Below are 136,230 nucleotides of genomic sequence, written 5' to 3'. Positions count from 1 at the left end.
GGGGCGCGGGCGCGGGGTCGGGGCGCGGGGCGCGGGGTCGGGGCGCGGGCGCGGGCGCGGGGCGCGGGCCGGCTCACCGTGGACTCCCGCACTTGGCTGTGGAAGTGCTGCTCCCGCGCCGACACCTCGTCCTGCCCGTCCATCCTCCCTCATGCCCGCCGCCGCGCCGCCCGCGTCCGCGCGCTCCGCCGCACCATCGCCCGCCGCTCCGGGGCGGAAGCACACAGACAGCGGACCGCCGTGCCAGGGTCGGCGACCGCAGCCCCCGTCCCCGCCGCCGCCTCGGCCGCCTCAGCCGCCTCAGCCGCCTCCCCAGCCGCCGCCTCAGGCGAAGCCGCTCCGGCTGCGGAGGGCGGGCGCGGGGCGGGGCCGGGGCGGGGCCTGACGTCAGAGGAAGGCGCTTCGCGTCAGAGGAGCGCGCCGCGGCACCTTACCAACGGGAGCCGCCGAGGGGCGTGGTCTACTGGAGGCGGGGGCGGTAGGGCCACGCCCCCAGGACGTGGAGGCCGGAGCCGGGCTGCCGGGTCCCAGTGCCCAGCGGCTTGGGGACGCGACCGTGGTGGGGCGGCCGGAGCGGGTTCTTCCTCTTTGAAGGGTAACGGGGCGGCCGGCCACAGTCTCGGTGCAGTTGTTCCCGGCAGGAGGGGATCTTCGTGGCCCGGCGCGGCCCGCGGGCCAGCAGGTCTCCCGCGGAACTGGCGCTCGGCCAGAGCGGGTCACAGGCCCCGAAGGACCCGGCTCCGTGGCTCCGACCACGGCGTCTCCGGCCCGGAAAGCGTGCACAGCCCCGAGCGCGCGGCCCTTGCGGAGCGCGTGCAGTGGCCCCCGGGAGGCCCGCGGCAGACGCTCATATTGGGGACCTCCTAGCGGACCGAACACGGTCCTTCATCCCCGCTGGACGCCCAGTGTCTTTTTTTCTATTTTCGCTGGACATGTATCATTTTACCTCGGGATTCATTTGACCACAGAGAGGTCGCTTAAGTGATGCCGGCCCCGCGATTTGGGGGCATCTCTAATTGAGAACTCGAAGGAAGTAAGAAGATCTAGAAATTGCTTTCAAATTATTTTAATGATGTATCTGCATCTCGATTTTTCAGTATCTTCTGCAATTGTGAGTTAAAAGTTTTCTCATGACTTTAAAAAAAAAAAATGTTTCTAAGGTCTCCGAAAAGCGTGTCAAGCCCAGACGTGCCTGTGATGCAGGAGGCTGTACATGGTCGGTAGTGGGAGGACCAGAACGGGGGTTTGCTCTGAGTGCCCCTGCTGCCACAGGCTGATAAGAAACCAGGAGTGCTTCCAACTGCGTAAACGCAGCGTTCACTTTTATTTTTAAAATGTCTCAGAGACGGAAAGAGCCACCGAAAGACAAAGTCTCTGTTTTTCTAGACACCCGGGTTCTGAGAGCTGGGTTAAACACTTGTCCGAAATGATCTGCATGATTTCTGGGTTAATTAGAGTAAGCAGATCAGATTTTAAGATCATGATATTTAATGTGTTCCCGGACGTAGATGCATGCATTTCTGCTCTATCTAGCCCAACCCCCAAGCATCTAGTGCTTTCTGTTTTCTTTAGCCCCTAGCCCTGCGTAGGGGGCTTCAAAAATAGCCAGAAGCTCCCCCCTTCCTGTTCCTATAGACAGGAGACAGACATTCTCCTGTCTGCCTTGTGGCATTGCCTCTCCTTCCATCAAGAAGTCATTATTTTCCACCCTCTTCTGGGACCGAACAGGTGACTTGCTTTGGCCAAAAGAACAGTAGAATATATGAAGCTACTTTGAAAAGTGCTTGAGCCTCAGGGCTTGTCCCTTCTTACCAGCCCTGGGCATCCTCCAGCTGCTACTGTGCAAACAAGCCCCAACCAAGTAGAGAGAGGGATCCCTGTTCTCTCTGGCTCCCAACTGACACAGTCTTTTCTGCATCCCTCTAAAACATAAATCTTCCTGTAACAGTTTTTCTCCCCTGTTCAGTGCACTGCAATGCAGTTGTTCTCACTTAGTGTAGAATAAAATTAAACTCCTTAACTTGGCATTCAAGAGCTTGACTTTGGAGCCCGACTCCATCCTTCCAGTCCCTGTCCCCACTTCATTCCCTGAAGAGCTCTTGGCTACAACCTGGCTTCCTCCTCTCTCCCATCCCCAAGGCCAAGGCCCAGCCCCGTTGCCTGTTCTATATCCTCTTTCCTACTGTTCCGAGTCAGTGCTAACTCCCTTCAGCATTCACACCAAGACCTTCTTCTCAGCAAAGGGAACCTCTTACACTGCAATGTAATGGGAAGGCAAGCTGGGGCAGCCGCTCTACAAAACAGTATGGAGGTTCCTCAAAAAGTTATAGAGCTACCCCACGACCCAGCAATTGCACTACTACGTATTTATCCAAAGGATACAAACGTAATGATCCAAAGGAGCACATGTGCCCCAATGTTTATAGCGGCAGTGTCCACAATAGCCAAACTATGGGAAGAGTCCAGATGTCCATGGACAGATGAATGGATAAAGAAGATGTGATATACACGATGGAATAGCATTCAGCCATCAAAAACGATGAAATCTTACCATTTGCAACAACAGAGATGGAGCTAGAGAGTATTAGGCTGAGCAAAATAAGTCAATTAGAGAAAGACAATTATCACATGATTTCACTCATGTGGAAATTAAGAAACAAAACAGATGATCATAGGAGAAGGGAGGGGAAAATAAGATGAAATCAGAGAGGGACACAAACCATGAGACTCTACTCCAGGGAACAAACTGAGGGTTGCTGGAGGGGAGGTGGGTGGGGGGCAGGGTAACTGACGGATGGGCATTAAGGACCGCATGTGAGGAAGTGAGCACTGGGAGTTCTATGCAAACGATGAATCACTGACCTCTGCCCCACAAACTAATAAAACACTATGTGTTAATTAATTGAATTTAAATTAAGTAAATAAATAAAAAGATGTCTCTTCTCCACAGTCTTTCCTGATGATTCCAGATTCTTCATTCACACATTTATCCAAAACCGTGGAGACACAATGGAAAGATTGCTGGGGCGCCCGGGTGGCTCAGTCAGTTAAGCGTCTGCCTTCGGCTCAGGTCATGGTCTCGGGGTTCTGGGATCAAGTTCCACATCGGGCTCTCTGATCAGCGGGGATTCTGCCTCTCCCTCTCTCTCTGCCCCTCTCCCCCTGCGTGTGCTCTTTCTCAAGTTAATAAATAAAGCAGAGGAAGGGAGGGAGAAAAGGAAAAGAAAGAATGAAAACCGCTTCAGTCCCTGCTTTCACCGAGTCTGTAACCCAGGAGTAGAGCAGAAACCTTATAGCCATTCACTTGACCCTTAGCAGACAGGTCCCTGTATCTACTGATAGTCGATGCATAAGCTCTTCAAGATCTAGGGCATCTTTTCCTCCATCTTGTAAACATCTGTGTACTTCCTACAATACCTAACGGAATGTCTTGCACAAAGTAGACACCTAACAAATATTCCTTGATCAGTAGGCTGCTTGCTCTGGAAATTTCCTAGACTTCACACTCTGGTATGTCTTCATAGTTTATGGATGAAAATAATTGTGTGGGCCTTGCTGGTTCTTCCAAGCGCACAGTTCGGATGTCCATGACTGAAGGCACTGCCTGTTGCTCCGTCCTCTGCTTCACTGCCATGTCATGTCTTTGAAACCGTTACAATTCCAGATAATTCCTCTCACTTCACTAGGCTTTGCTTTGGTTTTCTTGGTCACAATGATCAAAAAGTTTTGAGATATAAGGTGACAGAGACCATGCTTTTAACCTCTTTATGCCCTATACCAAACCAAGCCAAGCAATATTCTGATGTACCCAGTATTTCCCCCAGCCACTGGCAGAGGTGAGGATTTTCTTTTTCCCTTAGCCCCATTATAGCAAGAGATACCAACCAGCAAAGGTCCAGCCACATCCCAGCTCTCCCTCCGCAGTGGATTAGGTAAACACACCGGGATGTGCTCATCCACTGGGATAAGACCCTGGGGAAAAAATCAATGCACTGCGGCCACAAGCGACAATACGGGCGAATCAATACAGGCAAAAACAGCATCGAGCATCCACAAGACGGAACTGCAGTATGAGTCCGTCTGGATGAAGGTCCACACCCTGCAAAACCAGACAAGGTTATCATTCCAGGATACAAACATGTAGTGGACCTACAGACAAAGTGGGGAAGGATAACTTTCAGGAAGGAAGGTCAGGGCAGACAATGGTGGGAGGTGCTCTGGGGGCCGCAGAGATGACTGGGCTCATTGCGAAGACTTGTCAGATCTGGACCCTAAACGCGGCTGTTTCCACCTGCCAGATGGATCCCACGGGGTCTGCCCATCACGTCACCGCAGTGTGTCTCTCTCACTGGCGGAGCCTGGGTCATGTGGCTCCACCTGAGCCGCCAAGGCAGAGCGCCTGCGATGTTTTCTGCTTCTTTTGTGGGATGGAGTCCCTGCTTCACAGGGGAGGGGCCTCTTGTCACAGGGAAAGTGGCTTCTCATATGGTTCAGCCTAAAGGAATTATTTGGTCCAAACACAAAGCTCTCTGGAGACCCAGCACAAGCAAAGTTTAAAATTTAGACTCTCTAAAGAAACAGATAGACTTTAGGGCTTTGCTAAGTGATAACCAGCCAGCGCTGTGCTGGAGACCAGCTCTTGAACACCCCGGGTCATGATCCTAGGGTCCTGGGGTCGAGTTCCACATTGGGTTCCCTGCTTAGCAGGGAGCCTGCTTCTTCCCCTGCTTGAGCTCGCTCGCTTGCTCTCTCTCTCTCTCTGACAAATAAATAAAATATTCTTTAAGAAATTATATTTTTAGGTGCCTATGCCTGGGTGGCTCAGTGGGTTAAAGCCTCTGCCTTCGGCTCTGGTCATGATCTCGGGGTCCTGGGATCGAGCCCCGCGTCGGGCTCTCTGCTCAGCGGCCTGCTTCCTCCTCTCTCTCTGCCTGCCTCTCTGCCCACTTGTGCTCTCTCTCTTTGTCAAATAAAGAAATAAATCTTTAAAAAAAAGAAATTATATTTTTAAAATCATATTTTTAAAAGGTAACAAATATTCAAATTCCTTCATGTCTTAATTATTTTGTTACACTTTCCTCTTAGCTGTGTTCCTAAAGTTACTTCACTCCCAGCAGTGCGCTACTCTCCCTCCAATGACCTCACTTTGGCAGCTGGGATGGGCCACAGTGGGAGCATTTACACCATGGGAATCAGCAAATGATACACACCAGGGCCCTTTCTCCTCCCCCTCGTAGAGCAGTTATTAGCTGTAGTATACCACAGGAGATGCCAAAGTTTTGAAAAACACCTAAGTGAAGATTTTCCGTATTGGGAGCTAATGTCAAACAGCCAGCTGGTCAAAGTTGGTGTCCTCTGAGGGAAGTTGAGGAGAATGACACACTCGCCTGGTGGCTGGTCACGTCAGGTGTCTGGAGAGGTCGAGGGCTCCCACAGGGAAAATGGGATTTTTCTCAGGAAAACAGTTCTAATGCCATGAAGGTGCAGATAGGTTTAGAAACATCCATTGTTTACAAACATCCATGTCACACTGATCGGACCCCACCAGTGGTTTGTATATTTGTTGGTCTTCTAAAGGGATAAAATAGTCATCGTTCCCCATCACAGGGGAGGCAGCAAACACGGGTCTGGGTGCAGAGAGGGGTCAGACGTTGTGAGAGTTCATTGGTCTCCGGGGTATCAGACTACCCCAGACTGGACAGATGGACAGAATCCTGATTCCTCACAGCTCTGGAGGCTGGAAGTCTGACGTGAAGACGCCGGCAGGGCTGGCTCTTCCCGAGGCGCTCTCCTTGGCGTGTGGACAGTGGTCTTCTCTGTGTCATCGTCTGTGTGTCTGTGTCTCATCTTTTTTTATAAGGACACCAGCACGTTGAACTAGCGCCCTCCCATAGGACCTCATTTAACTTAATCACCTCTGTGTTTTTGTTTTGTTTTGTTGGGGTTCTTGAGAGAGAGAGAGCAGGGGTTAAGTGTGAGAGGGGGAGAGAGAAGAGAATCTCAAACGGGCTCCACGCCCAGCACGGAACCCAATGTGAGGCTCAAGCTCACAACCCTGAGATCATGACCTGAACAGAACTCAAGAGTCGGATGCTCAACCAGCTGAGCCACCCATGTGCCCCAACTTAATCCCCTCTTTGAAGACCCCATCCCAGTTAGGGTCACATTCCGAGATCCCGGCAGGATGTCCACATGTTAATTTTGAAGGGACACAATTCAGCCCAGACAGGGAGTATGTTTAAGTCTCTTCTGCCAGTCTGCTTCCTCAGGGAAAGAACAGCAAGATGATCCTCTGGAGGGAAGAGGGCAGTGTTTGAGGTCCTGGGAGAGGAAAAGCATGACATAGTCACCAGTGGTGCCCGCAGGAGTGCACACAGTCACTAGAGGGCAGACGGGGTGGACACAGTCATAGGGCGCTGGCAGGGGTGGACGGAGTCAGCAGGGGACAGGCAGGAGTGGGCAGAGTCACTAGGACACTAGCAGGGGCAGACACAGTAAGGGTTCGGGCAGGGGTAGACAGAGTCCCCGGGGGGCAGGGAGGGGTGGAAAGAGCCCCTGAGGGACAAGGAGGGATGGACAGAGCCCCAGGGGATAGGCAGAGGCAGACAGAGTTCCCAGGGGACAGGGAGGGATAGACAGAGCCCCCTCGAGACAGGCAGGGGTGCACAGAGCCCCAGGGGATAGGCAACAGTGGACAGAGCCCCAGGGGAGGGCAGGATGAATGAGGAAGGGCATATCATTTCTAGCCAGCACTAAGCTCTAGCTGGGCACCAGCCTCCAGCATCTAACTGCTCCCTCTGCCCAGTAGTGCCCCGGGCCCTGCTCCGCAGTTATTGTGCACAGTGCTGGCCGGCGTTTGTTAACATCAGTAGATGAAGCGCTCCTCTGATAATGAGATGCCGTAGTGCGCATGAACAGTCTCCAACACCAGAGCACTGGGCTAGAATCCCAGCTTTACCACTTCTGAGTTGTATGGTTTGGGGCAAGTTACTGGCCTGCTTTGCTTTGTGCCTGTTTTCCCACCTGTAAATAACCTGGAAATAATGAAGAGGCTTCCCTGGCATGGTCCCTGGGGTGAAATGCCATATCCACGCAGAGCAGAGGCACCCGAAAGCTAGCTGTCATCGTCGCCGTCATCTGAAATACCAGGACTTCCGCATGGATCGCGCTGACATTGACATATTGGGCTACGTGTCCATGAAATAGTCACGGATTTTGAGGAGATTCATGGCAGACCTGTAACTCCTACACCGGAGATTACAGACGAAAAGGACGCTTCAGATGGAAGAGAGGAGCTCCACTTGGCCAAGACGTGCGACTGTCGCATCCAAGAGCAGGAATGTGTAAGAACCAGCCAAAGGGAATGAAAGGATGTGGACCTGGCGGCAGGGGTGGGGGTAATTACAGGGAATCACGGGGAATCTAAGTGCACGACAGAAAGCACACCCCTGCCTCGACTTGCCCTTCAACCCTTGGTGTCAGCTTCTGATTTTGACAAGATTCTGTCCCGGGTGAGGCACGTGGTTTTCACCTGCCCTGCTGACTCTCACTGAAGTTTGAATAAAGAGAGAATCGAGGCCACTTGCAGAGGAGAGGAGAGGGACATGAGGAATTCATGTGTGGGGAGGACCGGCCTAATTCGCGCAGCGTCCTAGCGGCTCCGTGCATCACGGGGCCTCTCACTCTTTCCACAATAACGTACCAGATGCCACAGGATGGGGGACCCAGTGAATTCCAAGAGAAGACACCTGTAGAGACATCGTTAAAGGCTTCCCACTGGCAGTGTCCACACAAAAATGCCTGATCTCTGATTCAGATACAACTCTGGGGGGGGGGGGGCTGCTTTCTGCCCGAGTACAGCGGGCGCAGGGAGCATGACAGCAGCAGGGACAACGGCCTGGGCCAGCCGAGCAGGACGAGGGGAAGACGGGACACACGGCGGCCAGCCGGGAGGACTCAGAAGGAGGACAGGACGTGTTCTCAGACTCGCCACAGCCACGGTTTTGTCCTGACCGCCTGTCGGCATGAATATCTCCCGCAGCTCAGCGGGGCCTGCTGGGGTGCAGAAGCTACAGTGCAGAAACCCCCCGAGGAAATATCCCGGGCTGGGCGAGCCAGTCCGGAGACGGCTCTCTAGGAGGGAGTTAGTGCTCAGGAAAAGGGAGGCTGGACTTACGCTTTTTATGATCGCTTTTTAATTCTTCTGTCAACGGGGAACAAATGACGAACGTATGAGGAAACGATGAGGAACGTATTTTTTTTTAAAGATTTTATTTATTTATTTGACAGAGAGATCACAAGTAGGCAGAGAGGCAGGCAGAGAGAGAGGGGAGGAAGCAGGCTCCCCGCTGAGCAGAGAGCCCAATGCGGGACTCGATCCCAGGACCCTGAGATCATGACCTGAGCCGAAGGCAGAGGCTTAACCCACTGAGCCACCCGGGCGCCCCGAGGAACGTATATTTAAGAAGTGAGCCCTTCCCCCCTCTCCCTCAGACCCGCTCTCCAGGGGCAGCCACGGCTGAGGAGCTCTAGCCGCAACTCCTGCACGCGCGGGGGTGCTTAGTACACAGTCCAGATGCGTTCTGCCACTCACTACTTCTATCTGACAATGGATTGTGCCCTCCGCCCCCCATCACTGTGCACAGCAGTCTCATTCTTCCCGCTGCCTCATTAGCACTCCACCGACTGGCACTTTTTATGTTTATCAATCTAGTCTTATGCAGATCGACATTCAGATTGTTCGGTTTTCACTATTTTCTAGTCTTATGGAAATGATGCTATGCTGTATATCGCTCACACATATATTTTTGTGCACTTCTGGGAGTATTGGGGGCGAGCGTGCCACCAGCGAGAATTTCCCCGTTTGTTCCAGATGAAGCCAAGGCAGCCCAGGTGCTTTCGGAAAGGCTGCCCAGGGCCCAGACCCACTGCAGCAGAGGGTGCCCAGGGGACAGAGCCGGAGCTGGCTGGGAAGGAAATGGGTCACCTGTGGCGTCTTCACTGGCCACCAGGCCTGGGGAGGGAGACAGCCTGTAGGGAATTCACCCAGGGGAACACAGACCTCCCCCAGGCCTCCTTGGAGTGGCTGCCCTGGGACAGGCCCACCAGGGTAAGTGAAGTCAGCCGTGCCAGGAGGGAGGGGTCAGGCTGGTGGGGACTCTCCCTTGCCTATTCCAGTGGCTTTAGAAAACACTATTTATCCTGATGTAAATGTTAACAGCAGGATACAGAACGCGGGGGGCGGCGGGGGGGTAGGGGGGGACCCCAACGCTCCCTTGGGAACTCACGGGCGGGTCAGTGGGGCGTGAGCACACACGCCAGGGACCCGCTCAGCTGTCATGGGGACACGTCAGGCTGTGTGAGAAACTGCGGTGAGAGGACACAGAAGCATTACTCCATCAGCACAGGTCTTGGGCATTCGTGAGCTTGCCTCCTGGGAAGCTTTTTTTGACCATAAAACATCAGGACAAGCACACAAACAAAACATCAGCCCGAGACCCCGCGCTGCTCGATAGTTCAACGTGATGAACAGCGCGGCCAAATCCTTGCTGTCACTGATGACGTGTCTGTGTGTACATCTTGTCGGTGTTGGGGTCAGCTCTCCCAGCGGGGGCCGGGCCCCTGTCACTCCTCGGCCTGGCGGTGCTGCCTTCCCCACGCCTCAGAGGCCGCAGTCAGCAACAGATGCCTCAAGATGCCTTGCTCGCTCCCCTCATCCAGAAATCTTCAAATGAGGCCCAGGGCCCTCCAGGTTGGAGACTTAGACGTTCCCCGCAGGAGCCACACACTCCAGCCCTTGTCCCGACGGTGCTGCTAGTGGAAAGACTTTATCCGTTTTGCTGTTGGTGTGACGGGAGCCGCGTGCGCCTGGGCTTGCGGGGGAAGCTTGGCACCCAGCCCGGACAAAGGCTCCCGGCTGCAGCCTCTGGCTCCCCCACCCCACTCTGGCTCTGCCGGCGCGTCCAGCCGTCGCTTGAGAGAGGGGCCTTGGAGGAGGCGGCCGGGTTGCTCTGGGAGCGCAGCTAGAGGGCAGTCGTGCTGCATGAGCCGCTCAGGACGCAGCCCCCCCACCGCGCCACCGCTCCTGCCACTTGGGGACTTGCGGTCTCCTGACCGACCGACCGGAGGACTTTCTCTCCCGTCCCCAGGCTCCCCGGCTTCGAGCACAGGAGCCCCTCACGACTCAGACCGAAGAGGACCCTCTTTATCCCGCTGATCTTGACACTCCATTTTTTCTTCATCGTGGACTTAGCCCCGATCTAGGGCGACATCTCAGAAAAGAAGCTGAGACTGGGAGGGGTCAGTGCTCAGCATACGGACCTCGGTGCAGTCTTGTCCCAGCACAGACCCAGCGGCCCGGCCCTCCATCATCCTGGCTGCCCCCCGCCCCCACACCCAGCTCTCCCACTGGGGGCCCAGCCGGGCCAACTGCGCACTGCCCTGGGGAATAGGTCTCCCCAGCTGGGCCTGCACAGCCCGGCACCAAGAACTTGCTGCTGGTATGCGGTATTTGGAAGCCCACAAAGCACATGTTCCTCAGTGTTTAAAACCCACAGTAACCCGCCAAGATAAACCAGCGTTATCATCCCTTTTCAACAGACATGGGCTCTGAAGGAGGTGACTCGCATACCCAGGCGGCCACAGCCTCTGTCGCCAGCCCAGAGCCCTCTGTGATGTGCCCCACGGCCGTGCCAGGAGAGAAGGGGGCAGTGGCGGGAGCACAGGCATGCGGATATAGACACGGCTGTCCTGGAGACGATATTGCTGTGGACCTGGAGACCATAAACGCAGTGATCGTCATTGATACGCTACGGTTATGGATGCAGGTAGATATCCTGAGAGACACTGACAGAGACAGAGGCAGATACAAAGTGCTCCTTTGAGCTGGCCAAATTAAAATTCTTTTTTTTAAAGGTTTTATTTATTTATTTGACACACACAGAGAGAGAGAGAGAGAGAGAGCATGAGCAGGGGGAGAGGCAGAGGGAGAGGGAGAAGCAGACTCCCCACTATGCAGGGAACCCAACTTGGGGCTCGATCCCAGGACACTGGGATCAGGACCTGAACCGAAGGCAGATGCTTAACCAACCGAGCCACCCAGGTGCCCCCCAAAGTCGAAATTCTGAAACACAACTAGAAAGCCCGAATCCAGAAACTAGCTCTGGCGTCCTTCAGTCCACAGACCTCCTGGCTGAAGGGAGACCACACCAGGGAGTGCAGAATGCTAGTTCCGTAGCCTGACAGGCCTGACAAGATTTCCCTCTCTCTCCTTCATCAAAACCAACATTCTATATAGTTAGAAAATTCTGGAGCTTCCTGGGACAGCGTGGGAGACTAGTTTATAAATAGTTCTACTTTGCCTTTATATATGCAAGGATAGAAGGGAAACTAAAAAAAAAAAGTGGTAAAAATACTTGTTATATGTCTTACTATCGTAAAATTAAACTATAATTTAAGAGCTTCGATACCTTTCTAACCCTGGTAGATTTTAAGGTAATTATGTGTCTCTTCAGTAATATATTTGCTATCAACTTATTGCATAAAAGGATTGCTTGTGAATTCAAAATTATTTTTAGATTTATAGCCCTTTCAAGTGAAAAAGGGGTTTTTCAGAAATACTTCCGATTTCCAATATCTGGTGAATCTTCCATTTGCCATCAATAATGCCTCGTACAGAAATCCTCCTTCATATAAATCCAGCCTGACATTCCTATAATGCACACTGCGAGAGAGTGCTCTTAGGGCAAGAAATAATATCCGTGTGAATTATATTAGGCCAGCCTGTGGGAAACATTCATCCCACAATTTATGAATTCAGATGCTCCCAGAACATGCTTTGGTATTCTGAGGAGACGTAGGTGTTTTCATTTTCGTTGGCTTCTTGATAAATGTTTATTGTGGGCACTGTGAAAACTGCTGATCTGGAAAATCATTTTTGTACTCATTTGTTTGCCTGCCTCTAAGGTTTATTACTCACATTATCAAAATTGTACAGCTCTTCCATGCAGCCTAAGGTTGTGCCGTTGTGATGTTTCCAACGGGCAGACTTTGTTAGCGGCGTCGGTGGAAACCCTGCTGTCCGACGCCAGGCTGCACCCCTGCCTGGGCTCAGTCCGTTGGGGGGAACTTGGGGAGGGCAGGGAGCAAGGGTCTGGCTGCAGATACTGTGGTGTTTCATGTCCTCTGACTTTGTGCCACTCTGTGTTGCACAGTGTTGTGTTGTGTTGCCCACAGTGCGTTGAGTCACATTATCCAGAGCCCATAGAGTCATGGCTGCGACGCAGAAGATAACAATTTCTGTGGGTTGAGGATAGAGTGAGTGTTTGGGCTAAATGACACACTCCGTCCACACTGCCAACCTTCACTGGGTAGTGGCCACTGTCTTCACTTTCCGTCCTATCACTGTATCATTACAACACGGAGTTTGAAGGGGAGCCGGGGTGGCTCTGTTGGGGAAGGGTCCAACTTTTGATTTCGGCTCAGGTCATGATCTCAAGGTGGTGGGATGGAGCCCCGTGTCAGGCTCTGCATTCAGGGTGGAGTCTGCTTGAGGTTCTTGCTCTCTCTCCCTTCGCCCCCTCCCCCTGCTCACTCTCTCCTTCAAATAAATAAATATTTTTTTTTAAATGTGGGGTTTCAAAACTCAGCAGCCTGCTGCCCCTGGGTAAGAGCGTGTGTGCACGTGCGCACACGCGCGGAAGGTCCCAGGGAACTGGTCTTCACGACCTGCTCTCATGCCCAAGCTCCTGAGTCAGCAGCCCTCAGTAAAACAAGTGGGGAGGCTCAGTTCCTCTCCCGCTGCACACTCGGTTCTTACCGCAACGTCCTGCTCTGCTCCTGGCTGCGCCTGGGAGTGGGATCCAACCTGTTTATGAAGAATATTTACAAGGAACGCATGCACATAAACATGCCACATTAAGTGAGGGATTCTATGCGCAGCCACTCAACCACCGCCCGCCGTTGGGTCACTGAAGAGGAACCATACGCTGTTCTTGTTCTGAAAGATTTGCTTCGAAGCATTAGAAGTCCAAGTGGAAATGAATCAGATTAATTTTCAAAATTAGCAGGGATACGCTTTATTCTGAAATCACGAAGCTCTCTTTTAACTAAATTCAAATGCGGCTAATCCCTGTCAGGCTAATAACATTCAATAGGAGACCGGCGTGCGGCAGGGAATATCCTGGGTCCCTGTAAATAACTGGACGGCTTGGCTCAGAAAGCAAATGTCCGACACCCTAAAAATCCCCATCGTGTCCCTCGGTCTCATCAGCAAAGTCAGGCCCGTGCCAGGCCGTCCGCCGACAGCGGAGTTCAGCATCCGTCCGGGACGCGCCGGAGGAGGTGCAGAGCCTCGCGTCGGCCGGCGCGGTATTAACTCGGTTATTCGCTTCCCAAACGCGCATCGAATCAGGACCTCAGCCGCCGCACGGGTCGTCCTGCTCCGCCGGGTCATCAGCCCAGGGCGGCCAGCAGAGCCCGTTTCTGCTTCCCTGAACCACGAGGGGCCCGCAGGCGCCCGGCCCGGCGGACGCACCGTCGGCGGCTCTTCCCAGCAGGGGCGGGCGAGGAGCTCACAGACTCCCCGACCCCGACGGTGCTCCCGCACTCGCCGTCACGGACCTTCTGCGTCCGCGGAGACCGCGAGCCCGAGGAGACGCCCGCTGGCGCGGGGGGCAACACCGACGGCCGCGCACGCCGGCCTAGGAGGTCGCCGCGGGTCTCTGCGCCGCGTCGGGTGCGGGACACCTGGCCGGGGCGGGGGCGCTCCCGCAATCACGCTCCGCTCCTCCTCCTCGGTCCCCGCGCTCAGCGCGCCGGTCCCCCGAGCTCTGCGCCCGCCACGACCTAGACGGGACAGAACGTGCCCGGGTCGGGTGACAAGGACACCGGGCGGGGCGCGCAGCTCTCGGCTCCGGCGCGCCCACGCGGGGACACACGGGCGTGCGCGACCGTCGGGCCGGTTCGCCAGGCCGCGGCCCGGGAGCGCCCGGCAGCGCGTTAACGCGGGCTCTGCGGGCGGAGCGGACGCGGCGGCCGGGGGCTCTGCACGGCGGCCAGGGACGGCGGCCCCGGGGAGCCACGGCAGCGGCCCGCGGTCCACCCGCCGGACCCGGCCGGGCGGCCCCGACCCACCGGCCTTCGGAGCGTGGCCCGCGGCGCTGGCGCCTGCCCCGCACCCGCAGGCGGCCCGGGCTCGGGCAGGAGGACGCGCGCAGTCGCGGCGCCCCAAGGCCGGTCCCTCGGAGCCCCTCGGAGCCGCCGTCGGGGGGCGCCGCTCGCGAAGGCCGGCCCGGCCCGGAGCCGAACGTCCGAGGCCGCGGGCTCCCGTCACGCCCCGGCCCGAGACGCCCCGACCGGCCGCGGGAGCCCCGGGACTCTGAGGCGGACGCCGGCCGCTCGCCCAGGGGTCGCCGCACGCAGAGGACACGTCGCGTGAAAGAACGCGCCTCCCGCCTCCCGCGCCCGGCCTCGCTTCCAGAAGCTTCTCTCCGAGCGGCGGGTGGAGGCCGTGTCGCCGCCGGGGCGCGAGCCGCCGGACGCCTCCGGAGGGCGGGAAAAGCCGCGCGCTCCGACCACGCTCCTCGGCTCCACAGCGCCCCCCGCCGGAAGCGGCCGTCGGAAGCGGCCGACGCGGGGCGGCTCCCGGGAGCGCACGCGGCCCGTGTTCCGAGGCGTCCTCCGTGGCGAGGGCGGTTAGCAGGGGTCACGCGGCCTCGACGGCCTTCGTGTCCGTAGCGGCTGGCCACGTGTGCGGGCGCTGGCGCTCACCTGAACTTACAGTAACTGGGGAACGCAAGCCCCGGAGCTGAAGACGCGGCCCGGAGGAGACAACGCAGGAGCGGCCGCCCGGCGCGGCGGACGGACAGACGGGGCGGCGGCTCCGCGAGGACACGGCAGGGCCCTCGATCCCGCCTCGGCCGGACGGGGACGATGACGGGAGACCGCGCGAGCTGCGCGAGCCGCCGCCGGGCCGGCGCTGGCCGAGACCCGGGAACTTGGCAGCCTGCGAAAGCTGCGGGTCCCGGACCTTCCCTCGGGCAGGACCGACCCCCGGGCGTCGACATCAGACCGAGGAGATGTGCCGACCGAGGAGACGCCCGGGAGCTCGCGACCCGCACAAGGGGCCGCGGGTTTCCCGTCGGAAACCGCCGAGGCCGGACGAAGCGGCCCGACGCTTCCCGGCCCTGACAGAGGAGGGCGGCCGGGGAAGCTGCCGTCCAGGAGCGAAGGAGCAGCGACACCGGAGGCCGAACGCGCCGTCCGGCGCAGACCCGCCCTCCCAGAAGGGCCGCCGGCCGTCCTCGCAAGGTCAGGGCGACGCGGCAGGCGGGGTCGCCGGGACATCCGCAAGCGAGGCGCCGGGAGATGGGGCACGGGCAGGTGCCGGCGCCTTCTCGTCGCCAGAGGCCTCCGTCATCTCCGACGGTGGAAGCAGCAGTTCTAGCCCCGCTTCAGGGCCGGAACCCTGACCCGCGACGGCGAGGACGGGAACGGCGTCTGCGCGGGACGCAGCTGTGCGGAGGGAGAACGGGTTCCGCTGGCGCCTCTCCGCCCTGACCCCGGCTCCGGAGGGGCGACCCACCCAGCGAGGACCTGGCAAGTTCCGACCCAGACGTGGGGCGAGCACTCTGAACGGCGCATCATTCGCCTGCCCCGAGACCACGGCCTGATTGAACGGTTTTACAATGAACGAGGACTTACATGTGCGACGGAGGAATCCGCTCGCTTAGTTTTCCCTTGATGGAGCAGTCGCCCGCCCGCAAGCGCGGGAATTCGTCCCGAGGGAGAACAGGGTGGTGACGTGCTCAAGGACGACCACCTCTGCTTGCGGTCGTGTTAAAAGCCGCTACCCAGGGAGCCGTGGCTCCGCAGGGCCCAGGGCCAGAAGGTCGCGTTCGGCATGCAGAGTGGCTCAGGACCCTCTCTGTTGCCGGAGCAGGAGCACTGCCTTTGCCCTCCGCGCTGCGTTTCAACAGCCATGTGAAATCAGACGGAAAGGGAGCGGGCTCTGTGAGCCGGCGGCCGAGCCGCCCAGACGCAGCAGTAGATGCCAGACCGGGAAAGTAGACGGGGGACACTAACGGACACCAGGGAGGCAGCCCTGAAACCCAGCGCCCACTCGCCGGGTGGACGGCAGCAGAGGGGCGGCCCTGTCCTCGGGAGCCCATGGTCTTGGGAGGAGGGTACTCCCTCCTTCGTGGGACCACTCCACTCACCCCCTCAGACTACGGTGTGGCCATTCCAGGGCTCTTCCTCCAAGGGGCAGCCTCGGAGGGCATCCTGGGGAGACGAGTGGTCTCCTCTCCTCTCTGGGCCCTGCAGATGGCTGTCACCCCACACTGTCTCAGACTTCTGCAAGGTCAGGGTTCCATGAAACCCCAACTTGACAGTGTGGCTGGGCCCTGCCGCATGAGTCCCTGACCATGCCTGCCTCCGTCTCAGGTCCTGCTTCCAGCCCTGCCTCTCCCTCAGGGATCCTGGCTCCGCAGAGTCTAGAGAGTGGCTGCCACCAGCTGCCAGCATCTGCTGTGAAAGAGAAAAGCTTGACCGCAAGAAGGGGCATTCACAGCAGAAGGCTCTACTGCAGTCAGGGGTCTCCTTCCAGCCTGTGAGTGGGGGACGGGCATTGCCCTCCAGCACCCCATCCGACATCCATGATAACAATGCAAAGAGCATGGGTCTGTCCCTCACCCAGAGTCCGCTCTAGGTCCTCTGCTGAAATCGAGTTTCTGAACCTGTAAAGCTCAGGGCAAGAGCCTGAACGTTGAAAAATTTACTGAGTTAATGAGTCTGACCCTGGAAGACCCTTCCCTGGAGAAACACACGCTCTTGACTGAGGCCCAGTGAGACGAAGCGCAGGGTAGGAGCCGGGCCTCAGTCGTGTGAAAGCTCAAGGGGAACAAGCACAGGCCATTGAAGGGAGGCCATCCGCTGGGGTCGCACTTGCCCCCCTTGGGGAATCCTGGGGCTCCGGGAGCCTGGGCCCCTGTGGTCTGCCTAGACCACACGATGTGAAGTCTGCTGGCTGCACAGAGAGGCCTGACCCCCTCGGCCCCGGCTGCCGTCTGCCGGCACATGGGACTCTCTCTGCACCCATTTGCACGTGCATGTCATGCCTCGTGCAAAAATATCCTAAATTTGGGTTTTAGAGAAAATTCTGAATTCAGAGAAAAAAACAGAATGCAGAATACCGGGAGCTCCTCTGGCAAAGTAGAAAGGACAGTTGTGGAAGTGTTAATATTTATACTGCCTTGAGACAACATTTCAAATGTCAAGTTCCTACGTAATTGTGAGATACACACAAAAATAGAGGAATTATTATATTTCTGTCATAATTTGCCACTTGACCAAAATAAACCAATAAGATAAATAAATACAGCCTCTTTTGCCCAACTGACTAATATGACCTGAACGGAAATAAAATATTGGATGAGCTGCCCACGCCAAGTTTAGATTCGCAACAGAATCTCAGCGTTCTGTTTCGATATAATTAACGTGATGATTTAATGTGTTTTTCGCTCAGCATCGTCATGAGTTTTTTTGTGATAGCATAGAAATGAACACACACTCATCCCAGCATCAGAGGAATAAAAGGTTGTCGTATTTTTGAGTGCTGTTGACAGAGCCATCCATCTCCCACGGCGCAGGAGAAGGGAGTGTTGTTCTTCCGATCGGATACGGTCATTATTTAACATGGGGCTACAGCCACAGTCTTCATTAATATATTAACCTACGGCTGAGACAGGCCCTGCAGTGAACCAACCAAGGACTCCTCGGGAAGGGTCCACACCCCAGGGCTTGGAGAGATCGACTATTGGAAACACCGGCCTCGGGTGAGCGTAACGCCGGCTATGGGCGGAAGCAGCCAGCGAGCAAGGAGGGGGCCGCCCCGGCGAGAGAGAGGGCCGGGAAAACCGTATGCCACGCAACCCTGCCATGCGGCACCTTGCAGCTGCAGAAAGGAGAGGTGAACCCACTATATCTGCCCCGCCTCGGCCTCTGCTCATTCCATGCCAGCCCCGCCAGCCTCCGGGCCTTTGCACAGACCGCACCTTCCACTCTTCCCTGGACAACACTTCCTTTAGGGAAAGATCACGACCCACATGACCTCGCGGAGGCCTCCTCTCGCCACGCTCCAACAGTCAATCGAAGCCCCCTCCAGCCAGAACTGTCCCTTCAGTGTTTCGCTTGGACCACGGGATGTGGCATTGACATGCAAGATCTTACTTATCTTGGTTTTCATTTTTCTCCCCGAAAAGGTGAATTCCATAAAGGCAGGAGGCTGAGGGAGGACCCAAGCAGGAAACAGAAGGGGACCTTTTATTGGTTTCGTTGAGGACAGTTTATTAAAGGAGCCATTTCCCAAGATGTGGATAGAGGCAGGGAAGGCTGGGGTGAGGCAGCACCCCAGGGCAGGGGCTCGGTCTGGAGGGGGATGCTTGTGGGAAGGAGAGCTAGAGCGGGAGCCACCTGACCTTCAGTTCAGGGAAGCCCGGCCAGTGCTATCTGCCCCACGGTGAGGGAGCCTGGGTTCTATATGCCCTCCCCCCAGTTCCACAGCTGCTCCTCATCGCCCGCCCTCACCAGAAACCTGAGGGTGGGGGGCTCCACCGAATCAGCCTTCCAAGCCACAAAGCAAAGGGCAAAGGGTTGAGGGGCATCTGCAAGTGACACAGAAGGAAAGTCAGCTTTGCCTGCTGTTGAATTCGCACTGCTCCTGGCACGTAGGAAGTGCTAGTGTCCTGGGGCTGCTGTTACAAAGGACCGCACACTGGGGGCTTACAATAGAAGAAACATTCTCTCATGGTTATGCTGGCCAGAAGACTGAAATGAAAACGTCAGCAGGGCCACACTCCCTCGGAACACTCTAGAAGAGAAAATGACCTGTGTGGCTCTGCTAGTTCCTGGTAGATGCCGACACCTCTTGGCATTCCTTCTCTTGCAAATGTGCCTCTCCAGTTGTGGCCTCTGTCTCCACATGGCCATGTCCCTGGGTGTCTGCCTCTGTGTCTATCCTTATAAGGACACCAGACAAGGGCCCATCATAACTGAGCATGACCTCAACTTGATGACATGTGGGAAGATCCTATTTCCAAATAAGGTTGCCTTTGTAGGTTCAAGACTTCAACACAATCCAGCCCGTAATGTGAATACACAATGGATCCATGCGTGAACTGCACTTTCCTGAGAATAAGAAAGAAAGGGGAGGCGAAGTTTGGGGGAAACTCGACCAGGCCCCTACAGAGTCTCATTCCATTTTGTGTTGTTTTTTTTTTCTTTTCTTGATGAGATAGACTGTGGGCAGCAGTAAATCTCCAAGAGAAGCCAAAGGCCAGGATTTAGTGCCAGAAAGAAATACTTAAAAAAAAATTTTTTTTTAAATCAAAATCCCAAGGAGCTAGAAGCAGGAAAGGTGGGGTACAGTCCAGGGAGAGGACCAGGAGACATTCAGAGCTCGGGAGATGGCATTCGGGATGGGAGAGGCTGATGTCACCCCCATGCCCCTGCATGCGGGGCCAGAGACCAGCCTCACCTAGGAGGGCTCTTCTCTAAGAAAGGGGATGTCTCCCAGATAATGACCGAGCACCCTGGCACGCCCACCCACCACCCTACAGCAAAGCCCAGCAGGGATAAGCCTCAACAGGGATGTAAAGCCTTCTCTTAACACGCCAGTGCCTCCTTCCTGGCTTGAAGGTCCGCAGAGAATGCCTGGACATTTCCAGGGAACCAGAAATAGGAACGAGAGAGAGCAGGATACGGGAAAGGGGGAACCAAGGAACCATATATACCTACGGTCCAAATTCAATTAAAAAAGACACACATACACAGTGTCAGGTCCATGGCTGGCTAGTCAGAAGAGCATGTGACTCTTGGTCTCTTGGTCATGAGTCTGAGCCCCACGCTGGGGCACCTCCATGTGTTTCCAGGTGAGTGTGTCCGTGTAGTGTGAGCACATGCAGTGGTGTTTCATCACTGTTTTAATTAGATTTCCCTCATGACATAGGACATGGAACACGTTCTCACGAGCTTGGTTGTCATCTCTGCATCTTCTTTGATTAGGTGTCTGTTCAGAACTTTGCCTCACTCTTTGGCATGGCCCATCGCAGAGCAGGAGTCTAGTTTTAATGAGTTCTTTCATGGACCATGTCTCTGCTGCTGTATCTACGAAGAGACTGCCACAGCCAGGGTCATCTCTGTTCTCTCCTAAGACATCTAACAGCAGTTTCATAGTGGGGTGTGTGTGGGTTTTTTAAAGATTTTATTTATTTGACAGAGAGACACAACGAGAGAGGGAACAGAAGCAGGGGGGGTCAGGGAGGGAGAAGCAGGCTTCCTGCCAAGCTGGGAGTCTGATGTGAGGCTCGATCCCATGACCCTGGGGTCATGACCTGAGCCAAAGGCAGACGCTTAACCCACTGAGCCACCCTGGTGCCCCAGCATTGCGAGTTTTACCTTTAGGTCTAGAATCCATCTTGAATCAATGACCTTCTCACAGGATTTGTATTATAGACAACTGAAAGTTAAAATTGGTAAGGATACAAAACCACAATGAGCTACCACCTCACACCGTCAGGATGGCTAAAATTAACAATGCTAGAAACAACAGATGTTGGCGAGGATGCAGAGAAAGGGGAGCCCTCCTACACTGTTGGTGGGAATGCAAGCTGGTGCAGCCACTCTGCAAAACAGCATGGATGTTACTCAGAAAGTTGAAAATAGAGCTACCCTATGACCCAGCAATACTACTGGTTATTTACCCAAAGTATACAAAAATACAGGTTTGAAAGGGTACATGCACCCCAATATTTGTAGCAGCATTATCAACAATAGCTGAACTATGGAAAGGGCCCACATGTCCATCGACTGATGAACAGAGAAAGAAGATGTGGTGTATACATACAGTGGAATATTACTTAGTCGTCAAAAATGAAATCTTGCCATTTGCAACAACATGGTTGGAGCGAGAGGGTGCTAAATTAAGTGAAACAAGTCAGAGAAAGACAAATACCATATGATCTCACTCATATGTGGAATTTAAGAAAGAAAACAGATGAGAATATGGGAAGGAAGGGGAAAAAATGGATAGAGAAACAAACCATAAGAGACTCCTAATGATAGAGAGCGTGCTGAGGGTTGATGGAGGAGGGGGTGAGGATGGGCTACATGGGGATGGGGATCAAGGACACCTGTTAGGACGAGCACTGGGTGTCGTATGTAAGAGATGAATCACTGGGTTCTACCCCAGAAGCTAATAGTGCACTGTATGTTAACTAACAAAATTTAAGTTAAAAAAAATAGAGAAAAATAAATAAAACTGATAAGGTTAGCTAAGATCTCAAAGAGGTAAGATAAGCTTTTTACCTTGATTGCGCTGAATGTATTATAGGTACACACCCAAACTCATCGTATTATATACATTAAGTATGTTCATTTTTAATATATCAGTTGTATGTTGTTATTTTTTTAGAAGAAATTGATGTGCCTTACATTTCAACAAACCAAGTATTGGTATTCAGACAACAAGGCCAAGGTTGTGCTCTTAATGTTAAAAACCCTCATTTAGGGATGCCTGGGTGGCTCAGTGAGTTAAGCATCTGCCTGTAGCAAAGGTCATGATCCCAGCATCCTGGGATCGAGCCCCGCATCAGGCTCCCTGCTCAGCGGGAAGCCTGCTTCTCCCTCTCCCACTCACCCTGCTTGTGTTTCCTCTCTCACTGTCTCTCTCTCTGTCAAATAAATAAATAAATTCTTTTAAAAAGAAAAAGAAACTATACCCTAATTAAAACCATATACAGAAATTTTGGATCTAAAACAAAAAAGAAACCTGATTTATGTTGCCATCCTCAGGAAGGACAGCCAGGTCTTCCCGTCAACTAGGACTATTGAGGTCCCAAAGTATTTTTCAAAAAGCACCTGGAGGTTTATTTAAATACCCAACAAGTACTAGTAATACCGTTAATGGGACCAGTAACATCCCAGAACGTAGAGCCCGAGATACTGGTCACAAGCAGGAGGTTGGACCCCGCGTTCAGCCTTGTATTCTTATCTCATCGATGGCTCCATTGAAGAAGGCTTTAAGGACATCTCTCCTGCTGTGAAAGGACTCAGCAAGTCTTCTGGGAATGAACACTTGGGCCCCCAAGTGATCAGGTAAGTGAAGCTGTTCAACACGCTCACTTAGCAGGATCAAGGCTGACGTCGGAGTCCGACGGACGAGAGCGACTGTGCTGACGTCCGCTGTGAGGCCGCTGGGCTGTGTCTTGACGGCCGCCACCTGGTACCTTCAGGGGCTCCCGAGGCCCCGGGGGGACACCGCAGTGGCTGGTGCATCAGCAACAAAGGGACCACCTCCTGTCTGATGCTCTTCAGAGGCCATGTGACCCGACAGGTGCGGAACTATTCCAAAATCTTTATGTGCGAGGCGGTGGGAAAAAGAGCCATCCCGACATAATTAAACGTGCACTTTTGTGTCAGAAAACCATTCCGGCCCACTCTGGTTTTCCCAGTGACATTATGATAAAGGCAAAAGGTGCATTAAAAGCTTTGGATCTATACTGAGGTCGTAAAATCTTGCACATAGACAGTTCCTGTCTCGGGAGTCATATGGCAGAAACAGACCACTAAAAGCTGCAGAAAGTTCTCTAGCAGCTGCCTCCGGCTGCTCTCGGGAGCCCAGGGAACGCTCGCCCGTCGAACGCTGAAGCCCACCCATGATGCTATATTAAAGATACACTTTACTCAAACAAAAGAATTTGTTTTCTACTTATTCTCTTGGAAAAATGAATTGAGAAATGAAATATTAGACCTGCCTCATTTTTCAGGATGAAATTCTGATGAGCCTCTGGGTCGACACCAAGCCTGGAGAGGTGGCCTTGCCCAGAGCTGTTGCGTCTCAAGTGGTGGGAGTTCAGCCTGACAAAACTCCAGGGGCGGGACAGAGCTTCTCATGAGGAAAATGTCTTCATCATGGCAAAGTGGCCGTGCCAGGAAGAAAGCGAAATGAGGAAATGTGTGTTGGGGTGGACGGTCACCCCTGAAGTCCTGGACAGCTGGGCCTCGGAAGGACAGACTGGATGCCGGCTGCCCCAGGGTGAGGGGACTCTCAGAGCCACACTCCGTCCCGCAACAGGAAGGACCATTTTCCTGGCAACAGAAAGATTCATCACACATTTCACAAAGGAGACACAAAGTTCGGTAATGCAAGACCTTGATTTACAGTGGCCTCCTGATTTATAGTTGTGTATTTTTAAACTACGCTATTTAAAACACGGCTAATTTAAAAGCTAGCGCATAGGCATCATCTGATTCTTGCTAAAGATTTACTCTGCACTAATACGAAAATTATTCTGTCTGCGTTATTCCCACTTCTCCCACACCAAGCTCCAACCTCCTATAAAACTGCTTGTCGGGTGATAGATATTGGTTTCCTCGGGGTAGTTACTCTCTCTTTGTCTTTTTATCCCCCCCCCCACCCCCAATACAGTTCAAACACTACAGACACAGCACGCAAAAGATGCAGCAGCGGTCTGATGAGTAAAGCAGTGAGTGCTTTTAAAAGGGCCCTTCCCGCTGGCGTGACCGGCCTCTACAAATGCCCTGTTTCGGTCAGAGGGTAAGTAGACACAACAACACCCTCCTCTTGCGGATACGGACACGGCCTGCCCCCCCTGCCCACTGAAGCGAGGAGGGCCAACCAGCCCCCTCTTCCGGCTTTGTACCCTCATCCCGCTGCCTCTGGGATCATAGGGGACTTTAAAAAGCCTGGGAAAGGGCCTGTCTCATGGCAAACGTGCCATAAATGTTAACCGTCCTCATTAACACAGAAACGTGAAATTCTATTCAAGCTCATCATTGTTAGCACAAGACCAGCAGATAAGTTTTGGAGAACCTGTTCAAATTCTCCGAAGAAGTGCGTATGTTGCAACTCCAGTTGTAACCCAACCATAGTGGGCTCACTCTCTCCCGCAGGAACCTCGAACCCCAAATCACCAAGTCAGGGATCCCAACTCGGTTGCTGTAAAATTTTCAAACATCTCCACTTCAAGCAACCAGCAAACAGGTGCTTGCTAAAGACATTTATGCCAGGCACTGAGAAATCAAAAAAGCGTGACCCTTCCTTGGATAAAACCATAGGAACCAGCCACCAGCCACCACGATGCCTCGACGGTCAGGAGGAATGCTCCAAGAGAGGGTGTGGGGCCTTCTGAGGAGAGGACCCAAGGTCAGTCTCAAAACAGAGGTCGTGTGTGGCTAGCTGCACGAAAAGGCATACCTGGGAGAATGGGCAGGGGGAGGCTGGAGAGTAAGCTGGGGGGCAGCGTCGCTCCTTTTGGGGATGTCTGGGCGGGATGGTACAGCTGTGCCGCTGGCCTCCAGGGATTCCAGCCTTGGTCTCCGGAGCACATCTCCTGCGACCCGCACGAGCTGTCACCTTCACAGCACCCCCAGACACAGCGAGGACGGAGGAGACCGTGCTTACACTGAGTCTGAGCATATTAAAGTGCTGGTGATTTCAGCCAGCGAATATATACTAAGGAGGATTTTAGGCTAATTGAAAAATCTATTTCAAAATTCAAATGATGATTAGCTTGCTCTAGTGCAAGCAAGATACAGCACAAGCAAGACCAAGCAGCCGTGGAGAAAATGGAGTTTTACGAGTCCACGTAAAAACGGACGTCCTCAGTCTATCCCGGCCCAGAGCACAGTAAACATCAGGACAGACGGTCTCACGCGGGAACGCTGATGGGAAAAGCACACATCCAAGATTGCCCTGCGTGGACACAAGCCCGCCTGACGACCAAGCCTTGCACAGAAGCAGCAAAACAATTTCGTTCCCGAAAAGAGTGAGAAATCCCGCAGAACTAGTGAAACGGCAGAACAAAGACCTAGAAGGTGCAGGCCCCGCGTGGAGACCGTAACTGCCTTAATTCAAGGGCATTTAGGCAATGCTGCAAAGGGGGGGGGGGCGTCTCTAGACAGGAGGAAGCCGCGGAGAGGGAAGCGCGTACAGAAAGAGCAGGAAGGAGTAATGAAATCTAATGGCGCATCTGAAATAGAGCCAGAAGCAGACAGCGCTTTACTGACCGCGGGGCCCGTACCCAGGGACGAAGGTTTCCTAAGGACTTCGGTAATCAGGAATGAGATTGATCACCGAAATGAAAGCCATGGCATTAATAATGAAGGGATCAATGACACAGACAAATATATTTACAGACCATCGCCTCGGCTTGAAGACGGCAAAGGCCCAGCTGCATCACCGCTTTCAGATTTATTTATAGATCAGTGTCTTCACGTGATAAACAGTTGGCTTGTGAACGAAAGACACTGAAGATCACAACAGACAACTACGACTTTTGTTCCTTTTCTTTACTGCACGAGGGAGGTCAACGCAGGTCTGTGCCTCAGGGACAACTCCTTAGTCCTCTGGTGAGTGGTGTCCAAGGGCGGGCACCCTACGGCTGACCTCTACCAGACACAACACTCAAGGCCCGTGCACGCTCGTCTAAAAGCCAAGGTGCCCTGGTGCTCCTCCCATGGAAAAGTCCTTCCCCACGTCTGACCTGCCCCTGGGGGCTGCAGTTGAACGCCGCCCGAGTGCCATCGAGAGGGAGCCCGGACCTTGGGGCTCTGGACCCAGACTTTCCGTAGTTGATTAACGTAGCGAGGGAAAGACTCTCAAAAGTTCTTTTTTGCTCCAATGTGACTGCACTTGGGCGTTCCAACAAATACTTGAGTGGCCACTGCCAGCCAGGAACAGAAGCAGGTCTGGGGGCCCGCACATGGCTGCCGCAAGCGGGAGAAGACAGAAGCTGAGCTGTCCGACGGGGGGTACAGAGGGAGCCGCCAAGGGAAGCAGGAAGCTGTGTTTGGGCGAAGCAGGGGGGTGATCGTGCAGAAGGGGCACTTCAAGCCAGAGGGCAGTGAAGGAGGTACGGGACGGAGTGAACCGCCAAAGCAGGACACGCACAGAAGGGAGGCCCGGGTGGGGCGGCGGCGGGGACCCAAGTGGGCCGAAAGGCTTTGAACGTGGTTCTTCCAGGAGCCACAAAAGATCTTCCGCGGGAGAATGGCAAGGAGAGACTCAGGGTGAGACGGAGCACTGTGGCAGCCCCTGGACTGGAGAGAGCCAAAGGCAGGAGCTGCCCGGGGCAGGGGCCCCCGGGATGGAGAGGAGGAGACTCTGGTCTGGCTGAATGCGCTCCGGCAGGGCACCAGTGTGGATGCTGGGGAAGACCTCTGGGCTGGGGTTCAGCAGGCCGGGTGGTGAAGGAGGCAGAAGAAGGAGGTGTGTGCGACCTCGCAGCCAAGGGCCACCGACAAGGTCACCCACAAGATGGCGAAGATGAAACCCCGGAGGTGCTGTGAAGGAGAGGCTGTGGGGACAGGGGCTCACTCCCACGACTGCAGCACAAACGGGCACAGCTCTGGGGTTGCAAATGTGGCATTATCGATGCGTTCAAAAAATACCCGTATCCAGTTCCTGGAAGCAACTTCCAGGATGACGGTGGCACGGAGCTTGTACCCAAGCCCTGCAGATGCACACACGACGCGTGCTAGAGTGTTTGTTAGGAGAGCAAGGGCTGGGTTTTCAAGTGGAAACCATGAATATTCTTCATCAGCACCTGTCTACGAGAGCGGAGCCCTTCAAGCCACTGGAAGGAGTGGTGGATCCCAGTTCAGGCCTCTCCGGTGCCTGGGTCATCCTGGAGGCTGTGGAACGCAGATTCTAACTCGGGCCTGGGGGGACTCCAGTGCTGTGTTCCCCGTAGGCCTCTGCTCAGCAGCGGTCAGGCCCCAAGTCACTGACGTGAAAAGAAACCTAAGCTGTATCTCTCATAGATTGCAAGACAATAGATCCTCTTTTGGTAAAAAATAATAATCACTATCATCACCATCATAATGCAAGTTAGTATACACGTTGGATATCCAGAAGGATACACATTCCTGGATAAAAGAGCACACAGAGGGCGTCCCTCTTACGTTACATGTGTAACCACGATGCTTCCGGTCTGGGGCGCCTGGGGGCTCCGTCAGGCAAGCGTCTGCCTGCAGCTCAGGTCCTGATCCCAGGGTCCTGGGATTGAGCCCCGCATTGGGTTCCCTGCTCAGCAGGGAGCCTGTTTCCTCTCCCACTCCCTCTGCTTGTGCCGTCTCTTTCTCTGTCAAATAAATAAAATCTTTAAAAAAAAAAAAAAAGCTTCCATTTTTTTATGATGAGCTGGAATAATTTTGCATCAGAAAAAAAATTTTTAATTTTATTTATTTGACAGAGAGAGGGAGAGAGACCACAAGTAGGCAGAGAGGCAGGCTGAGAGAAAGCGAGAAGCAGGCTCCCCGCTGAGCAGAGAGTCCGATGCGGGGCTCGAGCCCAGGACCCTGAGACCATGACCTGAGCCGAAGGCAGAGGCTCAACCCACTGAGCCATCCAGGCGCCCCAGAAAAAAAATTTTTAATCAACATGTGCATTGAAACAAAAAAAAGTTTGTGAGCCGAAGTGTTATGGACAGAATATTTGTGCCCCCCCCCCCCAATTCACATGTTCAAGTCCTCACCCTCAGTGCGGTCGTGTCTGGAGGGGGACCTCGGAGGTGAGTAGGGCGTGAGGTGGAGCCCCAGGCTGGGATTAGAGCTTTAACAGAAGGGACCCCAAGCCCTTCCTCATCCTTCCACCATGTGAGGACAGAGCGAGAGGTCATCGTGACCAGTTAGGGGGTCTCCCAAGACACGGAGATTACCAGCATCCCGACCTTGGACCTTCAGCTTCTGGCACTGGGAGAGATAAACATGTGCTGTTCAGGCCCCGTCTGCGGCGTTCTGTCACAGTTGGACGAAGACACAGTTAAAGGCTACGCTTCACGTCGTGTCTCATTTTACTCTTAATAGATCATTCATGCTATTACTTGTAAAAGGCTCTCAGGCAAAGCCCCAACCCGCAGTTCTTTCCAGGCTGGGGCACAAGTGTCTGATGCAACGGCCTCACGTCTGCCCTTCCATTCTGACCCACCTCGGTCAGCCCTGCAGGCAGGTGGGTGAGCTTTTCACCATGCAAAAGTTCTTTAGGCCACACCCCCCCACACCAAACACTGAGACCCTCGGCTCTCCCTAAAGCATTCCCCTGGTTTCCTTGTGCTCCCAGAATGAAAACGCAGCGGGGGCTGCCAAACCTGTCACACCTGGCCCTGCCCCGCAGCTGCTTGTTTCCTGCACGAGCCTCCCCACGTGCCCGCGCCAGCGGCCGCTGCTACCCCTTGCTCCGGGCCCTCGCTGCATGGGCCCTGTGCCGTTAACGGATGCTTTTACGCTTTCACTCCTTGTCTTGATGACAAGACGGTGCTGCCGCGGCTTGCCCTGCCCCCAGCAGCTCTCACTGGGAAAGAAGAGTCTCCTTTCCGGTGGGGCTGAGGCAGTCTGCAGGCTGGGAACAGAGCTCCTCCAAGTGCGAAGCAGCCAGAAAAAAATGCCAAAGGTCAGGGCGCCTGGGTGATTCAGTGGATTAAAGCCTCTGCCTTTGGCTCAGGTCATGATCTCAGGGTCCTGAGATCGAGCCCCGCATTGGGCTCTCTGCTCAGCGGGGAGCCTGCTTCCCCCCCTCTCTGTCTGTCTCTGCCTGCTTGTGATGTGATCTGTCTGTCAAATAAATAAATAAAATATTTTTTTAAAAAAATGCCAAAGGCCTCCCTCACTTTAGGATTTCAAGATTGACCCCCATCAGCCCCTCCTGGAGTCCTAGAATCCGTGGTGTCAGAGCAGAACCTCCTTGATAAGGAAGCCAGGGCCAGCCCAGGGCTCAGAATGATTCACAAACGCCCCGTGATCTGGGAAGTCATGGACAACAACGGCCCGAGTGACAACAGGCCCAACCGCCACCCCTGCCCCAGGACTCTGTATCAGTGAATGGATTTGATTCATTTGGGTCCTGTCAAAATGGGTTAGAAACAAGCATCTCTGGCTCCCTCTCCCCAGTGAGTATCTGAGAAATTCTTCAATGAGAGGGGAGCACGGACCCCAGCGCGTGACAGCAGAAGCCGGAGCCCAGCAGAACCTGGAGGTGAGGACATGGAGACAAGCTTTCTCATCCCTGCTCTCGCTTCGCCCCTGGGTATGGCCAGGGCCCGGGAGGGCAGGCACCCAGGAAAGCAGTGGTGGGCCAGCACCCCATGCACCTGCTCCTGAGCCCCAGACTCCCAGGACTGGAGCTGCCCCCGGGGGACCCTGCCTCCCCTGACACTTTTCTCTACGAGCTCGGTAACCTGCACCAGCTGACATCACGGTGTCTCTCCGCCCTGAAGGCTCCTACCTTCAGCCTTTGCCACACTCACTCCCCGTGTCCGTAGCCCAGGAGAACAAGCCCTCACGGAGGCAGGGGGAGCTCGCAGCCCCCAATGAAGATGAAGGGAGACCACGAGCAGCTTCAGACAAGGGTGAGGATGGGACAGACGGAGAACAGAGGGCCTGGCCGAGGCCCTGGGGCACAGCAAGAGGGAAGCACTGCAAACTGCACCGTGAAAACGAAACGAGGAAGTTACTTTGTGAAACCCAGTTGGTCTTTACAACAGCCGGGTGGGTGGCAGTCATCCGCCCACTCCGCAGATAAGCTGAGCCTCGGAGAGTTCACACAGCTGGGAAGCGGAGAGGTCAGGGTTTGAACCCAGCCCCAGAGCACCCTGAGTTCTGCACTTTTATTGGGTTGTGACTCTTGTCCTTTCCAAAGCTTTTCTTCCCTGCTCACCGGCAGGCCCTGGTGCCTCCACGCGCCTCCCGCCCGTGGGCTGGGCTCGCCTCCTCTCCGTCCCGACGCCGGACGTGCGAAGCCGAGGTGCGGGCCGGGCTGCTTCCTTCCCGGGGCTCCAGCCGAGAATCTGCCCCGCGGCCCCTGCAGCTCCTCCGGCTCCCGCAAGCCCTGGCCTTGCCGGCGTGGAGCTGCTGCTCGGTGACCTTCCCCCGGGCGTCCCCACTTCCCGCTGGGAAATGCAGCAAAACCTCCTCTACGTCTGCTCCCCCGACGGAGAACGAAGAGCCAGCGCTGCGCTCCTTCCAGGCGCCACCGCCGCTTGACGACAGCGGCCCGGACCCTGCTTCCAACAAGGCCGGGTCCCAGCCTCCCCGGGCCGAAGCCCCGGAGCAGCCCCCGGACGCCGAGGTCAAATGCACAGAAAACAGCACTAATGTTCTCCCTCCGGATGCGGAGCCGCACGCGCGTCTGGAGTCGCCCCTGCAGACGACGACGCCTACTTCTGCGGCCGGTCGCCAGGAGCCGCTTCACCGCGCGGCCAGGGGTGCTGCGTTAGATGAGCACGTATTTGTGCGCCCGCGGTCCCGGGCGGTCCCGGAGCTGCCGCCCTCCCGCCGGCAGGGGGCGCCGGTCCGCCCCGCACGGCGCCCGCTCTGTCCGGAAGTCCCGCCCCGGCCGGAAGTCGGCGTAGGAGCAGCCGGGAAAATGGCGGCGTCCGCGAGCGCTGGAACGGCGCGGCGGCTCGGCCGCCGGGGCCGGGGCCCCCCCAGGCAGCCCGGGCGCGGGGTACGCCGCGGGCCGCGGGGCGGCACCGAGGGGGCCCTGAAGCGGCTAAAGCTCGCGGTGGAGGAGTTCGTGCAGGCGAGCTCCGAGGCTGAGATCCCCGGCGGCGCCGCGGGGCCCCCCACGGGCGGGCGCGTGCGGCCGGGCGGGAGGAAAAGCCGCAAGGAGCTGAGGAAGGAGAAGCGGCACCTGAGGAAGGCGCGCCGGCTGCGGAGGACTGCGGGGCTCGCGGAGGGCCCGCGTGCGGGCGGCGGCGGCGGAGCCGGGGGAACGGGCGGCCCCGGGGCGGCGGGGGCGGCGGCGGCGGCGGGGGAGGGCGGCCGACCGTCCCCTCGTCGGGCCCCGCCGCCGCCGCCGCCGCCGGAGGAGCTGCGACCTCCCCAGGCCAAGGGCGCCCGGGCCCGCCCCGAGCCCAGAGCCCCCCCCCGGGACCCCCCGGCCCTCTGCGGCCGCCGCCGCCGCTCGGAAACGGGCACTTCTGGCGGCCAACGAGGAGGAGGACCGGGAGATCCGGAAGCTGGAGCGGCGCCTCGGCTTGAGCAAGCGCAAGAGGAAGGGCGGCGGGAGCTCCGTGCCGCTCAGCTTCGCCCGGGATGGGCTCGACTACCTCCTGGGGGCCCTGGAGCCCGGACACCGCGGCGGCTGGGGCGAAGGCGGCCGCGCGGGGGACGACGAGGAGGGGGAGGAGGACGGACAGACGCTGCCGGACAGCGGCACGGACGGCGGCACCGACAGCGGCACCGACGGCGGCACGGACGGCGGCACCGACAGCGGCACCGACGGCGAAGGGCAGCACGAGGCAGAGGAAGAAGAGGGCCGGCCGGGAGCAGAAGCCGGAGCAGAGACCGAGGACGCGGACGTGGACGACGACGGGCGACCAGCCCCGCAAGGGCGAGCCGCGTGCGGAAGGAGAGTCCGTTTCGCGGACGGAGGGAGGGAGCCGGCCCCGGAGGACCCGGGCGCAGCGGACCAGGTCGGGGGGAGCTCGGTTCCCTGCCTGAAGGGAGGGGGCGGCAAGCCTGGGGCCGAGGTACCGGCAGTTGTGCAGCCGGCGGGGGCGAACCGGGGTGTCGTGTCTGTAACCCCAGGACGAGCAGCTCCGGGAGAGGACGTCCCTAGCGCTCTTTTCATCCCGAAAGCTGGAGGCCGCCCCCGGCTGGGCTAAGGCGGACTCTCCTTGCTCCGTGTCCGAAGCCAACCTGCCCCCCCCCCCCCCCCCCCTTGTCCCGCCCCCCCCGGGCCCGCGGGCCCCCGCCCCCCCCCCCCCCCCGCCCCGCCCCCCCCCCCCCGCCCCTTTGTCCCGGCCACCGAGGTGCGGGAGGCTCGCAGCACCGCCGCGGCTCGGCCCTCCCCGCGCCCTTCTCCTTTTCCCGCCCGCTGCTCCCGCGGCGCATCCGGAACAGCCGATCGGCCGCGGGCCCCGGGCTAGGGTCTGCACCGAAGGTGGAGTCCGGATCCAGGACAGAGCAGCGAGGCCTTCCCGGGCTGCCCCTCGCGGTCCACACGGTCCCCTCAGCCGGCACCTGGCGGGGCAGTCGGCCGCACGCCCGTTCTTCCTGCCCCGCCATCCGTGCCTCCGCGGCCCGGATCTCCCTCAGCCCTTCGCTGTGTGCTGGTCTGCGCGCTCCGACCTCTCTCGGGCCGTCCTCTCCCAGAGCCTCGGTCGCGTCCTGACTCTGCTTTCACAGCCTGCGAAGGTCTCTTCACCAGCGGCCTGAGCTCATGGGGGTCACAAGAGCCACGGTTTCTGGGTGCATAAATGGGGTGTCCCCAGCCCCGCGTAACCCCCTGACAGCGTGGATCATGCCGTGGTTGTCTCCCAAAGCCCGCGCGGGCCGGGGAGTGTGGGTCAGAGGAGTGACATGTAGCCCTCCGTGCGGCAGACCGAGGGATACTGAGCACCCGACCGATGTAGATGCTTTGGCGAGTTTAGAGTCACTTTAGGACACTCTCCCTCCAGACTGGGGGTGCACGGGATCGAGGTGCGTGTGAGCTGCTGTGCCAGCCGGCCGCGAAGTCTGAGCTCCTGCACAGTGGAGGACTCAGGTGTGGCGGCGAAGTCACAGGGCAGAGAAGATGCTGACCGTCCCGGCAGCAGTGACCCCCACTCAGGACTCCCCCGGGCGCTCAGCACATTTCTAAGGGGGGTTAAGCCTCGGTGGTCGGTCGTTACAGCTTCCGTGCCTCCTTGGGACTCTATTGCGGGAAGGGGAGCATAGCAAGCAGAGGAGAGTACCTTGTTCACGTAAAACTTTGTAATGCTGTCTTTTCAAGCAGAGTCTCTGTGAGAACGAGGGCAAGTACATCCCCCCTCACGTGAGGCAAGCTGAGGAGACCGCGAGCGGTCAGAGAAAGGAGGGCCTGCAGAGGCTGCAGAAACATGTCAAAGGTCTGATCAACAGGTACCTCGTCCGTTGCCATCTCAGCCGTGCCAAGAGCTCGTCTGTTTTCTAAAGCTACAGAAACGTTGCCGGGAACCAGACTGTAACCGATGGGGAGGGGGCATGGTAGTTGGTCTGCCCCTCTCTGTTGCTGTGATCTGTGCGCTGAAAAGCAGGAAGCCCACCTTTTCCACTTGGTACTTTGAACCCTTGAGGGTCCGAAAGCCACGCAGGTGCCCACGTGGTTCTGAAAAGTCCCAGGAACAGGGGCCGGCAGGGCCTGTCCTGCCCCCGCATGGCGCTGCCGCTCAGGAGTGCCGCGCGCAGCCCCCTTGCTTATTCCTCCGGGTCACACGTGTGCATTCTCCGCTGCAGGAAGCGTCAGGTCCCTGACCACGGTGCAGAGGGGACCCTCCCAGCACCACGTGGCTCCTGCTAGCCTTCGTGGTCGTACCCAGTCCTCTCGTCCCCCGACCTACCCCCCACCCCACCTCCCACACACCCACTGCTTTGTTTTTAATGAAAACAGATCAGTGTTTTCTGGACGCCTGGGTGGCTCAATTGGTCGAGCGTCCCGGTTCTTGACTCCTGCTCAGGATGTGATCTCAGGGTCCTGAGATGGAGCCCCACATCGGTCTCTGCACTCACTTTCACGTGCACTTGAAGTCTCTCTTAAGTAAATATTTTTTTAAACTCTTTAAGATTTTATTTATTTGAGAGAGGGAGTGGAGTGCACATGTGTACACACAAGTCGGGGTAAGGGGCAGAGGGAGAGGGAGAAGCAGACTCCCCCACTGAGCAGGGAGCCCAATGCAGGGCTCGGACCCAGAACCCCGGGATCATGACCTGAGTCGAAGGCAGACAATTAACCAACTGAGCCCCCCAACTACCCCTAAAAAAAGTGAATGACAAAAACAGAACAGCGTACATCCTGGACCCTCCCCCAACACGCTGTGCGAGTGCTGAGTGTCGGCATGGGTGCGGTGGCGGTCGTGCACCCTACCCACCCTGCTCCTCTACCCAGCAAGGGAGCAACCTTTTCTCCGTGTGGGAACTAGAAACTTGTGGTGGCCACAGACCAAAAAGTAGAGACGTTGGACTTTTCCCAGCAGCACGCCTGATGTGCTAGTAAGGCTGCTTCCTTGCCTCTGCCTGGGACGCTGGACCAGCTACCAGGCGTGTCGTCCTTACGGTCTCCGTGCTCTTCAACAAGACAGCCCTCCGTGGGCTTCGCCGGGGCCACGCTTCAGGTGGAGAGGGAGGCTTCCGGCGGGTTCTGTGTGAGGACACGCAGTATGCGTTAGGTTAGCAGCCGAGATCAGAGCCGCTCGTGGGTTTGGTGTGTGCATGACTCGGGGCAGCGGGAGTGTCGATGACTTCCACTGATGTACATCAGCTGATCGCGTCCGTGCCGGGGTGAGGTCTCACCGCCCCTCTGCTTTGACCACTGTCTGCAGGTTGAGTGAGCCGAGCGTGGCCTCCATCAGCGGGCAGCTGGAGGAGCTGTACAGGGCCCACAGCAGGAAGGACGTGAACAGCACCCTGACGGGCGTCCTCCTGAGCGCCTGCGCGCCTGCCGCCGCCGTGCCCAGCCGGCTGGTGATGGAGCCCGTGCTGGTGCTCAGCATCCTTCACCACACGGTCGGGGTCGAGGTAGGTACCCTGCCCGGAGCTGTGTTTCGCGCAGGCTCCGGTCTTTTCTTCGTATTCCCCCTGCAGCAGGGACTGGTCTCAGACTCTCTGTACGCGGTGCTGCGTGCAGGCTTGCCACTCCGGTGTCCGTGCTGGATGGAGGTCAGTGTTTTCGTCAGTGAGGCCAGCAGCCTGGGAGGTAGACCTGGACTGAAGCCAGCGAGGGGGACACGTGACGGGGGTGAGGCCTGGAGCCACCAGCGCCCCCTCTGGGTGGACCCAGACCTTCCCGCGCCCTCGTGTGTGAAGCAGGCCTGTGTCGGGACTCGTTCGAGCAGCGCACAGGGAGCACCTGCACGGTGCTGGGTAACAGCCGCCGCTGAAGGAGGACTTGTCCCCCCTCGTCGTGTGCTCTGTCCTCGTTCGCCGGCCTCTGGGTTCACCCCAGGGAGGCCATGTGGTGCCCACTCTGGCTCTGATAAAAAAGGCCTTTTCTGTCACTGCATATGGTGAGTGCCAGCCTCTTAGGCAGAGTTCTGTTTCCCCCCGGTGGCCTGTCCCGGGGTCGTTGGAGGAAACCACTCTGATTGCACGCGTTCATACCAAGGCCCGGGAACGAACGGACGATTGCTGCGTAGGGCCTCATAGTTCCAGGTGACATTCATACTCAAGGACTCAGTGCCCCTTTGGGGCTTTCTGTGGGGCAGGATCTCTCCTGGAGGTTTTGGTTTCTTTGCCTTCTGATCACCCTCGTTGCAGGAAGGGGCTTTGGCAGCAAAGCCCCGGGGAACGGCCCGGCCCCTGGGGCAGGTCTGCACAGGGGTGCCCCCCTTCCTCCCATCCGCGCAGGTCCCAGCAGGGCCAGGAGGGCAGGTGGGCGGCTGCAGAGCACTCTGGAACTGTTGGCAGCACGCTGCCGCCCCTTGTTGTCTTGGTCCACTGCATCCAGAACTCCCTGGAGTCTTTCACAGCAGGCCTGTGCAGGCTCTCCAGCAGCCACAGACCAGCCGGGCTGGTCTTCACGCCACTAGAGGTTCCGCGGTGACAGCGGTGTGCCGCCGGGGAGATGCTGCCTGGGCTGCCACGGGGTCACCATCCCCTGGCAGCTCTGCACTGGCGTCTTCCTGCGCGGGGTGGTTCAGCGCCGTCTGCAGGCAAAGAGTGCGTTCTGGGGTGCAGCCGAGAGGAAGTGCTGGGGCTAGGATGGTTAGTCATCCTAACTTCTGCCTGATGCGGGAGGGCGCTTTTGGTTGGACGGCGCTTCTCCCGCCGGTCCCGCCGCTGCGGGCTGCGTCGCTCTCCGTAGACGACCTCTGGGAACCAGGCTTTCGCATGCAGCAGTAGTACGGTGGGCGAGGTTTGCAAGGTGCATGTTCCAGGACCTTCTGGGCGCTGGGAGGGGCACAGAGAGGCGCAGGCCCCACATCTTCGGAGCAGTATGACTCCCCTCCCCTGACGTCTGTGCTGGTGGTTTGGAGAATCTCGCTTCGAAGCAGCTATTTTTCTCAGAGCCGTCCTCGTTTTCACATAAGACCCCGTGAGTCCCTTCTCTCGGTGGTGAGGTATAACGGAGGCCCTGGACGCCGCCCCACCAGGAGGGGACCCGGGAGTGCCAGGGCCCACTGCCGTCGTCAGGGAGCCTCCGTGGAACCCCCGCCACCCCGTGTCACGCTGCTGCTCCGTGCTGCAGAGGGTTCTCCGGAGACAGGAGGGGGAGCGACGGTCCGTGCTGCAGGCCCCGCCGCGCACAACATGCAGGGATTCATGGACTTGAACACCGGAGGTTACGGGTCCGACTTCTCATTCACGCCTCCGCCAGGAGCGCGAAGGACACCTGAAATGACTCACGCTACGGGAAACCGTCATGGTAGTTGGCTAACGAGGCGCACTAGCACTTCTCCCGGCGGGTGACGAGCCCTCGGCACTGGGGCCATTACGCCTCCCGCAGCTCCCTGACAAAAACCTCCTCGTGGGAGTTCACGGAAGGAGAGTCTGTTACGGAGCCCATGTTGTCAGTTGCTGAGCTGTTTCTGAGTCGTTTAGAAATAAAAATCAGGTGTGCACAGATCTGTGTTAAATTCCCCAAGTCAAAATTAATGTACCTTTTTTTCTTTTTAAAGATTTTATTTATTCATTTATCAGAGAGAGAGCACAAGCGGGGTGTGGGGGCAGAGGGAGAAGCAGGCTCCCCACTGAACAGGAAGCCCGATGTGGGACTCAATGCCAGGACCCTGAGATCATGGCCTGAGCCAAAGGCAGATGCTTAACGACTGAGTCACTCGAGCACCCCGAATTCACATATGTTCTTCAGTAACTGCAGCAGCAGGAATGTTCTTCCTATTTTTCAGTGATACCCTAAGTAGGGGTGTGGCCAGCTCCGTCAGTGGTGCGTGCGACTCATCATCTCGGGGCTGTGGGTTCCAGCGTGGAACCACACCCACAGTAGGTGTGTGGATTATTGAAAAAAATAACATGTTAAAAAATAAAAGTCGTGGGGCACCTGGGTGGCTCAGTGGGTTAAAGCCTCTGCCTTCGGCTCAGGTCATGATCTCAGGGTCCTGGGACCGAGTCCTGCATTGGGCTCTCTGCTCAGCAGGGGAGCCTGCTTCCTCCTCTCTCTCTGCCTGCCTCTCTGCCTACTTGTGATCTCTGCCTATCAAATAAATAAATTAAATCTTTTTTTTAAAAAAATAAATAAATAAATAAAAGTGTCATACTAAGTTTTAATACACTGAGCCACCCAGGTGCCCCAAAGTCATACTAAGTTTTATTTTGAAGATATTACCTGGAATCTAGAGTTTTGACGAATGTTAACGTAGTTATTCCACTGGTGTGATTGAAAACAAACCGAAGTGTGTTTTATGCCTGCGTTTGTCTTGCTGTCTGCAGAGCTCTGATTCCCTGCAGGTCGCATCTGGACAATACGGTGGTCGGAGGAGGAGGAGGAGGGTGTATCCCTCAGGTTCCTCGTCCACACTTCAGCGCTCATTCCGTGGCCAGTGTGCCGACATCCCTCCCTGCCATCACTGAGCCCCTGCCTCTGGCCCCTCCAGGGGCCCCTCTGGCCCCTCCAGGCCGGAGAGACGAGGGTGGCGAACAGCAGGACGTTCCTAGAGCTGCACATGTGTTCTTGACAGTTTTAATGATTTTCCTTTTTTAGGCATCAGAATGGCTGCTGGCTAAAAACAGGACCTTGTTGATTTTAAAGAACAGAGGACGTTCTTTGGGGTTTGGGAGCTGAGGCAGGTCGCCATGGGTCGTCGGTCACTGCGGCCTCATACTATCCGTTCAGACTTCACTGCTCGCTAACATTCACGCCGTGTTGGAGTTTATACCTTGCTGCGTGTACGCTTTATGGGTTCACTTAAACACTGTTCTTTTTTCAACATACATTTTAAGTTTTGTGGAAGAAGGAAGAAGGACCCTCGCGAAGAGCTTGCTGATGTTTGATTGTTGCGTGTTCGCAGTGACATTCTCTCCCCTGTCTTTGTCCAGGTTGGTGCTCACTTTCTGGAGGCCGTGGTGAAGAGGTTTGACGCCGCCTATAAGAACGGAGGCGAAGGGAAGGAGTGTGAGAACCTGCTCACCGTCGTCGCTCATTTGTATAACTTCCACGTGGTGCACGCTTGCCTGGTCTTTGACATTTTGAAAAAGCTTATTGGGACTTTCACAGAAAAAGATATTGAACTGACCCTATTAATGCTGAAAACCGTGGGCTTCTCGTTGAGAAAAGATGATGCTCTGTCACTCAAGGAACTGATCGTGGAGGCCCAGGCCAAAGCCAGTGCGGCCAGTGGCAAGTTCCGGGACCAGAACAGGGTAAGCCTGACCTGCTCCTGAGTGCCCGAGTGCTCACACGCTGACCAGAGCTTTAAAATAAGTGTTTGGGGTAAAATCACATGTAATTTCTTCGCGATCCCCATTGTTTTTTTGCCTCATCAGGTTTTGTGGCTTTATCACCAGAATGTGAAAGAACTGTTTTTCTTCTAAGGACTCAGATATTCTGTGAATTTAAGAATCAGTTTCTTTAACATTTGTCTTTTCGGAAAGCGTTTTCTTGAGGAAGGCTGTGGCACAAGCCTCAGGCATCAGCGCTCTTGGATTTCCGCCCTGCTGCTTAACAGCGTTGGGCCCTGAGTCTTCCAAGCCTTGGTTCCCCCATCGAGGAGATGGGGGCTGGTTGTGCTTCCCACCTCATCTGCCAGTTGCTCGAGGCACAGGCGAGCCACAGGAAGCCTGTAAGAGAGGAGAGGAAGTCACTTTAGAAACGAGAGAAGTATTGGTGTCAGGAGCCTGCAGGGGAGCGGGCAGGAGGGGCAGGCAGAGGCTGGCCACAAGAGGCCTTGGGAACCTTTTCAGGGGCCCGGGATTTTATCCTAGAGGCACAGACGGTTCTGAGCCAGGTAAGCAATGGATGCTGTTTCCACGGTACTTTGACCACACCAAGAAGAGGGAGAGGAGGGCAGGGCAGGGAGAGGCCACCGCGGGCGCCGGCAGGGAGGCTTAGCCTAGCAGCAGTGGCTGTGGGGTTAGGAGGTCGGCGGGAGCAGACGGCGTGGGCCGGCGGGAGAGGCAGTTTGAAGGACAGGAAAGGCCAGGGTTACCCGTGCTGGACGGCAGGCCAGCAGAAGGACACAGACGCAGGAAGAAAGACAGGCTGCTTCGGAAATCCTGAAATGAGGTGCTGGTGTCACCCACGGAGGGGCGCAATCCCAGGAGCTGCGCAGGCTGGGGAGTTGCTGGGGTCCAGTGGGGAGCGGACGAGCGCTGGCATTCAGCTGCGTGGTTTAGGGGAGGGAGAGCAGGACGAGGCTCCTGGAGCCTGGTCCCAGAGTGTCCCAAGAAAGCACTTATTCCTGGGTTGAATGCTCTGAGGCCAAGTTTAAAACCCAGAAGACAGCAGAGGCAGGAAGGAGCCTCTGTTACCTGGGGATGGGGGTTGGGGAGATGGGGAGTGTCCATAGTGGGCGTGTAGTTTTTTTCTGGGGAGGATGAAGATGTTCTGACGGTGATCATGGCAGCTGCACACCCCGACTGTGATTAGGGTACGCTGTTAAACGGGAGCTTTGCAGCAGGCGAGTTAGGTAGAGGGAAGTAGGTGACGTTGGGGAGAAGCTCAGAGGAGGGTATGCAGAAGTTCTTTTTTATCGTTCTCACAACTTTTCCTAATTAGGATATTTTCAGTTTTGAAAGTTAAAAAGGTAAGAAGGGCAGGCACGGGGAAGAAGTTGGAGTACAGCGGAACTAAGACCGCGGGGGCGCGATGGGCACCGGGGGTGGGTCAGAGGTGATGGGGGCGGAGGAGGCGATGTCAGATCTCAGGGTGTTCAGGGTTGTGGCAGAGGCCAGGTGGCACAGTCGTACTGAGATGTGGTCCTGAGCAAGAGGTTCTTGTTGGCGACTGTCTCCAGAAAACCATCACCGGTTTACCGTCAGCAGCGGTGACGCTGTGTGCAGCCGATGTGGCTCTTCCCAGAACAGAGGGTCTGTTGTTCGGGCTCTGAAACGGTGATTTCTTCTGTTATGTTTCCTTAAAGGTTCGGTTTATGCTGGAGACCATGTTGGCGCTGAAGAACAATGACGTGCGGAAGATCCCGGGCTATGACCCTGAGCCTGTGGAGAAGCTCAGGAAGTTACAGAGAGCGTTGGTGAGGCTCTTTTCTTTTCTTTTTTTCAAGATTTTATTTATTAGAGAACGAGCAGGGGTCGGGTAGAGGGGGAAGCAGGCTTCCCACTGAGCAGGGAGCTGATGCAGGGCTCCATCCCAGAACCCTGGGTTCATGACCTGAGCTGAAGTCAGAGGCTTGAGCCACGGAGCTGCCCCGGTGCCCCTGGTGAGCTCCCCATCCACATGGGCTCGTTGTGAAGCTGTGAAGGCAGTCGGAGCTGGAAGTCAGTGCCATGTCTGGTTAGTAGTCATTCCAAGAGGGTGCTTGGGGGGCTCCGTCAGTTGAGCAGCTGACTCCTGATTCTAGCTCAGGTCGGAATCTCAGCGTGGTGAGATCACGCCCCGTGTCAGGCCCCATGCCCGGGGCAGTTGGAGTTGGCTTCAGAGTCTCTGTCCCTCTGCTCCTCCCCCTACTGGTGCCTGCACTCTCTCGCTCTAAAGTAAATAAATCCTTTTAAAAAAAGAGTTCCAGGGGGTGTCTGGGTGGCTCAGTGGGTTAAAGCCTCTGCCTTTAGCTCAGGTCATGATCCTGGGGTCCAGGATCAAGCCCCGCATCAGGCTCTCTGTTCAGCGGGAAGCCTGCTTCCCTTCCTCTCTCTCTGCCTGCTTCTCTGTCTACTTGTGATCTTTCTCTGTCAAATAAATAAATAAAATCTTTAAAAAAAAAAAAAAAAAAGAGTTCCAGGGCACCTGGGCGGCTCAGTGAGTTAAGTGTCTGCCTTCGGCTTGGGTCATGATCCCAGGGTCCTGGGATCGAGCCCCACATCAGGTTTCCTCCTCGGCGGGGAGTCTGCTTCTCCTTCTTCCACTCCCCCTGCTTGTGTTCCTCTCTCGCTGCTTCTCTCTTTGTTAAATAAAATCTTTTTTAAAAGGTGGGGGGGTCGTGGAGGAGTTCCAAGATACTGGGAATAAGTGTCACATTTCTGTGGTGAGACACCCTCCGACTGGGCCGGGTGCAGGGCCGTCCCTATGAGCACAGCGTCCCCAACACCAAGCCTGTGGTGCTCGACTCAGCCGCACCATAGAAAACTCTGGTCACTTTGAAAGAGGGCTCAGGCCAGGGTCCCACCCAGACTGATAAAGTCAGCATCGGGGTGGTGGGGCCCACCTGTTGAGGCTCCCCAGGTACTCCCGGTGTGGGGCGGCAGCTGAGACCCACGGACATCCCTAGCCCTGGCTCTGGGCAGGTCTCAGATCGGCTCTGCAAACCCAAGCGCTCCTGGGCAAGTTTTTAACACCAGCTGCATGCGGCTTTCCTTGGGGTCTGCATCTGCATCTGAGCCTCTTGCCGGGTGCAACAGCTTTGCAAAGACAGCAGTGTTCGAGGTGGTAGACCCTTAGCCCTCAAGCAGAGGCACTGAGTTTACCTCTGCCTTTGGCATGATTCCAAACTGGTCAGTTGCCCTGACTGTCAGTGACCCGGCACAGCGCTCACGAGCCGGCAGTTCCGCAGTCAGGAGCAGAAAACGCCCAAGGGGCACCTGGGGGGCGCAGTGGGTGAAGCCTCTGCCTTCGGCTCAGGTCATGATCCCAGGGTCCTGGGATCGAGCCCTGCATCGGGCTCTCTGCTCAGCGGGGAGCCTGCTTCCTCCTCTCTCTCTGCCTCTCTGCCTACTTGTGGTCTCTGTCTGTCAAATAAATAAATCTTTAAAAAAAAATAAAAAAAAAAGAAAACGCCCGAGGTGGCGACAGTGCAGACTGTGAGCCAGCGGCAGCGTCTCACCTGCTCCTCTCAGGTGCGCAGCGCCGGCTCGGGCGCCGAAACTCAGCTCCGCATCTCCTGGGACAGCATCCTGAATGCCGAGCAGACCGGCCGCTGGTGGATCGTGGGGTCCGTGTGGACTGGGGCCCCTATGATTGACAACGGTCAGCAGAAGATCGCAGAGAAGCCACCCTCGGGGACGGTATGAGAGCCCTGCGCTGTCGCCCTGGTGTCCCACGGCGGGCCCTGCGGGAGTCCCCAGTTGGTTGCGTGGTTATGAGACATACAGACATGGGTTTCCTCAGACCCCTCCAGAAGTTGTTACTGTTTTGTGATAGGATTTCACTCAATTTCTTTGGTTTCTTTTTAAGTTTTTTTAAGTCCCAAAATAGTGTACGTAAAGGACTTAAAAACTGAATCGAACAAGGGGAGCCTGGGAAAGTCCGAACCCTCGGGTTGCAGATGCCGGTCCTGAGGGACAGGCGTTCCCACAAGGTGCGGCTTCCCGTCCATTAGACTTGGATTTCAGATTGTCGGAATTCTTCATATTTCTTGGTATTTGATTATTAACTAAAGTTCCTATATTATTCGGGTTTCCTTCGTTTTCCCCTGATCACCCTTTTTGGTCTCAGGGTCCCATGACACACCTCATCGTCCTGCCTGTTTTGGCTGTGGCCGCCTCTCTCTGATACATGCTGGTATTGCCTGCATGGATGGGCCGCGCTGCCCTTGAGAGGCTCCCCCGTATCAGGCGGCTGTCTCCTCCTGGGGTGTGCTTTGTCTCTTGCTCTGGTTTTCTCTTGTGGGAGCGTACCAGAGAATAAAGGTGTAGCATTCACACATAAACGTATTTCCATGTAATTCAGAATTAGTCTTCAGTATAAGCCAGGGAAGCATACGTGTTGTCTTTTAGAGACTTGGTAACCACAGTGAACCAGAGTAACTTCTTGAGACATCGGTGTGCTCTTAATCGCCCCTCTTTCAGGTTAGTGGGAAGATACTAGAACTCGCCCGAAAGCAAAGAATGAACACCGATGTCAGGAGGAACATATTCTGTACGATAATGACTAGTGAAGATTTCTTGGACGCGTTTGAGAAGCTTCTAAAGTAAGCACTAGTGCAGACACTGTGATCAGATGCTGTCGAAGAAATCAGCACAGTTGGTTTTATGAAGGGTCGGGTCAGATGCCGCTCGGGCCAGCTGGACTGTCCTCTCTCCCCTCCTGCCCTGGGTCCAGTCTTGCCCCTGCACTGGCCACTGGTGGTTCCAAATTGGAACATTTTATGGTATATTTTGATTAAAAGTCTCAGATGACCAACTGATTAGTCACAGTGTCTGTGGGTGGTTATAAATTTACTTAAAATCCGCATATTGAGGGCGCCTGGGTGGCTTAGTGGGTTAAGCCGCTGCCTTCGGCTCAGGTCATGATCTCCGGGTCCTGGGATCGAGTCCTGCATTGGGCTCTCTGCTCAGCAGGGAGCCTGCTTCCTCCTCTCTCTCTGCCTGCCTCTCTGCCTGCTTGTGATTTCTCTCTGTCAAATAAAAAATCTTAAAAAAAAAAAAAATCCTCATATTGCAGCTGTGTTTCTGATGACTTCTAAATTAAAAACTTCCTGGTATAGTTTCTGTAATTCGTTGTAAAACGATTTTTTTTTTTTAAAGATTTTATTTGTTTATTTGACAGACAGAGATCACAAGTAGGCAGAGAGAGAGGAAGAAGCAGGCTCCCCGCTGAGCAGGCTCCCCGCTGAGCAGAGAGCCTGATGCCGGGCTCGATCCCAGGACCCTGAGATCATGACCTGAGCCGAAGGCAGGGGCTTAACCCACTGAGCCACCCAGGCGCCCCTGTAAAACGATTTTGAAAGTACCTGTGTACCTTCACAAAATACTTCTCAACAAATCTGATGCTAATTTTCCTTTATGGGCTTCAAATGCAGAGTGTGCGGGCACGAGGACAGGCCTGCCCACGGTTCCCGCCTCATGACCCGCCGTCTCTGTGTCCTCTGCGTCGCAGGCTGCGGCTGAAGGACCAGCAGGAGCGGGAGATCGTTCATGTCCTCGTGGATTGCTGCCTTCAAGAGAAGACCTACAACCCTTTCTACGCATTCCTGGCTGGCAAGTTCTGTGAATACCAGAGAAGGTTCCAGGTAAGCCCACTAGCAGCCCGCCAGTCACCTGTGCTCCACTGTTTCCCTGCACATCATCTGGCTCAGCCCACCCGGAACGAGCACCCCGAGTGAGACGGTCAGCCTGCGCCGAGTGCCGCGTGCGGGGGGACGATTCCAGGACCCATGCCCGCGGCCAGGCTCGCTCTCGGGGAGAGCAGGTGGGTGTCGTGGAGGCCGAGGGATGGGGCAGAGGAGTGCCAGGCCCCCTTTTCCTGTCTCAGAGGAGGGTGTCGTGCAGCCTGCGTCCCCGGGGGAGTGCCTTTTAGATCTTAGATGGCACCAGCCTTCTCTGATCTTTCTCAGCATTTCTGCCGATTGGAGGGGGAAACCCACGGCAGAAAGAAGCTCCTGTGGCAGGACAGCAGCGGGTGTGTGCAGGGAAGGAGGCCGCGTTGCTCCGGGCTCGTCCTGACGTGGACGCCGCTCCGAACACAGCTGCGTTACGTCTTGGCGACTTGTAACAGCAGCCCACGTTGTAACTTTTTTTTCCCCATCAGATGACTTTCCAGTTCAGCATATGGGATAAATTTCGGGACTTAGAAAATTTGCCAGCCACTAATTTCTCTAATTTGGTTCACCTGGTAGCCCACTTGTTGAAGACGAAATCACTTCCGCTTTCTATTTTAAAGGTTTGTATCTTGGATGAAAGTCTTAAAAGTGATGAAAACGGCAGTGGGATTGTTCATAGCCAGTACCTCAAGAAAATGCACATCCTTAGATTCTAACTCACTGGGGCCATGTGTTTATCACGTCCTAGACGTCCTAGAAAGTACACAGTGCCTTGCAGTGTAGACATAACTCATGCACGAGGCATGGGTACAGTTGTTTTGTTCATCTCTGAGAATCTCACTTGCACTTTGGGTTCACGTGCAGGTCCTCGTTCTAAATCCCCCACCGGCCGCCGCTAAGCGGGGAGGCGTCGGACGGGGAGGCGCAGGAGCGGGTGAGCCGTGGCGCGGCGCTCCGTGGCCACCTCTCCCTTCGTGGTGGGCGTCCCGCCCCCGACCAATTAAATTCCTGATCCATGGAAACTTCATCCAGGGAAGGTTGCCCTGGACAGTGGCATGCGTGCCCCAGCCCGCAGGGCACAGAGGCCGTGGCCACAGGCCCTCGCCCATAGCTCTTCCATCTTCTGTAGCTGGAAACAGTCTTACTTAAAGGGGTGGGTGCGTTTTTACTCTACTTTTTGAAATTATTGAGATTTTTTGTTATTTATTTGACAGAGATCACAGTAGGCAGAGAGGTGGGGGGTGAGCAGAGAGCCCGATGCGGGGTTCGATCCCAGGACCCTGAGATCATGGCCTGAGCAGAACAAAGGCAGAGGCTTTAACCTGCTGAGCCACCCAGATGCCCCTACTTTTTGAAATTACTGAAAAAATTGATTAAATGTGACTTGTTTTCTCTGTCCTGATTCTAATTAGGTAGTGGAATTCGGCGAACTGGATAAACCCAGAGTCCACTTTTTACGAAAAGTGTTATATATTGTGTTAATGGAAACAGAAGCTGAAGACCTTGGTTCAATTTTTGCAAGGTATGTTCTCAGCTTGTTTTGTTAAAACGTGGAGAAGAGGTGAAGGAAGTTATTTTCACTTACGTTGACTTAGAAAAAGCAAGGTTGTTATACGTGACACGCAGCTTAGTACCTTATTTGAAGCTGGTGTCTTCTGCGCTCGGTTTGGGGAACATGAAGCTGCCTGACAGCCGGCAGTGACGGCCTCTACGGCGCGGAGGGCACTGTTAAGCTCTTAGTTGAGAATTCTGCTTTTCAAAGCCGTTCAGTCCCGTCTCCCGGTTGGAGGTTCCCGGGGATCGCGGGCCGGGGGAGGCTGGCTCCTCGCTGACGCCCGCTTCTGTGCCCCGCGCAGAGTGAGCGACAGCCCGAAGCTGGGCCTGCTGAGAGAAAGCCTGAAGCTCTTCATCGGCCACTTCCTGCTGAGGGGCGCGCCGGCGAGCACGAGCGGGGAGGCGGCCCAACGGCTGAGGGCGAGGGCCGACCTCTCCACCAAGGCTCTGCAGGGCAAGGCTTCCCTGATGATGTAGTCCCGAAGCGGAGAGGAGCGGCCCGCACATTTCTCTGAAAATGCCCCTTTTAAACCCAGAAGGCTCGTTAAGCCGCTGGCTGCGTGTGCGGGTGGCAGGGCTCTGCCACGGGCTGCTGTGCTTGAGATCCTGCGTTTCCAGTAATTTTTAAATTCAAGGTCATACTGTGTTTCTGTTTTAAACGTTCTCACGTATCTGTTTCCAGGGTGGGGAGGGCAGGCCAGGTGGCCACGGGCACGTCCTCCAGTAGAGACAGGGCAGGGTGCGGGTGAGATCACGGATGTGGTGGCCTTTTTTTTTTTTTTTTTTTTTAAGATTTTTATTTATTTATTTGACAGACAGAGATCACAAGCAGGCAGAGGGAGAGGAAGGGAAGCTGGCTCCCTGCCCATCAGAGAGCCCGATGCGGGGCTCCATCCCAGGACCCTGGGATCATGACCTGAGCCAAGGCAGAGGCTTTAACCCACTGAGCCACCCAGGTGCCCCTGTGTTGGCCTTATTTTTAATAGATGGTTCGCTAGACGGTGCAGTGATAAAGAATTGGATGGGTCTTTTATCTTTTTGATGGACTGATTTAAAGTCCAAAAACCATTAGTTAAATGTGGTAGCTGATACCTCATGGATTATTTCACTGTTGGGAACGCAAGCGTGTGGGGAGGGTGAGTGGTTGCCCAAAGCCTTGTGGACGCCTGTCCTGCGCGGTGTGGCCGGGAGCTTCCTGCCGGCACTCAGTGCGGTTCCCACATGCGAGGGCGCGTCCCGTGTGCCTATCCCGTGTGTGCCCATCCCATACACGCCGCGCTTTACTCGACAACGTGGACGGCCCCAGAGAGCTGTCAGACGCCGGACGGTGGGCCTCTGGGCGAAGTCCTGGGAGGAGTAAGTGACTGGGACAGCACTGCCGCCTGCGAGCTGTGAACACTCATCTAGTGACAGACACGCCCCACGAGTACCCTGGGCTCTGGCTGAGTCTGTGCAGAGTCAGTCATGACCGACGAATGTCTGTCCTTCTCCGGCTCTTAGAATCGGCTTCTCTGTCTTAAGTGCTGCGAACTTGAGTTAAGTGTCCCCTGTGGCTACTGAAAAGTTACCAGCACGTGTGCACGGAATAGTCTTTTCTGGGGCATCGACACGAGCCCGGCGGCGGAGGCGCGCTGTCCCGCAGGGGGCTCCCCTGGCCGGAGGGAGGCTGCTCCCGTGGAAACCCCTTTTGTCACAGGCTTTCAGACACCGTCTGTACGTGAGCCGACGGCAGCGTGTGTTTGGAAATGACCACGTGACGGCAGCGTATCCGTGTGTGTCCCTAAACGGACGGATTTAAGTCTTGAACGCCCAAGGAGCACGAACAGCGGCCTGCCGGCCTCTCCCAGCTCGTCGGCCCCACCGCCGGCCGCCCCGCTCCGCGTCTCCCAGCTGCTCCGGAGCCGCGTCTGCAGGGAACAGAGCGCACCAGCCGGGAGCCTGCGCTTTCTCTGCGGGTGGGGGTCAGGCAGGGAGCTGGCGGGGCTGAGCAGGTGCCCCCCTCCGCTGGGGCTCAGCACAGCCGCCTGCCTCCCGGGGTCGGGCTCGGAAGAAAAGTGCGTCAGTCGAGCAAGACCACCGGTTTACCCACACCGTCGACCTGTGCTCAGCGTAAGCTCCTGCTTCCTCGATGACCTGCAGACCTGCCCACAGGCCGTTCACAGCAGGGGCAGCCGCTAAGACTGAGAAGAACGGTCCCCGGTCCCTGACACGGCCCTCACCTAGTGGGGGGCGTGGCTGCGCAGCCTGACTTTTTGCAGAAGATAAACTGGGTTCAACGGAATCCTCTTTTTATATCGTCTTTGTTACTAAAACAGTAAAAGCGGTCTCTTTGCCGTGGGATGAATTTGTGACTTCCTTCCTGACGTCCAAGTCTGGCAGGTATTACGTGGCAGGCCGTCCGTTAATGTCTCCTTTTTCAGTGTAAAAGCCCTTTATAGCAGCACACTGTCACGGTATCACATGTTAGTATGCTCTCAGTGAGTGTATCTTGACCAAAAGCTACTGTGAACTCAGATTTGCTTGTAAATATATGGGTTTTCAAAATGTATTATGGTAGGGGCGCCTGGGCGGCTCTGTGAAGCCGCTGCCTCCGGCTCAGGTCATGCACGACGCCCCGGGTCCTGGATCCAGTCCTGTGTCGGGCTCCCAGCTCAGCAGGACGTCTGCTTCTCCCTCTCCCTCTGCCCCTGCTTGTACTCCGTCTCTGACAAATAAAGTCTTTAAAAAAGATGAAGTAAAACTTAACCCTACAGTATCATAGTTTATTATTTCCCATCTACAATAAAATGTATCTTAAAAAAGTAAGATGTGTTACAGTAATACTCTGCTCTGGAAAATACTGTCCCCAGTGCTTGGTATACATGGAAATTTGGGGGCTTCTTGTGGTGCAGGTTGAGAACTGCTATTGTATTGACAGAATTTGTGAAAAGACCTCATCTTTTAGGGGACTTCGTCTTTTTTTCCCTCTAAGTAATCTCTGCATCCAGCCTGGCGCTTGGACCCTAAGAGCAGGAGTCAAATGTTCTACCGACTGAGCCAGCCGGGAGTCCCTAGGGGATTTCATCTCTAAAACAGAATAAGGAACAAACTTTTTAATGTATTAAAATGTATAAATAAAGTAATTTTTTGTATTTTATTTAGAGTGCCAGTGAAGGTTTGTTTTGAAACAGCAGGTTGGCTGGTTGCACACCTTCTCCTTCCCGTTTAGGGAAATCTGCCCAACCTGTGGCTTGGGCTACACCTCAGCGGCACAGTCCCTCCTCACCCCTCCCTCCCTCTCTGCCCAGAGACCCAGATAAAGCAAAGGAGGCAAAATGTCAACCACTAGTGGATCTGGGTGAAGTTTATGCAAACAACTTCTCTGTAAGTCTTAAATTATTTTAAAATAAGAATTTTTATAAGACATTCATAATGCAGAACCCATCCTTCAAAGTTTTAAAATACTCTAATGCTTTTTCACAAAAATAATTAAGCAAATCACCTCTACCTCTTTTATAAAACAAAACAAAACAAAAACCCTAATCAGGTCTTACCATGTAAACAGCGATAGGGTTTCTGTGGTTTGCCCGGACTTGGGACACCCGCTCAGCAGGAGGAGCAGGTAGATGGAGAGGAGATCCGGTTCCTTCCTAATCGCTGAGCCACGGTCAGTGCCTTGGGATCGAAGCCCATACGTGGGCTGGGTGGCCTTGGGCGCCAGTCACTGAGAGTTGAGCACGCATGCAGGGGCCGGGAAGGATCCAGATGCCCGTGCGCGCGTGGTACGAGCACCTCCCCACCCTGACGCTCGGATCGCACTTGTGCTTTGACTCCGCGGCCATCGCTGGTCAGCAGCGAGGCCAGGAGCCACGTGAGAGGAAGTTGCAGCATCACATCCCTTTTCCCTGAATGACTGTTTCCTGAGAACTGGTCTAATTACCAAATTGGGAACGAACCCTGATGGAACTCTGGCACGGTCCCTTTGCTTGGGTTTTCACGCTGTTCCCCGTTCACGCAGGTTCGACTCCAGTTCCTTCCCTGTGGGACAGTGAGAGGCACGGGTCGCAGGCGTAGGTAACTGGTCTGCGTCGGGGCAGGGTTGGCTGGGCTCTGCCCCGGCCACTGACCGGTCCTCCGCACGTCAGTGGGAGCCGCGTGAACCCATCGCCGCTTCCTGGTCACCGCAGCCTCCCCGCGGAAGGCGGAAGTCACCCGCTCTCTGGGGTTCTCGGGGTCTCAGGGACCCTGAGCAGCTGCTCAGCATCTGGGCCTGGCGGCCCTCCGGGACTCTCATGGGCCTCGGTCCCTCGTGGAGCGTCTCTGCTGGAACAGCAAGTGGTTCTGTCTTCCGCAGGAAAGGCTGCGAGCCGGGCAACATGCCGGGCCCTGAGCCCCGCAGAACACCCCGCCTGACCCTTGGCCTCCCACGGGGCCCCTAAAATCCTTCGCTTGAGCTTGTCCCTGGTCTGGGCGCCCTGTCCCTGATGCCAGAGCGCACGGCGCCCGCTCCCAGCTCCTAATGCAGGCTGTGGCAGGTACGGCTGTGGCAGGTGCGGCTGTGGACGGCTCTTCAAGCTCCCTGCCCCGCGAAGACACTTCCCGCTCTCGAGTCGTGCGCGAGCATGTTTGTTCGCGTGGCCGGGGGCCTCTGACATCGCTCCGAGCCTCTGCGACGGCAGCCCCTCAGAGAGTGCGGATTGTTGGTCCCGTTCTGCGCTCCCTGGGGGCCTGCCGGTGCCGCCCAGTGAGCTGAGCCTGGCGAACCCCTGAGCCCTGAGACCTGCCTGAAGTCTGAGCAGCAGGCCCCGTGGTGACAGAGCCCCAGACGTGTGAGGCGAGCAGCCAGCCATGCCCGAGGGACAGCGACGGAGAGCTGCCCCTGGGAGGAGCTGCACAGGACGTTGTGGTGGGGCTCCTGGCGCGGCTGCCCAGGCACAGAGCCCTGCCGTGGCCTGGCCCCGGACGTGGCAGGCCCACGGTGCATGTGGAGCCTGACCGAAGGGCCGCAGTTTCCACGCGGAGGACGTGGGTTTGGTCAGTGACAGCAGACTGTCAGCGGATCATTGAGGAGACTAAGTGCCTAAAGTTGGGTTTCAAAAGCATTGACGGACGGAGCCCGGCTCTGGTTGGGCAGGTGGGCATGTTGGGGACAGAGGATGGGCCGTTAGCAGGTTCCTATGACCTTCCTGGCCAGGTGACTGGACCCGGGCCGGCGCAGCTGCTGCAGTGAGGGGGTGTTTCGGAGACACGCTGGGGAGACTCGGCCTCTGGCACCCGGGAACCCACGGGGGTCAGGGTCAGACACAACCCCTGGAGGTGGGACCCCCACGGGAGTCGTGGGCCCAAGGGCCGAGAACAACACCAGCCGCGGGTTTGGCTTTGGGGGGTGTCTAGAGCTGGTCAGAGACACGTCCTGGGGACAGCGGCTCGCTGTGCAATCCGGACAGTTACCGACGGTCGGGAGATACGGATTTTCTCCGCATGATCTGAGTCTGGGGAGCGGCGCTTCCCTTTTTCCCACCCTTGAGGTTCTCTGCCCTGGGCTAAAAGTGGACGATGCTGGCAGGAGAGAGCTGGCCACCGCGAGGCCGAGGTCACCAGAAAGGGACATTTATCTTGAGCTCGGCTGGGTAAATGATGAAAAATTATGTTTGCGCGATAAGATGATGAAAGGGAAATGGGAACTGGCTTCAGGGCTCCAAGGGTGCAGAGGCGACGTCAGACACAGCGAGGGCCACACGGGCTTGGGAAACAATGTCCTGTGTGTGCCCACAGGCCGCCACAGCCCAGCAGGTTTGACCTCGAGTGTGTCCAAACAAGGAGGTATGAGCCACTGACCTTCACGGGTTATCAAGGCAGCGCTTTCCCACCCTTTCCCCGAAGGGTGCCTGCCCCCAACGTGCTGTGCCGCCCCCGCGCCCCCCACCCCGTGTGCTCCAGCGGGGACCTCGCCAAGGCCCTGCCCTGGGGAGCGGCAGAGCCGGACACAAAGCCAGGACAGCCTTCAGCCTGGGCCAGAGCGAAAACGATCAGGAGTGTTTTAAAAAGTGTTTTTTCTAGAAAGTCTTTATTATGGGCCACTCCTCCCATTTTACTTTGTCACATTCCTCCTCCTGTGTTTCTGGTGGCCAGGCTGGCCTTTTCGCCTGTCTGTATGTCCGTCCCCGTGCGGTCACACTCACCCGTGTGCTGCGCTGGACTCGTCTGCAAACACGCACATCAGGACACTCGGCTCCTAAAGTCTCGGCCCGCGTCTCCCGGGAATGTGAACGCTCTCTGGGGCCCCCGGCACTGTCATGGCCGCGGAGAGCCTGGCGCTTGTGGGTGCCAGAGGCTGGCGGATGCTCCCCTTGTTCTGAAGTCAGTTTTCTAGAGCTGCTTGTTCCCACCACCAAGAATACAAAAGGAACAGAGGAAGCCTGAGAGGGAGACAAACCGTGAGAGACTCTTGATCTCAGGGAGCAAACAGAGTTCTGGGGGGAGGGGGAGGGAGGGGGGGAGGGGGGGGGTGGCCAGAGATGGACAGCGGGGAGGGTGTGTGTTGTGGGGAGTGCTGGGAAGTGTGTAAGCCTGATGAGTCACAGACCTGTACTCCCGAAACAACACATTATGTTAATAATAAAAAAAAAAAATACGACCGAGGTCCAAACATCTTGTTTCCACTCCTCCTTTAGTGTCGAACATGTCTCTGCTTCTTAAAAAAGTTCGCGGTGCTGGGCTTGTGAAGAGTCAGGGCCAAGCGTTACCTCGAATCCTGGACATGTCTGTGAGCCTCGGGGTAAACCTTCTGGGAGCAGCACCACATGGTGACACCTGAACCTCTCTCAGCGGCACCCGGGGACGTAATCAGGACCAGCAGTTCTAAGATCCATCGCTTAATTCAAGGCCACCAGACCTTTCCACAGGACGGGTACATTTTTACCTTTGTCATTTGTAAGGGAAATTGTTCACCAGACTTAAGGACATTTTACAAAGGGAAAAAATGGCAAAATGTGGATTTCCTGTTGCCCACCAGTAGTTGGTGGCTTAGGCAGCCATTGGTCACCCTTGCCAGACTCAGGGGTTGCAGAATGGTCATTGTCTAGCTAGTCACTCTCCTACATTATCAGCTGATGTTCTTCCTTTGAAACGGGACTTCCTGGTGAGCGTCCGGCTGGCTCGGCCGGTAGGATGTGCAACTCTTGATCTCGGGGCTGTGCATTTGGGCCCCACATCAAGTGTAGAGATTATTTAAGTAAATAAATAAAAATAAACTTTAAAAAAAGTCATGAACACATGAAATGAGTCTCCCTCTGCTGCTCTCCGCTTTTCCTGGAAAAGATCAGACTCCGTACGTCTTTCCTGAAGTATCGACTCGATTCTCTGCTGCGCACACAGCGGGACATCACCACTGGCCGCAGCGGCACCAAGGGTCCATTCTCAGGTGGGGGCGCGGGGAGCCTCCAGGCTGCGGCGGGCCCTGGGGGCTCAGCCCTGCTGTCTTCCAGGTGGGGGACTGGTCTTCTGCCCATCGGGGGTCAGGTCCAGCCTGGTGGCGGGAAGCCCTGTGTGCCCGGGAAGCTTGTGTACCACCCAGGTTCATGGCTGTGCAACATGTGTGACTACCCTTCGCAGCCTGGCACGTAGGTCTGTTCACACCGCTCTGTCCCATTGCAGGACCCTCACGGTCGTGAGGTACAGTAGGACGCAGTGTCGGACCTGGCCGGCGCTGCCACCAGCCCGGCTCACTCCCAACCGGTGACCCGGCAGCCGCCGCATCGTGGAACCACCATCGGTGAGGAAGCCGACTTGCCACGTGTGTTTTCTCTAACTGTCCGGGTGGGTTTGTGGGCACCTGGGACCCTGTGATCACATCAGGGATCAGGACGGGGCGGGCTCACGAGCAGCTCGTCCAGGCGCACTGTCCTCAGTATCGTCTTCACACCGGCCTTTCCCTGACGTGAGCGGAGCGGGCTGGGCGACCAGCTGGCCCGGCTTGTGCGGGACTCGGGGGCCCTCAGGATGGAGCTCTTTTGGTGCTAAGGCTGGGAAGGTCCCAGAAAGCTGTGATGGGATGGTCACCCCAAGTCCCGGAGCCAGTATGCGGCACCAGACAAGGTCTTGGGTAAAATCTGCAGGGACAGTCAGGGCTCGGGGACTGAAGTGCGGCATGAGCGAGGGGCTTGCTATTGTTCAGCCACACCTGTGGCGCCCGTCCCTCGCCTGGGTGTCCGTCGTCACACCTGCGGTGCCCGTCCCTCGCCTGCACCCAGGAGGGTTTCCAGCAGCAACTCCAGCTGTGTCTCTGTCCCCAGCATTTCCTCTCCCCCCCATCTTCATCAACAGTCTGGCCAAAGACATAGAAGTGCTTGCCGGTTTGCAGACGACCTGACGTCAGCGGGAATAACTCCGAGTCTCACTCCTGGAGGCTGTGTTTTCACGCCCCGTGATGAGCCTTATGTCCTGCGGAGGGCCCGGCACTTTCTCTCTGGGTGGGCTCCTATCCAGACCAAGGAGGTGCCTGTGGCCTGAGAGCAGAGCCCAGTTACTTCTCACCCAAGTACAAAGAGGACGGTCTCCGAAGTCACTCTGCTGTCTCAGCCCCCAGTTTGCCACAAACATCATTCCATTCGGCTGCATCGGCACCTACTTTCTACTTCTGAAAAGCCGATGGGGAATCCAGAACATCTTTACTGCCTCTGGGAAAACGGTCCTTAATGAAAGTAAAGCTAGGCCTGCACAGAAGTCCAAGATGAACCCACGGTGCTGAAAGCCGTCCCCGCTCCCAGAAGGCTCTAGAGGGGCACCTGGCACCCACACGCCCTAAACCCGGGCCTGACATGATTTCTAGTCTTGTTATTACTTCCTTTGCCCAGGCCTGGCCAAATGTCTGATTTCCTAGAAAGAGGGGACTCAGAGCAGATGTGCCCGGGGCCGTAATTACCAGCCACGCGACAAACGCAGATTTCCCAGGAAGGGCTTCCAGGGCTCCTGCCTGCCGAAAAGCTAGTTCCTGTGCGTAGGGCAGACCCCGAACTTATTTAACTCATCAAAAATACGACGTGATTATTTGAGATTTATTTTATCCTCGCCCGCAAACTTCCGCTTCGTGAAGGGAGTGCATTCCGAGCTGGCCCAAAGCCGCAGGTGGGTCCGTCTAGCCCTCATTAGGCCCTTGTGCTTTTTGGCTCATACAGACGACGAGATTTTTAAAGTGCTCTCTGCTTTCTAAATCAGATTTAATAGAGCAGCCAGCATCTGCTTTTCTGCTTTAGCACCTGTGGGACCAACACGGCGAGACCAAGCTGCAGGGGCGCCTGGCAGCAGGGGCTGGGCCTCGGGGAGGCTGCAGACCCGGGGTCTGTCCCAGGACGTGGCCCCTGCCCTCCACACCCTGTAAATTCACCCAGAACCGTGACACGGAGAATCCTAAAATACGGTGTGGGCTTTGGGAGTTGGGCCTGCTGCTTTCTGTCCCGCGTGTGTATGAACAGACGTGTGCACCTTGGTTCCTGTTGGCACAGCTCTGCGTTCCTGCAGAGGGTTTGCACGAGCCCCGTCTTCCCCAGAGCGGTGGGTCTGGGCTGCTGTGGACGCTGTAGAAGGAGGGGCCCCATGGCCACCCATTCCTTTCCAGAGCTGCTTCCCCCCAGGTGGGTCTTCCCTGGGGCGAGACTCGGCTCCTATGGGGCCTGGAGGAAGCCGGCTGCTCGGCCCAGGGCTGTGGCCACCTGCCGGTGCGAGAGACGAGCATTTCCAGAGCTCTCGCTGCAGGCCTTCAGGCCGAGCTCCTGCAAAGTGTGCCGCAGAAGAGAAGTGGCCACTGGTCTCGAGGAAACATGTGTTTGGCAGTGATCTCGTGTGAGGGATTCTGTGATGGAAGATGTTGCCGTGGCCCCCCAGCGATGAGGGGCCTGGCCCGCTGGTGGCAGTCAGTGGTGCCCGGATCCTCAAGGCTGGTCGGGCCTCTGGTCTCCGCTGACCCCCTTTTACACCGTTCCAATGGTTTAGGGGACTCTCCGGGGGCAACCTGTCATGTGTGCCACACGCCCACCAGCCAAGCGCGGCCCAGGCCCGGGCCCTGGGCTCCCCACGGGCAGCGCCGGCCAGCCGGGCAGAATCGTGCAGCACCTGTCACCTGTGCGCGGGAGGCCTGGTAGGAGCCAGAGAGCATCACAGCACCTGTGATTAGGAGGGCAGCTGGCACTGGAGGCCGAGGAACATTTATGAGTAAACAGGAATTACTTCTGTTCTCTGATTATGAAGGTCACGGTGGTTGAACCCTGTCGGGAAGGTCTCAGACCCATTATCTGCTTAAATAGACCTAGGAAAGAAAACACCGGCAGTCATTAAAAGTGAATTACTTTGTTTTTTGAAGATAGAAAGCCTCCAAAGCCTCACAGTGTGGGGGACGTTGGGGCCCCGCCGTGGCCACCTGCAAATGAGGAGCTTCAGACGGAAAAGCTCACAGGCAGCCACCAGAGACCCGGGCAGGTCTCGAGCTCCCCTGGCGGCTTCTAGAAAACACCGGATTTTTTAAGCCATTGTGGAAGCTGCCAAGAGTGCACAACAGGGCATGTTTTCTTTACCTGAGAAATATGGGAAAGGATTTCTGAGAGCTACAAGATCAGCCTAGATTTCTGGTTTAAATCTAGGAGAGGACTTGCGTTTTCTGAGGCGCGGCCGTTATTTTGCAGAGCCAAGTGTCGGGTCAGGGGCGATAATTTCCGTCCCTCCAGACTCAGCGACCCTGGCTCCTCCTCTCACCGCAGCCCTCAGGCTCTTTGGGGATGTCCTCGTCAGGACTGGCTTGTCTGAGCTTCATTCAGAAAGGCTGAGGCCTGTATCGGAGAGGGGCGGGCGGTTGCCACCTGGAGGTGGGCGGCGCAGCGCAGGCCACTGACGGAGAGCCAGGCCGGAGGGCCGCCGGGACATCGGGGGCTGCTGCTAACTTTGCCGAGCTGGGGGGAGAGCAGCAACTTGACTTACGGGCTCATTTTATGTGTTCATCTCTGTGGACCCTGGGAGCTCTGGGAAGTTTAAAAAGAACCCGAACAGACCTAGAATAGACTCAGCGGCAGAGTAGAGGTGCCCAGGGGCGGAGGGAGGGGTTCTTGTTTAATGGGGATGGAGTCTCTGTTGGGGCTGCTGAAGAGGTGGTTACAGACAGTGCGGACAGGTACACAGCATTGTGAGTCCGTGCGGTGCCCCTGACCTGTACACTCACAGACGGCGACAACGGGACGCATCGTCACGTGTGTCTGAGCATAGCAAACGCCTGTGGCAGAGTTTGTTGGTTGTTTCCCAACATCCACTCACCAGCTTGGTCCCGCCAACCAGAGCCAGGCCTGCAGCCAACCGGAAACACCCCGTTCCGGCTCCCACGAGGCTCCCGGGGGCCGTGTGACGATGCTCGCCAGTTGAAGAGAACGTGTCCGTTTCTGAACCCCTTGCAGGGTAGGCGCTTATTCGCCCTTTGCCCTTTGCCCCGGTGGCTGGGTTGCGGGGGCCCAAGCGCCATCCCAAACCGTGGAGGAAAAGCCATGAGATCATGGGCGTGGGGCCCTGGTGCTTGTGGGCCCCCAGCCAAGCCCTGGACAGGCTAGGTGCATAGGAGAGAAACAAACGTCTGTCTGTGTGACACTCTGATTTCTGGGACTCTCCTGTCCCATCAGCCCCCCAGTTCTGACTGGGACGCTGGTGGCTGCTGTCCAGGCACGGATACCACTAGCAGGCCCCGTGGCCAGTGACACACCGAGCAGGAGCAACGAGGGCCACAGGCTCATCAGCAGGGCACTCGCATTGTAGCCACGTCCGGGATGCTGTCCCCCGTCCCCGACCGGCTGCTCAGCCCCAAGGCCCACGGCATAGAGAGCGTGGCCCTGTGGTTCTGGCCTTCTGTCCGGCGCCTGGCACACGACAGTAAATACCCCTTGAATCAAGAAGGCAGGGAGCCACCCGTGGTCTCCAGCCCTGTGGCAGGCACCGGATCAAAGAGCGCGGCCTGTGGGACAAGCCACTGCGAACACCGCTTGGCTGGTCCGGGGAGAGGGGGCTCCGCAGCCCCCCGCCGGCCTGTGTCCATGCGCCCCCGACGAGCACGCATTCATCGGGGCTCTGCCCACATCACGTTCGCGAACAAGCGTGGGTCAGACGGGAGTCATGTCCCCACGCAAGGCGAGCTGGGACCTGCCAGGACGCCGGGGCCGAACCACCGGCTGCCAACAGCATCGCCCTCGCTCCCTCGGTCTCTGCGGATGGGTCCCAGATGCAGGGGGAGTGGGCCCCCAGGTGCCCAGGCCCCCGACAGGCAAGCCCAGGAGGGCAGTGAATGGAGAAGGGAGACCCCACGAGCAAGAGGCCGCAGGCTCCGAGGGAAACCGCAGGAGGGCAGTGGCTGTGACCGATGTCCTCTGTGCCCAGAGCTGCCGTTCCCCGCAGCCTCGGCGAGGCGGGCGCTGCCCTTCCGCACCGGGCCAAGGGCGACCTTGCCGCTCAGAGAAGTGACGTCCCTTGCCTGAGGCCGCCCAGTCGGTGTGTGCTGACCCTGGGTTTGCCCCCACCTCTCCCCACCCCCGCCGGCTCTGTGCCATGACTTCCTCCCCGGCACCCGCACCGGCCCCTCCTCCCTCACCCCTACAGCACAACATCTTCTCCCAGACTCTGCTGGGCTACAGCGGCCTTGGGAGACCTTGAGGGTGTGCTCTCTGCACCTCATGGTCTGGAGAGCCTGGGCTGAGGAGATACACCTGGGGTGGGGCGGAGGGAGGTGTTCTGTTGGCTCGATGATCCCAGGGGCACCTGGGTGGCTCAGTGGGTTGAGCGTCTGACTCTTGGTTTCAGCTCAGGTCATGATGTCAAGGTCATGGGATGGAGCCCCGCATCAGGCTCTTTGTTCAGTGTGGGGCCTGCTTGAGATTCCCTCCTTCTCCCTCTCTTTCCACCCCTCCCCCTCCCTAAAATAAGTAAATCTTAAAAAAAGAAAATAGGCACCTAAAACTAAAAGTGTTATATGTCAATTGGACCTCAATAAAAGAAGAAAAAAAATCACACGTGTGCTCTATTTTTCGCTCAAAATTCCTGTTTGCACTGCCCACACGCCTCTCTATTCTGTGTTCTGGAATATTTACTCCAACAGAAGGGTTAGGAAGTGGGCACGTGGTGGTCTGGGCCTTAGATCAGTGTCCTGCACAATTCCTCAAGCACCCCCTCCCCCAGCCACTGAAAGGAGACAGCTGGCATCAGGCTCGCCTCCTCACGCTGCCGTTAAGGCTGCACATCTCGGGCCCAGGATGAGGTTCCAGGTGGCGGCTGCGGTCCCATCCACCTTGGCCTTACCTTACCCTGCACATAACCTCATGTCTTCACTGGCCTTTTACATTGTATAGCTTATGTATTTGTTATTCTTCTCTTCCTGCTACAATGTAACTCAGGAGGATGGAGATTCCCCTGTTCTGTTCACGTGTGTCTCAGTGCTTGGAACCGGGTGAACCACGTCTAACTTAGCAGGTATTCAGAAAGTTTGGTTGAATTAATGACTGCAGGAGTTGGCTATAATTCTCTGTTTTGAGAGGTGGGAGGCTACAGTGTCCCACAGGCCCCAATCCGAGGGCATATGTGGGACTCTGATCCCCCCCAGAACATTTCATCACCAGGATAAACCCACCAGGGTGGTAAGAAGTGCTGAGGATATGTTGCAGCCCCAGAAAAAAAAAAATTTTGTGTGTGCATTTGTTTTACAGATAAATCTATTTTAGAAAAACTGCAAGTTTCCTGTCGTGGTGTTGGCCTCTCTGTTATAAACAACCAGAAGCACGCCCTCCCCCCGCCCCGAGCCTCTGCTTGGCGGGGACTGGGAGGCAGCTAAGCCTCCTGCCCGCCGCCTGCCTGGAGCTCACGGCGGCCGGCTCCGGGGACAGGGCCGCCCTCCTCTCGGCACTAACCCCTCTCCCAGACGACCCTGGTTCTCCTTTTTCTAGGTGTTATTTCACGAGAGGGGGAAATTTTACGCTTGGAAGAAAGGATATTAATGGGGAAGGTGGAGAGGAGCATTAACCACCGGCAGGAAAACCGGAGGCATTATGATGAAAATGGGTGAACTTGGAACCCTAACCGCAGGCGCTGCGCGGCGCTCCCGATTCCCACTGCCTCTGCCCGGCGCCCCCAGACCTCGTGGGAGCGTCTCAGGCGCCCCTTTCCCATCCCGGGGCTGGCGAGGTCGGGGCAGCCGGAGCAGCAGGGGCGACGGGTCACCGCGTCAGGCTCAGGGCGGGAGCCCGCCTCTCCCCCTCCCCCCCACCCCGCAGGACCGGGCTCGGCGACCCCACCTCGGCCCCACGTCGGCCGGCTGGCCCTCCCGCCCCCCTTGCGCCCCGGGCCTGACCCCGCGCCCCACCGAGATAAGGCGGCGGGGCTTTGTTCCTCCCCCCAGCTGGGTAAACCGCGCCCGCCGATCCCCCCCCCCCCCGCGCTCCTCCCCACCGCTGAGGCCGCCCGGGGTGGGGGCACCCTTTGTCCTGCCGGAGGGCGGGCGGACAATGGCCCGGAGGAGCCGCACATTGTCGGAACCTTGTGTACACCTGGGGGGCGGCAGGTGCGCGGGGTCGGCGCGGGGCCGGGGGCGAGCGGGCGGGGGGGGGGCGGGCATGTGGGGGCGCGGGCCTCCGGGGAGGCCTCCGAGGGGGGAGAAGACCCGCCCCCACCCGCCCCGGCCCGCCCGCTCGCTGGACCTGGCGGGGGGGGAGGGGGTTTCTCGGCGTCCAGTTGGGGACACACCTGGTGCGGGATTTACGAAGTGAAAGTGTTAAACGAGGCCGCCAGCTGGAGGCCCGACCCGGCTTTCTGAGTTTTATTAGGTGCCCTATTATGGAAAATAAACTTTAATCCGACCATAAAAACCAAATCTGAAAAACACATTTGCCCTTGTGGTGCGGAGCGGCGCGGCGTTCGCGGCGCAGGTCCCACCTCCGGAGGGATTAGTCTGACGGGGGAGACCCAGCGCGCCGCAGGACTTTGATACCGGCTGGGGGCCGCGCGTTTGCGGGGAGCACGCCCCCACGCCGCCACCCCGCCCCGGCCCCGCCCGCGAGCCCCGCCCGGTCCCGCCGCAGCCCCTGCGCCACCCCCACCGCTCTGCGGGCCACTCCCCGGCGCAGCAGCGCAGCCCGGGCCTGGCCACCCCGGGACCCGGGGCTGGAGGGGGCGGCGCAGGGGAGGCCGCAGGGCCGAGTTACCCCGCAGGCCCCGGAGGCGCTCTACGGCCCCGCCCGGACCTGGAGTTCGGGGCGGGCGCTCTACAGCGCAGCCTGGGATCGCCAGAAGCCGTCCTGGCCCGGTCCGGGGCCGCCCCTCCTGGACCTTGTCTGTGCTTCGGATTTCCCACAGCAAGTCCGGCCCCTCTTGCAGGAAGGGAGGGAGGGAGCGGGAGGAAGGCCCGTCGGAGCCGCCCGCGGTGCCGGCGCGGTACTGTTCACTGGGCTTGGGCAAAAGGTCTCTGGGATCCTCTCGCCTCCCCAGACTGAAAGTCCGAACCCACTGGAAGCTCCTTCGCCTCCTCCCAGGCCCCGACGACCACCGAGAGTGCACGTGTAAGGACAGCTGTGGAGGCTTGTCGCGGGCACAAGGTCCTCAAAGTGCGTCAGGTGGCAGGACTTCCTCCTCAAAGGCCGAATGATACCCCTTTGTGCCCGTGTAGTCCTCTTGCTTTCTCTGGTCCCCAGCGGACGCCGCAGCCGCGAGCGCGCGTGGACCGGCCTCGCTTCCCGATCCCATGCCCAGGGCTCGTGCACGGGCAGCCCGAAGCAGGACTGCTGGGGTTTTGTCGTGTGTTTTCCAGGAAACTCCATCCTGTTTTCCGCAGCGGCTGCACTGCAGTAGGCTCTTCCCCGCAGCGCACGAAGGCCGCGTCTCGGATCCTCCCGGGGCCTGTTACTGTTTTCGTTTTTTTGCAACAGCCGAGGTGTGGGTGAGGGGTGGTATCTCAGTGTGGTTTTGACCCGCATTTCCCCTCTGGTGGCTGGCGGTGGTGTCTTTCCCTGCTGCCGACCATCTGTATGTCCACCTCAGAAAAATCTCTATTCAAGCCCTTTGCCTATTTTTAAACTGGATTCGTGCGTTTGTTGTTGAGTTGTATACGTTCTTACATTTTGGCATATTAACCCCGTATCAGATATATGATTTATAAATATCTTCTCCCAGTCCTGGGTTGCCTTTTCATTCTGTTGACTGCTTTGCTGTGCAAAAGTTTTCAAGTTTGATATGATCCCGTTGGCCTATGTTTGCTTTTGGTGTCATAGGAAGTCTTTTAAGCTGATCTTGCCAAGCTGACTTCCCTCAGGGGCTGGGATGTGGAAGGCCCACCTCACAAGGAACAGACACTTCCTCTAGGTTCTAGTCGTTTCTGTACTTCTCAGGCTCTGGCTATTAAAGCTTCTGTAGGGGCCTGGGACCCTGGGCCACCCGCCAGGACTGGACAAGAGACGTGTGTGCCGTCGCCTGGAAGATACGTTTAGATTGGTTTCCTTGTCACAAGAAAGACTGTGTCCACATCCTTCTGCACATGCTGGAACACTGCCAGAGCAATGTCTGTCTTCTGAGAACGAAGGAGAACCTCCCACTAGTGTGAAGAGAAGCGAGCTCAGGCTCCGGTCCTTGGTAGGCAGGGGTCCGTCCAGTCTGGCTGGGGTTCTCGCAGGAGCCGGCTCCACTTTGGGTGGGGGCCTCGCTGGGGACCCAGCCCTCGGGGCTGCAGGTCTCCACTGGCACCCTCGCTGTGTGGAACTCGGAGAGGCCACCGGGATGCCCCCGTGGAGCGTGGGCTTGTGTCCCTGGACCCGTACTGCGAGGACCTGGCTCCAGGTCGTGGAAACAGGGTCCTGAATGGGGCTGCAGACTTCTCACTGGCGCGGGCAGCCGGGTGGGGGGCACGCCCCGCGAGGCGGGAGGAGCAGGGCCTGGCGGCCGTTCATTAGGCGGAATGAATTGTTCGCCGTGCCCGGAGTGGGTGAGGATGAGCCAGTGATTATATTTAAATTTGCTATAATTGATTTGGGGAAGAGCTACTATGACAAGAACGAATTGATCATTAAATTTATTAGCGAGATAAATTCCGCCGCGATTAGGCAGCTGGCTGCAGGCGCTGGGGCCGCGGGCCGGGCCTCCCCGCCGCCAAGTCCCCGCGCCAAAGGCGCGCGCGCTCTGCGGGCCGCGGCGGGGTCAGGACGCTCGGCGGCCTTCAGGGCTCCGCTTCCCCGCGCGCGGCGCGAGCCGGCCTTCCCGACCCGCAGGCGGTTCTGTCTCTGGGGCGGGGCGGGGGCAACCCGCAGGCCCGGCTGCCCCGCGCTGAGCCGAGGGCGGCCCCGCACTGAAGGCAGCGGGGGGAAGAGATTGCTTCGGGCTGAGCTGCTCCATTGTGTTAGAAATTAAAGCGCCCTCGACGCAGATGGCCAAGGTTTGGTTTGGTTTTGATCCCGCAAAGGCATCTGTGTTTCTCTTCTCTCCCTCCCCAGCCGCCCTCTCCTGTCGCCACCCGCCTTCTCGGGGCCCTCGGGCTTCCCACCAGTTGCACAGCCAGTCCCCGGCCCCCCAGAGCACCTTTGGACCCGCCCGGCCGCGGCCCGCGCCCTGCCCGCAGCTGCTGCCGCCGGCTCTGGCTGCGCCCGCCAGGCCTCGGCGGACGTTGCGCTTCACGGAATGAGCCGGGGTGATAATGAGCTGCCGGAGAGGGCATTAATCTCGCCCCGGCCCCAAGGTAGAGGAGTGGCCCCGCAGGCCCGCGGTAATCACCCAAATGAAACGCCTGGCCCTTGTGAACTCATTCATCAGCCGGGAGGGGTGCGGGGAGAGGGCGCGCGGGGGGAGGGGCGCTCGCCGGGCGCCCGGGGGCCGGGGAGGAAGAGGCAGAGACCGAAGGACGGAGGAGGGCACGAGGGAGGGAGAGAGAAGCCGCCTGCCCAGGCCGCCTCTCTGCTCTCGGCCCACGAGCGGCCGCGGCCCGGCGTGGGGGAAGCGGAGCGGCGGGGGGCGCGCAGGTGGAGCGGCGGCGGGCTCGGCGGGTGATGGGGGGCGCCCGCCGCGGGCTGGATCAGTCCAGAGCCGCCGCAGCAACCCCCTCCCCCCAGGCCATCCGGTCGCCCGACACTTGCTGCGGACACGTGCACAGACCCCAGGAACGCGGCTCCTACCCGGAGCCGGGAAGGTCCTGCGGGAGAGGGAGCCGGGGAGAAGCCCGGGGTTACTCGAGGCCTTCGGACCCCCAGACGCCGGGAAAATCTTCTCGTCGTTTTCAAGCTTATTTGCTGAAACATTCGATGGTGCGTTTCCACGCCGGTGAAGCAAGAGCCTCAAGGAAATGAAAAGCTAAATACTCGGGGTCCGAAGTTGCTCTCCTGAGATTCACGCACCGGGGCGCGCGCTGACCCTGGTCTCAGGTATTTTTACCAACATCCGGCTGCTAGGACTCCCCGGCGACGGGAACCAGGGGCCCCGCCTGCGACACAGCCCCGGAGAGGCGGTGTTCCCGACGCCTCTTTGTCCTTCTGATTTGCACCTTTTGCTGTCAATCGTGGAATTCGCCACACCCCATCATTTCAACAACAAAACAGTGCAGCGGCTTTTCCAACTCACTCCCCAAAGATCTGCACTCACGTCCAGTAAAAAACCAATTTATTTTACATTCCATCGTGGGCGATGGGAGAAGCTAAATAATAATTTAGCATGCATAATTAGACGCTTCTTTATATATATATATATATGTATAAATACAATATACAAAAATAAAGACAGTACAGGTTGAGATTTCCAGCAGTTTGAATGCTCATGATATAAAGTCCCCCCCAAGACAGGTGAGCACAAAACATTCTCCCTTTTTCCATACTCAGCAGAATGGCCATTCTGGAGAAGGTTTCAAGTCTTCCAGGTCGTCCAACACTGGAGGTTCGCGCCTTCTCCATTCGGGAAGAGGGGGTACGAGACTCCCTCTGGTACCTGTCAGCTCTTCTCACAAGCACGGCCCCCAACACTAACCAAAATGAAATTAAAAAGAGCAGGAGTTCAAGCTTGAACCCGCTGGGCCTCCCTCTCTCTGTCCCTCGAAGAGCAGCCCAAACGGGCAGCCCCAGAGGGACGGCTGGTGGCCTGGCTCACAGGCCTGCGGGGCTGGACCTGGACAGGCTGGCCCGGCTGCTGGCTGCCTGGGGCACGGGGCCCCTACTGGGGCAGGGGCTGGTGCCCAGGGCCCCCGGGCCGCGGAGGTGGCGAGTCGGCCTCGGAGGAGCAGTCGGAGGAGACGGCATGCGTGCCGGCACCGTTGCTGTAGGGGAAGTGGTCCTCGTCCTCGTCGTCCTCATCGTCCTCGGGGTCACTGTCCCTCAAGTCCCGCAGGCGGCGTGTGCTGCCTTTGTCCCCGACCACCGGCGGCCCCAGCAGCTCCTCCTCTCCCTTGTCCTCTGCGCCCCCCTTGCTGGCGCCCCCGCCCCCCTGCCGCTTCTCGGCGTCCTGCGCGGCCTGCTCCTTGGCTTTTTTGCTGCGTTTCCACTTCATGCGCCGGTTCTGGAACCAGATCTTCACCTGAGAGCATGAGAGGCTGTGAGGAAGCGGCCACCTCCATCCCCACCGTTTGTGAGGCCCCCAGCTCAGCACCTGCACCTTGGGCTTCAGAGCAGGGGACACGGAAGCTCCAGGGGGAAGCAGCTTCCCATGCCTGGGCATCAGCAAACCCAGGAGTGGGGCTGGGGGTTTCCAGGGAAGCCCAGACTCGGACCTCCACTGCTGGACTCCGGTCCTTTTCTAGGGGTGCTCTCCCACTGCCCAGGAAGGGCCGGAGCAGCTAGCGTCCATACCTGTAAATCTCAAGATGTTCCCTCTCTTTCTGGAATAAAATTTCTTGAACATGGCCTGGGGACCATAGCTTCAGAGTGGGGGGAGTGCGTGGAGGGTCCTTCAAGCGCAAAGTTCGAGGTCTGACCTCAGCCTGCTGGATCAGACCTCGGGGCTTGGTGCATGAACCCCAGCGAGGCCAACACGAACTCTCCCCTCGGACGTCAGTCGTCCCCCTAAAGTCAGGAGGCTCCGCTCCAGGTGCCAGGAGTGCAGAGGGAAGAGTGTCCCCTAGGAGGCCGGCTGGTGGTGTGGTGGGGTGGGCTGCGTACCTGGGTCTCCGTGAGCATCAGCGACGTGGCCACCTCGAAGCGCTTGGGCCGCGACAGGTACTTGTTGAGCTTGAACTGGTGCTCCAGCTCGAGCAGCTGCTGGCTCGTGAAGGCCGTGCGCGGCCTGCGGCACTTCCCCAGCAGGCTGGACTGTGCCTGGGCTGGGACAGAGAGGGGCGTGAGGCCTGCAGCCTGACGCAGTCCTCCGACCTCCCGTAGGGCCCCCAGTGCCCCAGAGCCCACCACCCACGTCTGCCACCTGGCCTCCTGGACCCTGCTGAGTTACTGCTTTTTCTTCAGTGTCAGCGCCCTCTCCCCAAGGGACCGGATGACCGGACGAGCCCAGGACCTGGATACCAGGGACAGACATACGGGTTTGGGTTTAATGGGACTTCTTTTTTTTTTTTTTTTTAAAACTCAGGGTCTGGATGTTCTGATTAAAGAGAGCCTATCAGCCAGGGCAGCCCCCTTCACCTGGGGGCAGCGGGGGTGTGGTGGTGGTGGTGTGCAGTGCAGAAGTTGACAGGCAAGACAGTGAGAGCGGAGAGGTACAGGTACAGCTCCTCTCCACTCCTCGGCCAGCCTCCCCCAGCTCAGCCACAAATACAAACAGGTCTGGGAATCAGCAGCCCCATGTCCTCCTGACCAGCAAGGAGCCGGTGCAGGATTCCCAGCACCGCGTCCTCAGCTACCGGAGAGGCAGGGCCAAGGCCAAGACAGGAGGAAGCGGGAAGGAGAAGGACCGCCTCTCGGGCCGATGAGAACCCGGCCCACTCCCCCCTGAAAATTCTTCCTGACAGCCCTGCCTCCAGGCTGCGGAGGAGCAAAGCCCCGGGAGACTGGACGCCTTTCCAGAACAGCTCTCACTTCACAAATTGAAGGCTGAGGCCAAGCGGGGATCTGGCTTTCTGAACGCGCAAGGAGGTCCCTTGGCTGAATTTACATACGTTCACACGGTTACATCACAGAGAATTTTATGACCTCAAAACGAGACTTCCCTTGATTTCCCAGGAGCCTGACAAGTGTTAGACAATAAACGAAAGGGAAGAAAAGAGGCCAGCCGGTAGGCTGGGCTCAGGCCCCCCCCCGGGGGGGGGGGCAATTTGCTTTACGGAAGGCCCACGCCCCCAGCTTTAGTTAAATGAGGCCCCAATTCCCAACTCGACAATACATTAGAACTTTAATTAAAACACTGGCTCCAAAGGGACCGTTTGAGAAATGCCATCCAACAGAAGAGACAACCAATTAAAGGAAACCAAACGGGTTTTCCTGCGACCAGAGGAAGGGACTCTCAAAACACATTCCGGCATCCTGGCCTGTTTATTATCGCCTTTTAAGATTTGATATTTAGATTCCTTTTCTAATTCAGCTACCTCTAGGTCAACATTAGGAAACAGGGATGGCAGAAGGAATGGGACTTGTGCTAATTTTCTGAGCGACCTTGAGCTTCACGCAGGAAAGCACCGTGGGTTGGGGGCGGGTGGCAGGGAACCCAGCACCCAGAAGAAGCGTGTGTTTGTGTGTGTGTGTGTGTGTGTGTGTGTGTGTGTGTGTGTGTAGATCACCACCCCTCAGTGGGAGATTAAGCTTCCCAGGCTCTGGGACATGCAGATCATAAGGGAACATCCACGAGTGCCATCAGAAGGGGTGGGAGGCTCTGTTCACAGTCGAGCCCAGGAAGAGCCGGAGTTTGGCTGACCCGGGATGGGTAAGTTCAGATATGTTTGCCCCAAGCTGAAAGGTGAGTCCCCGCTTTCCCTGCTGCAGATCCGAAGGGGCTGACTTCCACCTGGACAGGCTGCGGGCTCCGTGGCCATTAGGGTCTTCTGGGAGCTGAGCTGCAGAAAGCCTGTGGTGGCTACGGGCAAACAGTCGGCAGGCTGGGATTTTCTCACCCGCCTGTGACTTCTGCAGCTCTCAGGCCCCTAGCTTTTCTCTGTTTAGTCACAACCGTGGCTTCTAGCAGAGGAATCTGAATTCTGCCAAGGGTTTATTTTTGTTTTCTTCTTTGCTTTTTTCCTCTCCTACGCCTGCATGTCACCAGTCTAAGCACATCCACTCAGAAGGAAACAATGGGGTCTCTTTGTTTGGGTGTTCTGCGGCAGAAAGCATGAAGTCTCCCGCATCAGCCTCTCCGTGGAGCCCGGTGCGGGGAGCAGACGGAAGATTGAGACTCCCCAGAACGCCAACCCCTTGTGCCCATCCAAAAAGTCGGGTGGGCTCAGGCCTCCGGAGGCGTACCCCCTGCCTGGCAAGCATACTGCCCACAACCCAGCAGCTCCCAGGCTGGGGCCGGCCAGCCGTCCTGGCTTCTGTCCTGGGGAGGGGTTCCGCCTAATGGGAGCCTCCAATTCTGGGTGGGCACCTGCCAATCCCTACAGTGGGGTTCGTGAAAGAGGCACATCTCCCCTTCTGAAGAAGCCCACCACGGCTCTGTTCAAGTCCGGCCATCTGCCTACTGGACATCACACCGTGGCCCAAGCACCCTTACAGAGGCAGCCAGCACCTCTGCAAAGGGCCAGAGCAGAGCCAGGGACCTGGCCTTGTGGCCCTGGCCTCTTGAAGCCCATTTCTTGTTCTCTGTTCCTGAATCTCTCCTCCTGAGAGGGGCTGGGGTAGAGGTAGGGGGTCTCTCCAAAACCCACAATGCGGTACCTAATTCAAGTTCGTTTCCCAGGAGATAAGCCCCTGGTTTAGGTGACCTCGATCCCCAGGCCGGCCTAACTTGGGCGCTCTTTGACTCGCCTTCCCCCACCACTTCCTTCTCTTCCAGCCCGCCGGTTAATCATTAGGTTTTAGTCTCACACCTCCCGCTGCCCCTTCCCATTAGGAGAGGAAGAGAGAGCAGGGCCCGCGCGTGGCCATTTTAATCCTTTCGCTGCCAGTCCCACAGCGGGCAGTCCACATAAGTCTTCGCGGGCCCCGGGCGGAGCCCAGGCGGCTTCGCGGCGCCTCCGCCGCGCGTTCAGAGCCGAGAGCAAGATGAAGGAGGCGCGGTGGAGGAGGGCGCGCGGGAAAGCCCTGTGCCAGGACCCCCCTTCCTCCCTCCCTTCCTCCGCGGGCGCCGGCGCCCGCGCGGTACTCACAGTTAAAGTCGGGCATCTTGGGCAGGATCATGCCCGCGGTGGACGCACGCAGCCACTGGTCCAGCTGGAAGGTGCCGGCGCCCAGCTTGATGGGGTCGGCGGGGTGCGCAGCGTGCGCGCCCTGCACCTGCGGGTAGGAGTAGGAGAGCGCCGGGTGCTGGCCGGCCAGCGCGGCCGCCGCCGCCGCCGCCGAGTAGCCGTAGACCGGGTGGCCGTAGAGCGCCGCCTGCGCGGGGAGCCCCGCGCCGCCCTGCGCGCCCCCGGGGTGCAGCCCCAGCGCCAGGCCCCCCGCGGCGGCGGCGGCAGCGGCGGCCGCGGCCGCGGCTGCGGCGGCGCCAGGGTGCGCGTGGTGGTGGGGCCCCCCGGGTCCGCCGCCCGCGCCGCCCGCGCCTCCGCCCGCGCCGCCCGCGCCCAGGAAGCCGGGCTTGGGCAGCAGCGCGCAGTGCGCGGCCAGCAGGCGCGGCGGCGAGGGGCTCTCGGCGTGCAGACGGTCGGCGGGCGCCGCGGGCGGCTCCGAGGACGCGGGGCTGCAGCCGCCGCTCGCCCCGCCGCCGCTCGCCCCGCCGCCGCCGCCGCCTCCTGGGCCGGCCGCGGCGGCCGCGAGCGACGTGACCAGGGCCAGCGGCGCGGTCTGCGCCGAGGCCGATCGCGGGGGGTCCACGGCCAGCAGCGCATCGATGCGGAAATTTTTGGATTTTTCCATCGGCTCGTCTGGGGCTGGCGAGCGGGGCCGGGCGGCGGGCGGCGCGGCCGGGTGCGGGCTCGCGGAGTCCTGGCGCGGCGGCGACAAGCCCCGGGTTCGGTATTGTTATGGTGATTATTTGCCAATAATCAAAGTCGCCGCCGGAAACTCAGCCGAGGGTGACCATGGTCCGGGCGCCTCCTCCGGGCGGGCCCCGCCCCGGGCCGCGCTCTCACGCGCTCGCACAAACTCGCACGCAAGTGCCTGGGCGCGCCGGGCCGGGGAGCCCGGCTCAGTGCGCTGGACCCTCGGGCGACCGCGCCGAGGCCGCTGGCGCCGTAGTGGGGACCCGCGCCCCTCCGCGCACTTGAAGCGCAGCGCGGCCGCCGATTGGCGCGCCCGGCGGGGGCTCAGGGAGGGGCGCCGGCCCGGCCATTGGCCGAGGGGCGCACCTGTCACCGTCCCGGCCGCCTGCCGCCCCGCCCCTGCGCCGCGGGGTCCTAAACAACCCGGGGGCTGCGCCGCGATGGCGGGGCGGAGACCGCCCTTGCCACACTCGGAGGCTCAGCCTAGGGACCCTGCCCGCCTTCCTGCAAGTGCCGAGCGGGACTGCGGGCGCCGGCACCTCTGCGTGCCAGTGTGGGCCCCGCCGTCTGAGCCCAGCTCCGGAGACACGCGGCCCGGCTCTGGCCTCGGCGGCCCCTGGGGCCCGCGGCGTGCGCTCTTCCCGCGTCCCTTCGCCGGCACCTGAGTTCCTGCGCTTCTGCGCCGGGGATCCCGCGTGGTTTGCAGATCCAGCTGCCTGGCTGCATTTCGGCAGCAGCACGAAGACCACACCGGTCGCCAGGCCCTGCTCCTGGGTCTCCAGGGTGCCTGGGAGCAGATTGTGTCCCTGTCGTCACCCCTCTGCAGGTTGAACCTTCTCATCTCTGGGAAGTCCCGTGCTTTTCAGGTGTCGCGTGTATGTGTGTGAGCGAGTTTGCCTTCCACTAGTCCTTGCCTTGAGCCCCTGCCCGGTCCAGGCAGAGAGGGCAGGGTCTGTGAGCCCCGCGGCCTGCAGGACCCAGGTCGACTTGGAGACGTCGCCCATCTGCCAGTGACAGGATCCTTGGTGACAGAGCGCTTATTCTCTGCGGAAGGACACCCATGGCATGCAAGAGGCAGCACCCACCTTGGTTCTGGAGAGCCTGCGAGAGCCGGGAGTCCTCCCGAGGCCGGTCATCCTGACCCTGGTTAGTCCCCAGGCAGGAAAATGCAGCCTCTCTTCTCTCCCTACTTGCAGCTTGGGAACTCGGGCGACAGGGCTTCCCCTGGCTGAGCAAGGTAGTGGAGTGAGAATCAGACTTCACGCCCACCCCTGCCGTCCCCATACACACACTTCAAATATTTACAGTAAAAGCACTTCCAAGGGCTTTTCTGAAGCGGGAAAAATCAACATGCAGGTCGGGGAGTCAGGCAGCCCCCAGTACCAGGCTTTGTCAATAGCTCAGCTAGAACAGCTCTCTGGCCCCCGCAGGGGAAAGAATGCAGGAGGGGGTGTGGGTCCTTGAAGCCAGCTCCCTAAGCAGGTGAGAGGTGAGTAAAGGGTAGGGGCGTGGGAGGGGCAGAGGAGGAAGGAAAAATCTGGGCAGGTAAACTTCAAAATTAACAGATCAGGTTGCTACAGGAGGGATTTTTTTTTTTTTTTTTTGAAGGTAAGTGTGGGGATCATTTAGTTTCCCTTCAAAAGGCTTTTTGCCTTGGCAAGAGTCGACTGCGGTGATTCTATTGGCAAGAGCTGAAATTTTTTCTTTCTTCATTAAAACAGGGTAATTTGGAGACACACAATACTAGCTGGAAATAGAGGGACAGCGATGGGAATAGATATTATATGGCTTTGCAAAAACAGTCGTAATTCGTAAAATAGGAATTACAGCATTTACATGGTATCTGGCCTTTAGATGCGGTCTCTGGGGTGGTGGAAATGAAATCCAGCCTTTAAGCAGAGAGGGGAGAGCCCTTAACTTCCCTGAACACAGCCCCATGCCATGTGCTTTCTAGAATTCTCTTTAATCTTCACTGTGACACTAGGAGAAGGATTTTATCCTCTCCATTTCAGAGAGTAGAGGTGCCAAGAGGTTGAGACTCTTGTCCCCAGCAAACCGTTAAGCCTCCTAGTTGGAAGTGGGACCAAGTCTGACGCTGAGGCCACACAGCTGTCACCTGCTGCCCTCGGTGCTCGGGGGTCCCTGACCCTGTTTCTTTGTGCCACCCATTCGCTCTAGGGAAGGAGGGTTTATGAAGGAGACCTGAGATTCTTGGCCACTTGTTCTGGGCAGGAAGCCCTTCGCCCTTCGAGGCCAGTACCGACATGCTGACTGTCATTCTGCTTCCCCAGGAGAGTCTTGGCCCCCGCCTCGGGTAGGGGCTGGCTCTAAGGCTGAAGGCCTTTCTCTACCTCCCCTCCATGTGCTGGCTGGGACTCCTGGGATGGAGGGCAGTGATTTAGGAGGCTGGGAGGAGTGAATGAAACTCCCCAAGACTGATCTTGGAGAGACTGCTGCCCTCTTCTCTGCAAAATATGTGCAGCCAGGGATATTTTAGTTGGGGACAGGGTACAGTCTAAACTTTATGTTTACACACGATAAATGCCTCCATTTCTTCAACCAGATCATTGTGTTTTAGAGATTGTGTTTAAATCAGAGTGACTGATTTCACCCCCCTCTTTGTCCCACAGTACCTATTTCTCCTAAACCCCTTAAAATCCGCCAGAGAGGGGAAGGGGCATGCACGTCCCTCCCCTTAAGACCAGCAGAGAGCACTTCCTGGAAGCTGGACTGGACAGGTATGTGGGGATCGCGCAGGGGAAAGTTCACCTGGTTTTACCCCCAAGGCCATACCCCCTGTGGGAGCACCCAGGAAGGCATCCAAGAAGCATTAAGCCCTCTGGGGGGGGGGGTCCTGGTCGCGCCACCCCCAACTGCCATGAGACTGGATGCCAGTACTCTTTTATTTGTATGGATTTCTGTTTCTTTGTTTAGAGAAGTAGGGGTTAGGCCAGATGCAGTCTATGGGGCCAAAGTCTTTAAAATTTTCATAAATTCTGTTGATGTTAAGAAAAAGTTAATACAGATTGAAGGTTTTCAGGGAAGTTGTATGGAAAGAGAGGGGGACAGGGAAAGAGGGAGAGGTCTTGGAAATTTGGGGTCTTTGTGTGGTTTATGAGGTGTGAAGCTGAGCGCTAGGGCTCTTCCTGTCTCCGGCATCTGTATTGATCAAGCCCAGCTGGCTTTGAAGGTTTGGGGCAGACGGGAGCGAGGCTTGCGTCTGCTGGAGGGCCCTCACCCTCCCTCGCGGGAGATCAAAGGTCTGGTCCCAGCAATACTCCCTACCCCAGTCTCCAGGTGACTCCCCTCTCCAGCAGCCCTGGGAGGACTGGGGGAACCCTCGATTTCCTGAGCAAGCATGTTTCCTCAGCTCCCCCCATCTTAGCCCCTTGCCTGCCTGGCATGGCACCTCTTTTCTCTCTTCACAGTCTCCCTTCACGATGCTGAGTACGCCTGCAGTCACCCTGCTCTCATGACGTAGAAAGGCGACTCGGTGGTTTATAACGACTGCAAAAGAAAAAGCTGTTTGTAACCCATGTCTATGCCTAACCGGAGTTAGGAACCTAGGAGGTTGGGAATAAAGCCCATATATTCATCCGGAGCCTGGGAGGCGGGCATTGTTCCTTATCAAGCACAGGTCGCTTTCTCCCGGTGCGAGCAGGTAAACCGAACAGCACCTGGCAGGGCACTGGGCACTGGGCGGCGGGAGTTCCTCCGTGGCCCCTGCACTCTCCCCACTTCCCCCAAGTCCAGGGAAATGATCTGAGCCCAGAGCCTCCTGGGGTACCTGGCCAGCTAGGCCTGGGGTCAAACAGGTGTGTGTGTGGGGGGGGGGGGGGCGTGGGGGGAGGGGGGGGGGGGGGGCTAGGGTCACCGGAAGGCAAGCCCGGGGGTCAGGGTAGGGAGGAGGAGGAGGAGGGGCGGATCCGTGCAGGTGGCCCCTCCCCCCACCAGCAGAGCCCCCGGACTAAAGGTATCAGGTTGTTAGCACTGCCCTTTGATCTGCTGGCCTCCTTCCTGACCCGGGGGCGCTCAGCCTGTAAAGGGGTCTGGAAATGGTGGGACCCCGCTGACCGAAGGCTCCAACTAGAGGTGGGCCCTGCCGGAGGCACTGGGTGCCTTTTCTCAAGGCCCTTCCTTGCTGGCCTCGCCCTTTACACCTGAATTTCGCGTCACACCTTTAGAAACGCAGCCACAGACCCCTGGGGCCGACCCTAAGGGAGCTCCCCTCTCAAGTCCCCAAGCTGCGGGTCTGTCCCTGTGAACCAGGCCCAACTCCAGATGCAAGCGACCAGCCTAAATGGGCCTCAGTGCTGGGGTTGTGCTAAGAGGTCAGGAGGATCCTGCAGGATTTCGGTGCCTAAAAATCCAGCAACCCTAAAAGTCTTCTATTTTTGGATATTTTCTCCGGATACAAAAATATCTGCTTTATGCTCAGACCTTGGGCAGCCTCCCAGCTTCCGTGGACACCGAAGAGAAGGGACAGGTCTTGGTGTGTGTGTGGACAGCGGGGGAGGGGGTGATGCTCAGCCCCTGCCCTCCCTGTGGCACCACATTTTCCTTCTAATCCGGAAATCTGAAAGGGCTTCCAGCTTCTCTGTTGCACAAATTCGAAGGTCCAGGTGACAAAGAGAAACAAACTCCGCCCAAGACCTCGGGGAGAACGGAGCTCGGCCAAGGTCCTGGGAGCCCCTCTAGTCGAGCTGGGGCACTACAGTCTTCAACAGAGATGGAGAACTTTCCCCAAGTAGCTTCTGTTTTTGATAGAGGATTTTAAATTCATTTCAGGTTCACTCTTTCACGGTTGTCAGGAGCGAGGCAGCCAGCGCAAGCCCTGCCGCGCGCGGAGTCAGCCTTTCCAGCTCGCTGCAACCTTGGTGACCGCAGGCCGTCAGCTAACGCCTGAGCCGCCCCTCGCGGGCAGTGAGCGCTGGCCTGGGGCCTTCTGGCTTCATTCCCCGCACCTGCCCCGGCAGGCAGAGGTGTGTAGCTCGGAAGACTCGCTTCCTAGAGACTCCCACCGGCCCGGGGACCCTCTCCCCACTGCAAGCGAAGGAGAGGGTCTCCGAGCTCTGCGGGCAGCTCTGCCCCCGGGAGACCAGACCCACACGTTTGGGGGGGTCGTGGGGGGCTGGGCGGTGCCCCCCCAGCCTGGCCCATCGCCGCCGCCGGCCTGCAGGTAGGGAGGCTGTGGGGGAGAAGCGCAGCTAACAAGACGCTGCTTGCGGTGTTTTAATGCTTTGGTGCGTGAACTTTTTAGTGCCTCCTGACTCCAAATTGCGGCTGGAGAGTCGCGCGGTAATGTCCGAATCCCGGCGGGTAATGGCAGGAAGTCCCTGCTAATTGGTCTCTTTAGCAGTGCTGAGGTGGCAGAAGCTGAGGCTGCAGAGAGAGAGAGAGAGAGAGAGAGAGAGAGAGAGGACGGGGATGAATCCCTTCTCGTGCTGTTTCCCAGAGCTGGGGGGGTGTCCCCGGAGTCGGGCAAACGGGGCCTGTGGTCGAGCTCTCCGCGCACCGGCCTGCCCCGACTCTTCCGCAGGTGCACCCTCCAGGCCCGAGGGACAGAACTCAGGCTTGGAGGCTCGGAGGGGACTTGTGGCCGGGGTGGGGGTGCAGGGGCGGGGGTGGTTCTGTTTGCAGGAAGCACTTGACTGGCTTGTCCAGGACATGATTCCCGGGCTCCTTCCGTGGGCAGCTCCCCACACCCGGCCCCAAATCACAGCCCAGGCTGTGGGAGGGCGAGCTCGGGTGGGAGCGCCGTGCGCTGGGCAGAAGGAAGCTGCTGTATCAGGAGCCCCTGCCTGCCCTTCCGTTTGAACACGGAACGTTTTACCCAAGAGGAGTCCGAAGCCGAGGTCATCCCCGTAGTAAGTGTGGGTTGGGAAGGCAGCTGTGAAAGGCTAAGGGCTCCTGCTCTGCGGGGATGCCTGCCTGGTCTCACCCAACAGGGGTTAGAGCTGCAAACACGCCGTGACCCCAGTCTCGCAGACGAGCAAACTGAGTCTCTGAGAGCCCGAGGCGCTTTGCTCCAGGGGTCCCCCCACCCCCCGCAAAGGGGCCAGCGGTGACTTCCAGTCCTGCGGTGGGGCGGGAGCTGGAGCCCACTCAGTCACCTTGCGGGTTGTGGTACAATCTCCTCGTGGCGGGATTCGAATCAGGTTTTCCCACTTGGCCTTTGAGCCTGCGGGCTCCGGCCTGTCCAACGCCAGAGCGGCGTGGAGATGGAAGGTCGCGGCGGACGCCTGGATCTGGGGTCCCTTGTTCCTGACACCGCCGGGATGGGGCCGTCTCCGCTCCGTACAGACCCAGGGGTGGGGGCGCAGAAGGACCCGCCGCCTCCTGCCCCTGCCCCGGGCTCGCGCGCTCCCGGCTGCCCGCAAGATAATTTGGCTAATGAACTCGTTAAAGGGCCCCTGGTGACCCGCCCCGGCCTCCCCTCGGCCCATCTGGGAAATTCCGCTGAAAGGCAGAGAGCCTCCTGCGCGGGGCCGCCGTCTGTCGCCGCAAGAGGCGCGAACCCGCGGACGCTGGGCCCTTACATTAAGATGATTAGCCGGCGGAACAGGTGGCCGGTCCGGACGCGCGGGCGCATCTGGGCCCGGAGCCGCCGCCGCGCGGGGAGGGGAACGGCCCGCCCCGGGGTGGGAAGGTCAGGCCGCCGCGCCGGCAGCCGGGAGGGCGAGGGGGGGGCCGGGGGTCGGCGGCGGCAGCCGGGAGGGCGGGGGGGGGGGGGGCCCGGGGGTCGGCGGCGGCAGCGGGGAGGGCGGGGGGGGGGGGCGGGGGGGGGGGGTCCTGGGCAGAACCGCGGACGCGCACGCGGCCGGCTCGGAGGCTGGGGCGAGTTCGCACATCGGGCCGCGCGCGAGAAGGACTGGGGCCTGGCCGGCGGCGGGCGCACGTGTGCACGCGTGTGAGAGCGCGTGGACGGCTGTTTGGACGCGCGCGTTTTGAGTGTGCGCACGTGCGTGTGGTGGCGGAGGGCAGCGGGACTCCCAGCTCGCGCGGCCCGCGGGGGAAGCGTCCCGGGCTCCCCGCCCTCAGCGCCCTCCTCTCCAGGCGGGGCGGAGGGTGCAGGGGTGCGGGGCGAGGGGCCCGCTGTGCTGCTTCAGAAGAGCGGCGCGATCCCGGCGCGGGGCCAAGCCTATTGCCAAAAACACATATTACACTGCGACATTCTGTAAATGAGATAATGATACATAAACCCGGATGATAGATGTGACATGCCTGGGATGTCTTCTCTAAATTAGCTGCTCGCATCGACTGCTAATAATGGTGAGTTTATGAAAGCAATTTCAGTGCAAAATGCGAGCCGGTCTTCTTACTCTAATCAGCCTGCCTCGGTTAATGCATGAGGGGGTCAGGCTGAGAATTATTGACACGCCCCTGCCCTTAACCTGTTTCCCAATAAAGCTGATTAGTTTTTGTCAATTCATCAGCTAACCACTCCTGCTGGAACTGCATCAAAGCCTTATTTGCTCAGGGGAAATCAACAAGTCACAGATCAGCTCCATTAAGGGGCTGCTGGGCCAGGACTGGCCTGGGGTCCAGGGGTGCCCCACTGACCTCCTGCCCCCTGAGTGGATGACAAGGTGGCCCCCTAAACTCCAGGCTCAGCAGCGCAGATGAATATGGCAAACTGCCGTCCGAAGACTTACTCTTCCTGAGAGGGGAGGCTTGGGCAGCCCAGGGCTTGGGGGCAGTTGTCCAGCACCCTGGCAGTCCTGGTTGGGGCCTGGTCGCCTTCGCAGGCAGCTGGGCTCAGTGGGATATTGCAGGGAGCAGAAACTGTAAGTGGGTGAGGCTGGGGGTCCTCAGAGAGTCTGTCCCAAAGCTGGTGGTCATCGTTCCCCTGGGTCCCCACCAGGCGATGGAAGGGAAGGGGGTGTGGACTTCGGACCGTGCAGGGACAGCATGGGCCTAAATGCTCACAGTGAGCAGGAAGGTGTTATTTGGGCGGGGTTGCACCTATACCCAAAGATGACCCTGCCTGGCCTTGCTTAGTGACCTCCACAGGCATGTGGGAGAGGGCACTGGGCTGCCTGAGAGTGCAGCTGGGGAGGGAATCCAGCACGCAGCTTCGTCCTCCTGGCCGCAGATGAGCTGGCTGCTCCAGGGGCCACCGGACCTTTCCCCCAGCTGGACTGGCAGATCTGCCGAAGGTGGGAAGTGACCTCCAGGCGGTGGCCTGTGGGCGGATGGGGGGGGGGAGAGGAAAACCTGCGCTGTCCCTTTAAGCCCTGGGCCACTGTTGCCTACCGACCCCATCCCCCCCTCAATTTAATTTCATTAAAACAGAGCATGAATATTTCTATTAAACCTAAAATGAAATATGAAGCCATTTAGACTCTGCCTGCACCGATCACCCAGATTTATGACTTTTATTCATCACATCAAGAGCTTGGAAAAATGAATTTTCTTCACCCAGGAAGGAAATAAAACCTCAGGCTTGGTCATTTCCAGAAAGCTGTTAATTTGACCGTGTGGTAATTACTTTCACAATTAACTAAAATACAAATCAACTTGACAAATTGGGCTAGTTTATATATTAATTAGCCTGCTTAAATTTATTCATTATGAAAAGACAATTTAAGGGGACCTGTGGTGTCTGTTTTATTGCAATAAATTATTGTTAGGAAATGGGTCTAATAAAATATCTTAATATTTAAGGATATTGTATACGCGAGGGGGGTGCTTTATTGACAATTTCATTTTCCAATTAGTAATTTTGTTGTAATATATCCGTGAGCCCAGGACTCGCAAGCGGGAAGGCAGGAGTCGCCTGGCCAGGGACAACAGCGAGTGTCTGGGCCTAGCCGTGGGCAGAGGACAGTCGGTGGGCAGAGGAGAAGCAGTTCTGCAGGAAGAGCGTGTCGGATCCGGCGCAGGCGCAGGCCCTGGGGCTGCGGCACCCACCTGGGCTCTGAACCGAGGCACCGAACCGGGCGGAGAGGCTGCGCTCGCCCGGGCCGCCTCCTACTGCCAGGGGCCGCGGGGGCTGATTTAATAGAATGTCGATAGAATCATTCGATGCCTTTTAGCTTGTGATCTTTATAAATGTCCCTCTATTAAATTAGAAAATGATTCTCTTCTCGTTTAATTGTATTCTTTCGTTTCTTATTTCCAATTAATTAGTCCTATCGACGTTGCAATATTTTAAGTGACTCGAGTCCGTTTCCAGTTAGAATATATGGGTCAGCACATGCAATTTTATACCCGACAGAACTATATAATGTGGGTTTTAACTACTCGCTTCTCATCTGTCTTAGCTAGGTGGCCCGAATGCGCCCCCTGGCCGCCGTCAGCTCCCTCCGGGGTAGGTGGGGACCCTCCACCACCCCGAGCCCTTCTTTGCAATTCTGTTTTACATCTAGTCGCGGCCGGCAGGGAAGCTGAGGGGCGCGTGGAGCCGCCAGGCCGTCCGCCGGGCGCGCGAGCCCGCGTCCCCCAAGGGTGCCGCTCGCTTGGTGCCGACGCCCCACGCGCCCCCGAGGGCCCGGCCCCGTGCTGGCCGAGCGAGAGCGGAAGGCCGCTGCGCCCGCCTCCCCGGCACCTTCTGGTCCATTCCTGCCCCCGACTTGTTGCCCTACGAGACTTTAAATCAGTTTTCAACAACATGGCCCTCGCCCGCCCAGGCTTCGGCCTCCAGGCCCCCGTGACCTCTGCGAGGGAGCGCTCTGCCCCCCTCCCCGCGGGCCGCCCCTGTGCTTCGGGACCGCGCGGTGGACCTTTCCTCGACGACGTTCGCTCCCCCACAAGCACCCAACGGCCGGCCCGAGAGAGCTCGGCTGCAACGGGGCGGGATCCACCATCCTTCATTCATGGGCAAATTACTAATTCCTCCCAGGGAGATCTACGGGGCTGCTGCTGGGCCGGCGCCCTCCCGCCGTGCCGGGGCGGCCGGCTGCTGGGGGCCCCAGGCCCCCTCCTCGCCCCCTGCCCCTTCCCCGCCCAGTCCCACCACCACGCCAGCCCCCAAACGCCCCCCCCGCCCGACCCCCGCGCAGAGTCACAGGTGGGGCCGCCCACCCGCCCCGCGGAGGACAGAGGGGGGCGGGGCAGATTCCCGGGCGCGCTCCGGGTCCCCGCGGCCCCTCCTCGGCTGCCTCCCGCTGGGCGTGGGCGCTCGTTTGCCCTGAGGGTCAGTGGCCTGGTGTGCAGGGCGCGTCCTGCGAGGTGGGAGACGGAGGGTGCCAAAAGCCAGGTCTGTAGGACTCCCCGGTGCCGACGCCAGGCGGCGGACAGTGGCACCCCTGCGCGCACCCTGGCCCGCATCTGAGCCCCCTCTCCCGGGGCTCCCCGCCTGGCTCCCGCTCGCCCGCAGGGCGGGTTCCAGAAGCGGCCGCCGGGGCCGGGGCCAGACAGTTGCACCCCGGAGCCGGTGTCCAGGAGCCCCTAGTCCCTCTTTCCTCTTTCTTGCAGGGGGACTGAGGGCGGGAACCGATTCTGTGCGTTTCTAACCAGTCGGTCTCTCAGATAGGTCCCCAGCCCTCAGGCTTCGGCGGAGCGGAGACCCCGGCTCCCCTTCAAGGCCTGTGTCCTTGAGAAGTGGGAACAGGAGTTGCACCGAGGCGCCCGAAGGTGTCGCGGCCGCTCCCCTCAGCCTGGGCGGAGCTTGGCCCTCCCCGGAGACCACCGACCTGGGCTGGCCTTGGGAGGAGGGGGACACTTAACATTTCCAATCTGGACCTTGGGGACTTGGGCCTGTTCCCTGACTCCCCGCTGGGGCGCCCTCTGTGCCCGCCCGTCCTCAGCGCACCCCCGGCTCTCGGGGCAAGATGGTAGCGGGGAGGGTGCGGGCTCAGGCAGGGGTGCGGTCCGAGCGGAGAGCAGGGTTTTCGAGCAGGTGAAGCCGGCGGGCGGGAGGGCCCTGCCCGCGGACGGCTTCCCCAGGCTCCAGAGCGCCTCCAATCCCAGCCTTCCCGGCAGATAACGCTTCTCTCTGGGGGTGCAAAGGGCAGGACACCTCGTTTGATTCACCCCGGAGTCACTGCGGGCTAAAATAAAAATGGGCTCACCCCGCTTTCTGGTTGTGAGGGAGGGTTGTGTACTGATGGGTCAAGGGGGGAGGAGCCCTCCGCAACCGGAGCGCCCCGGAAAATCTGCAGAAATGGGAGGAGGCCCGTGCACGGTGGGGTCGGGGCTGGGCTCGCAGCAACACGACCAGGTTTTCATGTCCGCTGTTCAGTCTGCAGGTGGTCGGAGCAACTGCCTGGATAGGCCAGCCCAGGGCCCCAGGAGCCCTCTCTTTCTGCCCGCCCCCAGCAAACAACCCCCCACCCACCCCGCTGTTAGTGTGGGAGCGGGTGGCGGTGGCTGGGGACACCTGCGGGGGCACTTTCCCATCTGTCTCCCTGAAAATGGCTGTTCAGGAGGATCCAAAGCCGCTCAGTGAGCCCCTTGGTGTGGCCAGCTTGACACTGAAGGATAAGACAGTAGCTTGAAATACCCTTTCTGTGCTCAGGGACCTGTTCCTTCTTGGAAGAGAACCTATGAAACAATGAGAAACCCCCATCACATCATGTATAACGTGTGTAAAAAAGAAGACGGGCACCTGGGGGGCTCAGTCTGTTGAGAGTCTGACTTGATTTCCGCTCAGATCTAATCTCGGGATTGTGAGATGGGCCCTGTGCTGGGCGTGGAGCCTGCCTGGGATTCCCTCTCGCCTTCTCCCTCTGTCTCTCCCCTCCAAACCCCCCTCACAGCCCCTCTCTCTTTAAAAATGAATAAATAATAAATGAAACCACAAACTTCAAAAAAATTTTCTTTTCTTTTTTTCTTTTTAAGATTTTATTTATTTGGCAGAGATCACAAGTAGACAGAGAGGCGGGCAGAGAGAGGGGGAAGCAGGCTCCCCGCTGAGCAGAGAGCCAGATGCAGGGCTGGATCCCAGGACCCTGGGATCATGACCTGAGCCGAAGGCAGAGGCTTAACCCACTGAGCCACCCAGGTGCCCCCCCAAAATTTTATTTTCAATCATAAAGAATTTAAAAAAAATTTTAAAAATATGGTAGAAGCTTAGTGAAAAGGGGACCATTTAAATTGTTGAAAAAGCTAGGGGCGCCTGGGTGGCTCAGTGGGTTAAGCCTTTGTCTTTGGCTCAGGTCATGATCTCAGGGTCCTGGGATCGAGCCCCACATCGGGTTTTCTGCTCGGCACAGAGCCTGCTTTCCCCTCTCTCTCTTCCTGCCTCTCTGCCTACTTGTGATCTCTCTTTCTCTCTCTGTCAAATAAATAAATAAAATCTTTTTTTAAAAAAAGAAAATAAAAAATAAAAAGCCAAAACAAAACTGTGGAGTTAGGACCAGAAAAAAAAAAAAAACCATAACAAATGGAGGAGGGGTGAAAAGTTTTTAAGATCTTTGGAGTCGTCTCCTCTGACTGGGTCTCAGGATGGACCCGGTGCAGGGCAGAGTGGTTGCGGGCTCTGGACTTTCTGTTCCCCAGTCCGGGCATCTCCCCGGCAGACAGGGCTCTCCAGGCTGCGGGGAGGTTGTCCCGGGATGAGAGGATCCGGCACCCAGGAAGGGACGCAGGCAGGAGCTGGGGAGTCTGGGCTGGAGGGGGTTGGGTATCCAGCAGCTGGGAAGGGAAAGGGCTGGCATTCCGGCCAAGGTGATCGTGGAACGCTGCCAGGTGTGTGACGAGGAGCCGTAGCGCTGGTCTGGTGGGCATTAAAGTACCATGAATCATTGACAAGAAACCAAACAGTGCTGATCTATATAACAATTCGAAACCATATTGCTCCAAGTAAAATCAAATTAGAGCCTTTCCCCAATTAGGTTACGCAAACGCTTACAGAAAGCACAAAGAGTGATGTTCGCGGGGCGCACGCTGGCGGCCCCCACCTTGCAGCTCCCGCAACACAGAAACTCTCAAGCACGCGGCCCAACACCCGGGCTCTGTCAACATTCTACTCTAGATAATAAATATGAGACACAGCACACACTGCTTTTAATTGCATCGATAAACTGGGATTAACCCCCAAGTCAGCCTTCACTATTGCAATTAAATGTCCTCAAATAAATTGTTTCCTCAATAAACAAATGGAAGGGCCGTGTTTGCCCTGAATAATAACAGGTGTAATATTTTACTGCCTAAAGTTAAGTATTAAGTGGAATCGCTTGCTGGCCCTGATTTATTCCCTGAGATCGGAAAGTCATTTTTCATACGTCATGTGCCGCTTCGGTACTGTATAAACAGCTAATAATGCACTAAATCAACCTAGCTCGACCTTGCATTTCACCTGAAGCCATCAGGCCTCAAAAACCTGGTGCTGGGGGTTCTAGAGAGAGTCAGGAGCTAGAAACTCTTCTGGAAAGGCAGCTGAGTCTCTAGCTTCAAGGGCTCAAACGTTAAGAATTCTATGAAAACCTACTGGGTCCTTAAACCGTCCGGGGACACTTTCCAGACATGTGTTGTGTTTGGGTTTTCTGGTTACAGTAGAAGGAGCTGGAAGGCTTATCCCCGAGAGGAGGCTGATGATGGGGTCTACCTCCTTTATTCCTTTTCCCGGCGAAATTGCACCAGAAATTCTTTTTTTTTTTTTTAAGATTTTATTTATTTATTTGACAGAGAGAGATCACAAGTAGGCAGAGACGCAGGCAGAGAGAGAGGAGGAAGCAGGCTCCCTGCTAAGCAGAGAGCCAGATGCGGGACTCGATCCCAGGACCCTGAGATCATGACCTGAGCCAAAGGCAGCGGCTTAACACACTGAGCCACCCAGGTGCCCCTGCACCAGAAATTCTTAAAGCAATTGTTTCTCATTCTTCATGAGTGCTTACCTCAGTTTTGGTGTTGGTGGATGTGAGTAGACCTCCAAAGCCATCGTCTCCATGGGCAACTTTCGGTCTTTCTGCGTCACCCTTGATTGTTACGGCATAAGGGCAGGGGAAACACAGTGCTGTGTTCTGGGAGGTTGGGGGCGGAGAGTGTATTAGTTCTCGAATCACCAGAACCGATTCCATTCTTCTAGAATAAAGGAGAAAAGAATCATATTCTTATTCTGTGACAGTCTGGAGGGTGCAGGCCAGCACTTTCTCGATGGTGAGTCGTGATTTGTTGGAACAGGGACCTATTACAATGTACTCACTACCGCTGACTGTCAGTTTTATTTAGCTGTTTTGAAAGTGCATATTCTTTTCCTCTGGTTTCCAGACAAATAGCTAGTCAGGAGAATTTTTAAGTGAACATTTTGGTGTTCCTTATAAATATAGACTGATCTGTTTACAGTCTTCCTATAATTTATTTCGTCGGTTGCTTCTTAAACTTTGCAACATGAAAGCTCCCTCCCATTTTACCCTATAAGCCTTACACTTGCATTCTTAACTGTATTAAAAATAACGCATTGCTTTTTTTTTTTAGTCAAATGCATAACCTCTGGCCCACATGGGAGTGCAGCCCTGAGCTGACTCCAACCGAACCAGGTATGCTGCAGGCTTCGGTCGAGGCAGTCTCAAGGGGAGAAAATGCAAGATTTCCATCAAGCTTTCCATATTTTGAAATAACCTGAAAGACACCGTCTTCTTCCCCTTCCCCCACGACTACCTTCCTCAGTGCCTGGAGACCTGGAGATTCTCGGCTGGGATTTATTGATTTAGTTAAAGAGCAATTTAGGGCACATTTTATTAATATCGTCTCCATCAGCACTGCTACCCCTCACCCTTCCATTCTCACCACATCATTCTACGTGCCCAGCGAGCCGCACTTGTCTTCAGTTAGTGAATCTTCCACACTCCGGTTATCACCGCGAGGGGCTGGCTTGGGCTCCCACACAGACAAAAAAAAATACGCGTGGGAATTATCGGCCCGCCTTAAATATATCAAAATAACCTTCCTTCTCACCGATGCCCTGTAACCGGAGACAAAGCGAGTTTGGTTTTCCAAAACTACCATAAAACATCTTTCGATGATAAAGGGTACCAGGTGAAGATGATAAAATACTCAGCATGCGGGACCTCATTCAGAGCATGAGTAGATCCACAGATAATTGTGAGTTCCTAGGAATACTTGATGGGAAATATATTGATAGTACAATTTTCCTTTTGAAAGGGGTTGTAATGACTGCAAATCCGGTTAAATAATTAAATGAATAAGAACCATCTGATTCAAACACAGGCCTCTTAATGATATACAGAGCTAACAATATCTGTCTTGCCAGCTAAAGGGATTTTAAAAGACTGCATGGGGCCATTGACCGTGGGAGCCCCTCGCTGCCTTCTATTAAGGCAACATTCACCTTTATATTAAAATGCATTGAAACGTAGCTTGAAAATATTAGTGAAAAAAACATAAAATAGTTCACAACAATATCCTTATTTTCCTGTTGCGAATGGAAACGTGTTATTTGGTTGTCCACAGAATATAGCTTTTCAGATTTTAAGGAGCCCCATGGCCGATCGGAGGCCAGGACAGTAAGAACACCTAAGCCGTGTCTGTGCGTTTCAGAACAGGCTCTCCCAGGTCGGCGAGGAGCTCAGACCACTTCCATCTGGAATGTCCGGAGCGTGAGTCCGTAGTGACGGGCGTGCGGGATCCCGGCGAAGGAGCCTGGCTCCTCCGGGACGCGGCCCCTCCCTGCGTGTACGTCGTGATGTGACTCTGGAGGGTTACTTGGTCCTTCTCGGCCGTGTTTCCTTACCTTACCTGTCGACTGAGGAGGGTAACGTCCGTGGGTCCTGACGAGAATGGAAGCACACTGCAGGAGCCTCTGGCCCGCAGTGGGTGCGCAGACACGCGGGGCCTCTCGGTCTCTCTGAGGAAAACTTTTGGGGTATTGGCTGTCAATCATCATGACAGATGCTGGTGGCGGGAATATGTGTCAATATTGGTGCCTGTTATGGACTGAATATTCGTGTCCCCCCAGAATCCATATTTGAAGCCCTAACCCCCGGTGGTGGGATGGGCCTTTAGAGGGGATTAGGGTTCGGTGAGGTCATGGGGGTCCGGTCCTCCTGGTGGCCCGAGCGCTTTCTCTCTGTCACGTGAGAGCGCAGGAAGAAGGCAGAAAGCTCCCCCCGGGACGCACTGGGCTGGAACCTGGATCTTGGACTTCCAACCTCCCAAACTGTGAGAAAAACATTTCCAGGACTTAAGCCCCGTGACTTTGTTAGGGCAGCCCACGCTAAGAAGGTGCCCGAAAGCTGAGGCTGCGAACCAGAGGCGGAACTCACCGTGCTTGCGCTGGGGCAGGCTGCGGCGCCTCCGTTCGCTGCTTTAACCCTCACGTTCTCTGGGGTGGACCGTGCTGTCCCATTCTACAGACCGGCAGCCCGCGGCTCAGAGAGATCCAGGAACCTGCCTAAATCCTCCAGCTGGTAAACCGAGTCGCACGCAGAGTCTGACACCCTTCCCTAGGGTCTGGCTAGGTTTGCCGGTCTCCCGCAGTGTCTGTGGCTGGTTGGCAAAGGGAGTGTCAGGCTGCGTTTTGGAGACGCAGATGACCTCAGAGTCCGGGGGCGTCTGGCTCTCGGAGGCTGAGCCTCACCTTCCTTGGCTCTGGCTGCTGTAGGTCCGTGGCTCTAGCCTATCCGGCGGGACCGGGAGGTAATGCCTAGTCCCCCTCCCGATCTGTCCCTCCTGGGTCCTTCCGAGTGAGGGAGGACTAGTGCCAGCGACGCCTCAGATCCCGGGGGCGGCGCACGTGCGGGAAGCTGCCTTGCCGGCCTCTGCTTTCCAGCCTCTCCAAGCTCAGGCATCTTCTAGGCACAGAAGGTCGCAGAAGCAGTGATGTGGCTCGGAGACAGAGCCGGGGACGTCAGAGCCAGGACGAGACCAGCCCGATGTGGGATTCCGAGCTGACACCCGTGTGGGCAACCCAGTCCTCTGTCTCCTGAGCAGCAGGGGGTCCCGCGGACAAGGTGGGGAGGCAAGAGGGAGAGCAAGGTGTCTGCACCCCAACCCAGCTGCTGGTTGGCGTCTGGGGCTCGGGGTCCGCCCGGCACCGTTCGCCATGCTTGACAACATCGCACCCCACTCGATGCTCACAACAGGAAGTCTGTGTTTCAGAACTGAAAACTGAGGAAAGGAACTTGGCCAAAGGAACAGAGTTTGCAGTGGTGATGCTGGGGTTCAAACCCAGGGCCCTTCCTGCTACCTTCCGAGGAGGGTATTTCGATCTGATCCCAGGTTGGGGACAGGACCGCAGTTGGTATCGAGGGCAGAAACGCCATCGTCCTGGCTGGGTACCAGGGATGTGGGTTACAGGCGAAGCTGCGGCCCATGGGACCCAAAGGTGTCCCACTGGGTGCTGGGCTTGGGGCAACAGGACCAGTTCCAGGTCCCACAGGCCAAGAGCAGTTTCGAGTGTCCTCTCAATGGGGTCACTCTGGGCACAGGTCTGGCTGGGGCCAAATCGGCCATCTAATGGGCTCACGCCAGGGCATCGGACCTCCTCTCCACTGGGCTGCTAGGGTTCCCGCCACCCCCCTTCCCTGCCCAGAGAGACGCCCGGTAAGGATGGCTGGTTTCCTCCCTGTTGTCAGCACCCGCGTGCACCCGCGTGATGAGGTTCTGCCAGGGCTGCGGCTGCGGTGAACAGGGCAGGGGGAGGGGCTGGTGAGGTTAGTGGAAGGGCCCAAGGCAAATGGGGTTGTGCCAAGAGCCAGAGCAGACTCAGGTCGGAGCTGGGAGCTCAGGCCAGAGGAGAGGTGGTCCCAGGACCGTGGACCTGAGTATCAGGGTCTCGGTGTCTTCATCTTTAGAGGACCTTCCAAACACGAAGTGCAATTTATTAAAAAATGTTTTGTAAAAAATTAATTTCCCAAGAGGTTCCTGTATATTACTCTAATTGCCTTTCCTTGACTGCCTAATTTTTTAAATAGCAGTTTTATGAAAAAAAAATCCAAATATTTCTAGATGAGAAATGTCTCCGTGGGAATTTAGCTTTCCGTGGGGTTTGTAATCTTTATATCTAGGTTTATATATTACCCTTCTATTGACACTACTTTTTGATTAATATTGTGTATAACATTCCTTAATGCATCAGCAGAATTAATTATGCAGAAACATTCAGGTGCACAGACGCTGTATTGATGAAATGACATTTTATTGACAAAATGACAGTTTAATACTGAGCTTTCCTGAAGCTGTGGATCCGATCGATGGTCTCCCGTCTGCGAGCAGGTCTGTGGGAGCCGCAGGGAGGTAAGTCTGTCCCGCCTCCCCCCACCCGCTCAGCAGCTCAGCAGGGGGTGTGGGGCCTCCAAGGCGGGCGCGGCCGTCGCAGCACACACTGAGGTTGGCGGGTCTTTGCGGGTCCACAGGCTTATTCACCCCAGGGTGCTGATGTGCCGGTCTTTTACCAACGTCCACAGCTCGCGCCCTCCACGGACTCGGGCTCACTCCCCCTGTTCTGTGGGTAGAATTGGGTCCCCACAAGGCACATTTGCGGGAGTCCGAACCTCTGGTGCTGGGCTGTGACGTGTTTGGAGAGACGGACCTTCCAGCGGGCGCAGGGAGACGAGGTCTCTGCGGGGTGGGGTCCTCATGAGAAGGATCCAGACACGGCCGTGAGCACAGGGCCCATGCGGTGAGCAGGTGGGCGTTTGGCCGCCGGGAGTCCAGGCACCGGCCGCAGCCGAGAGGGACACCGGCTGGGACTCCTGGCCCCGTGGCGGGAGCTCGGCCTTCGTCTCAGCCCGCCGGCCTCCAGGACTGTGGGGAGAGACGCGCGCACTGTGGAGGCCGCTCCGGTGCCGCTGCTTTGCTCTGACCGCCCGTCGAGCCCGGCGTCCCGTTTCCAAACCGTGGTCCTCTCCTCTGTCCTCTCCTCTGTCCAGCTGTTCTCCCGGGGACCGGGGACCCCCGCTCCCGCCGGCCTAGATGGTGGTTAACACGGGCGGTGGGGGGGCTGGGCCCCGCAGCCTGGAAACCCATGCCCACCGAGACCCAGAGCCAAGGTGTGGTGGCCTGTGACCTCGTGAAATCTGAGGCAGATGGCCAGGCTGCGGGGACCAGAGGCCTGCTCATGGGGCCCCCGGCTGCAACCCTAACAAAGCAGCCTCGCGCTGGCAGAGTCCCACTCTGGGTGCTTGGGGCTCCACGGTGCCACTCTTGACTTAATTTAGTTAATCCTCCCCCCATGGCCCCTGGGAGGTGGGCTGGGCCAATTGTCTGACAGGTGCTGGGGCAGAGACAGGCCTTCTGCGGGGGTGGGAGGTGGGGGGGACCGATGGGGGAGGGGAGAAGGGGGAGGGGGGAGGGGGAGGGGTGGGGAAGGGGGAGGAGGGAAGGGGAGGAGGAAGTAACTAGGGCCCCGCCCAAGCCCATCTCGAGCACAGATCAGGTCTTCCCCGGGACAGCCTTCCCCGGGGTCAGGAGCAGGTCAGCTGCTCGGCCCCAGCCCCTGGACAGCCGCCCGGCACCTGGTGTGACAAGCTGGTCTTGAGCCGTCCTCCAGCGGGGGGACTCCGTGTCCTCTCAAGGCACTAACGTAATTGGCAATTTCAGCAGAGAGGTCGAAGAGCGACGGAGGCTCAGCGTCTGGTGGGGCACCATCAGCTCTCCGGTGCCGCGAGCACTGATCAGGCCACATCTGACCGAGGAAGTGGAGATGCAACATGTGGGGGTTGGGGGGTCGGAAAAGAAAAAATGAAAGAAGGTGGGATCGGGAGGGAGACAGACCATAAAAGACTCAATCTCCAAAAACAGACTGAGTGTTGCGGGGGGGGGGGGGGGCGGGAGGGGGGGGGGGGGTTATGGACATCGGGGAGGGTGTGTGCTATGGTGAGTGCTGTGAAGTGTGTAAGCCTGCCGATTCACAGACCTGTACCCCTGGGGATAAAGATACATTATATGTTTATTAAAAATTTTTTAAATCATAAAAAAAAAAAAGGCCACATCTGCACTCACCACTATCAGTGAGGCCGAGACAGGGCTGTCACTGTGTTCTCTGGCCCGCGGCTGCCTTAGCGGATCACCCCTGCGGCTTCCATGTCTCCGGCTCTTCCCACCAGCCCCTCCTGGGCAGCCGCCCTGGCCAGGCACCTTGAACTGGGTCCCCTGCCCAACCGCTGCGGCCACCCCTGCTGCACCATGTGGGCCTGGTCTCCTGCTGCAGGGCGGCTTCCAAAGGATCGTGGGGCTGCGCGGGGCCCTTCGATCGGGGCTGTTCCCACTGGGGGAGAAATGGCCTCTTGGAGACCATCTTCCTTGTAAGGGACAGTCCCACCATCCAGCTTGTTCCCGCTGCCCTGGCAGATGGCCGCAGAGCCTCCTGGAGCCGGCGGCTGCAGGCGACCTCTGGTCTCCTTGAGACGGCCTTGCCGGAGCAGAGGGTTCCGAGTTAGGCCTGCTTGTGTGGTGCCTACTGGGTTCCGATCAGATGTCTTTGCTCGGAAGCTGCGACTCCCGACCCTGTGCTCTCATGGTCCAGGGAGCAGAGCCTCCGCCTCTCTCTGGGACGCAGCATGAGTCAGCCGGCCCTGCCCCTGCACAAGGGGCCATGGACAGCTACGGAGGACAGCAGCCCAGCGTGGTCACGGCCGAGTCTCAGGTCACGACACCTGGTACCCTGGGCCTCATGGACGCGCAGTCATTTCTGGCCGGTCCTGGGTCTGCTTCAGCACGTGGGCCAGTGTCTGGAGCCCTTGGGAAGGGCCCGTCAGCATCCCGCAGGTGCGCCGTGCAGGATGTCCAGCGGCTCCCAGCAGGCCTCCGGGAGCACACCTGCTTTCCAGAAGCCACGTCAGACCCAGACAGAGCTTGTCACAAGGTCCTTGCCAGCACAGCAGGTAAAAAGGAGCGTCTCAGTGTTCTCTTTCTTTCGTTACCACAGATACTCAACTTTTAAAAACACGTGCGCTATTGGGCTTTTGTATTTTCTCTTGGATCGTGTCCTTTCCCTTCTGCTCAGCAAAGCTTTATCGAGGCACAGCGTAGACACACAGGACCACACATCTTTAAAATACACAACTGGAGGGGTGCCTGGCTAGCTCAGTCCGTGCAGCATTTGGCACTTGACCTCAGGGTCATGAGCTCAAGCCCCGCATCGGACGTAGAGTTTACTTTAAAAACTAATGAAGGCAAAATGTAGCATTTGTTAAATTTTGACTGGGTACACATATGCGGTGGGACACGACTACAGGCTAGGTCACGGACACATCCGTCACCGGCCGAAGTCCCTCCCTCCTCCAGAAGCCCAGTCTTCCGCGGCCTACCGTCCCCACGCAATCACCTGTTCTCTCCCTGTCACCACACATGATGGACTATACGTAGATTAGAGATTACACACACACTGCACGGTATGGGCTCTCTTTTGTCCAGCATAGCTCTTCTGAGAGTGTATCCTGTATCACTAGCTTTCTTTAAAAAAAAAAAAAAAGGTGTAAAACGACATTTTTAGTCATCTCTTTGGCCATCTTTTGCCCCATGAGATGCTCAGCTTTTTCTTATTGATTTATAAAAGCTCTTTCTATACAGAAGACCTTACCACTTAATTATCACATATGCTGCAAATATTTCCCCCAGGTTTTTAATATAAAATTTAATTTTCGTTATTTAGAAGTATGTGTCAGTATTTTAAGAATCATCTCATTTGTCTGTTCACCAGGGACTCCTAACAGTCAAAGAGAAACAGAGCCATGTTCTGGGTCATCTAAGATGGTCTTAGACCTGCTGGGCACCTTCTCAGTGGGCATTTCGTCTAGGGGAGAACACACAGGTGTCTCCGTCTCTGTGATTCGGTGAAGCAGGAAAGCCAACAAGGAGAGAGTGAAGGTTGCAGAGTCACCGAACTCTAACTGGACAGAGAAACTGGAGGAAACGATCTTCCAGTTATTTCTGTTGCAATCTTGTTTCGTCCCAGAATTCCCAGGTTTGCACGTGAAGGACCTGCTCACTTACGTAGTCTGTGAAATGTCTTAGGGTGTCTCCAGCACCTCCCTCACCTGTCCTCTGGCTGTCATTACACTCACCCCTGTCCCCTGGTGCCCGCACCGCTGCATTACCGGGGCTACGTCTGGTCCCTGCCCACGTCCCCCTCCCAGCCCCTGCAACCACCGAGCTGCTTCCTGTCTCTGCGGGCATTTGTGTGTTCTAGAATTTCCCATCAAGGGAATCAGAGAACACGTGATCTCTTGGGACTGACTTCCTACACTTCGTGTTGTGTTTTCAAAGATGATTCGTGTTACAGCAGGCCTTAGTCCTTCATTTCCTTTTATTGCCAAGTAATACTCCGTCGCGTGGAGAGACCACATTTTATTTACTTATTCATCAGTTGATGAACATTGGGTTGTTTCCATCTTTTGGCTCTTAAGAGAAGTGTCGCTTTCAACATTCATGCACACGTTTTTGTGCGGACGTGCCTCTTAATTTCTCTTGGGTGTCTCCATTTCTGGGTTGTCCGGTGAGGCTGCGCCTAGGGTGCCTGACGGTTAAGTTTACCAGTCAGCCGGCCGGGCCCTGGCTCCAGACATGTGGCCAGACATCACTCAGTGAGTCCGTGAGGGTGATTCAGGCTGAGATTAACATTTGAACATGTAGAAGGGGGTCAAGCAGATGGCCCTCCCCGATGTGGGTGGGCTGCGTCTGGGCATTTGGAAGCCGGAACGGAACAAAAAGGCTGAGAAAGAGGGGATTCTCTTGCCCGACTGATGTGGGGGAAACTGGTCTTTTCCCGCCCGGACTGAAGGTCTTCTTGAGTCTCAAGTCTGCGGCTGTCAGACTGGAGCTCCCCCCCTCTGATCTCCTGGTTCCGAGGCCTTCAGCTTGGACTAGAACCACTCGGGTTCCCTCCTGGGTCTCCAGCTCGCTCATGGCGCACCTTGGGACACGTTCGTCTCGATGATCCTATGAGCCAGTGCCTTACCATAAACCTCTACGCTGGCCCACACACACCTCCTGTGGCTTCTGCTTCTCTGGAGAATCCTCGTACAGACCCTCGCAATGGGAACTGTGCCCTTGCAGAGAGAAACCAGAGGCCTTGAGAAGGTGGTTGTCCACAAGCCAGGAACAGAGGCCTCGTCGGGACTAAATCTGCTTGGACTGAATCTAGCCTTTCCATTCCCAAGCAGCTTTTGTTGTTTAAAGCAGTTGTCGCTGGTGTGGCGGGACGGCGACCACACTGGTGAACGCGACTGGACAAGCCGTCAATGGCTTCGCCGCTCTGCCCACGTCAACATGAGGGGCCTCCCAGCCCCTACAGCATGACAACTACCTATTTATTTATTTATTTATTTATTTTAAGATTTTTATTTATTTGAGGAGTGCCTGGGTGGCTCAGTGGGTTGAGCCTCTGCCTTCGGCTCGGGTCATGATCTCAGGGTCCTGGGATCAGGCCCCACATCAGGCTCCCTGCTCGGCAGGAGCCTGCTTCCCTCTCTCTCTCTGCCTGCCTCTCTGCCTACTTGTGACCTCTGTCTGTCAAATAAATAAATGAAATTTAAAAAAAAGATTTTTATTTATTTGAGAGAGAGAGAAAGAAGCCCAAGCAGGGGGAGCAGGAGAGGGAGAAGTAGGCTCTCCCCTGAGCAGAGAGCCCAATGTGGGGCTCGATCCCAGGACCCCGAGATCATGACCCGAGACGAAGGCAGAGGCTTAACCCACTGAGCCACCCAGGCACCCCCCACCTTTGCTCATGTTTAATGGGCAGTCCGTCTTTTTCTTGTCAAATCATAGGTGTTCTTTACATATTCTACATGAGTTCCTCTCTGGGATCTGATTTGCAGATATGTTCTCCTACTCCGTGGGTTTATTGTCACTCTCGAGGGTGTCCTTGGAGGCACAAAAGTGTTTTGTTCTGATGACCCCAAATCCCAAATTTATGCTTCTTTTGTCACGTGGGCTTTCAGTCTCATGTCTTAGGAGAATTTACCTGACGCAGTTCGTGGCGACTTGCTACTGTGTTTTAGTCTAAGAACTTTTTTAGTTTCCGCTCTTGAACTTGGGTCCATGATGGGTCAATTTTGTGTGTGTTGTGCAAGGGACGCGCCACCCCGTCACCGTTGTGCAGGCGGCTCTCCAGTTACCCCAGGAGCACTTGTTGGAGAGCAAGGAGGAAGGAAGACCGTCGCGTCAGGGTAGGGTACACGTAGTCAGGGAGGTTTGTCAGCCATTTGGGGTCGCAGTGAGCTGTGCAGGTGCAGAAGCGGGGAACAGTGATGCCGGCACCGGCTGTGTGGGTCTCCTGGGGCTGCCGGATCGCCGGGCGGCTGGGAGCAGACGCTCCCACCCACCCCCCAGTCTGGAGCCTAAAGTGCCAAGTCACAGCGTCGTTACTGTACCCCCAGAAGGCTCCAGGGGACGACCCTTGCTCACCCGGACTTCAGGGGTTGGCCCCGGGCCTAGCGACCTGTCGGGGCAGCCCCCCCCCCCCCCCCCCCCGTCCTGCTGTCCCAGCTCACATTCCCCCTGTTCCTGGAAGGACAGCAGCCCCACTGGATCGGGCCACCCTGTGTCCGCACGACATCACCTTAGTGAATTTTAGCCACAGCAAGCCTATTTCTCATATAAGGTCACCGTCTGAAGTCCTGGGGGTTAGGACTGGAACCCCCTTTTGTGGGGCACCTTTCAAGTCAGAACACCCTCCATAAGGACTTCTGATCTGCACAAAGCCCAGAACCACACAAGAGAGCACGGAACAGACGCCGGGTCCTCCTGCGGCTCTGTGTGGGATGAGTGGGAAGAGGAGGGACCAGAGGATGAGGAAGAAGGGGCAGAAGCGAGATTCTTCCATGCGGGACAAGTCTGGGAACAGTGGCCAGGAAGCAGAAAGCACGAGGCCCCTCGTGGGGCCTGCAGCAGACGTGACAGGGGCTGCTGATCCTGTCCCCTGGCCTGGGCACGCACGTGCTGCTGTGGGGCGCTGAGCGGGGGGCCAGAGCCCAGACCCTTGCCCCAGACAGCCAGACTGAGGTGTGGCCCCGGGATCACGCCGTGGCTCACCTTTCCCGACAAGACATCCCGAGCCCCCCCTCCCCTTCCGGCCCCTGCCCCCAGTTCTTCTGGGAGAGCCACAGGTCCCCGACAGCCTGAGTGCACGACCCATCCTGAGCTTTGCTGTGAGCTCGGGAAGGCGGCCCACCCGGCTGGCAGGGGATGGGAAGACAGGCGACAGGCAGGCTGTTTCATCTGCCAGGGGGCGGCCGTCCGTGGGCCGATGGGGGACGCCAAGCAGCTCTCACATGTCGATTTCCATGGACAGAATTGAGTCCAGCCGTCGGATGAACGGGTCTGTTTGCCCCCTGCCCCAAGAAAAAGGCAAAGAGCAAGTTCCTGGGTGTTGCTGGACAACTTCCTCCATACCAGGCATCTACAGGAGCATCTCTGACCACCGTTAGGAGCACAGCTGGACGAGCAGACGGAAAGCAGCAGGACTTCTGCTCCCACGTGACAGGCGGAGACGCGCGAACCACCAGAAGGTCACAGGGGCATCATGTCCTGTAGCCCAGCCTCCGGCCTTGGGGTGGGGTCCACAGACGGGTGAAGACCAGGGGCCCGTGGGGGCCGCTTCCATGTCCACACCGCAGGGTCCTTTAGGGGACTGGCCCGCGCGTGCAGTGAGCAGCACGACAATGATGGAGGACATGTAACGTTTGTGTGCGGGCGGCGAAGCCGCCGTGTGGAAGGAAGCGTGTCCGCACTGGCGGAGAGGTGGCGGGTGAACGCCGCGGTGGTGACAGTGTCGGGGCCGTGGGGGGCTCGTCGAACAGACGTGGCTGGAACCTGCCGCGGGAATCCCAAGGCATTAGTCCCGCGCATCGTTGGTGCCAAACGCTCGTAAGTAACGGATCGTTTCAGTGGATATGGGACCACCGGTGCTTACTGCGTTCCCCGTCGGGCTTGCCTGCTGAGGACTGAATCAGTAAGGGCTTCATTATTTCATTTCTTCTCCCCGACGGCGTGTCTGAGGCACCAGCCCGACACTGTTATGGATGGGACGGTCCGGGGGGAGGCCAGGGAGGAGCACGTCGGAGCACTCCCGATTCACAGACAACAGTGCTCGGGTCGGATGCTTCCTGCTTGTGGCTGCGGTTCTCACCACTCAGGGCCTCCAGGCTCCCCAGGCACCGCCCCCCCCGGAGCTGGTGACAGGTGGCTCATTGTCGCCCTCGCAGAGCCCTGTGCCGGAGCCCCTGCCAGCCCCTGGGAGATGGGCCCTGCGGGGGACTTGGGCGCTTTTCAAAATATCCGTGAGAGTCGAAATGGGGTTAAATGATTGGACTGGAGGAAAGGCTCCAAGGGCAGGCCGGCCAGAGTCCTGACCCCTGCCCCGCCTCTGCCCTGTCCCCACACCCCCAACCTCAACCCCACCCGGATCAGGACCTCAGGGGGCCTGAGCCCCGCAGCCTCCCTGTCCACCACTTCTGGAGGGGATTCAGACAAGGAGGTGCAGGCGGAGGGGAAGGGGAGGGGGAGGGGGCGGGTCGTCCCTTGCTCCGCGGGAGGTCTGGGGGGCTCAGGGCTCCCCGGTCTCTGCCGCTCCGGCCCCTGGGCTCTCTCGGGTGCCTCTAGCGGTCGCCCGCGGGGGTCTCTGCTCCTCCGCCCTGGACGCCTCCCTTGGCTTCAATCCTCTCAAGCGGTTCTGCGCTGTTGGAACCGACCCCCACCCGCCCTGGGCCTCGTGGGCTCCGGCTCCGTGGCGCAGCCCGTGGACTGCGTCTGTCAGCGCACAATGAAAAACATGTGAGCCTAGAAAGGAGAAGGTCACACGGAAAAATACTTACCGAGACCGTTGAACAAGTGCCCGTGAGCACAACAGACGCACCTTTAATTAGCGCGTCCCACGCGGGTGTCACGGAGGCTCCGCGCTCGGACCGGGAGGAGGGAGGGCGTCCTGGCTCCTGAGAGGCTCCAGAAACGGCTGCGCCCCGCGATGTCTGCAGGCGGGGGTAGTGGCGGGGTCTGTGCTTTGATACCTGAGGCTAATGTAACACTGTACGTTACTGTCCTTCAATTTTTAAACAAGAGTCTCTATGCTTTGGGGGCATGTGGGTGGCGCAGTCGGTTAAGCCTCTGACTCTTGATCTCAGTTCAAGTCTCAATCTCAGGGTCTTGAGCTCAAGCCCCACACTGGGCTCCATGCTGGCCGTGGAGCCTCCTTAAAACAAGGATCCGTGCTTTGTACTGTGATAGTGGAAGCTAATTTAACTGCAGTCCCTCGCCATGTGCACACGCGGGGCCCTCTCTGAGGCTGGGTATTCTCAGCGGGCACCCCTGCCCTGGTGCCGGGGCACCCCTGCCCAGGGTGCCGCAGAGCCCCACCCCCTCCACCACCGTCTTTAGGATCCGAAAGCCTCTCTTGAACTTGCAAAGCCCTTCAGGCACAACCTCTTCAGGGGGTGTGGGTAAGTGCAGGTTGGACTCTTGAAGCAGAACTCCACTTTTAATATTTTAGGGAAATTATAGAATAATATATTTCTACGCAGGAGACAGTTTCCTGGCCTCAAACAAACCATTAGTCAGTTGTGGCGCAAAGCAGACTCTCTTCCTAATGGAGTCCTGTGCGCGTGTCTTTGGCCCTGGCAGAGTTCTGAACTGGGTCAGAGACAGACGTTTCCTCAGGGTTGCTCTGGTGCTCAGTCCTTGGGCGGGGGCCGCGGGGCACGGGGGGCCAGGCCTCGACCCCTGAGCTTCGTGGAGAGACCCCCCACGCTCTTGCGCTGGGACCGTGGGTTGGGAATGCTGCTCCACAAGTCAGCTCGGGCAAACTGCTGATGAGACCCCCCCCCCCCAGAATCAGGGACACCAGCGGTTCGACGAAACTGTCTTTTCTACCCCTTTTAATGAAATTGGTAAAAAGTGAGCGACACGAGCTGTGTACGTGGCCCGCGTGGCGACCGTGTTTCTCACAGACGCGCGTGCTCGCGTCGTCCTCAGGGGCATAGCCCCGGAGCGTGTTCCCTCCCATTCTGAGGGCTCCCGGTTCTGGGGGCTGGGGTCTGCGTTCCAGTCCCCGCGGGGCAGGGCTGCTTCCTCCCGGGGCGGGGAGGAAGGCAGGGCTCTGGGCCTCTCTCCAGCTGCCGCAGACTTGCTGCCGTCGCTGGCCCTCCTGGCCGTGAGATGTCACCCCACCTCCGCCCCCTTCCACAGAGTTCTGTGGGCATCGGTCCCAACGTGCACGACTCCGCTTCTCGTGAGGACACAGCCCCACGGGAGCAGGGCCCACCCTAACACCCCACCTGCTTGATCACATCTGCCAAGGCCTGATTTTTAAAGAAAGTCACATCCTAAGGCCCAGGGCTTAGGGCTCCAACGTGTGACTCTGGAGGACATAATTCAACACAGAACACAGAGTATCTTTTCATAAATTAGAAGCTTCTCAACGCAGCAAGTATGTCTCCAGCTTTCTTTTATCTCAGATCCATGGTAGAATTCAGTAAATACCAGCAGAGCCAAACCCACACAGACCCACGTCCTGCCTCAAAGCCGTGCCCAGGAAGACCAGCCGAGGTCTGGAACAGCAGGAGCCGGCAAAAAAGACTCACCCGCAGAGATTCTTTCCGTCTATGGGTTCAGATCTGGGTGTTTTTCTCTGGCTTAGAAATTCCTCCGACCATGGCGTGGGCTGTGAGCTAGAAGCCAGCAGTGGCGAACATGAAGGCGTGCGGGGCAGGGCTGTGACCCGCCGTGCTTGGCCGAGTGACACCTGTCCGCTGCTGTCCAGACCGATTGCCTCGTTCCCGGCATAGCTTCTGGTCCCACACGGAGCATGGCAACACGGGACCAGGAATGTCCTTCCCTGCAGGGCAAACCTGGGGGCAGCCCTTTGTGCGGCACAGAGGGGAAGCTGATCCGAGCGCGGGCCCTGCATTCGGCCCATTACCCATCGCCGTCAGCTCCGGCGCCACGTCCTGTGTGGGCTGCTGGGTGACGAGGAGGCAGAAGGAACTCGCAGAACCTAGAGAACACAGCCTGGGTGCCAAAGGGTGTGTCATGGAGCCCCTGGGCCTCAGTCTCCCCATCTGCTCAAGAAGGGCCTGAGCTCAGAGAACCCACTAGGCCCTTCTGGTCTTCGGGGCTCTTCTGTGACATTCCACGTGCCCATGGCACCACTGTGACCTGACCCACAGCAGCTGCCCTCAGGATGTCAGCCCAGCCTGGGCCTCCTGATGCGTTTGTCTTACCAAGAGGCGGTCTGGTTGCAGGGACTAGACAGCCCTCCCCCTAGCTCGGGGGAGTGGGAGTTCCCGGGCCATCTCACGGACGCCCCAGGCAGAAGCTAACAGAGCCGGGCCGTAGGTCTCCCAGAACTGGACTGTCCGAGACAAGGCTACTCCCTGCTTCGTGGGGACACATGGCCTGCACGTGAACACACACACACAGACACACACTCCTTCGGCGTGCCTCCGCGCTGACTGGTCTGGCTCTACCTGACCTTCTGTCTAAGACCCTGCGGTCCACGGCCGACTTCTAGTCTCTTAATTCAAATTCTCCAGGGAGAGAGGAGAAATGGATCGGCTCAGGCTGCTGTGGGTTGGTTCTCCCTGGGTTAGGTGCTCATCCTTGGTCTCGTCAGGTGTGAAAGGAATTTAGGGGTAAAATTACAAAAGCAGGGGCAAAGTCGGGGCTGGGGCAAACTCTCTAGGAAGGGGCGTGGGAGGGTGACTGAGGCAGGCACTGATGTTCGTGTCTCGAGAAACAGTTATTGACCAGCCCAACAATGGAATCCCCAGGAACGACACAGAGCCCTGCAGTCAGAGCCAGCAGCCCCGTCCTGAGCGCAGGGGCGAGGAAGGGGCCCCCTCCTGCTGGGGGAGCCACAGGAAACCCCGCCCACCTTCCTCCGTGCCCCTGGGCCCAGGCTGGCCCAATAAATGTTCCCGCACATGTTGAGCTTTGAGCTGGCGGAACAGTGATGAAGGGACTGGCCAGCATTCCCAGCTGGCACCCTGGGGGGCCACCGGCAGACCCAGCCAGCCTGTTCCTGCCCCTGACCTCGGCTGGAGCCCTGCGACCGTCCCTCGGCATCTCGCCGTTCTCTGAGCCTCTTCTCAAGCATTTGATCCATCCCATGAACCGTCAGTGTATTTCCAATAAACTCCTTCTTTTTGGCTCAAATTTACCAAAACTCCTATTTCTTGTAGCCAAGAACCCTGACTAATCCACATTTAGTAGGTGGCTGTTGCATATATGAGCAAATTAATGGTGGCCACGGATTGCAGGAGGACACTGGCTATGGGTTTCAGCCCATTCTTCCTGACTATCTTGGTACCACTGGGGAGGCCAGCTGGGTGTCCTGGGAACCCTGAGATCGGCTTCTCATGCTATTAGAGAATGACCAAGCTCACTCGGGCATTGTCTTTAGTGCCCTACACGGAGCTCTCACCCTCTCCCCACCTCTGGCACAGTCCATGATTAGGCTACGTAGCTTAAATATTTATTGAGTGCCTATCTTATGCCAAGAAGAAACCAGCAGCCCTTGACCCAAGCTGCCACTGAAAACAGGGCTATGAGGTATATCCCCGTAAGGATATTTTTGTATCTGTTTACAAGGACGTTCATAGGAATTCTCGGGCCGGAGGATATGTTCATTTCCGACTGTGAGAGGTGACACCAAACTGTCCCCCGATGAGATCCAATCAGTTTCCCCGACAGAGCGAGCGCGACCGGCCGTGTTTCTCGCCCCCAGACTCTGTCTTTGCCAGTCAACTAAGGGAGAAATTTCCCTTTACCCTGGATCTGGATGTGTTTTTAGCATCGGTGAGGAAGGGGGTCTTTTCCAGCGTGTGCTGGAAGACACTTGTGCTTCTACAGGTTATACAACTTCTTCTGCTTTTCCATCAGCAAAATCAGTGGCGGATGAGCAGCACCTGCGGGGGGGGGGGTGAGGTTCTATCGGATGCGGGCAGAACGGGGACTCCAACACTGGTCGTCTGGTCCGGACGAGGGGTGCACAAAACAGAAAAAAAGCAAGAAGTGGGGCGCCTGGGTGGCTCTGCTGGTTGAGCGTCTGACTCTTGGTCTCAGCTCAGGTCATGATCTTGGGGTCGTGAGATCAAGCCCTGCGTCGGGGGCTCCGTGCTCAGCTGCGAGTCTGCTTGTCTCTCTCTCTCTGCTCCCCACCTGCCGCCAACCCTGTCTTTCAGATAAATAGATAAAACCTTAAAAAAAAAAAAAGAGCTGACTTTACTCTGAAAGAAAAAAGAAAAAAAGGAAGAAAAAAAAGATTTGGGTGTTGTCAAATATTCTCTGTCCCGGTGTGGCGAGCGAGGCTAGGAGGAGCAGGTCCGGTCGCGCGGACGTCCAGGCAACTGAGAACCAGTGGACCCTTTACGAAGAGCCCCCGGTGGTTGGAAGGAAGGCCCTTCTGCCCCACCAGACACTTGCCCCGGGGAATCTGAGCCCCCTGCTTCCCTCGAGGGTTCTCATCTGGGCACAGTGAGAACAATCTCTCCCAGGCCTCATCACCAGCCCTTCCAGGCAGTGCCCTCAGAATGCTCCCCGCCTCTGCGGAGCCCCCACGCTCTTCCCACTCCTTTCTGGAGCCTTCTCTCCCTGTTGGAGCTCTGGCTTACCCAGCTGAAGCTTCCGTCGGGGTCCCTGGTGATTCCCTGCGAAACAAAGGATCCCCCCCTCCCCCCACGGCTTCTGCTTCCCACCCTAACGTCCAATTCACAGGCAGGTGCTTGGTTTGGGTTGAAATTATGGACAATGTGTCAATGCTATTCATAAGATAATTAAGTTAAATGTATTAAAAACCAAACCACAAAGGTTGCCTGTGAATGACCGAATCCAGATTGGTCCTCTCCAGTGGCGGCACAGGCCAGGGGTCAGTCCTGTCTCCTGTCTCTGCAGACCTGTTTGGGGAAAGAGCAGGAAGGGGTCCTGAATGATCAGGAAAGCCAGCAGAGGGCCGTCCCCTGTGCTGCTGGTCTGTCCCCGGCTCACAGAGGAGCTCTACTTCTGCCCAGGACTGAGAGTCATTTCCCTGTCACCGGGGGCTGCCCGGGGTTTTGGAAGGATTATCCTACCTCCTAGCGGTACCCCCCCTTTATAAGGCGTTTCCCATTTCCATCGATGGTGTTTGTGGGTAACCTGAAGCCTTTGATCCAAGGTTGTTTACCTGCCCGGGACACCAATAACTCTCCTGAACAATGGCAGAGCTCCAGGGACTTATCTGAGACCCAGAGCTAGTTCCAGAACAATCAACTCTAAGTTGTTTAAGAAGGCTGTGTACATTAAAACAGCCATAAATCCCGGTAATGAATCCAGCAGCATGGGGAGAAATTCATTACACATCTGATACATGGGGCTATTACTTCAGCCCTCGGTGCACACACTTCTGAGGGTGGTAAACGTGGGACGGAAGTGCAGTGTTAGCACACCGCCCCCGTAAACGGAAAACGCTGCGCGCTTCACGGGGCGGAGGGGTAAGAACCCAACCACCCGCCCGACACCTAAGTGCTTTATTATTATAAGATTCCTTGGGGCAACAGTTCAGCGAGGAGAATTTATAAACATATCGCAACCCTTGGAAGGATTTCAGCATAATTTGCTTGGGCTCCTTCAGTGAGATGGAAAGCATCTGTGGTCTCTGCGGAGCAATAAAAGGAGAGAAGTGGCTGTTTGTATGAGCCGATGACTTCACGGCATCTGAAATTCTTCATGCTTTCCAAACGAGCTGGGTCTGCCTTCAAGACTAGGAGCCGTGGCCCGGCCCAAGAACGTCTGGAGAAGGCACAGGGTGCTCCGAGCACGGGCATGCGCCTGCCAGGCAAGGCAAGGTCAGCTGTCTTTCTGAAACCTGTTCATTTGGAAGGGAAAACGCTGATGCACTAGGTCCTCATTTGATTTCCATTTGCAAATGAACAGGAATGATTTCTTCCACTTACCCTTGGTGATTAACCGTTGGCAATCAACACAGCACAAACAAATGAGCCTGCCCCAGTTCTCAACTTCCTAAGTTAGACACTTGAGAAATGGCCCATCTTGGGTTTCTGGGTCAGGAATGAACCAGCTATGGGTAACTGTGAGGAGTTAACCTTGGCTTTGGAGGCTGGCCTGACTCTTGCCGGGCGTCTTGCCGAATATCGGTCCTTTGGGGGTTCTTTCAAGTGGGTGACAGCTAGGGGAAGGGACCTCCTACAGAACACGGCCGGCCGGCTGGCTGGCCTTGCTTACCTGGGGGCAAAGGAACAGTGGAGGGGATGTGACCGTCTGCTTCAGGATCAGGACGCCTCTCAGAAGGGTCCTTGCAAAGAGCCCGGTCTCTCCAGCGCTGGGGGAGTTCTGCTTCCCCTCCTCACCCAGAAGCTGCCAGGACAGGTTCCCTCGGGGGTGGACCCAGGGCAGCCCCTCCTCCTGGACGCACCCTCTGAGCTGCCCTTGCTTCTGTCCGATGCAGAAGTTACTCAGGCGGCAGCAGAGAGGTCAGGGATGTGTGTCTGGGAAGGAGAAAGGGTGTCTTCCTCCAGGCCCAGACACCCCATAATGAAGCGGGTTTGACCTTGGGACGCCCACGAGCGGTCTGCAGTCTGGGACAAGCGTCTCATCATCACCAGGCCATCGGGGGCACGGGAGATGCCTGGGGAGGACGTGTTGTCGGTGGGAGAGGCGTAGAGGGAGGGAAGTCACCGCTGATCTTGGGTGAAGAGAGTCGAGGCTCTAGCTGTCCTAAAGGACAGTCTCATCACTGACTTCCCCTCCCTGGCTTTGCTCCTTCCCCTTCGACTGCTCCTGCTCAGACTTGGCCCAAAGCCGTGCCCCCAGCCCACCCTCTGTCCACGGGTCCAATCCGTCACCACGGTCCCCGGAGCCTCCAAATGAGTAGCTCCTGCCTCGATTTCTCTCCAGCCACACCCCCTTGTCTCCAGCGTGCCCCCCCCAACTTCTGTGCTCACTTGCGGGGTCTCCTGCATTTATCAGATGCTGCGTTTTCTCGAGGGCCCAGGCCTATGCTCTGCTCTCACTTTAACTGTCTTCCTGTGCAGCTGACCCCATTTCGCGGTTCTAACTCTCGACTCAGTATCTCTACCCTCCACCTCTACGGGCTCCAGACTGAAACACGTGGCTGTCTGTGCACGGCTCCATTTGGGTGGCTGACAGGCCACTCCCACCCGACGTCTCCACGACGGGACTCTCCTCCTCCTTCCCTTAAAGCCCCACCCCTTCTAGTACCCTCCCGGTCACGGTGCCACCGCTTACCAGGGGGGTAAGCCAGGCGCACGGGAGCACTGCGGGGCTCCCTCCACCTCACCAGGACGCCTGGAGGCTTCCACCCAAATCACTCCTGAGTCTGCCTCTCTCCATCCCGCCGCCTCGTCCAAGCCTTCATCGGAGCCCACCTGGGCTGTCGCAACAGCTTGCTACTCTCTGCACTTTCACCTTGGCTTTCTCTAATCCTCTCTCCACGTCGGAGCCAAAAGGACATTTTGAGATATTTGAACCAAGTTCTTCAACAGCTCCTGCTGCGCAGAGAGTCACATCGGAAACCTACACCGCGGCTGGAGAGGTCGTGCGTGACGTGGCCCCTGCTACTTCTGCCTCGCATAGCCACCTTCTTCCTCAAGTTCTTTCTGGAACCAGAGTCAAGGTCCCACACTGCAGAGTGCTGTTCCTTCTTGTAGATCTTCCTACAGCTCACTAGGCTGACCTGAACGCAGGGTGGCAAGGACAGACAGCGTCCCCTGGGGACAAGAACGACGCAGTGGGAATTCTCCAGAAGGGCTGATGGCCAGGCGGCTGGAGCACCCTGGGAAACTGACCGTGTCACCCAGAGCAGAACGCACCTACAGCGAGGGCCCCCGCGCGGCTTGCCCTGCGTGCCCATGAGACACGAGCAGGCATGTCCACGTGGGCGCAACAACCCCAAACGTGGAATCTGAAACCCACCGACAGTGGGATGGACACTTAGGGGCGGAGGAGTCCTTCGGGGAGGCCCCAGCCGGCGAGGATGACCACAGCGCTCTGCGGACCACAGTGCCCCAATGGACTTCCGTTCAACTTCCTGCCAGAACCAGGGATGCGCGACGTGTCCGCCGAGCCCTTCCTGTCCTCTAGCTGTGGGGAGGCACTGGACTTTGTCCGCTGCACTTTCCTCTTTCCTGGTTTACCTCTTCCCTTTTTCTGGGACTCCTGTTTGTCTGACGTCTGATTTCCAGGTTTACTCTTATTTCCTTCTCCTACTCAACCTCTCGGTCTCTCTGCCCACTTCTCCTGGCGGGTTCTTCTCCACACTGAACTGTTTTGCTGAGCATCCTGTCCCTCCAGGATCAGCGGCCACTTGGTCACTTGGGGGCTGTTCCTGGATTACACTAACGTTCCGGGGGGAGTGTGGGCGGCTCAGCTGGCCAAGCCTCGACTCTTCATTTTGGCTCAGGTCCCGGTCTCAGCGTCGTGGGATCGAGCTCGGCGCCCAGCTGAGCGCTCAGCGCGGAGTCTGCTTGAGATTCTCTCTCTCTCCCCACCCCTCCCACTTGTGTGCTTTAGGTATTTGAGAGAGAAAGAGAAAAGATCCCCCACTGAGCGGGGAGCCCAACACAGGACTCATTCCCAGGACTCTGGGATCTTGACCTGACCTGAAGGCAGACGCATACCTGACGGAGCCACCCAGGCGCCCTAAATAAATCTTTTTTTAAAAAAAATAAACATTCTCTTCTATTGTTTCACGAATCCAGGGTCACGCCTTACTTCTCCGGAGGTATTCATGACAGTAATTTGGTTTTCAGTGTCCTCCTGCTCCTTACTATACGTTTACTCTGACAACTTCTTCTATTTTTCCTTAGTTTTACCTTTGCCTTTATATTGGGAGCTTTCTTCAAAAGTCCTGTAATATTGGGCTACCGGTTCCCATCTGGGAAGGAGGCAGTCAGGAGCTGTTCCGAGCTCTGTGTATGTCGTGGATTGAGGATGGCCACAGATTCTCTCTTCTCCTCCCATTGAATTATATCCGGAAACTGCCAGCACCAGCTCACAAGCAGCCTTGTGGCTTCTGCCCCGGCTTCTTGAGTAGTTGCACACGGAGGCCGGCCGCCACGCTGCAAGGAAGCTCAAGCAGCCGCGTGGGGAGCCCGAGGTAGGGAAGAACTGAGGCAGGTGGGCTGGACCGCGCTAGCTGACAGCCGTGGGAGTGAGCCGTTCCGGAAGTCACTCCGTTGTGTGAGGGAGAGTGTCTCAGTGGCGTTCTGCCTAAATTGGAGATTTGCAAGGGAAAGCAATGATGCTCTTTTAAGCCACTGTGTTTCAGGGTGGCGCACCACGTGGCGTACAGAACCACTGGTGTCCCTCAGGAGGCATTCCACCTGTTGTCATTCCCTTTAGGGAGTCAGGTGGCAAATGGCCTTCGTCAGGGAGCTCCTGGATGGCAATGCACGTAGAAGAGATGCTGTCCACCACCACCTTGCAGCTGTGTGCGTCACCACCTCTACCCTCCATCTCCATAGCTCTCTTCATCCAGGAAAATGGAAACTCTACTCTCCTACTTTGTTTTTTTAACCAGCTCCAGTGGGTTTTTGTTACTTGCAAGCAAGAGTTCTACTAGGACACATGGAACAAGACAGGCTGTGGGCGGGTCTTGGAGAGTTTGGGGGTGCCTATGTGAGCTGCTGTAAGAGGAAGCCCCGCTCGGACGGGGTCACTGCGGGCTCTGCACTGGGCCGTGCTAAAACCGCACTTCTCTTATGATGGGAAGGTTCTCTGTCTTCTGAGCAGCAGACAACTAGTATAAAACTACGCGTTGAGAAGTCTGACTTGACAGTGGAGAGTAGCACAGATGGAGGAGGAATACTAAAGCAACAAGATGAGTTCATTAATCCAGTAAGTGTCTCTCAGGCTCCGTGTACACCAGTCCCTGTTCATGGCCCTGGAAATGCAGCAAGGGACAGAAGAGTCAAGGTCTCTGCCAGCATGAAATGTATATTCTACTTGGAACAGATACATACCGCGAGAGTCAATGCGGCACAAGACAATTTCAGACAGCAAAAATCGTTATTAAAGGACCCGAATAAGGGGCACCTGGCTGTTCCAGTTGGTGGGGTGTGTGACTCTTGATCTTGGGGCATGAATTCAAGCCCCATGTCGAGGGTAGATTTTACTTAGGAAAAAAAAAAAAAAAGGAAGCAAATGAGATGACAAGATAAATGGTGCCTGGGGCGGGCGGGGCTCCACTTTAGATGGGCAACCAGCCAAGATCTGCCTTAGGCTGGGGAGAGGGAAGCATTAGGACAGAGTTAATGGGGGGACTCAGATCCGTCCAGCTGAATTCCACAATCTGTCAGGGACACACACTTGCACCTCTGGTGTATACTCCAGGCTTCTGGAGCCTGAACGGAGTCAGGGAACCAAATGGAGGCCAGAGGCTGGGGCCATACGCAAGGCTGGGGCATGAGAAAGTTATACCAGCGTCACTAAAGACATCGGAGTGTCTGAGTTGAGTTAGTTTGGGGTAAAGCTGATTCTTTCCATTTTAAGGGTTTGGTGGGTTTGGAGGTATAAATGGGACAGCTGCGTGGAAATGTCCAGCGGACCCAGAGGACAAGCCTGAACAAGTCAGCTCTAGAAACACCCTCAGCTGCCCTCTCTCCCTGCAGGGCCTCGTCCACGGGCCGCCCAGTGCTGACCAGCCAACCTCCGTCCTCTCGGCGTGAGACCTGCAGAGATGCGCACACACATTTGCTGAATGAGATGAGCCTGAATCTGAGATGTGCGAGCAACAGTGGAGCATTAAGTTGCTGAAATTAGGCGTTGGCAGGATTTTTATCCGTTCTTCCAGACTGGCAGGAAGTGGAGGCCGGGGTGTTACCAGACGCCAGTGTGGCAAGAACTCTTGGCCCCACGACCATGCCAGTACCTGGGGCGTCTGCTGTCCAGGGAAAGGAGCTAGAGCACAGTCCAGATGAAGGGCGGCTGGGGGCCTTAGAGAGGGCACATCGGCCGGGCACTGCGGCCGGAGAGCAGCGCTGAGCAGGTGGCATCCACGTTGGGGGCCGCGTTCGGGCCTCGGGTTATACCGCAGCCCCCTCCGCGCTCCCCAGTGGTTAGCAGCGACCCTGACACGTGGTGCCGGGCAAAGTCTCTGCTGAGTGAGGCGGGCAGGAGGGGCCGGAGGTTGGTCACTTCTCGAGGGTCGCACAGCGGGTCGGCGGAGGCAAAAGGTGGAGAGCACCCCCACCCCACCGCCTTTTAAAAATCGCGTCTTTGTGCTTCAAAACGCGAGGCAGCCCGTTCGGAGCAGCTGGGGACTTGCCGCGCTAGGCTGTCCCCCAGTGAACCCGCTTCGTCCCTCCAACGGACCCCGCCGACGAGATTTCCTGAAGTCAGGCGAACCTTGGTTCAACCCGCTCGCGGGTTCCAAGGGGTCGTTTCATTTAAGACATTTACCTAAAAGCCCTTTCCACGGAGCCGGGCCGCAGGCGCGCTGCCAGCGACTCATGACGGCGGCGAAACCATAAAAGGAGCCGCGCGCGAGCCGAGCTGTCCTCGCGGGCCGGGCGGCCTCTCCGGCAAGGCCTCCTCGGGGGCGCGGCCGCCGGGGGCTCCTTCCTGCTGGCCGGGACCGCGCGGGTCTCCAGGCGTCCACGGGCCCCTGAAGCGCCGGCGCTCCGCTCCCCGGGCCCTGCGCTCTGCGGCGCTGCGGGCCTGCGCGGGCCTGGCCCCGGCCCGGCGTCCCGAGCCCCTGCCGACCCCCGGCCCCGGCGTCCCGAGCCCCTGCCGACCGACCCCCGCCCCCAGCCCCAGCTGCCGCCCCGGAGTCTCTGCGGACGCCCGAGGCTCAGGCTCGAAGGCCACGGGCCGAGCGAAGCGCGCGCACAGCCGCAGCGGGTCCGGGTCCCGCGAACCGCGTTCTCCGCACCTCGGCCCGCGGGCTGAGCTCGTCTTGTTTTCCCAGGTTTTATTCGCTTGTTCGACGGAGGGAGAGCGCGCGCAAGCGGGGGACGGGCAGAGGGAGCCGCGGACCCCGCGGAGCAGGGAGCCCGCGGCCGGGCTGGACCCCAGGACCCGGGATCACGACCTGAGCCGAAGGCAGACGCTGAACCACGGAGCCCCCCAGGCGCCCCGGGAGCTCATCGGAGCTAATCGGTGCAACGGAGACGCCTCGGGGAGCCGCGGCGCTGTGGGGAGAAGGTGGTCTGTCGGCCGTGCCCGGCTCCGTGAGGTCTGGGCGGTGCGGTCGGGAGGGGCAAGCCCGCTGTTCCCCGCAGCGCACACCTCACTGGGCTCTTGCAATTTTACTTTCCGGCTGTTTTTATCGAGAACCTAGTTTTTCCCTGCAGTGGACTTAGGGGTCCCTTTGCCTAATTCTGCTTCGATTCTTGGACGCTGAATGTCTTCCCCGTTGTGGCTCCAGTGTCCCAGCGCGCCGGGGCAGGGCCTGACCCTTCCCACCCCTTTCCTTCTGTTCCTGGGGACGTCCCCAGAGGGAAGCGGCTCTCCTCTGAGGGCCCCAGCCTCTGTCCCATCGCTTTTCTCGTCAGTGTTCTGGACCTCTCATCGCTCCGAAGAAGAGTGGTCGCAGGACAGACAGGATTGATGGTGTCAATCAGTCACAGCCCCTGAGGGGACGTTTCCCGAGCGCACGTCAAGGTCAGGAGCCCAAGAGGTCAGAGTCTTTGACAAGCTTAGGAACAGGGTGACCAGGACAGGAGGGGAGCCTGGTGGCCAAAGAAGGAAGCAAAGATCTTTCCCAAACTTCGAGTGTTTCCGTCCTCACTCCTTTCCCACAGCACCTTCCTCGGACGTGCTCTGCTGCTCTGCCGAGCCTCGAGGTGCCTGTTGGCTCCTTGAGTTCATAGGGAACCTCTTGGCCCTGACCCCTTGCTGTGACTTAGCTGAGGTGCCCAGCCGGCCACAAGGCCTGTTGCACGTACCCCACCCCTCAGAGGGACTGTGATCTCTAACTGACCTTGGATCTGGCCCTGACTCCGGGGACACCACGAGTTTCTCATAGAGGAGCTCTCAATGGACACTGTGAGCCCCTAAGAAAATCCCTTGTTTGTACCCATCGTGGAGGGCTGAACGCTGTGGAGAGCTTCCCTTCCGGGCTCACGGCAACGAGCTGTGGTGAATCCATGCGTACCCGTTACCAGAACGACTTTGTCTCCAGAACGAAGCAGGGAAGCACGAGTCACCAATAAAAAGAGGTCCTTGTTTCCACCCACGTCGGTGCAGCCGGTCCACGGCTCGGCTCGCTGGTGAGACCGTGACATGTTTACTGTACTCGAGCTTTGTGAGTGCTTCGTCCTGTCCCGCCACCGCCGGTCCTGTTCACGTGGATGTCGCAGGAAGCGCCATAACCTTTCCATTTAGACATCTTCTGTTATTCACTGTGGAAACCAAAGAGCTTTGCCAGGTTGGAACTGAAACGTCAATTAATTGTCAATTCACCACGTTGAGTAATTGATTAATTGGCACAATGTTCATCTCTAAATCAGCGGTAATAAATTACCTCGTTTTTAATCTTGACCTTCAGAGCGCTAGAACTCTTCAAATTGCCACTGTTCTGCGGGGAAGTGACTGATGGAGCTATGTTCCTCCCATCATTTCTGTTGCTCCTAAAATTTCTACCTAATTGAGAGTCACAGGAGTGCCTGGAAGCCAGCTGAGGCGAGCACGGCCCTCCTCGCGCGGACGCCAGTGTGGACGGGATGAAAAGCGGGTCAGGGCGCTGGCGGCACCGAGGTCCATGGCTCAGGGGAAGGTTTGTTTCGGTTGGGTTTTTGTCTTTCTTTTTGTTTCCTTTCAAACCCAATCACTTGACTATCACTTAGAATTAATTTAATAGGCGGAAGGTCCTGGGGCAGAGTCTTTTTCTCTTTCTTTCACAGACAGGCCGACCCCGGAGCCTGTGGTAACTCTGTTCTCTGCTGTGCTCCTGTCTGGCTCCCTAGTGTTTTGGTTCCACAAACCCCGTTTTCTCCTTGACCGAAGGAATCAATCAATGCGTTTGGCCTGACCTCAAATGGCTCATGAAGGTTAACATTTTTGTAATGTGGGGAGCTTCTTGAATTTTCTTTCTAAGCCAGGACTCAGATTTTTGTCCAAAGCTGGACGGCTTCTGGGTGAGACCGTGAGGTGGGTGAGCCCGCTCTGGGGCTGCTCTGCTCCGCCGTCCGCCTCCGTTCTCCCTCTCGCCATGCCCTTCTCGGTTCGCTGCCGAGGCCAACAGACACCGCAAGTGTGGACTTGCCCCCTCTCAGGGCTGCTCGAGAATCACCAAATCCTTCGGAAGGAGCCCCAGAGCAGCTCTCTGGGTGCCTGGGAGCCCCACGGGTGGTCCTGGGCCCTCTCCGTGCTCCCGACCGGCAGCCTGCCCCTCACGATGTGCTTGGGGCATCTGTCCATGGGCTGACTTGGGACTGGGACGTGGGCTTCTCCGAGTGACCATCGGCACTGTCAGACCGAGGGGCAGTTGCATCATTGTGAGAATCCTGCCTGGTGTCTACACGGCCGGCTCTCCCTGCCTTGGGCTGGCTGCTGTTCTCCTGTCTTTGGAAAGTCGCCTTAGCCTCCTGATGGCATTCCCATCAGTAAAATGAGGCTAATATTGTTTACTTCATAAGACAGTTTGGAAAATGGGGTAGTATGTGCAGAAAGGGTTAGGAACTCTAGCTTTGCATATATGATTAAGGTGATGGTCTTATGTGTTGGGTGTTTCTGGGAGTTCTGGTGAGATTCGTGGCTTTTCTGGGAAACCCCCAACCATGGGGCCATCAGACCTGGGGGCCTCCTAATGCTGGTCTCTCAGGTCCATCAGGCCCCCTGGTGTGGACTGGACTTGGCCAGGCCCCACACGGAAGGAGATTAACCACCAGGCTGGGCCAGCATGGCTCAAGGGCAGCCTTCCTAGACCCTGGTGAGGAGCAAACGTGCACCCGTCATGAGGAGGCCAGGCAGGTTAAACAAAGGGGATGGGCCTGGGGTAAAGCCTTGGGGTGGACACTGTGGCCAACGGCAGCATGTATGCCCCGTGCCAACGCATTTTGCCAAAAAAAACCTCTCGGGCGTAATCATCACCTGTGTCAGGGTTTCCCCGAGATGCTCACCCGCGTGAAGTTCGGAGGAAGCAAGGAACACACGACAGAGAGCTGTCACCTGGTGGAGTCGGGGAGACCTGCTTTGACCTCAGCCAACAGTTCCGTGTTGTGGAAAATAACCCCCAAGGGCGGTGTTTCTCACATAAAGGAGATTAGCAGAGCAACGCTCAATGTCACAGATGGACCCTGTGGGGACGAAGACTCTACACAAAAAATTCAGCTTTAAATGACATTTAGGGGACGGTCTGCTGTTTTCGGAGTGACGCTGACACTGGTTCCCACGGTTCTGCGGGAGATGCAGCCGACACGTTCAGAGGTGAGAGGTGTGCTGTGTGCGGTGGACTTGCAAATGGCTTAGTGAAGAAATGTGGGCGCAACCCCCACGTGCACAGTACGCCCGCACCTACGTGTGTACACACACGTGCACAGAGACACACCCCCCCGCACTGCACAGAGGGAGGGAAGTCCATGCGACAGAATGTTAACATCTGGTGAGCCTAGAGGGAGATGTTTCGTACCATGTGTTTAGTTTTCTATCGATCCTAACTTTTTAAAAATAAAATGGGACCTGTTTGGGGAACAGAAGGCAGTAGCCACAGAGAAGGAAAGTGTTCTGGATTTTCATAATTTGTATCAGAGACCTAGAGCTTAGCTCAAATGTCCCTCGGGCCAAGGTTGAGAACTCTTGCTATCCTGCATGACTCTGCAACCCCATTTCCAAGTATTGTGTATTTTAAAAAATATTTGATTTATTTATTTGAGAGAGTGGGATTTGCAGGAAAAGCAGCCCCCCTGCTGAGCAGGGAGCCCGATGCGGGGCTCGATCCCAGGACCCTGAGATCATGACCTGAGCTGGAGGCAGAGGCTTAACCCACTGAGCTACCCAAGAGCCACAAGTATTGTGTATTTTAAGTAAGAACTTAGAGAGACGACCCCCTTAATTCCAGGGCTGTCCCTCGAATCCAGGGTCGCAGGCCTTCAGGAGGGTGTGTTGATGGGGACACGGAGAGGAGAGGGCGGCGAGAGACCACGGGGATCCTGCTGGCCCCTTGGCTCTGCCGCTGTGGCCAGCCGTGAGGATTCAGACTCAAACTTTCTTCCCTGAGCCACAGTATTTTCTGCCTAAATGATACAAATTATTCCTTTAATTCCTTTCCTTTTTTTCTACATAGACAATCAGGGGAAAATCTGTTTTCTTGGAAAGTATTTTCCCCTTGTTCGGGGTATGTATACATACTAATGCCAAGAAATTATGTTGACTAAATTTGCCCTTTTAAGCAGGTGGCTCTGCAGTTTCTAAGAGAATGAATATGTACAAAGGTTCGCCAAGACTTGGTCCTGACTCGGCTCCCTCCCCCACCCTAAATCAACTTCTGCTGATGGTGGAAAATGCCCAGGTCTTGAAGGGCCCGCTGTCGGTGTTGGATGTCTTGTGTCGCAAGTCCTCCTTCCAAACAACAGTACGGAGGGTGCAGGGAGTGTATTGCGGGGGGAGGAGATTGGCCCCCATGAAAGGCAACATCTGCCTACAACAGCCTCGTCCTCCTGGGGAGCCCCCAGCCTGGAGGTCGTGTCTCCCCACCAGAGCCAGCGGGCTGGTTTGGGGGGAAAACTAGGAGACGTCAGTACAGAGCCACAGCCTGCAAACTCGGTCTCCCAGGATGGGGCACCTGGAGGGGGTGACGGGCTCTTACCATCAGGGCACCCTGGCAATATTTACACCCTCATTTGCCAGACTCGCCCTGGGAGCGGAGGACAGATGGTTTGCCCACCTTCGGTGGGTGGAGGTGACCCCACACATAGCTTTGTGCTTTCCCTGCCCCCTCGGCAGGCTGCTTAGCACCCAGACCCATTTCCTGAGAGGGAGGGGGACATGTCAGCTGGAAAGGCTGTGTTCCTTTTTGGCACAGACAGGGCTCTAAGGTCCTGGTGCTATGGTTGGATCACGCCCTCGGAGCCCCCTTCTGCACTGACACCATTGTCCTTGGGTTTGGTTGGGGGTTTCCATAGGGCCCATGAAAAGGACCACAGGAGAAGACAAATCACCCGATTGTTTGAAAGGGAAAGGGCTACAGATCAACCCTGGGTGATCCAGGGGGAGAGGGAGCGAGGGTCAGGTAGCAATGGGGGGGGGGCTGGGCACAGGACAGGACAGGAAGCTCCCAACTGGACCCCACGCTCACACCTAAAAATATAAAGCTGTCACTTTTCATTAAGGATGAAGCAAATGAAATCTAGAGGGTGCCAAATAATTAATGACTTTTAATAACCCTAATAAATTTGGATTTCATCAAAAGCGTGTTGCCTACCACTGACGATGACTACAAGACCGGGGAGCTCTGGGGGGGGCCGACACCTGCGTAAAGCAGATGCCGCTGACATCTTTCCCAGGTACATCAATTATAATTAAAGAGTAATGAGAATGCCAGAATGGACTTCTTTAGCACTTTGATATAGAGGCCCTTGCATTTAAAATTAAATCCATTAATTGTAACTACTGTACTTTTGTGATCCCGCAGCTAGTGCACAAACCAACTCACGGCTTTGGCAACCACATGGTCTTTGTTAATTAAGGGCCTTGATTTATTTCACATTGGGAGGGTGCGAGAGGGTGCCCAAAATCACACTGATAAAGGGTCACTAGATCATTTGTCCCAGACAGCTTAGAAACCGATCATGAAATATGTCTCTAGAACCTGGACCAGAAACGATCGGAGGAAGACGCATGGGCGGGCGTTGGGCGGCTCCGAGCTCACGTGGAAAGAAGCGTGGCTTCCTCTCGCCTGCATGGCGACAATTTATTTTAAAATAAAAGATTTTTAATGGCGCTTGGCATTTTTTTCTGAGTCTTCCAGGTGGCAGCCGTTTGGATGTGTCCGTTTTGACTCTGGCCCAGGGAAGGCTGCAGGGAGAGCCCGAGGAACCGCTTCCAACCCGCCGGGGTGGGTTCGTTGGGGGGTGGCGGTGCGGGCAGGGGGACAGAGGGCGCCCAGGGGGGCTGGGTCTGCACCCGGGGTCCTTCCCCGCGACCAGGGGCAGGCCCTCACCGGGCCGAGAGCCAGGGGTCACCTCTGCGCTCGGGGATAGGCCGGCATTTGCCACAAAGGCCGCAGGCCGGGTGGAGCAGGGCAGGGCTGCAGCGGGCCAGGGGCGGGGGGGGGGGGGCAGGGCAGAGGGGAAGGCGCGGAAGAGCCTAGCAGAGCTCCTGGCTGGGGCGCTGTGAGGGTGCTGTCAGGAAAGTTCTGGAAAAGGGAGGGGCTCGTTGGAAGCCGAAATGCACGGAGCGAGTTTGGACACGTGTGGGACAGCCGTGGGCAGAGGCAGCGTGTGGGGACCCCTGACCCTGCTGAGCAGGTGGGGCTCCTGCTGTAGAGACGGAGCGGAGGAGGGACGCCGCCATCCCGCAGCGGGTGGATGACGAGACCCTGAGGGCCACGTCGCCCCTTTGGGCCCCCGCTGCCCCCTCGTTCCCAGCGCCCCCAGTGTAGACCGGACCTTGCTGGGAGACCGGCTGCACCGGGTGGAGGAGGAAGCGTTTCTTGCTTCTTCGCCAGGTCACCAGCTTCGGCCCTGGAAATCCTGAATTCTCTCCCTGGATCCCCTCAAAAACCTTTCTCCTTTTTCAATACGAAGGTCTCCCACGTGTTTTAAATAAAAAATACCCTTCTAGTGGACAGGGGTACCCCCCAGAGAGGGCCACGGCTGAGTCCCGGAACCTGTGAACATCCCACCCTACCAGGCCAAGCGGACCTGAGCGACTGTGGTCGTGTTGAGGATGTTGACGTGGGGAGAGTCCCTGAAATGTCTGGGTGGCGCCAGTGAAGGGTCCTTCCAAGAGGGATGCAGGAGGTCAGGGTCAGAGGAGGAGACATGAGGACAAGCAGAAGTGGTCTGCTGGCCAGGAGGCCACGGGCCGGGGAACGTGGCAACCTCTAGAGGCCGGGGAGGCAGAAGCAGCAAGGTTTTCCCCTAAGCCTCTGGAAGGAGCCAGCCTGCTGGTGGCTTCTTTTAGCCCAGCGGGGAGCATGGGCTTCAGAGCCATAGCCAGACCCTTCTGTGTGGTTTTAAGCAGCTAGATTAGTGGTCATTTGTGACAGCCGCCCAGGGAAACTGACCCAACACTTGCGTTTCCATCTCCTGCAACTGGAAACTCAAGTCTCCTTGCTCCGTAAGAGCAAAGCTTAACAGATTCCGGAAGATTTGGCCAGCATCCCTGGAGGGGTGACCTCGCTGCTCAGCTGGGCCCATGCACCTGCAGTCACCACTCCTGTTTGAGGGGTGAGAACTTGGAAGTCGACCCCCCAACCTGTCACCTCTGGCCTGGGTCTCTTCCCCTACCTGGTCACACCCCAGAGCTCCCAGGAAGTCCCTAACCGGCGCTGGTGTATTCAGTTGTTACCCTAAAACTCTGAAATGACAAAAAGCTAGTCTGAGGTTGCCAAATAGGTAATAACCTGATCACTTACTCAAAATAACTGATACATTTTGGCAACATGGATGGGACATGCTTTGCTTTTGGATTTTGACATTCTGTAATTTCAGACCACGACACGTGCTGTTCCTAGGAGCTTTTAAATCAAAAAGAGTTAAAAATTATCTCAATCTTGAGCCTTTTTTCAGCTTATTGCTCTAAGACTCTTAATTCCTCGGGAAGGTAGGTCCTGGGATTTCACAAACTGGGGTGGAGAGCCGTGTCAGGCCGAACGGATGGATGGCGGGTGCCCAGGGGGGCCGTCTGCCCGTGCCCGCGTGACTGGCCGCAAGCCCGGCTCGCTGCGGACAGAACCGCGCCTGTCCCGGACCAGGCTGCGCTGTGCTCGACCGAGAGAACCCGAAGAAATCTCACATATGTGCCCCTTCGTCACAAAACACTGTTCAAACTGTTGTAAGGCGGGTCTGAGCAGTGCCGGCAGCGCGCGAATGGGAACGGAGATGAAAGTTGCTTTCGCAGTGAGAAGAAACGTCCCAGGGAGCCGGGACGTGTTGATGTGTGTCGCGGACGGCAATGCTTAGAGCAAAAAAACTAGGTTTTTATTTGTGAGGTTGTTATTTTGGTTTACGAATCGCTGGTCTGGAATCAGAGAATCCCAACAGGGGCCTTCGGTCCAGCCCCGGGAAAGACCTTGTACCTGGAGATTAGGTTTGTCTCAATTTCACTTCATGTCACAGGCGGAGTATATTTTATAGGTTTTCGTGAAAGGTATGATTTATGCGTTGAGGCTCCTGGAAAAGCTCATGGCCCTTTTTTTTTTTTTTTAAGATTATTTATTTATTTATTTATTTGACAGAGATCACAAGTAGTCAGAGAGACAGGCGGGGGGGGTGGGAAGCAGGCTCCCCACTGAGCAGAGAGCCCGATTCGGGGCTTGATTCCACGACCCTGGGATCACAACCTGAGCCGAAGACAGAGGCTTAACCCACTGAGCCACCCAGGTCCCCTCCCCCGCCTCTTTTTTTTTTTTTTTTAAAGATTTTTTATTTAAAGCTCATGGCTTTTAAAAATAATTTCTGAAAACGAATTTCTTTTTAGGGTCACTGACTTCACCCTGTGGCTCAAGAAGACTCGGGCCTTTCCAACAACAGAGCATTAGAAGTTCCGGAACGCTCTTCCTTCAAACCTCATTTCTTTTGAAATCTTAGAAGGAGATACTAACCCCGTAAATGCCCCTTCTGTTCTGCAGCGTCTCTGTGCTCCTGTCCCCAAGCACTTCTCCCAGCATCTCGTGCGCAGTAGGCGAGCCATCCGCGTTGGCTGGTTGAATCTCAGGGAGCCCACAGACGTTTCACGAGGTGGAAAGTGCCAGTCTGTGTGTCCCAGGGCTGTCGCAGGGGTTTTGATCTATGTCTCCGTTGTGGAAAAGAGCCCGTACTCAAGTCAATTACAGATTCACCACCTCTTGTAGTTACCATGTATGTCTAGGGAGGTAGAAGCTTTAATTTTTTTTTACGGTCTTATTTATTTATTTGAGAGACATAGAGAGAGAGGGAGGGAGGGGGAAGCAGACTCCCCACTGAGCAGGAAGACCGATGCGGGGCTCGATTCCAGGACCCTGAGATCATGACCCGAGCCGAAGGCAATCGCTTAACCCGCTGAGCCACGAGGCGCCCCGATAGGAGTTTTAAGGTAAGAGCCACTGGCTTTGCAGCTTTCAGGCATAGGATGGAGTGCTGTTGGCTGAAGGCATTGTGCTGCGTGGCAAGCCTGGGCTGCGCCCATCCCGCAGAGCCGCACACCTCCCCATCCCGCCCGCAGCCCGGCCCCGGCAGACCCGCTCCAGCCCCGCGCCGGGCTGTCCCTCCGTTAAGCTCCACCCACAAGTGAGGTCGCGTGGTACCTGTCCCAAACGGCAGGGTTTCCCCCTTTTGAAGGCTAGATGACCTCCTGTTGGGGGCATCGGGCCCATCCTTCCTCCCCATCCGTCCCTGGAGGGACACTTGGCCTGTCCCCCATTTCGGCGGCTCAGACTAACGAGTGAATGTGGGGAGCAGGTCACTCTTCGAAGTTCTGACTTCAAATCCTCTGGACATGGTCTATCCCCTGATGGGGAATGCCTGCGGCCTGGGGCTTCCACGGCGGCTGTGCCCACTTCCACGCTCGCCACCAGCGCTCCAGGCCCCCTTCTCCACCCGCTCGCCTGCAGTCCCCGTCCCCCTTGTCATTTTGGGGACCGCTGTCTTACCAGGGGCGAGGCAACGTCCTTTGTGGCTTCGGTTTGCTTCTCCCTGCAGACGAGTGACCCTCAGCGCCGCCCGAGTGCCGGTCCCCAGACACCCTCCGTCAGTGTCCACTCAGGTCCCTGGTCTGCTCTGTGACGGGGTCGTCGGTGTCTTGCTCCCGACTGGTGTGTGCTCCGGATGTATTTGGGACACTGACCCTTACCAGATACTCGATTTGCAAATATTTCCTCCGGTCCCATCGGCGGCCTTTTCATTCTGTTGCTGCGTGGATGCGCCTGACGTGGCCCCGCTTGGCTGTTTTTGCCGCGGGTTTGTGGCTCGGCCCCGCCCCGCACCAGGCACCCGCTGGTCAGGATTTCCAAGGACCTCTTGCAAGCGGCTGGCCTGAGGCTTCCTTGTGTCCCCTCTCTCTGTGACATGCTCCTTCCCTCCCTGACAGTAGTCTAAAAAGTTTAAGGACAGGGACACCTGGATGGCTCGGTCAGTTGGGCGTTGGCCTTTGACTCAAGTCATGATCCCGGGGTCCTGGGATCAGCCGCACATCGGGCTCTCAGATCAGCGGGGAGCCGGCTTCTCCCGCCCTCAGCTCCTCCCCCCGCTTGTGCTCTCTCTTTCTCTCTGTCATATAAGGAAATAAAATCTTTAAAAAAAATAAAAAGGTTAAGGACGGACAAGCTCTTCAGCTCAGAATGCGTCAGCCTTGCCCTTGGCCAACCCTGGGCTAGAGCAGGTGACGGGAGGGGAGAAAGATGACGGAGAAGAAGGAGTAACGGGGCGTCCCCCCCGCGTTCCCCCCAGGGAGAGTCAGTGGTGGCAACCTGGCAGTTTGCCCCTCACGGATCCTGAGGGAGAATTCGGAGCCAGGCCTAGGACAGGAGGGGTGCGAAGGGGCGTGTTTGCCGACCGCTGGAAGCAGACAAACTCTGGAGAAGGGACCTCGCCGCGCTTCTCTGGGAGCCCCTCTGCTGTATTACTCTCCAAACGCCCTCCAAATTCCTTGGCTACTTACTTACTTTCTTAAGGAGGTTCCATGCCCAGCACGGTCTTGAACTCACAGCCCTCAGATCAAGACCTGAGCCGAAACCAAGAGTCAGGTACTCAACTGACCGAGCCACCCCGGCGCCCCAGGATTTCCTTCCTTCTTAAGGCTGAATGATATTCCAAAATTCCTTGCCTTTTTCAACCCATAATTTAAAAACTTGCTCGGAGGAGCCTGCTGGCTCAGTCAGTACCGTGTGCAACTCTTGGGCTGGCTGGTCAGTGGGTGCCATGTACACACTCTTGGGCTCTGGGTTGTGAATTTGAGCTACACGTGGGGTGTAGAGATTACTTAAAAATAAAAGCTTTAAAAACAAAAAAACCTTCCTCTCACCTGGAGAGGATAGAGGTATGTTCACCAGTTGTAAACCAAAACTTGTCCCTATGTTACTTCACATCCTCCTGTTGGGGTCAGAGGGGGTCCCCTGGGGCCCTCTTTTTGAAGGCACGACCCTCTATGGCTGCCTCTGCCATCTTCCAGAACATTCTCCCCAGGCTGGGCTCTGGCCCCACCACGCTCCTTTCGGTCACAACAGGCCACACATGGTTCCTGGGTCGCAGACCCTCTTCTTCCAAACCCCTCCTGGCTCATTCCTGCTGACAGTCAGGTGTCACTCACGCCCCTCCTCAGAAAGGTTTTCCTGACCTTTTGTAAGGCGTTGCCACCACCACCCTCCCCCGCCGTCCCCCCGTTAGCGTCACGGTGTCTGCTCTTGTTTTCCTCTGAGCCTTGGTCAGGCTGTCCCCAGCCTGGGGAGCTCCCGAGAGCCAGCACCTGGTTGGGGTTTTTCCTGTCATTCTAGGCCCTGCGTGGAGACCAGGGCTGGGCGCAGGGGAAGCTCGGAGACGCTTAATCAAACGGGAACACGAGGAGACACAAGAAGTTGGTTCTACCCCAGAAATATTGAATGTCAAAAGACCCCCACGGTATAAAGTTTCAGAATATTAGGGATGAAGATCCTGAACATTCTTGGAGTTGGGGGAGGAACAAAATCGTACAAAGGATTGTTGTACGAAGTGTACAAAGGATTGGAAGTCGGAGCCTCATCGAATCCTCAGAATCATCGAGGGAAATGAGACAATGAGTCGAGTGCTCGACACCCAACCAAATGGTTATTTACGTGTGAGGACAGAAAGACATTCAGAGACACTGAGGGTCCCACACAATCGTCCTCTCTTGTACTCTGCCCTTCCAAGCTACTGGCTCACTTATCCACCCGAAGGATAAACCAGGCCTGGGGAGATCGCATTTCCAGAGAAACAGCTGTGTCGTCCCAGAGACGGGTGACTGACAGGTGTGGCTCACTGGTGTGACGGATAGGTGTGAGCCACAGAGTGTCTGGTGGGGGTGACCGACAGGTGTGAGTGACGAGGTGGCTGACAGGTGTGGCCAACAGGTATGGCTAACAGATGTGGCTGATAGGTCTGACTGTCAGGTGACCGACAGGTGTGACCGACAGGTGTGAGTGACGGGGGCGGCCGGCAGGTGTGATTGTACACGAAGAGCACTGGAAACATTGGGAGACATTTTATAGGGCTCCTGGAGGTGAACAACTGGAAATTTCAAAGAAAAAGAAGTACATTACAAATTAGTTATGGTGTGCCTGGGTGGCTCATCAGTTAAGCATCTGACTCCTGGTTTCAGCTCAGGTCACGATCTCAGGGTCAAGGGATCGAGCCCTGCCTGGGGCTCTGAGCTCTGTGCAGAGTCTGCTTAAGATTCTCTCTCCTTCTCCCTCTGTCCCTCACACTACTCACAGACACTCTCTCTCTCTCTAATAAAATAAATAAATAAAATCTTTCAAAAAATCCCATGGTTATTGTTTTTTAAAGTCAGCTCTACATCCAACGTGGGGCTTCAACTCATGACTCTGAGATCGAGAGTCAAATGTTCTACCAACTAAGCCAGCCGGGTGCCCCGGAAATTAGACAGATATTAACTTCCGGGAAAAGATCACTTGAGAAAAGAAGTGCCCTCAGAGTATAGATTTATTGCGCTGTCCAGTACGATAGCCATGAGACACATGTGACTATTTAAATTTTAATTAATTAGATGAAGTACCGTTCAGTCCCACGGCTGCGCCGGCCACGAAAGCTCATAGCCACATACATCTCGTGCCTTCTGCATCAGACGGTTCAGACAAGGAACATTTCCCTCATCGCAGGAAGTTCTTCCGGACAGTGCCGGCCTAGAACATGGGTCAGCAGAGGGAAGGACTTACACAGTCATGGTGACGAAAGCGCTAAGTGCAGACGCACTGTAAAATGGGACATACTGGGGGCGGGCACCTGGGGGGCTCCGTCGGGTAAGCGTCTGCCTTTGGCTCGGGTCATGATCCCAGGCTCCTGGGATGGAGCCCCGGGCCAGCTTCCCAGCTCCATGGGGAGTCTGTTTCTCCCTCCCCTTAGCTCCTCATGCGCGCGCGCTCTCTCTCTCTCTCAAACAAATAAATAAGATATTTTTAAAAATTGTGATGAATCCGTCCTGGGAGACGGTGGAAGGCCAGGGGCTACAGTCCTCGTCTCTGACACCGCGTCCGCTAAAGAAACCAACTGTCGAAGCCCGGCAGGTCGAGGGTTGGCTGTTAATGCGTATTACACAGAAGTAGGGAGGGAATAACCAGGATAAGCAGCTGAGAGAACTGGAAGTTGCCACCCCTGAGAATTGACAGCAGGGTAAGTAGAGACCGCATTAAAACTTTTTATGCATACAAAAAGCTGTGCATGTTTGATGCATGTAACTTGATGAGTCTGGAGATGAGCATACACCCAGAAACCATCACCACAATCTATGCCATAAAACTATCCATCATTTCAAAAGCTTTCTCTCACCCCTTATAATAATGATCATCTTTTTTTTTTTTTTTTTTTTTTTTTGTGATAAGGACTTAAAAGATCGACTCTGTTCGCGAATTTTTGAGTGTGGAACAGAGAATTGTTTGCTGTAGGCACCGCACTGTGTGCTAGCTCTGTAAGAGCTCCACATCATGGGACTGGAACTTCGCATCAGTTACTCCCCAAGTCCCCCTCCTCCAGACCTTGGCAACCACCATTCCACTCTCTCCTTCTATGAGATGTTTTGTCTCTTTGGTTGGTTTTGTTCGGTGTAAACAGACTTTACTGAAGTCAGTGCTTCTGTAAAGAGACCGAAGACATTGTCGACGTAAGCACAAGGTATAACATTTCACAGCTTCTCAAAGAAATGTCAACAATGACAGCAAACACGTCCGCTGCAGCCGATAATCACGTTTTAGAAGCATTTTCAACCGTGTTTAAAGGAACGGTTGTAACATCGTTCTGTCCTTCTGTGGGTCTGGCTAGTTGGGATTCCTCGTAGAAGGGGCATCGGGCGGTGTTTGACCTTCTGGGCCTTATTTCTCTGAGGGTCACGTCCTTCTGGTTCATCCATGTCGTCACAAAAGGCAGGATTCCCTTCTTTTGTTTTTTAAGATCAAATAGAGGGGCGTCTGGGGGGCTCAGTGGGTAAAGCGCCTGACTTCAGTTCAGGCCATGAGCTCCGGGTCCTGGAATCGAGTCCTGCTTCAGGCTCCCTTCTGGGCGGGGCCCCCCCGTCTCCCTCGCCCTCCTCCCCACTTGTGCTCCCTCTCTGTGTCTCGCTCAAGTAATTAAATAAAATCTTAAAAGAAAGAAAGAAAGCCAGCTAGCTGTCACAGATCGCAGGAGCCGTGCCGACGGATGCAGGATCTGGGCAGTCTGAGTGTCTAGAAGAACAGTGATTACAATGGGTTAAGCACATCAACTCTGCTTTCACTGACACTTTGAAAAACCTTTACTGTTACCCAGGTGGTCAAACTTGAGGTGAAGGGCACCGCCCTCCCCGAGACTGCTTTGGGTTCAGACATCAGTTGGAAGTTTGGGGTCCCTGGGGCTACCCTCACTTCTGACCAGCTGGCTTCAAAATCTGGACTACCCTCAGGTTCGATAATTTAGACTAAATTAGAAAGTCTAGAAAGACTCACAGAACTCCGGAAAGAGCTGTACTTATGATTATAGTTTTATGATTAAAGGATACAAATCAGAACCAGCTAAAGGACAAGACACAGGGCGAGGTCGGGGCATGTCCCAAAGGCTGTTTCCTTGTTCTTAGAGATGCGTGACCCTCCCAGTACCCAAGTGTGACCATACTCAGAGACATGGCCAATTCTTTAATCCCCAGCTCCCCCACACCTGAGGAAGTGGTGGGTCTTCCCTGGGGCCTCCCCTCCCCCAAACCACATTAGTATAAACGGTCAGGTGTGGTCCACATGAACTTGCCCGTCACATGGAACCTCGAGGGTTTAGAGCACAGCTCCAAGGGACAGGGACCAAGGCCCTCTGAATTCTCTAGAACACAGGTGGTCCTTTGGAGAATGCTCAGGAGATAATGCGTTATTATCAAGGCCCGTAGGTAAAGGTGAAGAGCCGGTCAAGCATTTATCCCTCTTTTTCCTTTTGTATTGTGTCAGTTTACGAAATATCAATGGGAGGGAATTTTTTTCTTTTTTATTTTTTTTAAAGATTTTATTTTTATTTATTTGACAGAGAGAGATGACAAGTAGGCAGAGAGGCAGGCAGAGAGAGAAGGGGAAGCAGGCTTCCTGCTGAGCAGAGAGCCTGATGCGGGGCTCCATCCCAGGACCCTGGGATCATGACCTGAGCCAAAGGCAGACACTTAACCCATTGAGCCACCCAAACCCCCCGGGAGGAAATTTTTCTTAATAAGAGTTTGTCACTAGTGAAGAAAGAGGGAATGGATTGGAATCCAGGAGTTGGCGTCTCTCTGTCTGGCACATCTCGTGGAGCCGGGGACCGGGCATGGACGGTTGGTGATGGCTAACGAGACAACAGGGCAACCAGTGTGACTGGCCTCCTGCCACACAGGACCCTCCCCCAGCACAGGACCTCCCTCCCCCGGAAGCAGTCCTCCAACAATGGCACCAGAAGCTGGCCAGGCCCCCGCATCTCACTGGCTTCCTCCCCACCATGGGGTGCATCTTGTCTAACAGGCACCAAGGACTTGGTGTCTTTGGGGATGAGTTGTTGAAAAAGAAAGAAATAGAGGGGGAATCTAGAGATTAAAATAAATTTTGGAGACATAGGGACGCCTGGGTGGCTCAGTGGGTTAAAGCCTCTGCCTTCGGCTCAGGTCATGATCCCAGGGTCCTGGGATTGAGCCCCATGTCGGGCTCTGCTCAGCGGGGAGCCTGCTTCCTCCTCTCTCTCTGCCTGCCTCTCTGCCTGCTTGTGATCTCTCTCTCTGTCAAATAAAAAAAATCTTTAAAAAAAATTTAAAATTTTGGAGACATAGCAATGAATTGTGACCTATGAACATCATTTGAATCCTGACTCGAAAAAAGTAAAAAATGATGAGACACTCAGGGAATCCAAACACTACCCAGATATCTCCTGCATTAAGTAATTATTTTTCATTTCTTTGGCTTAGAAAAAGAGCAGTCCTTGTCTTTCAACCATGCATCCTGAAATGTATACGGAAGAAACAATGCGATTTTGGGGATTATCCTCAAAATGATTGGGGCTGTGCAGAGGACCCGTGTCCACTGAGGAAGCCCAACCAGTTATGAGCTGAAAACTGTTGAAACTGACTGATCGTTCGTGAGGGTTTAGGATCTTTGGCTCTCTACTCTCGCGTATGTTTAGAATTTTCTCTGGTAAAAAGCTTTAAAAATTTCCATGGTGTTCCCCGGGCAGATGAAGAAATCCACTGCTTCTCATTTCCAGATCAGCTGCTAAGGCCAGGGCTGCAGGGGACCTGAGTACCGGACAGGGGTTCTGCCTGAAGGGAAGGGGTCTCCGGGCCACGGCGGGGGGTCCTGTAAAGAGGACAAAGACTCCAGAGGGCGACAGGTGACGTTGGCCCAGTTCTGGATGTGCTCCACGAAATGTTCTCCCAGTCCTGAAATGTAAGGGAAAAGACTCTCTTTGAAACATGATTGAGATAATTTTAGGATAATAAACAAGGTGTCGTGATATTAATGTAAAGAATGAGAATTGGAAATTACATCCACTTGGGTAATTTTCTTGACTTCTCTGAGTTCAAATTTTTTAATCTGTAAAATGAGAGGGTTGGACAGGGTCCATGGCTATCAATCTTTGTGCAAGTTAATATTGATCTATTTAATATCTGTGTGTCAATCTTTGCACCTCAAAAATACATTAAATATTTTAAAGTAATCACATTTCCTCAGGAAAAATATAATCATAAAGCTACTTACCAAATTTAATCAGGAAGGCGAGCTACAGGTGGGTCACGAAGGCTTGCTTTCCAGCGCGACACGGCGCGCGTGGACGTACCTTCACGGCTCTGCACTCGTTTATGCTTATGCCCTGTTTTTGCGTAGGAATGACTTGTAAAACCCAGATTCCAGGATACAATCGGGCTGTTACTAGAGATTTTTTAATTAAGCTTTGTATCGCACACCAATTGTATAGTTTTTTCAATGACGAAGTCCCAGGGCGTTTGCTCTTAAATAGAGGGTGAATCCAGGCACCATTTCCAATTTCAGGAGGGAAACGGCCGAGCTTGTGAAGCCAGTTGCTCCCTCCCCTGAGCCGGCCGTCGTGCATGGTTCTCTGAGAAGCTGTCACGGGGGCAAAGCAGCGAAATCAGCCTTTGTCCTCGGGCGCGCTAGATTTCAGGTTTCCTCGCTGTGGCTGTGATTTTGGCACCGCAAAAAGGAGAGTTTGCCTTGGAAGTTCCGTTTTTATCCGCTCCTGGGTATGTGCCCAATGGAACTGAAAGTAGAGACTCAAACACACTGGGTACCAGTGGTCATCCCCGCGTTATTCACGGTGGCCAGAAGGTAGAACAGTCGCAAGAGCTACAACGGGACGCGGTCCAGCGTCCGCCCGTGGAAGATGGATACACCCCGGCGGACATGCCCGTGCACTGGGAAATGACCAGCCTTGGAAAGAAGGACATTTTGACAGTGCCGCGGCGAGGGTGAAGCTCCACGGGGTGGGCAGAGTGAGGTAGAACAGTCACAAAGGACAAACACGGCACTGTCCCACTCCTGTGAGGTCCTAAGAGCCCTAAGACAGCGAGTGGGGGCGCAGCTGGGGTGGGAGTTAGTGCTTCCCAGGGACGCAGTTTTCGTCTGGGAAGGTGGGAGGTTCTGGCAATGCGTAGCGGTGATGGGTGCGCAACAGTGCCGATGTGCTTAATGAAGCAGAACTGTGCCTTGAAAATGGTTAAAGTGGGGGAGTCTGGCGGGCTCCATCAGACAGGTGGGCAGCTCTGGATCTCTGGGTGGTAAGTTCAAGCCCCACGCTGGGTGTAGAGGTCCTTAAACAGATAAATAATTTTGAAAAACATTTATTTCTTTATTCATTTGACAGACAGAGATCACTAGTAGGCAGAGCAGCCCGCAGAGAGAGATGAGGAAGCAGGCTCCCCACTGAGCAGAGAGCCCGATGCAGGGCTCGATCCCAGGACCCTGAGATCATGACCTGAGCCAAAGGCAGAGGCTTTAACCCACTGAACCACCCAGGTGCCCCAAATAAATATTTTAAATAAAAAAATCAATCAATCAATCAAGCAAGCGGTAAGTTTTATGTTGTGGGTAGTTTTACCACTATTAAAAGATTCATGAGTACACAGACAGGTGTCTGTCGTTTGACAGGAGGGGGTGAGGCAAAGTCCTCAAGGAGGGACTGGGAGGATTTCTATGGCCTTTTTCAGACAGCGGTGTGCCACGTTTGCATCAACCTGTTCATAACACAAAGATACAAAGGTTCCCTCAAATTTTGCAGATATTGTGCTGTGACATTCAATAGTTTGTTACTAAGGATTTTCTTGCTTTTAAATTAGATTGGGGCGGCAGGGAGCATGTCTGATAGAGTCCCTCCTTTTGAAGGAGACTCTGGTCGTCTGTTGCCTGCCCTTTGGAGTGGGTTTGCTCCATGGGGTAAGACCCTGAGATTGAGAATCTTCAGGGGGTGCAGCACGTGGCGGGGCTCCGGACACCTGAAAGGAGACGGCCGAGGAGAGGGAGCGAGAACCCACCGTCCTGGGGCTCGGTGGCCGGCAGCACCCTGCGCCGTGGGACAGGCTTCAAACCGGCTGGAGGAGCCAACGGAGAAGGACAACAGATGCGCGGGGCAACCTGCCGGAGGCCCCACAGGGTCCGAGGGAGCAGGTGGGGCCCCACGGCAGGTCCGTTTCTGGGCAAGGTCCCCAGAACCGGGAGATGCCAGGTTTGAAGGCTTCCCAGACATTTTCTCCCCCAGGGTTCTGTGGTTCTCTGGCCTGCGTGAGGCCGGGAGCAGAGAAGCCGGGGGAGGGCTTGCTCACACCACCCTGAGCTCCCTTCCCCACTGCGAGGGGCGCCGAAGAGGGCACAGGTCACACAGTCATTAAGGCACAGTTTTTAATTCTAGACCTAGACAGGGTTTTTGTTTTTTTTTAAGATTTTATTAATTTATTTGACAGAGAGAGAGATCACAAGTAGGTAGAGAGGGGGAAGCAGGCTCCCTGCCAAGCAGAGAGCCTGACGTGAGGCTTGATCCCAGGACCATGAGATCATGACCTGAGCCGAAGGCAGAGGCTTAACCCACTCAGCTGCCCACGCGGCCCCAGACCTAGACAGGGTTTTAAGGGGGAAAACTGCCAAAACATGGCCATGGCTCAGTTCATGAGCAAGCAGGACACCAAGGGGATGGAAGTCAGGCGACCAACCCGAGGTGATTCTGGAAGGCCCTGTCCACTATGGGCTGCTCTCTGATGCCTCTTGTCAAAATAGTCCTTTCCCATCAAATCTCGTTAAAGACTCGGCACAGCTCAGTGTGACATCTGCTCCTCAACAGGATCCTGAACCAGGAAGAAAAGGCCAGCTTTCTCTGGAATGTTCCAGCAGGGAACTCAGGTGCACGCCCAGAGCACGAGCAGGCAAAGGCGAGCGGTTGGGGCGTCTGGGGCACACGGTTCTGCTGCCTGGGACTGGGCCTCTCCCGATCATTTCAGATTTTTCACATGATTTTGAAAAGTTAAAATGAATCCAACCCATTCGGACACTGTGCAGATGTGGAGATCTCCAGGGGGCTTTGTGGGTGGGACAGCCTCGCTCCTTCGCCGGCCCGCGGGGACTGGCTGGGAGGGACGGAGCGGAGCGGTCATTTAGAGGCAGTTACGGAGATGACTGTCATACCAGAAAAGTCACGGGTCCTTGTGCGTCCGGCCTGGCTGCGGGCCGAAGCCGGGCACAGCGCAGGCCTCCCGCTCGGCCCCTGGTGGGGAGGGTCCCGTGGGCACCACAGCCCCTTCCCAGTCCCTGGCTTGTCAAACCCAGTGGCAGACACACACAGTACTCCAGCCCACCAACACCTCCATCTGGGAATGTCTGGAACTGACTAGAACTCGGTTCTGGAGTTTTCTCAGCAGAACCTGTGCATCAGGGTCTGAGTACAGGAACGGCAGGGCCGGGATCCAGTCTGACTGCTTCTCCTGGTGGCAGACCCACAGTCCTGGCCAGTGAACTCTCACAGATCCAGATTTGTATCAGAGCTGTATTGCTGCCTAACAGATTACCCCAATAGCCAATGGCTTAAAACAATAAACACCTCGTGTCTCAGTTTCCGTGGGTCAGAAATTTGGGAATGGCTTTGCCTGGGGGGGGTCTGCCTCAGGGTCTCTTGGGAGCTTGCAGATAAGATGGTCCTGGGGCTACGGCTTCATCCGAAGGCTCAGCTGGAGCTGGAGGGGCTGCTTCGGAGGCATCGGCCTCTCCTGGGTGCGGGCTGGAGACCTCCCTTCTCTGCCTTCACCATACCTTTTCTCTTCTGCGTCCTGGTGCTTTATGTCTGGGGCCTCCCTGACCCTAGGAGCCCTGCCCACCCAGGGCTCGCCCCTCCTTAGAGACAGTCAACACTGTCTACCTAGGAAAGCATCTTACAAATGCAAAGTAAGCCCTGTGGAGTCCGTGAGCCTGTCATCTGCTCTAGCAGGCCCTCACACTCTGGGCCACTGTCCGTGGGCCCTAACCACCCCAGAGCAAGGCCCGGACAGTTGGGAGCAGCTCCTCTGCCCCAGAGCCCACCTAAGTCACTCAAACCAACCAATCCTAAGCCTACTTACCCTACCTCACCCACTCCTTCTTGCAGAAACCAAAGTAAAAGCTCTTGTCCATCTCGCCACCACACCTCTTGACTTGCCTTCTCTCTTCCCATGGAGCCTGCATGGTGTGACCAGCCCCTTCTCTTGGGATCTAGCATATGGCCTTTCGCTGGGCAATTTTCTCGCCGTCTGTTGGCCTCACCACGCCTGACTGATAAAGCCTATAGACCAGACGCCCAGCTTGGTTCTCCCCATCCCTTGCAAATGCTCCCTGCGTGCTGCTACAGACACTGTGGAAGTCATAGCTGGAGGGTCACCCGCTTAGGTCTTGTTCGAATGACAACTGACTGCTGTGTGGCTGGCCTGGAGAGCTCTAGGCAAGACCTGGATTTTTCTGGATCTTCCTTTAGGCTCACTGCTGCTTAGAGCCTTGGCTCTTAAATGAACACCTTGTATCAGAAGAGATTTACTACTCTAACTATATCTGTATCTCAATTTAATGAAAATGTTAAGGATACTTTGATGGTCTTGCGCCAGTGTAATTTTAAATAAAATGTCTTCATTCTTTGGCAGCGTACGCTGCCCTGACATTTAACTATTGGAAAGTGCTTAAGCGAAGTGCTCTTTACAATATTGTCTTTATAACATCGGCTTGTTTTACAGCATTTTTCCCCCAGAGTAAACATATAATGTTTAGGGAAATATTTGAGGCAAACTTCGTCTATGTCACTAGACATTAAACGCTGGCTGACTGTAGATTATAAAGCAATGTATTTTGGGGGTAAAACACGGGGCTTTGGAGTGACACAGTAACTCTGGACGTGAACCCCAGCCACGCGCAAACCAGGTCTCAGACTTGTCATTAGAGAATCCAAGCCACGGTTTCTGTATTTGTGAGACGTGGGTAATGGTATTTACCTGGTAAGGTTGCGGTGAGAAGCAGATACGGAAAAGAATCCATATGGCATATACTGTAATTCCTGTCAGAAAATGAATGCCCAAAACATAGTAGCTTTCATTTCTCCCTGCTGTGCTGATATGCTGTAGCGTTTAGTTATCTGCAGGCGACTTTGAACAGAAGCGTAAGTGTTTCTCGTTTGGAAGGTGACTACTTTGGCCAGGCCAGGGAGGAGGGGCTCTGCTGGCTGTCCCAGCGGCTCACCGCGGCCAAGGCCAAGTGGAGCCCTTGCCGTCTGGCCTCCTGCTTGTTGACACTCTTAATGGTCTAACCTTTTTAAGTAATTAAAATGACGGTGATGATAATGCATAAAAAGGGGATCAGTAAGACGTTCACAGTGTTTTACTGATGCTTGGTCTTTTGCTTTCGCTTATTGTTAAACTCAAAGTACCCCTGGCCAAGTGCCCTCGGAATGTCCATGTTCAGTACTAACAATGGTCCGCAGAGATGAAGTTTGTTCAGTATGTCCCTGTCAGCAAGACCTCCATCTCAGGAGCCGTCTGTGCCAAGGCCGGCACCTCAGCCAGGGTTGGTGGGGGAGACTTTTGCCCACTTGGCAGGTAAAGTTGAGGAAGTTATCTGACTCATCCAAAGTCACACAGCCAGGAGGGCGTGGCTAGGACCCCCGAGTGCGCGTGGCTAGACCCCTATGTGGGCGGGGCTTGGACCCAAGGCTGCTTCTGAACAATGCTTTGCCTCAAGAAAACATGTTATCCTAGAACCCAGCAATTGCATTACTAGACATTCACCCCAAAGATACACATGCAGTGATCTGAGGGGGCACCTGCACCCCAATATTTATAGCATTAATGTCCACAATAGCCAAACTATGGAAAGAGCCCAGATGTCCATCAGCAGACGAATGGATAAAGAAGATGTGGTTCATATGCACAATGGAATACTATGCAGCCATCAAAAAAGAAATATTGCCATCGGCAGCAACAAGGTTGGAAGGAGAGGGTATTATGCTGAGTGAAATAAGTCAATCTGAGATAGACAATTATTACATGATTTCACTCATGTGTGGAATTTAAGAAACAAAGGATAAGAGGGGAAGAGAGGAAAAAATGAAACAAGGAAAAAATCAAAGAGGAATACAAACCACAAGAGACTCTTAATCATAGGAAAACAGGGTTACTGGAGGGGAGGGGGCTGGGGATATGGGGTATCTGGGGGATGGGCCTTAAGGAAGACATGGGACAGAATGAGCCCTGTGTGTTATGTGCAACTGATGAGTCACTGACCTCTGCCTCCGAAACTAATAATACGCTGTGTGTTAGTTAAGTGAATTTAAATTAAAAAAATAAAATTAAAATGTGCCCTGCATAGCAAAAAAAATAAAAGCTAAGCGATTTTCCTTTGAAAGTGGAAAGCGTGCATAGATAATTGCACACATCGTTTAACCTGTCAGTGATAACAGGAAGAAGGTTTTGCTGAAGAACAGCGCGGCCGTCTATACAAGGCGCCTTGAAAGGATGAGGTCTTAAGCCATTCTGCACTGGACGCAGTTCCGTTTTTAGCAGAAATAAATAAATGATTCATAGTCCGTAATCTTAAAGAGCTTTCTGATAAAAAGAAAAAAAGGCAAATGCTGATCAGTGTGAAGCCTAGTTATGAGATCGAGAGCTTTCCATTACGCCCCTCTGGACAGTTATGGGACCTCGCGTCCCACATCCCGGCTTCCTGTACACTGACGTCCCTGCGTTGAAGGTCAGAGTCACGTCCGATGACCAGGACCATGAGCCAGGCCGCTGGGGGAGCAACGTGATGCCCAAAGCACATGGCCCTGGCCCGCAGGCCTCGGAGCCCAGTGCTGACCCCAGGACCCCGAAGCGTGGCACCCCCGAGGGCGGGCGCAGCTGAAGGCGTGCGAGAAAGCAGCTCCCACAGCTCTGCGCCCCCCTCGAGTGAGGCAGCAGAGCTAAAGGATGTTTTGTTTTGACCTTATTGGGTGACTGCAGGTGCCCTGTGGGCTCCGACTGTCCCGGTCGCACAGCAGGTGAGAACATCAGGGAAGGTGTGGACTGTGGGTCTCAGCCAAGGCGAAACCTGGAGGGCTGGGGTGGGGGGCGGGGGGCCAGCCGCCAGAGCCAGGCCTCCACCCCAGCACAGGCACAGAACATGCCTGTAGGGGAGAGACTGTGCTTGTAGGCGTGCAGGGAAGGGTCCTGAGGATCCCACGGCGACCCGCATGGCACCTGCAGCTCCGAATCAGCTGGGTCCAATGGGGTAAGAGTGAGCTTCCCTAATCAACGGGCCACAGGCCTAAGCAATTCTGCTGCAAAGCACAGGGCGGGGGGCCGCGGGGGTGTAAACTCACCACGGCTCCCAAGCCGCTGTGACAGAGCTCACCCTCGGAGGGCATCAGAGCCACGGACACGGCTCGGAGGGAAGAGAAAGGCGCTTCAGAAATGCTGGTGAGGAGAGAAAGGTGACTCAAGTCAGGCCTGCTGCCGGGGCCTGCCCCGCCGAGAATTGTAATGTGTGCAAGACGCCGGGCCCTGGTGTCTCAAGGACCGGTTTCTGAAGCGGGAGAGCCGGCTCGGGTGAGACCCCAGATTCCCCTGCACGGGGCAGACACAGCGCACAGTCCCTCAGCAGGAACCAAGAACACTTGGCATGATTTCCAGGCACTGGCCCAGAGGAGTCCCGTGTTCGTGAACCTAGACTCTCATCTACCTGGGTCTGGAATGCCCTTGACCCCACTGTGGTCTTGGCATGCTCCCTGGACTTCTGTTCCCCTCAACAGGCTTTCTGCTTCCACCTTCGATCTCTTCCCTGAGCCACGGGCCACTTAGAACGTGTTGTTCAAGCTCCGCCTTTGTTACCTCCCTAAATTTTCCGTCAAGGATCGGTCAAGGACTTCTAATTTCATTCCGCTGCAGGCAGAGAACATATTTGGAATGATTTCCATGGAGGGTTGTCGATGGTGAGCGTGAGCCCACTCTGGAGAATGTCCCACGCGGTCAGCTCTGGGTGGCGGGCACTCCTGGTCAGTTGTGGCCCTTGGATTCCATCTTACAAAGTCACTTAATTTTCGTTCTTTATGTCCCCTGGAATGTAATGGAAGAGCAGCGTGTGTCCAAGGTTAAGGCATCTTATTGCTGCCATTTCATTAATGTTATGGACTGTCCCCACCCCCCAGATTCGTACGTTGCTATCCCCACCCCCTGTGTGACGTGGTCAAGAGGAGGGGCCTTCCGGATGTGATTACATCACAAGAGCGGAGCCTTCATGAGTAGGATTAGTGCCCTGATCCTGGGGCCCCTGAGCCTTCTGCTGCGTGAGGACAGAGGGGGCGCCATCGGTGAACCAGGAAGCCCTTATCACCAGACATCACATTTGCTGGTCTTGATCTTGGACTTCCAGCCCCAGAACCATGAGGAACCTTTCTGTCACTTGTAAGCTACATAGTCTGGGGTGTTCTGTTACAGCAGCCCAAACTCAGATCGTGAAGTGTTTCTGAAAGAAATTTACCCTTAAAATTATAGTACACACAGAAAGTATGTGTAATATATCTCCATTTAAAAGAATAAGCCAGGGACGCCTGGGTGGCTCAATTGGTTGAGCGGCTGCCTTCGGCTCGGGTCATGATCCCAGCGTCCTGGGATCAAGTCCCACATCGGGCTCCTTGCTCAGCAGGGAGCCTGCTTCTCCCTCTGCCTCTGCCTGCCACTCTGTCTGCCTGCTCTCTCTCTCTCTCTGACAAATAAATAAAAAATCTTAAAAAATAAAATTAAATTAAAAAAATAATTAAAAGAATAAACCAGGGGTTCTTGGGTGGCTGGGTTGATGAAGCGTCTGCCTTTGGCTCAGGTTGTGGTCTCGGGGTCCTGGGATCGAGCCCCACATTGGGCTCCCTGCTCAGCAGGGAGTCTGCTTCTCCCTCCCTCTCCCACTCCCCCTGCTTGTGCTCTCTCTGTCAAATAAATAAAAACCTTCAAAAAAAAAAAAAAAGAATTCTATTTTGAGATATAGATTCACAGGAAGTTGTGAAAACGGTGCAGAGATGTCGTGTATGCCCTTTATGTAATTCCCTTCATGTCGTATCTTATGTGATTCTAGTACAACACCCAAACCAAGTTGCGGACATGACGGGGGGCGTGTTCATGGTTCTGTCTCATTTTATCACACGTAAGCACCACTGACCAAGCCCCAGAACCCTTCCACCACCACGAAGACCTCCCTCCTATGGCTCCCAGATGGTCCTACCTGCCCCACCTTCCCCTCCTTAGTCCCTCACAACGACTAACCCAGTCTCTCTATCTAGGCTTTTGTCATTTTGCGATAGAAATGGCATTATCCAGTCTGTCTGCGACCTGTTGGGAGAGACTTTTGCAGTTGGCAGCATCCTGAGGGTACGCGGGGCACTGCTGATTCCCACCTGTGGGGAGGATACACCACAGTGGGGTTGACCACTGACCTTCAAAGGACATTTTGGTTGTTTCCAGATTTGGCCGATAGAACAAAACTGACATGAACAGTTGTGTGTTAATGTTATGTGCACATACATTTTTATTTGCCTGGCGTAATGTCCAGGAATGCAAGTTCTGGGCCATTGGTAAGTGTTCGGTCTCCTGTAGAAAAAGGAATGCCCAAACTCGTTTCCAGAATGGCTGTAACATTCCACATAGGGAAGGCTGAGTTTCTCCACCTCCTGGTTAGCATTTGGTGCTGTCTCTATGTTGCATGTTAGCGGTTCTAATGGCTTTTATGTGATTTTAACCTACCTTTTCCCACTGCCTTTTAGAAATCATCGATTTCACGCGCAAATATTTGCGGGCCCACTGGACAGTACAGCAGGCCCCTAGGCGACCTGCAGCCTGGAGGAGGAAGCGGGACCGGACCCAGAAGCGCTCACACTCCACCCGCATTCGGCCCTGGGATCGGCGGCGCCCACGCTGGCGAAGCTTTTATCCCCCACTTATCCTTGCAATCCACTGCTGGGTTTCGTAGGGCGACAATGAAAACATCGTGTCTTCCGAAACAAAGAGGTACAGACTGACATTCGGAGATGATGTCTAGGGTTCGCTTCCCAATCCCGGCAGCGTGGTTAAGGGCCGGGCGTGAACCGCACAGAGGCGGGCGCGAGCGGTCACCTCCGAGGTTGGTCACGGGCGGCGGGAGCCCGTTGTACCGCTTCATACCCGGCATTACCGGGCCTCAGAAGTACCCGGAAAGCATCTTTGAAAACCCTTCAGAAGCACCCGGTTTGGGTTTTCTCCCCTAGCCTGGGGGCAGAGCGCGAAGTCCTCGGTGCCGCGCCGCGGGCCCCAACCCGGCACAGCGCGGGCGCGGGTGGAGGCTGAGGCCGGAGAACGGGGCGGCCACGCGGGGACGAGTGGAGAACAGAGCCGCGTACCCCGCGCGGCCCCGGCCCGGCGCGCCCGAAGCTGGGCCCCGAGGACGCGCTCGCGGACGCACGCGCCGGCGCCGCCCGACCGACGGGCCCCGAGACGCACGACGCCCCGATTCCGGACGACCCCCGCGGACCGCCGGCCGCAGAGCGGAGCGCAGGGCCCGGCCCGGGGGTCTCCGGCGCACGCGCGGCCGGCCGGGGGCGCAGTGCCGGGCCGGGGCGCTCCGCGGACCTGGGGCGCGGCCGGTCGGTCAGGGCAGAGTCCGCGCGCTGCGGCGAGCGCGGCCCGCGGGGTCCGGCTCGGCCGCGAGTGCGGGACACCGTCCGAGGGCGGGGGCCGCGCGCTCGGGGTCCCACGACGTCCGCGCGGGTCGCGCACGGGGGCCCGGGACCCGACACGGCCGGCCGCCCCCCGCACCGACCGCGGCCAGCCCGCGCCCCGGGCCTGCGCACGCGCGCGTCCAGCTCCGGCGCGCAGGTGCCGGCGCCCCCGCCCCGCCCTGCCGCAGAGCCGGGTCACCGCGGGGCCTTCCCACGCTCCGGCGCGTCGGCGACGGGCGCGCGCACGCTGGAGGGCTCGGGGAGCGCCGCGGCGTCGGCGACGGGCGCGCGCACGCTGGAGGGCTCGGGG

The 136,230-nt window shown here is 56.5% G+C and overlaps 4 protein-coding genes across 8 annotated transcripts in view; 2 read left to right on the top strand and 2 right to left on the bottom strand.

The window, feature by feature from the left end:
• LMBR1 (limb development membrane protein 1) overlaps positions 1-242 on the bottom strand; it is a 160,503-nt gene extending 160,261 nt beyond the window's left edge. For all 4 annotated transcript variants that reach the window (XM_059396008.1, XM_059396009.1, XM_059396012.1 and 1 more), the window contains exon 1: positions 78-242. In XM_059396008.1, the coding sequence (XP_059251991.1) occupies positions 78-143 (66 nt within the window). In that variant the 5' untranslated portion in view covers positions 144-242. The remainder of the gene's footprint in view (positions 1-77) is intronic.
• A 30,188-nt stretch (positions 243-30,430) lies between these two features.
• Positions 30,431-48,768, top strand: NOM1 (nucleolar protein with MIF4G domain 1). 2 transcript variants are annotated; one of them, XM_059396007.1, is made up of 12 exons: positions 30,431-30,867; positions 30,902-31,490; positions 32,795-32,919; positions 34,356-34,551; positions 38,026-38,349; positions 40,068-40,178; positions 41,935-42,102; positions 42,886-43,007; positions 43,916-44,048; positions 44,567-44,698; positions 45,491-45,600; positions 45,935-48,768. In XM_059396007.1, exons 1-12 carry the CDS (start codon positions 30,440-30,442, stop codon positions 46,107-46,109), a joined length of 2,613 nt encoding a protein of 870 aa, XP_059251990.1. In that variant the 5' UTR covers positions 30,431-30,439; the 3' UTR covers positions 46,110-48,768. The 2 variants fall into 2 exon arrangements, with proteins under 2 accessions (XP_059251990.1, XP_059251989.1); XM_059396006.1 differs by having other exon boundaries at positions 32,792-32,919.
• A 15,605-nt stretch (positions 48,769-64,373) lies between these two features.
• Positions 64,374-70,490, bottom strand: MNX1 (motor neuron and pancreas homeobox 1). The gene is made up of 3 exons (XM_059396005.1): positions 68,824-70,490; positions 65,738-65,898; positions 64,374-65,156 (listed from the first exon to the last, which is right to left on the bottom strand). Exons 1-3 carry the CDS (start codon positions 69,524-69,526, stop codon positions 64,797-64,799), a joined length of 1,224 nt encoding a protein of 407 aa, XP_059251988.1. The 5' UTR covers positions 69,527-70,490; the 3' UTR covers positions 64,374-64,796.
• LOC132015486 (uncharacterized) lies at positions 70,032-78,683 on the top strand. Its single transcript, XM_059395971.1, has 6 exons — positions 70,032-70,144; positions 70,298-70,417; positions 70,484-70,737; positions 72,222-72,329; positions 74,380-74,573; positions 78,343-78,683. The coding sequence occupies exons 1-6, from the start codon at positions 70,032-70,034 to the stop codon at positions 78,607-78,609; spliced, it is 1,056 nt and encodes a 351-aa protein (XP_059251954.1). The 3' UTR covers positions 78,610-78,683.
• The last annotated feature ends 57,547 nt before the right edge of the window (positions 78,684-136,230 follow it).

This window comes from Mustela nigripes, chromosome 4 (genome assembly GCF_022355385.1).
Source record: "Mustela nigripes isolate SB6536 chromosome 4, MUSNIG.SB6536, whole genome shotgun sequence".
In the NCBI taxonomy this organism is placed as follows: Eukaryota; Metazoa; Chordata; class Mammalia; order Carnivora; family Mustelidae; genus Mustela; species Mustela nigripes.
Note: the sequence above shows the minus strand (reverse complement) of the source record. Positions and strands in the feature narration are given on the sequence as shown.

Coding starts and splice junctions, on each gene's coding strand:
- MNX1 (XM_059396005.1), bottom strand. CDS start 69,526: ATGGAAAAATCCAAAAATTTCCGCATCGATGCGCTGCTGGCCGTGGAC. Junction 65,899..68,823: donor CAAGATGCCCGACTTTAACT/GTGAGTACCGCG, acceptor TCTCTGTCCCAG/CCCAGGCACAGTCCAGCCTG. Junction 65,157..65,737: donor TGATGCTCACGGAGACCCAG/GTACGCAGCCCA, acceptor TCATGCTCTCAG/GTGAAGATCTGGTTCCAGAA.
- NOM1 (XM_059396006.1), top strand. CDS start 30,440: ATGGCGGCGTCCGCGAGCGCTGGAACGGCGCGGCGGCTCGGCCGCCGG. Junction 30,868..30,901: donor CCTCGTCGGGCCCCGCCGCC/GCCGCCGCCGCC, acceptor CGACCTCCCCAG/GCCAAGGGCGCCCGGGCCCG. Junction 40,179..41,934: donor GGAAGTTACAGAGAGCGTTG/GTGAGGCTCTTT, acceptor TGCTCCTCTCAG/GTGCGCAGCGCCGGCTCGGG.
- LOC132015486 (XM_059395971.1), top strand. CDS start 70,032: ATGGCGGGGCGGAGACCGCCCTTGCCACACTCGGAGGCTCAGCCTAGG. Junction 70,738..72,221: donor GGCCGGTCATCCTGACCCTG/GTTAGTCCCCAG, acceptor TTTGTCCCACAG/TACCTATTTCTCCTAAACCC. Junction 74,574..78,342: donor ACCTGCCCCGGCAGGCAGAG/GTGTGTAGCTCG, acceptor CCGTGAGCCCAG/GACTCGCAAGCGGGAAGGCA.